We start from the raw sequence: 144,179 nt of genomic DNA, 5'->3' as shown, positions 1-144,179 counted from the left end.
AATTTGCATTTATTTGTGAATGTCTCTACTGAGGGCTAAGACTGGAAAACAAAAAGCCAGGGGTGCTGAAGGCTTGCCTTCTGTCAGTAGGGACCAGCACCTCAGCTCACTGCAAGTCTCCACAAACATGCAAAGAAGGAAAAGCAAGAGGGCAGCAACTTGGTTTAGTACTGGATTTAACAGAACCTTTGTGCAGCCCCTGCCCAAGGGATGAAACTGGGAATAAACTATCGTTTGAAAAGGCTCCTGAATCATGAGAAACACTACTACAACCCAGAAACATATTCAAATAGGACACACATTTTTGTACTTCGTGCGTCTCCATAAACCTTTGTGAAGAACATCTTATTTTTATGACTTGCATTATATGGAGTTCATTTAATGGGTGGATGAGTATCATTATCTTCTTACTTTCACTGTAAAGTCTTTACCATACATCTTCTTAAACTGGCTTTTTTGACAATATAACTTGCTAGTCCTGGCAAGATCGAACAGATTATCAAATTCACTTTCCAAGTGTAGGTATTCCCAGTCTTCACTCGTGAAGGTGAAAAGAACAGGATTTTTTCCCAATTTAATCAAGTTTATGTTGCAAAACAGTATTCTCATTTTTACCATTTTAAATTCACCAACCTGGAGTATGTTAAATCATGTGTATATACATACACACATAACATAGTATGCATTATTATCTCATATACAGAAAAAGTAGGTAGGCTTAGTGCAACTGCAAATACCTCCCAGTATTTTAGATGTCAGGATTGGGTAATTTGGCAACAAGAAAGGACTAGACCTTTACAAAGGAAGAGCTAGCTGAAAGTAGGCATTCCATAAGTATCGAAGAGGGATGAGGATGATGCTACAAATGGAGGCATGGCAAATTCACACACAGGTGGATGGTTATATGTGGAGGTAATACTTCTGAGAGGTGAAATGATGAGGAGAAGGAAGAGAATTCACAGCTGCATTTACTTTTGCAAACAGTCTGACTTATTACTGCATATGTGTACTGTATATTGTGCTTTCCGGTCTGAAGGAGTACCTTCTGCAGCCAAACAAGACGATTTGGCTCTTGTCAGTGAACTCTGTTCATCTGCTAGGGTAACTTAGCCACTGCCACTGAAGAATTTTGACACCTTGGAAATAGAGTACTCAAACAGAGCTCAGGCTTTGAATCTTGGATTTGGCCTGATGGGAGACCATCCATCAATGCTCATTGAATGCCCACTTGAACATCCCAATTTGCAGCAGAATTCTCCCCTGCGAGTGGCACACCCAGCAGTATCAGACAGCTACGCTGAGAAACACACCTGGAAATGGGAACAGGGCTCTGGGATTTAAGTTCTCAAGCATACACTTTCATGGCAAGTTTGCTACATGAGAACATTTAGTCCTTTAAGTGGTTTGAATATAACAGCTAATGCAGGTAGGGTAAAGAATAAAAAGAAAATGGAAAAACAAGCAGACAAGGATGGGAAAATATTTTTCTTACACAACTTAAGCAGCTTCTGTGACCACAAAATACACAGAAGTAGATTATCTTAAGTCAAACCACTACCTATCGATGGTTTTTAAACACATATTAATTTCTAATTGAAGCCAGGCAAAGTCAAATAATCCCTTCCACAAATTGAAATGGATGATGACATGCAAGAAGCTTTATCTTTGTGTGTTAAAAAAAAATAATGGAAAATCACATTCTTCTGTTGTTGTACAAAAACAACACTAGAATTTTCCCTTTGGCAACATTTCTCCTTAGCCAAAAAGATACTATCCTGTATTTGATACAGTGCCGCAGTTTGAGTTAATTGTTTGCCTCTCACTTCCACCTCTATTTGTCTGCATCCCCTTCCCTCAATAAAATCTCTTCGAACTCAGTAGAGCTGAGGTGGCCCAGCATGCTGTAAGCATTTATACTTAGTGTATTATACACCTTTATCATGATACATGAGGCAACATTCAGTGAAAGGTCAGGTAGCTTTCCATTCCTTGCAGGGACAAGCCTGATGCTTTTGTAGAGCTAAGAACCAGCTGCATGTGTTACCATTCACAGCACCAGATGCAGACAGCCTCTAAAAGGTGCATAAATCTGTGTGTTTTCCTGCAATCCCATTTAGCAATGTATTTACTGTTATTCTCCTTTTCATGGATGCAGTCTATTTAATTGTCATGGTGTTATACACCTACACTTGCCACCGTACACAAGGTTTGCACCCTGGCTGCACACGCCTCCCACCCTTCTCTGGTTATGAGTGGGAGAGAAGCAGGGGAGGGCAGAGCAGGAGTCTCGAGCACAGTATGTGAGAGCTGGCAGGTCTGAAAACCACTGTGCACGTGTTACATCATGCAATGAGTTGGCTCCTTGCTCTCTTCATCTAGCCCAGTGGCCACCGTGTCTAAAGTTACATGATCTGATTATTAAATTCACTTCTACAGAGAACCATATAGCCAGTGGAAAAAAAAATAGGTCAGAAAAGGTTTGCAAAACAGGACCTAAGGTTGTACTTCTGTCAGGGAAATTGGCCCCTAAGTATCATTGAGGTATTAATGGAAAAACATTTTAAACCATAGCTGATCTCAAAATGGCCAGCTACAAAACACAGTCATAAACTGGTTTTAAAAGTTAACACAAAAGAACTGCCTTTTTAAATAATAACGTAACAAGAGGCCAGCTCTTTAAAGAGGGTATGTGCTGGCTTCTATGTAATCACTGTGGTGTGTAACAGTTTAAAGCTATTACGGGTCTACTGGTTTAGGCTGTACATGCATTTCCATGTATACAAACCTCTTATAAAATCCTACCAAGTTCACAGGGACTAAAATGCAGAATTTAAGCCACACAACAAGCCAGGGTATCAGCAGAAATAGAGATGAGTGTTAGGAATCGAATGAGTAGCATCTGGAAGGTACATCTGTCAAAACCAGATATGGGATGCCTTTCTAAAGTAAATAAAATAAATAAAAAAAACCCTGAAGAAACAAAGACCACGATCATAAGTGGCCTGCTGGATAAAGTGTTATTTGCAGTTACATGCTTTGCTTGCAAGGGTAGGTATAACAAGGACAGGGTGTGCATCTTCCTCCTCCTCTCTCCGCCACCGAGCAACTCGGCTCAAAAGCAATCAGACTGAATCTCTCGACGCTGTGTGACTAATATGTGAAGTCCACCAGACCACACTGTTCCACACAGGAGACCCACCCAAAAACTGCACACAGCTTTGTTCAGTGCCATTTGAAGCACAAAGGAAAGCAAGGCTGTGATCAGCAAGACACAAGGCTTATCTACAAGAAGTACAGATGTAGACACCTGCATGCCTGCTCCAGGCTGCTAATGGTGACCTCAGCCTAGCTGTGATTGTCCTAAACGAAACCAAGCGGACAAGAGGAAAACTGGCCAACTTTTGTGCTTATTTCAAGCTAAGGCAGTTCCCTGACTGATCTTGCTTGGTTTCCCCAGCCAGCCAGAAGAAATACCACATGATTCTGACTGCAAGGAAATCATTAGATAATAATGCATAATGGATAATCTAGGATAATAATGCATAATGGATAATCTGTGCTTTGGAAGCCCCACCTTATCTGAGATGTCACAAATCTTTTAAAGTACCCATTCAGCAATTTGTTTTGCTTTATAGCACTGTGTCTGGTGGTTTTTACTGTGTTGAAATGCCACTCTTTTGAGTGGGTAAAAAGAGGTACAGAAGTACATCCTATTGTAAGCAATCACAGTTAGGATGCTGTTAAACAATTACTTTTATAGCTAATTGATGTCAATGATCTAGCATGCGACAAAGCCTTGTTCCACTATTTTAGTAATACACACAACATGAACATACACCTTTCATTCATGTGCTGGGAACATGGAAAAAGCTCTTCCACAACGAGTTAGCTATTAAAAAAGGCAAAAGCTTTCAATGCTTCCAGAGGGTCTAAACCAAATCTGATACATTTTTCCCGAGTCTGATTTTCATTTGTCATGTAACACATATATTTCTTTGATGTTAGCTACTTTTCTCAAAAGCACGATTACATGCTGCCATGAGAATTCACTCTTTTCAGAATGACCGCTCACAATACCAGATTTCATAGTTCTTTCACATCTTCTTGTACCATTTCTGCCTAAAGATCTGAATGTCTCTGCACAAAGCAGATCCTTGTCCAAATAGGTGTTCTTTAATCACAGAAACACAGCAGAAACAGAAAAAACCATTTGGGTGATTTACTGTGAAAACAGTCTGGACAGTGCTCGTTGTAATATTACGCTGTCGTGTACAGCAAAAAACAGCTGCTAACATTCTCCTGGTTGTGTAAGACAGTCTGAACAACTGATCAGAAAATTGGTGCCTAACGGGGTTCTTTGCTGTAGAGTTCATCACTTTAAGATCCTACAGCGAAGCCTTGGTGGAAAAGCTGTTTTGCTACAGAGCAAATGGGAAGAGTAACTCCATCCGAAACGTGGTTAATTTTCTAGTTAAATTAGAAAAATCTAGCGGTAGTTTCAGTTATAACAGATGGATAATCTTGTGCGCAAGAGACAAAAGAAAGCAACCTGTGCAGGTTTTTCTGCCTTGTGGCTTGTTGTGCCCCTCGTGTGAAGTTACCCTCTGCTTATTTAGCATTTATACTCGCTGACTAAAACCAGGTCCCACGGAGCACAACTCTAAGAATCAGACTAAACGACAAACCCTAAGTTGTGAAGGGGCTGGGTAGCCATTTTGGTGGTGGCAGCCATCTTGGGGCAGAATAGATTGAAATAGCTGAATTTCCAGAAATGACTAACTATTGCAAATGTGATCGTTTTAAGATACTCCTTCCAATCGTCAGCCACTGTGCTAGAACAGGTTATGACAATCTATTGCACTATGATGCATGACCGTAAGAGGGAATATTTTCTGACGCACATATTTTGGCTCTTAATTCACAAAACACCAGAGATTAAAATATAAGTTACTCGTAGAAACCCCTTTTCAAGGCCATGAGGTAAATCAAGAGCATACAGTGTAGGAATGCTGACTCTGAAGATCTTATTGCAAATTTAATATGCAATGAAGCCTGGAAACCTTAAATACTTACACATGGAAAGCAGACAAGCACATCACCTTTAAGGAGAACACAGCCTCATTTGACATATAAGCCAAATGCACGATCTGGGAATCAGGTTGCGCTTGTGATTTATTTCCCCTGCAAGAAACTTTAACCACTCAGGGCTTCATTACAGAAGTCACTGCTCGTGTTGGCCTTTCGACACTCAAGATGCACCCAGGTATTCATAAGGAAGAAGGGAGATGGTATTTGGTGAGGAAGGATGACGGGAATACTGTAGAAGCAAGGATGCGGCTCACATTTGGGATGTGCAGGAAAAGGATATAGTCACAAAAGAAAGCAAAAGTACCCGTTAGGAAACTTATCTTTGCAATTTTATTTTTCAGATAGGCTTAAGAAAGGCTGAAGTGACAGAAGAGCGAGATGACAGCAGGAGCAGGAATCCTCAAACACAACCTCAGCACCAAGATTGATGAGCATGGCTCACAGATTATAAACGAGGGAAAACGATAGCAACCTCCGAGGCTGGAGACAGCACGTAACAAGCACCGCGATGTGGAGCGGGCACCGTGCTGCTGCTGTGATTTATCACCGCTCCCACCACAGGGTAGGGCAGGGCTCTGACAGCCGAGAAGCCGCTCTGGATGCGGAGCGGCGAGGCAGAGAAAGCCAAGGGGAGCGCCGCGATGCACGAAGAAGGGCCCTCGCCGCTGAAGTTTGGGTAAGCGAAGGTCGAGCGACGCGACACGAGGGCGCATCGCGGAGCTCCGCAAGTGCCTCAGCCCGCCGGCAGCCTCGGAGTCCGGGGAGCGGCCCGGCCTGAAGCCGGCCAAGACCCTTTCGATGTGGCGCCGTGAGGGCGGGCGGAGGGGCGAGCCGGCGGGGGAGCAACAGGCGGGGAGCAGCAGAGCGGTGGCTGAGGGGAGCGCCCTCCCCCTGTCCCTCCATCCGTCCCTCCCGCCCTCTCCCTCAGGGCTGCCCGCTCCCGCGCGCGGCGGGACCGTTAAAACCGTTACGGCTCCCACTTTCGAACTGATTCAAACTCGGCAGCCGCACGGCCCCTCCCGCCGCCCGCCAATCCTCTCCCCCCACACCCCTACACAACGTGAGGCGGCGGAAGGTTCCAACTCCCCCCGGCCCCGCTGTGGTGGGGGGAACCGGGGCGCGGGAGGGGGGAAGCGCGAGAACAAAGAATCCCCCCACCCCTCCCTGCCCCCCCCGCACGTGTGGAGCGAGCGCCCGCCCTCAGCCCCGCCCCTCCCGCTCCTGATTGGCTCGGAGTGTGTGTGCGGGGTGGGGGGGACGGTACCCCTGTCCGCTTCCATCCAATGGAGGCGGCGCTCGGCGCTCGCCAATGAGAGCGATGCCGATTGGGCCGCCGCGTTTGGCGCTAGGTCCGGGAGGGTGAATCCGGCAGCCGGAGGCTGAGGGGAGGGAGAACGGGCGGGCGAGCGGAGCGGAGCTGGCGGCGGGGCGGCGGCGGCGGGAGGCCGGGCCGGCGGGTGAGTGAGCGGCTGGCACCGCGCGGGTTCGAGGCGTTGTCGCCGGGAGCGGTTATTTATAACCGGTGCTTTATAATAGGGGGGAGGGGGAAAAGGGGGGCGACGGCTCCCGGGGAGCAGCCGCCTCTCACGGCCCCCTTCCCTTCTCCTCCCGGGGGGCGGTGGCGGGGAAGGGTGAGGGGGGTGCGGCGGCGGCGACACAGGCGCGCTCCCGGCCGGTGACAGCTGGAGCGGAGACATGGAGTCTGAAGTGCCCTTTGTCTAAGTTGGCTCCGTGCAGCCCGGCCGGCCGCTCCCGTGCCGACCCCCGCCCGGCTGGGGGTGAGCTCGTCCTGCCCCCTGTTTCCAGGGGTGAAGGGTGGAGGGAGAATAGGGAAGACCTGGCGGTTTCCTTCCCCTCCTCCCCGTTCCTGCCGACCGCATGCGGCGGCTTCAGGCGCGGTGTGGTTGAAGGGGCAGAGCGGAGGTACATGTGCGCCTAACGTACGCCGGGTACGGTCTCGCTCCGGTGGTGCGAACGGCACAAAGCTCCCCGCCGCCGAGGCGGGCTCCCGGGAGGGAGCTCGGACAGGTCCACTCCGGGCTTGGGTGCTCTTAAGCCTCCCGGAAGCCGGCGCTCGGCGGGGTGAGCCGGGCGGGGAGGCTGAGCGCGCCCCGGGCCGCCCGCCCGCACTCCAGTACCCTGGAAGCCGGTGCTGGTTTGGGGATCGGAGCCCGGCGGGGTCCCCTTCTGTCCTTGGAGGGTCCCGTTTTAGGGAGGGAGTTTGAGGGCGAGGCGGTAAATCAGTCTGGCAGTGGCTCCGGCGAACTTCCTATCTTAAGGATTCGCAGGACACCGTGCGATCTTGATCTTCCAGAGCGCCGCAAGAAAAGTTCATAGGGAGCTGTAAATCGTGGGGTTTGGATCTGATGTTGCCAAGCACGGGTGTACAGAACGCTTTCTAAAAGTAGGGTATTTGGGGAGGTGTGAAGGAGAGCACTGAGCAGAGCTGTCCTAGAGCAACAGATGTGTGACTAGCTAAAGCCGAAAAAATCGGCGTGTTGTGGTTATAACGCATGTGTATTTGACGTTAGCAGGTATTCGTGGTAATTTGGAAATAGTGATTAGCAGACAAAAGAAAAGCAGTCGGTACACAAATGCAGCAGGAATGGGGTGCTAAACTTGTACATTCCTCGAGATACATATTTCTAACTTAAGAAGTGCTACCTTTGTTTTATTGGAGCTAGAGAAAAGTTTATGTGTTTTTTATTAAATGTAGAGCTGGAAGTTCAGATTCTTGATCTTTCTAAAAAGAAGCCTGTAACAGTTTGAACAAGGTTGTTTAATTGTTGGAGGATAGGTTCATCTTTAAGTCTAGCAATTGTAGTTTCACCTATTACGGCTTTGATTCTTACTAATACAGATTTCAGTGAAGAATTTTACCAGCATTTTCAGTGTGATCTTCATAGATAGGTTAAATTTATTTTATGTTTTTTTAGGGGCTGGCACATTCAGATTCTTTGTGATTTATAGAAATTAAAAGGTCGTTCTTTGTTTGTCCCTAGTGTCTATATCAAATTGAGAGTCTGGGGAATGTTTATTTGTGGTAACAATAAAGCGTCTTCAGAAGGGTGAGTATTACTTGTACATAGTGTATTATAACTACTCACTTTGGCTTATTAAATTGAGAATGTTTAAGATCTATAGAGTCTTTCAGAAAATGTGCTTCTAGGATTTTAGGAGATAGGACTCAAAAGTTTAGTGTGACATGTTGAGTGCTTTTTAACTTTGAGAGCCAGTGCTTTATCAAGTACTGGCTTTAAGACTGTTACATCAAAAATGTTACATTTCTTCTGGAGTTTCCTTTACCAAAAATAAAAAAGAGAGGAAAAATAAATTATGTTTTTTCCTTCCTCTGTCTACATGAGGAATGAAAGTAACAATTAACCAACCTCTGGAGAAATATGTGACAGCAAAATATTCCATGAGATGCCAATGCTTCTTTTAATCTGGAACTTTGGAAGAATTCAAGATTCTAGTTTAGGACAAAAATTGGTGAAAAAAATAAATGTTAGTTTTTTAATATGTGATTCCACCCTGACACTGAAAATCCACATCATCAAAAGGTCATAAAATGTCTTAGCTCAGTTTGAAACAAGCTAATGTGGTAGTGTGTAAACTTGGGCCACGGACTTGAATTTCAAGCTCTATTTTTTTTCCCCTTTCTGTATATTTTTAACTCTGCTGCTGGAATTGCCACAGCTGAAATAGGGTGATTTTGTTGCAGATGTGCGTTCAAATGGATTTTTGTTTCTTCTGTAACATTGCAACATTCCTAGGTGAAATGTAAATATACTCCAGTACTTCTCCTTGCCTCCAGAGAAACTTGGGCTTAGCAAAAAAGCAATTTCTGTAGAGCATTATTGACTGCATTAACTGCATTATACATAAAGGGTGCAAGCTAACTGCCACTTTGTGTAAAGCAGTTCGTGTCAGAATAAGCTACATCTGACATCCAGTGCACTCCAGCAATGTTCCCAGAAAAGTTGGTGCACTCCAAAATTGCTTTTGAAATTAGACAAGAAAATCTGTTCTTGTTACCATTCAGAAGAAGATTCAGCGTCTTGCTGTGTGTATCATGTATGCGTTCACAGCTATGTTGAAATGGAATGATTTTAGATGACTGTACTACATTCATGTGATTGAAGAGAGTTCTTTTTAAAAATGGCTGCAATACTGACAGAAGGCAGATTTAATATGTATTTGCTTTTTATTGTATTTGAGCAAAAGGATCTGTGTATTTGAGCAAAAGGAAACTTTAAGTGTTGGCTGTAATCTGAAAGTTCTATAGCTCTGCAGTTAACGTTTATAGATGTGTCTTAGCTGACTTGAGAAGTGCCTGTGAAACTTATGGTGCTGGTGGTATAAAGTTTTCCTCAGCAAAGATGCTGAAAAGCTCAGGAGCAGGACCTAGCCTTTGTTATGCAAGGGATTTTACCGAGTCAAGTAGGTCATCTTCACAGAATGAACTTTCCAAGCAAAATTCAGTTTATCAGATTTTTAAAAACATGGAGGAAATAGACTACAAACTGTAAATGTAATTCTTAATGCTTTGCTGAGGTGTTTGAATAATACTTGCATTAGGAAGCAAGCCCTCTGTTAACAGAAGATGTAGCAGAATAATTGGAGGTTTATTTTAATGTTAAAGATGCTACCAACCTTCCGTTCCTACTGTCAGTAAGGTCCCTAGAAAGAAGTGCTGGGCCCTTTGAAATGTCTGAAGACAGTATCTATGCTATCTGTATCTATAAAAGTATCTATAAATGTATCTATACATTTAGCATCTATATATGACTTGCACAGCTGTTCTAGAGTGACTAAGTCCATCTTTAAATGGGTGAGTTACTGCAGTACTGACATAGTTTAGGTTATAACTTCAGTTAAGTGGCAGGGTCTGGGAGGAAGAAAGGTGAGACAAAGAAAAACCTTGTGTAAAATGAATGCAAAACAGGGAGAGGTGCTTCCCAAGGGAATGATAAAAACATTGGTTACAAGTTAGCAGAGTGCTTAGGTTTGTTTGTTAGCTCTGGGTATATACCCAAGAGTTTTGTTGAGCTAAAGATTGAAAGGAAAACAATGTACAGAATTACTAGGCAGGTATTCTGTCCTTGTGGAGACCAGTTAAAGGCTCTGGGATGATGCTGTGTATGTCTGTTTATGGATGAGGTGAAAGAAAAGAGTGAAATTAGTTGGAGGAGGTGAAGTTTACTAAACCAGTAGTGACAGTACTGCTTTCCGTAACTGATCATAGTAGGTAGTTTGATTGTTACAGGCTTTTTTTTCTAGTTGTGTGCCTAGATTTCCATTAAGATGTGTCAGACTGTGGGCTTGAGATTTGGATTGTCAGCGGAAGGGAGAAATCTGTGATATTATGGTCTAAATATGTTTTCTGAATTAAAAGGATAAAGTAACACTGGTAAGCTTGGGTAAAGGCAACTCTTTAAGAGTGAAAAGTATAATTTGCATAGAGCATTGATTAAATCAAACTTCTTTTTAACATAGTAAAAGAGGAATTCTTCAATATATAACTAGTAATTTTAGCACAGTCTTGCAAATTATTTTCATGTTAAAAAAAAGGAAAAAAAAGAGATAGAAGAGGATGTCTGTTAATGTCTCTGCTGTGTCCAGAAAAAAAAATGTAAACACAAAACAAACACCCCCCCCAGATGAATGTGGGTCGTGTCCTTACTTTAGGAATCTTTTGGCTACCTGACAAAGTCTGCATATAGGGTTTTTCAGCATTTGTGCTTCCGCTCAATTTGTGAAAAATACTGTTGTCTTGGAACAGTTTATAACACATGCTGTGCTTCCTTTCTAATGGTAAAAGCAGTAGTACTTTTAAGGTGAGAAGGCCATTTGGAAATCTAGATAGTGTGCACGTTCTGAATGCTGTAGATAAAAATAACAGTGTAACGATGTGAGTGGATCACAGCGATATTGTCATTTGCTTGAGAATGGTATGTAGTGCTTCCAAAGCTTCTCATTTGTATATATAGGACCTCATTAACAAATGAGGTAAAACTGGTGCGTTACTGTGTGCAAAGAATGATTTCCTTCATACACAATTGCAGAAGAGCTTCAGCATTTGCTATTAGTTTTTTTTATATATGGCTGATGTTGTGTATATAGTTACACAAAGTAGTACAAATTATAGTCCACATCCTGGATTTTTGAGGATGTGGACTGAAAATAAAGCTTTACAGGAGCGTGTGGTTTCTTTATACTTTAAAATTACTTTTTAATCTAGAACCAGGCCTGTTTCCCTTGTCAGTTTTTGTTGTATCTGGCTCCTTCCCATTCTGCCTTTTACGTGGTTGGTTCAGTTTTTCCTGCCATACGTTCTCTTTTTCACAGCCTGCATGCTTGGTTTAAATCCCAATCAGATGTAATTTAAAGAACAAAGTATTTGAAAGGAAGGGAACTCAAACCTTAAGACTCATATTTATTTTATTTTATTTTATTTTTAATGTGAGCTGGTTTCCTTTCCATGTTTCTGAGCGTGAGTGGGTCTGGCAAGCTTTATATTTTTGGTGTGTAGCTGTCTGATTTAGTTTTTCACTCGTAAGATGAAAAATTCTAGAGATGAAATTCAGTTTGCTGCTTCTGTCAGAAATCGGGCAGATGTGTATTACAGATGCTTGATTACCTGTGAAACTATACCATGGCAAATAGATTGAAGCCATTAAGTTACTATTGTCCCTTTTTTTAAAATCATCTTCCAGTTATATATCCACTTTGCCATGTTTCTAGTGTGTATTTATTGCTAATGTGCTTAATGCAAAGTTGAATCTGCTGTTTAACTATTGGAAGAGATTGACATAAGTTCTTTTATTCTTAAAATAGTTTGACCATTACTGGTGTTCAATTCATCATTGCTTTCAAACTGGGGAGACATAACTGGTGCCAAAGCCTTGCTATTTGTAGTTCTCTTCCACAGCCTAAGAGAATTGTTTGCTGTTATTTTTTCACTTTTTTTTTTTTTGAGGGGGTGGGTTGGTTGTTTTGGCTTTTTTATAAGATAAACTTCTTACTAATTTCTTCCATCAAATTAAACTGCTGGAAAAGTAGTTATCTTTTATTTTCCCTTTATAAGCAACATTTCACCTTGGGTAGGGATGCTATACATTAGACCTAGTTATTTTGAGGACTCTAAAACGAGAGCAGCATAAGTAACTCTTACGCTTTCATCATTTGAAGCTTATTTTGGAGTTTTTCAGACAATTGGGGAATACCAGCTCAGCTTCAAATTTTGCCAGACTTTTTTACAGTAAATACTTCATACGTGGAAATGTAATTAATGTCTTTCAAAGTTCAGGCTATTTGTGCAGATAAGAAAGGTGGAATAGCTGTCAGACCACTTCATTGTTGTGTGTCAGGGTTTTTGGAGTGGGGGTGGCTTCTGTGTGTGTGATTGAGCTGAAGAACCTGTGGCTATTTTGGAGGTTTTAGAGTAAAAAAGGTGTGTCCACAAAACAAGTTCGGGTGGAATAGTGAGTGCACTTCGAATTCACACCCTAAATTATTTTGCCTGTGGAGACATGCCTTAAGTGTTCCCAGCAAGTGTTACTTTTCCTGCCAGATTTATCCAGGATATCAAAAAGCTGAATTTTAGGAGATGGAGGTGTTGGGCAACAGGGGTTATTTGGAATGTGTGTGGGAGTCGTAAAACTCTTCTGGGTGTCTGTGAATGAGTATGAAGGGAGAAATTGAGGTACACATCTGAACTACTCAAAGGTGAACTTCAAGTGTTATGCACAAAAATTTGCTTTCTCCTGACAAATAGCCAGGCTTGGTCCCACGTAAGAAATTTAGAGTGGGTTTACCAGTGACTTGTAAAAGGCATGGTCAAAATTGGGCTTGAAACTTTTTGTTACTGTCCTGCTGTTTGTAGATTTAAAAGGTTTTATTTGTTTTTTATTCCAAATAGTCCTGTCTGTGTGTGCAAATATAGTTAAAAGTATTTATGCATGCAGCTATCCAAGTAAAAAATAAATAGTTGCATTACTTAATGCACAGTGTTTTGTTGATGGTGCCCAAACTGAAGTTGATTTCACCTAGTGCTAATACTGGTTTGATCTTTAATAGAGATTATAGGTCATGATCTCCCGCTTCTTTCCTCTTTCTCCCACCCAAATGGATGAGTACTTGAACTTGTAATTTTTATTTCCCAAACAGTATTTTTCTAAAGTATTGAATGTTAAAATATTCTGGAGCAAAGCAATCATATAAGGAATTTAGAAGAATTCTCTTTGAAATGGTTACTCTTACGCCTTGCATAGTATTTAGTAGTTAGTTCATGTCTGATTTTGTTTCTCTGAATCATGCAACTGTAGGGGGATACAGAAAAAGAACTTAATTTCTCAAGAGAAGAATACCTTTGAAAGTTGCAGGCTTACATGTGCAGACTGATTGACCACTAGTAAATGTTTCTCTTTTTCTTTTAAGGGCTGTCTGAAAACAAATTATGCTGGATTACTTCTTTTGTTTCGCTCTCGTATTTAAGGGAATGTGTTGGAAATCTAATTATTTGTATTGAAATCTTACTTTCCTATTATTAAGCTCTGAGAAGTAGCTATGCCATTGTTTCTTGACAAAGATATATTCTAAATAAAGGACTCCCACAAGATGAGATAATGTCAGAGTAAATCCAAAGGCAGTGTACTATTAGAGAAAAAAGTTATCAGACTGATGCCCTCCTCTTTCTTTATGGTTGGTAGACAGTATGAAATAAGTTTGTTTTCTAGAGCAGTTCCTTTGCTGGAATTAACTCAGGTATTTCATGTTTAATTAATCTATAGCTAGTGCCAAAAACTATTAAATTGGTCAGGGGATTTTGTAAAGACTGCGTTCTCCCCTTTTTTTATCTTATTATTTAAATCTTGGAAGCAGATTGGTTAAAATTACTTGGATATTATGAAAATTTTGGTTATATTTTCTGAAGTCCTTCTGAAAGGTCTGAGCTATTTATAAATTGTTTTTACAAGCAAAGTTTTTAACATGCTGGCGGATAAGGTAAGGGATGTTGAATATCTGGTAGTTGCTTTGCTTTGGTAGTTTTCTAACCCATAAAAATAAAGTATTGTAATGTAGAACCAGTAAGAACGTAAATTAAGATTCCTCATGTTTTTTCCAGGAAGGAAAGAAGAGTGGAGTGAAGGAAATTTTCCTTCTCTTTAGTATCCCAAGAGCTGCTTGACTGTTCATTCTTTCTTTCTTCCTTGTCCTGCTTGGTTTATAATGGTGGTACAAACTCCTGAAAAGAATGTTCAAGCAGCATAATGTTAAATTATCTATATAAATGAACTGTTAGAGGAGAAAGCAGAAATAAAATACTGTGTGTGGGGGCAATTTATTTTCTCATTGTATTCTATTTTTTAATCAGATGGAGTGCATGACTGAAGAAAATGTGAGTTCTGCAAACCCTGGAGTTGGCTTGTTTTCTGCCTGTCTTGTGTGTCAGTAACTGAACTGCTTGGGTTTACTCTCTGAGGTGTGCATTTCAAATAATAAGTGGTATGAGTTTCAGTATGGATTGAGCACATTCAAAAATTGATCTGCAGGCTTTGGCATTTACTGCTCTCACAAGGAGCTGAAAATTGAATGTCTAAGGCCATAGTTCACAGTGTCTTTAGATGGGGACAGAGTGGGTGGATGGTCACTTAAGTCAAAAGTAACAGTATTTTCAGCCAGAGGACTTCCTCGCTTCTGTCAGTCTCTGGCTGCAAAAGTGCTTGTGCTGTCAGGAGGCAAATGATAGCACAAGTGCAGGAACAAGTGGCAGGTAAAAGTCCTTGTTTTTGTAGCAATATCGGCATAAAGTAGAGGTCAAAGCTGTCTGGTCCTCCAAGCAGTTTTTGTCTGATATGTGGGAAATAAACAAGAAACCATGTTTGAATAGATTCATTTCACTGTAAAATCAGACTAGAAACAGTAATAGGTGAAAGAAGGTAGATGTTGTGATCAAGGCAAGCAGAAGTCAGGAGGTGGATAGGGCCACTTTTCTTGGTCGTGCCAGTTGACAGGATGAATTGGTTTTGTTTCTCAGGACTTCCCTGATTATTTGGAGCTCACACTGCAGTTTTTCATAATGCCAGAGCACTTCCAATCTTAACGAATCTGTTAATCTGTTACAGAAAGCATATATAACTTGGTGATCTCTAAACCATGTCATATTTGATTTATGTTTGCTATTTATATTACTTCTGATATCACTACTGCAGAGTATGTATGCAGAAGGTTGTATCAGCCTTGTTATTACAGAAAGATAAAAAAATCAGTCATTTGGAGGGAATTCTGATGTGCCTGAGCTAATCAGTGTAAAGGTATTGCTTATGTCATAATAATTTAGTAACCACTGCAACTAGTTTTAATTTAGGGAATAACACTGTAAAAATATAGTCATTGCAGTTAATAAGGTAGTTTGGTAGTAGTGCTACTACAAGTAAGGAGTTTGATTGGATTAAGTGTATCATGAAACTGTACACTTCACGAATAGCTGTTCACACAGCTGTAAGAAAAGGGTACGTACAGTTGTTTTATTTATGATGGACATCTTGATCAAGGCAGCATGTGGTGACCAAATGGCAATTTGTCACTATATGGTGATTTTACTTCTTTTTCTTCTTTCAGCCTCTTTTGAAAGAAGCTGAAATTCTTACTCAAAAGATACAGAAAAGCATCTCGGTCGTCTTGCATATCCTGAAGTATCCATTCTGAGCTATTCATTTAAAGAGCTTCTGGGATAATAACAAGGTCCAAAAAACATTGTGCTTGGGAAGGAATAATTGAGAAGGCACAACTCAGTTGCAGGGAAGCAGATGAGAGAGTAGCTGCTTATTGTGAACATGTGTCCTGCTTGACTTATCTTTTTTTCTAGAATGTGTTCAAGTTTATTTAAAAATGGAAAAGTAAAAGTGACGTTTGGCTTTGGGGAAAACCAAACAAACAATAAACCAAACCAATACCCCAAATCAAACAACAGTTTAACCTTCCAGGATAGAGGTCAGGCTCCTGATCTTAAGTACACCAAGTGCAAGGTAAGGCTGTAGTCACTGTAGCAACAGAGAGTAAAAGGTCTGAAGAGAGTGACGCTTCAAAGGCACAAAGGTTGGGCTATAAGAGAAGCAGAAACCTATTAGGATAAGATGACAACCAATTTGAAAGAAGACTGCTTTTATGGCGGTTTTTTATTATTGCTATTTTAAAAGTAATGGTAACTTCATGGAGAGTATGTAGCACTCTAGTTAGACAATACACTTCATTAGTGAAGAGCTTTCTGATCTGTCTTTAATTAGGCTAAGAGGTAGAACTGACGGCTCCAACTGTACTGTACAACTGTACTGCTCCAACTGTACAGAGGCCTCCTTCAAATGAATAAACACATGGAATAGTAGTGGGAAGGAGTGTGTGAGCTAACTAGTTGATGGAGTTGTTAAAGGAGTCTGTAACAGAAATACTTCTACAGATTAGAAAAATCAGTGCTTACACACAAAACTGAAGAGTTGGGGCTGATTAAGCTCTTAGGCATTTTAATTCACAATCTATTGCTCTCAATAATAGTGGTGTTTTCCAAATTGTACGTGTAGCTGATTGAAATACTGCGAATTTTGGAATGCAGTGGTGATGGTTTTCATCTTCTGAAATATTAAACTGGAATTTAAAAGGCAAGCAAACTCCATAGCAGCAGCTTTAAAAATAGCATGACCCCTGGTTTTGAGATGGCAGGCCCAGTTCAGAGTTATATTGTCTTCTCGAATAGTTTGGGTTCCAAGGTACATCTAGGGGTCATCTGCTCCAGTCTCCCACTCGGGCAAGGCCAACACTGAAATTGTTTTTTCCAGACCACTTTTAAAATGTTTTGAACAATGGAGATTCCAGCACCTCTTGGCTTCATGCATTCCTATACTGGACTGCACTCACTGTTGAAGTTTCCTCCCTATGAAGAAGTGAAATCCCCTGCTCTCTTGTCCATTGCATCTTGTACTTTCGTTTAGCATAGGTCATGTCTCGTCAGAAGGCCTAGAGTAATGCACAGCTTCTGTGATTGTCTGGGTTTACCTCCGATTTGTGTAAGAAAACACTGGAATTAATTCTTTTATGTATTGGTTGAAATTCTTGAAGTGACTTGTCCGATTTTGATAAGGCCCAGAAACAGACAAAACCATGTTTTAGAGTGTTTAGGAGTTAGGGAGCCTACATGTAGTATTCTTAAATAATAAAGAATAAATAGAACGTGCATTGAAGCCTTAGACTTGTACAAATAATAGCAAATTGAAAATAACTGTTGTTAACCAATGGTCTGAATATGTGCAGTTGTGATTATCTCTGGTGGGATGTATGAGGCAGAACTGAATTGTAGAAACCTGCATTCTTCCTTTGCTACAGACCTTTTCTGTATTTGTCTTGCACTGGCAACTAATGTAGGCAGGTTACAAATGGTTGCTGCTGTTGTTTTGCTACTCACTACATCTTTTCAGAGCAGTCTTAAGCTCTAGATCTAGAGATAGCAGGAAATGCGTTTCTTGAGAGCTACTGGCACAGAAGTAGTTTGCCACGTTAACTGCTTTGCTGATTGTGCAGAGTCTTGTAAAGAAAAAAATTACATGGTGTGAATAGCATGTTTTACTTGGTGTGGAAGTGTTGTAGTCTAAGGCAGGTGGATAATAGGCCTTAACAGTTTGCTAACATTGACAGGGAGAGTCTTTGCTCCTTTCTCTTGTCCCTGGTTGCATGGTTCCTCTTCTTTCCTGCCATATTGAGTGCTTATCTGTCCAGCATGAGCAATTTGGACCAGTTATGAAAAACTGCTGCTTTTGAGTGCTGAAGAGATCTGATTTGAGGTAACTAATTACCTTAATCAAATTTATCATATTTGCTGTGTAAATTCCGAGACACTGAAGTGCTGTAGACAGACAATGAAGGGAGGAAGCAAATGCCATTTTAAGATCCAGCTTCCTTTTCCAGTCGTAGCTGAGAAGTGCATTAAGAGGATGTATTTGTCATCAGCTTCCAAAAGCAAATAGGTAAGTGAATGTGCTGCTTAGCTTTGGTTAAGTTGTTCTTCAAAGTTTAATTGTGTTTGGTAAATGGTAATAAAGTAGTAACCATGGGTTATATCACAAGGAAAGAGCACATACCCCCCCCCCCCAATATTGTAGTGACAGACAACTACCTTTGAAGGGATTCTACTAAGTGAAATGTATTTTAGTGTTGCAAATAGTAATTGTGAGTAACTAACTGTATCACAATAATAGGAGCTTAATTGTTCATAATAAAAACATGCCTATTCATAGCAGCAGACCTTCTGCTTTTGGCACTGCTGTATTACCTGGAAAGCCGACAACCATCATCAGTCTGTATTGGTGTTAGGGCTGAGAATAAAATGTCTTTAAATTAAAACACAGGCTTTTAATTCTACTTGCAAGCCAGGATTTTTCTGCTGACTGGAGGAAAAGGAAGTATTCTGAGGCTTGGGACATTTGTTTTCACACACAGACATTACTTTTGGTTTGGGGTTATGGCATTGGTATGTCTGGGGCTGTTCATGATTCTCTTCCTTACATCAAATTTGTTAAAATTGATAGTTTTGTCTTTGACAGTAGCTTGTATAACAGTTTCCATCTCTTGAGCAATCAAGAACATCTTGCAGAGTATGGGATCTCAGTGGAGTTGATCGTGAGTGTTGATTTAGCCTACATGATCCATAATGGCTGGAACTTGTCAGAGTGAGGAAGGACAGATGGACTGTTTGGAGTTATCTGTTTAAATCAGTTTCTTTTAGATACTGCCAAACAGAGCCCAATGGAGGTTAAGCTTTTGTGGGCCAATACAAGCCTGTCGGCATTTATCTGCCTGAGGGGTGGCACAACTGGCACTGATAGCTTAATAAATATTTCTTGTTTCTGGTTGTTAAGAATAACTTTTACGTGCTTGCAAAATGGAGTGGCAGAGAGGCAGTGTGCCTTGACAAACACTTTGGTTGAAGCCTAAACTGCTGCCCTCTTCACTTTCAGTTCTTTGCCTCTTTTTCCTGCCCCAGTATTGCCCTCCATTTACTTGTGTTGGTTCAAGAGTTCATGTGGCTGCTGAGCAAACCAGCTTGTGGAGCTGATTTTGTTGAAAAATTGTATTTAAAAACTAAGTGTGTTTATTTTCTGGGCTGTTCGGACAGACTTTTTTTTTTTCCTGACCTATTTTGATTAACAGAATCATAACACTTAAGCCCTCACAGCAGAGAAGGCTGAGTAGAGGCAGAAGTGAGTGATCAGGGGCCACTGATACAGCAGACAGATGATATCTTTTCCAGGCAAAACTGACACTAAATAGCAGTTGAGGAAGGTAGTTGAACTGATGGTAGCATTTGCTGCAAGTTCTCTCTCTAAATTTAAACATCCTTTAATGATACAGTACTTCAGCATATGGAATAACAACATGATGCTAATTTTAAAGAAGAGATAAGGTATTGATTAAAAATAGGTTGAACTGCACTATAAACTTAAAATACAACATTTCTATAATGTAGAATAGTAAAAAACACAGTTCAGTTTACTCCCATCTATTTCTCTATGACCAGTTCTGTAAAAGATTCAATGTGCTGTATTTGGTTTTGTAGTGAAATGTTATTAATGAACTATGTTGATCTTTCCTGTGGTGGTGTCTTTCAGAGCTAGATATTTGTTGTTAATCGTCTGGTTTGGTTTCTGAAATACCCAAGCTGTCAGTGGCCTTGGGAATATTTTTCTTCCCATGGAAATGAGAATGTGGTATTTTACATAGATAAGTTAGGAAGAAAACCATGTGTTGTCTTGCTTTAGAAAATCCAGAGAGTAGCAAGCAAGCAACCACAAAACTTCTAGGTATATTTTTTTTTGTGTCTGCTGATGGCACAGGTAAAAAGTGCTTTGAGGTGCTGGAAGTGTCATTCTTCCCCCGCCTCTGCAGCTTGCATAACTTGATGTGGAAATTGCAGCTCTGAAATCGCAGCAGTAAATAACTTTTCTTACTTCACCCGAGTGAGTAATATTGTTTCTTGACCATAGTGTTTTCATGAGTCTTTCTGTGCTGTTAAGAAAAGTTTGGTATAAATGGAGACAGATCTGACAGGTTAGAACACTGCTTTATGGTTAACATTGGAGTCAGTTGTTTTGAAGGCTGGCAATATGTTTTATTGATAGTTTATTTTCAGGTGCTTGAGAATTGTAATAAGAGTCTATTAGAAACCGATTCCTCCAGAAAGAGTTAGGATAGATTCATAGAGAATATTGTCTTGGTTTCCATTTAGGATGCATGAAGTAAAGTGTGTTTCCAGGAGTTTCTAACTAATACATTTTAGCGTAGCATGGCTGAAAAATCTGTAGCTGCAGTTGAACAGTCATTTCATTGTACCGTGCTATGTAAAATCGCGTAACGTAAGATAATTTGATTTATTTTTTTCATGAGGTTTTGGAAAGTTGGCAACTTTATGTCTAAACTTAATAAAAAAAAAAATCAATGCATTATCTTCCTTGTTTGTTTGTTTTCGAGCAAGTATTGAATTTTTTGCAGGCTTATGGGAAAATCGTGTTAATCTCCTCTGTTGCCAAAATTCTGCTTTTCAGGTTGAACATGAAAGTTGCCCTAAATTCTGCTGCCTGATCAAAACAATTCTTTTAGTGTGAGCAGCATAGAAGGGTGTGGTGGTGGGTGATTTGATTTGTTATTGCTGTTGTTTTGTGGGGTTTATTTTGGTTTTTCTTGTTTGAAACTAAACCACAAGTTTTGTAGATGCTTCAAGAAGTTCAACGATGGCTTCTGATAGGGTTTAATAGATAATAATTTCTCCATTAGTAAGATTGCATATGCTGAGCCTAAGAGATGTGTGTGCTGTCTGCATCTGATAACAGCTTCCAGCTAAAGAGCATGTTTGCCACTCCAGGGCAAATTGATGTATAAAACCAGTGCCTGTTTGTGGTGAGAGCCACGCTGTTGGTCTGTGTGCCTAACAAATCCTTCCTGCTTTATGGTTGTGCACAGGAAGCCACAGTTGTGGATGGGACCATCAAGCTGATCTGTGTTTCAGAAAACAATCACAAAGAGAGCTTTTATTTATCTTTAGTCAGTTTAATCCAGTTTATAGGCAGTGTTGAGGTGAGAATAAAGAGTTGGGAAGGGTGAGATGATTGTGAGATGCCATCACTGCTGAAGAAATTACACAGGCAAAGTATCTTGTGGTATTGAATCTAAATGAATAAGTATGATCTCTGAAGTGACAGTTCATGAAGCCAGCTCAGATGCATGTTTTGAGCTTACCAGTGTATTCAGAGAACTTAGTGAAAGTGCAGCACTGTTCACAGTGAGGTAGAAGAGGTTGAGAAGCAGCATGGTGTAGTTCATGGAGCAGGGTCATGCAGTTAAACACATGGTTTTAGAAATCAAGGTTCTGAGAAGCGAATGTGAAAGCATTTGTGTTTGGCTTTATGGGAGGTAGAAGTAGTACTTCCCCCCTACCTGCCCCATCTGAGTTATGTTATTCCTTTGGTACTCTTTCATTACTCCAGACAACAAGCCCCATGATTTTATTGCTCAGTTTGCATCAGGCTTCACATGTGGTTTCCCTGTTGGGTTTATATTATCCCACACCCCCCCCGCCCCATCCTGCCCTATCCTGCCCCTTCATTGGAACTGTTGGTCAAGAGTGCTCTGAAGTGCAGTATTGTGCCAGTGTATGCATAAATTTAAAAGATCTGAATAACCTTTTGAGCATAGATTAATTCACAGTAAAAGAAATGAGAAGTTACACTGCACACAGTATATTTTAGTTCAGGAATATTTCCAAACAAAACTCTGAATAGAGGGAAGGTAATATAACATTGTTAGTTTAAAATATTGTGTAATATTAAGCACAATTCGAAACTAATAGCATCCTTTTAAAAGGGCAGAGCCCCTCATTTGTTCTCCCATGCTTTTCAGCATGAAAATTTTCATTAGATCTTTTTCCCCCCTGAAATTTGGCACTGTAGCCAGAGGAGCTTAAATATAGTCTTTGACAGCAGTACAACTGCTTGAATAGACTGCCTAATTTAGAGAATTATCTGTGTGCTTGTCTGTCACTGATGGATATTGCCAAAAATGATCGAAGAAAAATAGGACATTGTCTTTAAATAAGGCGCTTTCTATGTTCTGTAGGCAAAACAGAAACAATTTGGGCTGAAATTTTTCTGCACTTCTTTCTCTTGTGAATTCCAGGTGTATTATACATGCTTTAGCTGCTGAAAGTAAGCATGGGCTCATTTAAATTTATAGGCATGAAGTGTCTTACAACTTCCTGTAAAGAATGTAGATCTTGTACATCATTATGAAATGCTCAGCAGAGTTTATTTGAAACACAAATGTATCTGCTCTAGGTCATTGCCATTTTTTGTTGTTTTTTATTTCCAGCTATGCAAGCATGAGTGAAAACTGAAAAGAATAGCTGTATATTTGCTTTTATTTTCCTGTAGGGTCATATAAAATTAGTGTTCAGGAGGGTTCAGTGTGTCTCATTCCCAATACCATAGCTCAAGCACCTTATTGCTGAAGAAGTGTTAGTTTTGTTGGTTTTGTTATCCGTGATGGTGGTCTGTTTAGATTACACTGATCTCTCATTAGCATGGGCTGGCTGGGTTAAGTGCAGCTTTGGACCCAGGGTACCAAGCCTTTGCATTTGACACATACATTTCCTTGCTTGCCATGGCACCAGGGTGTTTGCCTGGTTTGGAATGAGACTGTCTGCCTGTGGCTGTACCAGGTTGACACTACCATCTCTTGGGATGTCTCACCGTGCTTCCAGTGTTCCCTCTTCTGCAAGGAGAGTTATGGCAAGGTTTCCGCTATTAGTGTTACTCCAGGAAGGTCTGACAGGGTTAGCTGAGGAAGTCATTCCGAACTCTGGGAGATGAGCTCTAGCTGGAAACAGAGTAACTGCTTTACTTTCTTGTATCTATTTTGGAGATGAGATAATCTGCACATAAATAGGTGTGTTGGCTGCTACATAGTTTCTTTCTTTTGGGTAAAAGTTCTTGGGATTGGGATCTTCAGCAGTTAAGTGTCTGTAGGCGCTTTGTCTGAAGAGGATGAAAAAATGGGAAAGAAAAAGATGTTAAAACAATAGAATCAGCTAACAGTATTCAGAAGGGGAAATGGGGACAGGGAAGTGGGAGATGGCCTGGGGCTCTCAGAATCAAATCATTGCACTAAGACAATCCAGTATCAGGTTTTTATTTATTAAATAGAAACTGTTTAACGTTATGCTGTCTTCTTAAGACAGGCCATAAACTATTCTTAGACAGATGGGATTTAGCTTGTGCTACTTGTGCTCTGTAGGGAATATTCTGAAACTTTATATGGGAAGTTGACTAGTTTTGAGGAATTGATCTTAACATTTGCTAGCTCTGCAATCCGAGCTGCAAACCACATAAAACATCTTTTAAGGCAAATAGATAGGCTTTTCTTGTAACAAACTGTGTAGTCTGTTACAGCTCAGAGTACTTGCAAATATGAACAGCAGAAATGATGGAAGAAAGTGATTCGGGAAAGATTGTCCTTACACCTGGGTACTAGTGCAGGTGGATCAATAGTAAGCTGGAGACAGCACCTACAATCCTGAATTTACCCCCAGTGGTTAGTTTTTGTTGCTGTTTCCTTGAAGTCTTATTTCTCCAAATTGCCTTTACTTTCAGGGATGGAGATAGTGTCCAGCGCCCTTCAGTAGGAGTTAATCTTTCTGACTCCTTTTTTTTTGCTCTCCCAGCCCTGACCAGCATGAGCTGTCCTTGTCTGGGAAACTTCTTATCCTAGTTTCTCAGGTTTAGTTTCTTAAATGTATGGTTTTGGAGGCAACCTTTGAATTGACATTAGCCAAATGCCACTGACAATTTCTGTAGTCCTGATGTGAAGATTAGAGATCAATTGCACTGTGAGAATTAACTCTGCTAGGAATATACTGTTCTCTTCCTGCTACCTTCCCCCCCCATTTTGTCTTGTGTTTGCTTGGGTTTTTTTTCCTCCATACTCTCTTCTGAGATTAAGGACAGAAAAACAATTGCCTGTTACCACAGTACATGTGTTAATAATAGTGTAATTCTCCTTTGGTGTTGTTGCCTACAAATCTGGAGAGGTCTTTTGCAATGGCCTGTAGTGACGGGACAAGGGGGGAATGGCATTAGAATCTCATTTCAAATATAAAAATCCAACAGTTTTTCTTATTGTTTAATGTCTTGCATAAGACAGAGGGGACATTGAGATGAGATGTAAGGCAGAAATTCTTCCCTGTGAGGTGCTGAGGCACTGGCACAGGGTGCCCAGAGAAGCTGTGGCTGCCCCATCCCTGGCAGTGTTCAAGGCCAGGCTGGATGGGGCTTGGAGCAACCCGGTCTATTGGAAGGCATCTGTGTCCGTGGCAGGGGGGTGGAACTGGATGAGCTTTAAGGCCCTTCCAACCCAAACTGTCCTAAACACACAAATATGGATCATTCAGTTTAAAAATCTGCTGCTCAAATTCAAATTTCATTAATAAATTTCAGGGATTCTTCAAGATTAATGTATTACAAACATGTATCCAGGACACTTTGGTTTTTCCTCATCTGTAATTTTTCTTTAACTAATACACACTTATACTTTCTTCCTATTCAGTGTTTTCTCTCTTAATACGGACTTACCATATAAGAGGCCATTTCTAATTTTATACATATTTGACTTAATGTACTATGTGTATCCCACTGACTGTTGCTCATTAACATTATTACTTTACCTAGAAGAACTTTTTCTTGCTATAACTTGCCAATAGCAACAGTGCATCTTTTCATTCTCTGTTTTGTTACTTGGTGCCTTGAATGTTAAATTGTTGTTTATGTTGTGCCCCAGACAGCAGTTTGAAACTAGTGCAAGAGGAGAGTGGTCTTGTAAGTCCCATTTGTTTTCAAATAAATGATCTGACTGTGCATAAGTTATGTTGTTTTAAAAGAAAGTTTTTACCTTCTTGTGGGATATTATTTTACTCACCATTTTAATACAGCAGGTAACAATGATGTTCATTACTGAAAAATGCAAGAGATTGGATTTGTTTGTTCAATGTGGATATGTTTCAGGTCTTAAATCCTTGCTTGTGGGGTCTTCTGGGAACTGCATTTCAGTTGTATGAAAGAAAGATGGGAATTCTGTTTGTTTTGTTGGTTTTAATCTAATTATGTATGATTTCCATATGGACCTGATTTTGATGAGCAGGGCTTATCTGGCAATTTAATTTTGGTTAAGAAAGCTTTTTTTTTTTATGCCTGATTCATATGTTATTCTTCAGGAAACTAGAATAAGAGGGGCTGTGGTTGATGCAGTATTGGAGTAAGTAACATAATCTGTGCTTTGTTTTTATGGGATTCAGTATTGTCGGCTGAGCTTTCATTTATCTTTTGTCTTCATTGGTACTTTGTCCATGTCTTTTGGCTGAACCATAACTGAAGTAATTTTGATGTTCTGTTTTATATTACTGAAACTGAAATTCTGTCTTTCTGTTATTTAATGATACTTACTCGATTTTCAATTTATGTCCAGTAACTGGGAGGTTTTTCCATATTTTTGCTTTGCTTAGGTTAGCGTATAATATAATGCATTTCCTGCACTACATAATGCTTTGATGCTGTTCTCTAATCAATACTGTAGTGTACTTTGATTCACCGATTGTCTTCACTGTGCTTCAACATGAATGGTAGAGGATACTTTTAATCTATATTTTTTATCTCTTGCAACCACTGGTGCTGTGGTAAATCAGAGGTTGGTTCAACTTGCTGCCTTGAGGCATGGAAGCAGAGCAATTGTGTTTTAATACTGCTCTATATTTACCTTCCTCTGATTGTTCTTTGTCCCTCCCCTCTGCCTAGTTAGGTGCTTCAGGCATTAGGTGAAGCTTATTTTTATACTTTTTTTCCTTGAAGGGTATTTGCCATCATTTGGGGTGGCAGTTCTGCCATTTGTTTGTTAATTCATTCTCATTTCAAATCTAAAAACCCAACAGTTTTTCTTACAAAATACTGTTTAATGCCTTGCATAAGAATGGGTGTCAGGCTCTCATAGGCTATTACATTTTGTTCAGTGTAAATGAACCTGTATTGAGAATAAAAAGGTTTGTTATTGACATATATATTGACAATATAGGCAAGTGTTGGGTCCTGCATTTGGGCCACAACAACCCCTTGCAACTCTTCAGGCTTGGGGAAGAGTGGCTGGAAAGCTGCTTGTTTGAAAAGAACCTGGGGATGCTGGTCAATAGCTGGCTAAACATAAGCCAGCTTGTGCCCAGGCAGCCAAGAAGGCCAATTGCATCCTGGCCTGTATCAGCGCTAGTGTGGCCAGCAGGGTCAAGAAAGCGATCATCCCTCTATACTGGGCACTGGTGAGGCTGCACCTCAAATACTGTGTTCAGTTCTGGGCCCCTCACTGCGAGACAGACATTGAGGTGCTGGAGCAGGTCCAGAGAAGGGCAGTGGAGCTGGTGAAGGGTCTTGAGCACCAGTCTGATAAGGAACAGCTGAGGGACCTGGGGGGTTTAGTCTGGAGAAGAGAAGGCTCAGGGGAGACCTTATTCCTCTCTACAGCTACCTGAAAAGAAGATGGAACCAGAAGGTGGCTGGTCTCTTCTCCCAAGTAACAAGTTATAGGACAAGAGGGAACAGCCCCAGATTGTGTCAGGGGAGGTTTAGATTGGATATTAGGAAAACTTCTTCACTGAAAGGGTGGCCAGGCATTGGAACAGGCTGCCCAGGGCAGTGCTGGAATCATCATCCCTGGGATTGTTCACAAACCATGTAGACAAGGCCCTCAGTGACATGCTTTAGTGGTGGAGTTGGCAGTTGTGTGGGGTAACAGTTGGATTTGGTGATCTTAAAGCTCTTTTAACCTGGTTGATTCAGTGTTTCTGTGCTCAAATCGCTTATGATTGTTTGAGAACATATTAACCTTGGGCAACTCAGCATTTCAGCCTTTCAGTCCACAATGGCTATCGTGAATGCTATTTTGAGCTATTCAGTGAAATACTGTGGGTTGTTATAGTAGAGCTCTTGAGAGGAAGCCAGTCTTGGATGTTGTGGTTTTGTTTCAGGATGCTGTCAATATAGTTGCTGCCAGCATAGTCACAGCATACGGTCATGGAGATTGAAAAATGCTGCGCAGATTGGCGTATTCTAGCAATACATTTGGATTATAATGTAAAAGTACAACCATGTTGCCAACAGTCCTGTAACATTAAAATGAAGCACTTGGTACTAAGAGGGTGATAAGTAAAAGCTGGTATCAGTGTTCTGTGTGCAGTTAGCTGCACAGTTTGGGGTTTTGTAGGATACTTGGGAAAAGAGCAAGTTGTCTTATTCTGGCTTATTCAAAACTCTTTTTGTCTGGATTCTAGAACTTTTTGACACTTGAGTGGTTGCATAGGAGGGCTGTACTTTGGGGTACCTCTCTGCCTTTGAAATCAACTCCAGAAGTCTATTCAATGAGTTGATATCTTACTGAAGAAGACCCCTTCTGCAAGGAGGGGAAGGTTTATCTGCCAGAAGCATAACTGTACAGAAGTTGATTTATGAGAATACAAGGATTCCAGTGTGTATCTTTGCAGTGGTAATCTAAATGTATAGAATCATAGACTGGTTTGGGTTGGAAAGAACCTTAAGATCACCCTGTTCCAACCTCCCTGCCATCAGTGGGGACATCTCGCATTAGAGCATGCCACCTAAGGTTCTGTCCAACCTGACCTTGAACACACTGCAAGGGATGGAGCATTTACTGCTTTTTTGGGCAACCTGTGCCAGCGCCTCACCACCCTCACAGGGAAGAACTTCTTCCTTTTATCTAATGTGAATTTACCCTGTTTCAGTTTGAACTCATCACCCCTTGTCCTAATGTTACAGCCCTTGATGAACAGTCCTTTTTAGATCAATTAGGTATCTTTCTGTATAGAGGCATTAGAAGTGCTTAAAGCAAATATGAAGGGTCTCACTGATTTGTAATTAAAATTCTGGTGACTATGACTCGAGATTGCAAGTGTCTGATTGAAAGGAATTAAAGGAATTCAATATGAAAGGTATTACATGAATGTCTCTGGCCTACCTAACTTCACTCTAACCTGCTCTGTAAGCAGTGGTGTCAGAGCCAGTAAGATTAACATCACATTGTCTTTTGCAGGATAATCATGGGTCAAACCGGAAAAAAATCTGAGAAGGGACCAATTTGTTGGCGAAAACGTGTGAAATCAGAATACATGAGACTGAGGCAGCTCAAGAGGTTCCGACGCGCAGATGAAGTAAAGGTATTGTCACCTTTTGGCTCTGTTTGCTTTGAAAAATGATACAAACCCCAATCTTCTGAAGTTTGAGTTGTCCTGCAGTTAACACCTACGCTAACAGTTTTGTTAGATACTTTGTTAACATACTGAAAGCTTGTTTTAACTCTGATCTTATAAACAGGTATGATACATTCATATGTGATCGAATCAGGCATGCTAAGTGTCAGAAAAGATGGTGGAGAGCAAGTATGGCAACTTCTTTATCCACATATTCCTTCCAATTCCATTTCGAATTTAATTCCATGCTAAACCTGTAGGTCTCTAACATGAAAACATGGGTTGAGTGAAAGATAGGGATGGTGACATTTCAACAAAATTTGGACATCTTGAGTTTTGGCCACTTTTTGCATCCTATCTAGTTTTATTTATTGTTTTAGTAAATGTTATAATTCCTTAAGATGCTAGCAGCTGAATTTATAGTCTTTGATTTACTTGTAACATTTACAATTGTGATTAATTTTTAGAGTATGTTTAATTCTAATCGTCAGAAGATACTGGAAAGAACAGAAATCTTAAATCAAGAATGGAAACAACGTAGGATACAGCCTGTTCACATCATGACTTCTGTGAGCTCATTGCGCGGGACCAGGGAGGTTGGTTAACATGTGTTGTGGTAATCCCACTTACAAGGTTGTTAACACGTTTTTGTTTTATTACTGGAAAGTTGCCTCTTCTTTATTATGTTTTCCAGCATGGCATGACTTGGCAGCTAAATATGTTTTGTATGAGTCTCTTAAAGAATTTGTTATTTACTTCAATCATACGACTTCTGGAAAGCAATAAATATGTAGCAGGTTACCTAGCCTGGATCAATACACACAAGTGAAACTTCTTTATTTCTGGTAATACTCAGATCTTACTGCAGCATCCTTTAATCAAACTGATTAACTGTCTCACTGATACTGGGAGTTTAATCTTGCTCATATTGAAGTTGACCCCCAATAGAACAAATGAGTATTTAGTTTAGTTCTTAATTGAGCTAAAACACATGAAAGCTGTGAACATACCCACTTGATAAAATCCTCTTGTTGTTAAAGTAATTTAACCACAGAGGTTCTGAAAGGAGTTAGTTGAGTTGATGCACCCTTGTATTGCACAAGCAGACTGGGCATCAGACTTACGAAATCCGCTTCCATTATGGTGACGCAGTTTGAGCACGTAAACTGGCTTTCATGTTGGTAGCTCAAGCAGTGGTTTAAGTGTACTGCAGCTTTGTGTTCAGCCTAGGTTAATTTCCCATCTTTCTCAGTTGTTCTTTAGGCACTTATCCAAACTAAGCTGGTTTGTTGTTTCATGTGTAATAATCTGAAAAGCTAACTTAGTTCAATAGGATGAGAATGAAAAGATTTTACTGTGAACAGGGTAAAAAAACCCTCATAAACCTAAACCAAAACACTTTCCCTTCAAGGAAATTTGTCAGATTTTCCTAAACTTTTATTGAGGAACTGAGGGGGTATGTGTCACAGAGGTGCATTTGTGTGCATGCATGATTAAATGCAAACAGGCAATGACCTTCACTGAAGTGTTTTCTTAAAAGAACATGATGGAATATGCAACTAGTCATGTACAGCTTACCTATTATGTAGCACTGTAGGATCAGAATGTCTGATAATTGACACAGGGTATATATCCAGTTTTCACTTTTTTTGTGTGTGTGTTACAAGATGATCATTCCTTACCATTCCTCTTTATTTTCTTTGTTGTTTAGCTTGATTCACTATTATTTTAGGTTAATTTCCTGCCTGAATTGATTTCCTGCCTGAATTGCTAGAGCACACTAATTACTGCATTCATATCCAGGCTCTGTCTCATGAATTGGAACTCCACTGCTTGATTTAGGATTGCCATAATTTATAGCAAGAGAAGTGAGACAAAAAAGAATAAAAAATGGTGGGGGGGTTAAAAAAATTCCTTTAATAATCTTTTTTTTTCCTTAATATGCTGAATTTCTTCAGAGTTGCAGAGGCCACTGTCTAGAAGTTTAGTGACCTGATAGAAAGGTTTTGTGAGAGTCTCCATGTGTTTGGTGATGCCTGCAGGACATCACTGGTGACGTAGGTTTTTGCCAGTGGATAGTCCAGTCAGCATCAGCCAGAGACCATAACATGTTCTGTGCTAGCCTCATAAGTATTAAGCTGAATTCCATCTCAAAGCAATGGGGCAATGTGACTGAGACTTGGTACCAGTCATTTTGACATAGGTCATTTGTCAGGCTGAGACTTCCAGTTCCGAAGATAAAAGCAATAATTGTTTTAGTTTGTATTTTTCTTTTAAAAATACATGAAAAATACGCTAGATGGCTGCTAGCTAGAAAATTAAGCATTAACCTGAAATGGAAATAAAGCACTAGCATAGCACAGTATCTTGAGTATTGGTATCCACAGCAGAAGTCTAATTTCATGTGCTGCAGATTAAAAAAGAAAAGAAATAAATCTGGCTTGTGTCATTCTACCGGGGTACTGTCTCTGTATACTGTTTGTTACATTACTTTGTGTATTTCTTTAGAAATGTGAAGCTCTGTTCATCTTTCCCTTCTGGAAAGGAGAAAGATCTTTTGTCTCCACTTCCTTTTTTCCTTTCAGGTAGCTATGATAGCTGTTCTAAACTTTGTTTACCTACCTCCAAATCCTCTTTGTTGTACTTTTCCTAGCTTTGTATGTTCCTGTCTGCTTTTGTTTGTAACTTTTCTTCCAGAGTTCTTCATACCGCTGTCCAAGTACTTGAGAAAAGTTGATCTGTATCTGTTACCTGTTGAATAGATGCAAGAATAACCTAGAAGCTGTCTGTATTTCTATGACATGTTTATCTTTTGGAGGCTATATAACCTCTGAATCTAAATAAAAGTCAAGTCCTACAGCTGAAAAAAAATCATTGGCATATCCAGAGTTGCATATTAAGAGTTAATTTTCATTTTTCCTTAGTAAACAGTGAGCATAATCAAAGGCTTGATGTTAAGATAAAGATAAGGAGGCATAACGGGAAACAGGGCAGGAGTTAAGACATATGGAGAATTTATTTCCATAGAAGTCTTGCTGGCATTAAAGTAAAATTTAGATTTTATAAGCCCATAAATAATAAGTGATTTCTGCAGTGTACTGTTCTGGAGCTAGGGGAATTCAGTTGCTTCTCTGGTGGCTTGAGTAAATACTCTGAACATCGGTGAGAGTATTAGCAGCAACAGGTGCTAAACCTGTTTGAAGATACCGAAGATAATTTGTATTGCAGGTTGAATGCTCTGAGTAAAATATTATCACAGCCACTTATTACTAAGTGGGGGAAAAACCCCATGATTAACAAAGGTATTGACACGGAAATAATTCTTGCGTCTCTTTTCCTGCTAAACCTATTCTTCCTGTTATACCCTAAAACTCTGCATTTTTCAAAGGCTGATATGGCTGATTTTGACAAACACGTTGAATTTTGTACATTATAGAGTGGTGTTCTGTGATTTATTTTTTTTTTTCTGTTTCTTTCAGTTTCTGTTGTTGCTGTGTAAGTGTAACTTCACCCTCTTTTTTTCAGTGCTCTGTTACCAGTGATATAGATTTTCCAAAACAAGTCATCCCACTGAAGACTCTCAATGCTGTTGCTTCTGTGCCTATAATGTATTCTTGGTCTCCCCTTCAACAGAATTTTATGGTAAGTTTATAAAGTTCTGAGAGGAGAAATGTATGGAGGAAATAAACCAGCAAAAATCTGTTGCCAGTTAAGCTCCTTCTTTTTTGTATTGGTTATAGGCAGTAGTAATCAGAAATAGGCCCCCCCCCATAAAATAATAACAAACCCAAGTAACTTAGATGGCAAATTCAGTTCTCAGTGAACTGAATTATCTCTAAAGCCTTGCTGTATAAAACACCCTAAGTTTATTGAATTCAATTCAGCTGACCAGTTCTTTGTGGCAGTTAACAAATGTAGATGTATTTAAAAGCATACAATTAGTGTAATGAGAAATGTTTTCTGGGCAAAATGAACGTGTTTATGCAATCAACCTGCAGCAGAACAGTAATTCTTATGGAATAAAGAGAACTTAATCCTGAAATAGGCTCCCCACATAATGGTCATTCTTACATAGTAACTGAGTATAGGCTTTTCTTCTGATTAGCTTCACTGTGTGTAGAAGCCATAATGTTAGATTTCTCATGTAGGCATTTGACTTGTTTGAAAAGCTTAGCTTATTACAAATCTTTGTCACAGCATTTTATATATGGTCACCTTTGCTGACAGGTTATTATGATAATAGCAAAGTGATTTAAATAACCTGTTTTATCAGCATATGTACAGAGTTCTTCCACACATTTTTCTACTTGCTTTCAATTCATCAGTTTGCACTACTGCAGAATCATGATCAGCAGGAACATTTACATTTATTTTCTTAACAATAGAAGGGGGTTCTGCAGTATTGGAAGGTACAACTGAGAAGCAAGGGCCATAAATTCTAATGATAAAACATGGGAGTATTAATTCTTTTAGTCTATATACAGACACAAAAAAAAACCCGACAGTAGAGTTCAGATTAAATTGTGAGGCATGTTTTTGTGCTTGCTGTTTAGACAACTTGAATTTAGAGCCTTTTTATATCATATTTTTCTTATCTCTGGCAAAGCAATGAAGGGGAGGTTTCCCTTGCACATTACTGTGGAAGAGAACCAGGGCAGGGAGAATGAACTTATCATATGCAGGCTTCCCAAAGCTAAGTAGCTTAGTGTGGTTCAGTAGCAGAAGCTTTGTGGACACACCCTGCTAACCTGAATGTTAGGTACTAGTGTCAGTAGCTGGAGCTAGTCACCAGTAGTACGTAAAATTGTTGAACAAAGATGAAGGTCTTGTTTTATTTATCTAGTTAATGGCAAATATGCTAAAGCAGTGAAGCCAGTTAGTTAACAGTGAAAATAGCAATGCAGAAATGCTCAATTGAAAATGCAATTTAAAATAGTTTGATTATAACTGTTATTACTAGGTAGAGGATGAAACTGTTTTACATAACATTCCGTATATGGGAGATGAAGTGCTTGACCAGGATGGTACCTTTATTGAAGAACTGATCAAGAACTATGATGGGAAAGTGCATGGAGACAGAGGTGAGCCCAAACACTCAGGTATACTTATCACTTCTTCCTACATAAATAATTGTTGTTGGTGTTGCTTGTTAAGGCCTAATGCTTGATTATTACAGTAGTATCTCTAGAATCCCTACGTTGCATAAACATTGGATATAAGACTTCCTTATTTAAATAAATTGTTTTGTATTTGTTAAAGTCTTTGAAGTGGTATAGTAGCAGTACAGGGAAATCAAACACTTCAACTTTTTCCCTAAACCGTACAGTGGTTCATTGTCCCTGGCAGTGCTCAAGGCCAGGTTAGACGGGGCTTGGAGCAATATGGTCCAGTGGAAGGTGTCCCTGCCCATGGCAGGGGGTTGGAACTGGAAGAGCTTTAAGGTCCTTTCCAACCCAAACCATTTTGTGATCATAATCCCTAGATGCAACTTCTCCAAGTCCTTGGTCTTCAATTTTGTGTTCTGAGCTTTAGAATATAATAGTGTAATTTCTGTATGTGTATCCTGCCTAGCAGAAAGTGGTAGGAGCAGTATGCAAAACTCTCATACTGATATGTGCAAATGTGATTTAATCGAATAATCTCTTGTGGGTTTTGGTTTTGGGTTTGTTTTTTTTTTTATTATTCTTTTAGGGAAATTACCAGCTATTTAAAAACCTCCTTTCAAAACCCTCTTTTATATAAGTCAGTTTATAGAGCAAAGTTGTGTCTTTCTGTTGGTACACTATATATATGTATATGTTCCTAGGTGTTGTTTACCTCTTCTGTGTGGGAGCTGGAGTACATGTGATTTCATTTGCCTGTTAGTTTGCTGAAGTCTAAGTGAAGTAGCAACCTTTCACTTGCTCCGTGTGCCTGCTCAGAACTAGCTTATACAAACCTGAACTTAACAGTTGTAAAGGTTTCTCTGACTGCTGTTTCCTCCTTCACAGAAACATTGCCCGCCACTTTCCTTCTCCCTAAATGTGGCATTGTTTCTTTAAATTAATTATATGCCTATTAATGCTGGAGTGACTGAGAGAACTGCAATTTTGAGTATATGGTGTGTGCCACTCATGAAGGTTAAGCCTGAGGTTCAGTAATAAATGCTACTCAGTCCTGTAGCAGTCTTGTTAATGTCCTCAGGATAGCTGGTGCCTTTAAATTTTATGAGGAACTTGAAATGTTTCATGGGGTTTTGCCTTTGGATATTTTTACAGATTTACTGATTGCTGACATCCCTGTCAGAACTGGTTACCTCAAAATGGTGACATGACTAGTAAATGTCTTCTATTATTGATTTATTATTGAGTCTAGCTTTACAATTGGTTTTGTTTCACTGCCTTTAAGACCCATGTTAATGATGGCAATTACTGTTCTTACGGATCCTTCGAAACTATATATTGAAAGTAGAAAGGCTTTTTTCTTAGTTTCCCAATAACTACTATTCTTGTGTGACTGTCGTTAAGTGCAAATGCTGTGGGTATCTAATCCAAAGGCATTTCCATGTAGGAGTTAGAATTGTAAATTAGCTCTGTAATTGCACTTTTGGGACAGAAATATACACTAACCTGTGCATGTATATTAAGAGTTCTGCTTAAAACCTCCAAATAAAGTACCTGCTTGTTTTCATTGTCTACATAGGAATAAAACTATTAGTTTCCTTCAAGTTATAGTTTGACATCCGACCCCAGCCCAGGTTCAAAAGGCTGGTGATAAGCACTACATTTCCCACGTAGTTTCCAGTTATTTTTTGGAAATAACAATGGTCTGTCAACACTAACTATGATTTTCCTCTCTGCAGAAATGCCTTATTGTCTATCTCTGCTGCCCTCTGAGTTTCACAGCAGAATATAAGCTAATAAGAAGACATGCAGCATTATATCTTTCAGTTTTCTCTTGAATTTTTTGTATTTAACTGTGTTTGTTTTTTATCACCTTGCCAGGGGTGTGTAGTGGGGAAGTGAATGCAATGGAGCTACCAATGAAAAATAACTTTGGGGATTCCCTAGCTGTCCAAGTATAGCTTCACAGACTGTTTCATGTATTTCCAGGCTGGTTTAACCCAACCATGTTGGGACTGGGAATCTGGCATAACATCTCTGAAACAGTCTAGCTAGTAAGAAGGTATTTCTTTATGCTTACTGAGGCACAGGGAGTTGGGAACAGAGAAATTTCAACATGTTTCCTTCTCCCCTTCCTAGCTGTCAGTCTAAGAAATAAATACTGAGTATTTTTAACTCTTCTCAGTTCATACACTGAAACAAAGAGGGGAAACCCCCAAAATCATTTTTCATCAATTACAGCGTTTTCAACATACGTAATTGAATTCAAGTGTAGGGAGGATTAAAAATACTTCATATACACCTTGTGCTTTTCTGTTCACTCCCAATTTTGCTGAATTTCAGAATGTGGATTTATCAATGATGAAATATTTGTTGAGCTGGTCAATGCACTTGGTCAATATAGTGATGATGAAGATGATGATGATGGAGATGACAATCCTGATGAAAGAGATGACAAGCAAAAAGATCGGGAAGGTAACAGGATGGGTATGTCTGTCTGCAGACTTTACAAATTAAAACCAAAAAACGCTGTTTTTTAATCACTCAATAAATTTATTCAAACCTTCTACTTGATAGTGTTCAGGTCTAAAGTAGGACCATTTTCTTCATCATTTCCTTGTCATTTAGTTCAAGAGCTGTACAGAGAATACTATGAAAGGTGCTTTTGCTAATTTTTATTTATCTGCATATTGAGACCGTCAAATGCACCAAAAATGAGTTGAGTATCCACCTAATAAATGCTTTGGTACTCCTCAGAAAATGCAATATCATTATTCTAAAGTAGGCAGAGTTCTGAATTGCCATCTCCATCTGCTGGTGAAATAATGATTTCTCCAAATTTTGCTAGTAAAGAGTTCTTTCAGCAGGAAAGATCACTTAATGCAGTTTAACTTGTGGGTCATTTAGAAATAAAAACCTTTTGCTTCTTTTTTTTTTTTTTAATTAGGATTTTGGTGAAGTTCCCCTTTCTCTGAACACCTCCTAGAGGTAGCAAAGGAGCAGAAATATAATCTTTCTGTTTTCCAAATTTGTTTGCTTCTTTGACAGAGAAAGAAAGCCACCCACCTCGGAGATTTCCTTCTGACAAGATATTTGAAGCCATTTCCTCAATGTTTCCAGACAAGGGTACAGCAGAAGAATTGAAGGAGAAGTAAGAAAGTATTTTTTAAGATATGTTGCTGCGCTGCTTTATGAAACAAAAGATTCCTTGACTTCATTAAATACTGATTAATTTGAATTAAATTAACTAATATTTAATGGACTTCATTAAAAATCGGCTAACAGCTTTGTTGGTTAGGAATGGCCCCTCTTGCAGCTAGCTTCTGTGGTCATTGTGCAACTTTGCGAGTGATACTTGACTGGAATTGGCTGTTCCCACCAAGTCTAACAACACAGAGGTGTTTCTTAGCCTTGCTTTCAAACTATTGGAAAGTGGGTGCTTGCATGTGTTTCATAATCTATATTTTTTTGAAGTGGTAAAATAAAACCTTTTCTTAAAAAAAGAGAAAAGTCATCTTTTTGGAGTTAATGAGTAATATACATGAGGAAATGGTGGTCCAGGAAGTAAATGCATTTTTTTTTCTAGCCAATTTTATATTTGCATTAATAAATGTGGAATTAATAACTTGTCACGTCACTGACAGATTGACCTTTCTAGCTGGGACATAGTTCTTAAATTTCTTCTAATTTGCCACTGAAAACACAGAGTGGTACTGGAATCAAAAATTACTTCTTTTTTATTATACTGAATAAATACAATTTCTTCCTTTTTTTCAAGATACAAAGAACTTACTGAGCAGCAGCTTCCTGGAGCACTTCCTCCTGAATGCACACCAAACATAGATGGACCAAATGCTAAATCTGTTCAGAGGGAGCAAAGCCTGCACTCTTTTCACACCCTCTTCTGTAGACGCTGTTTTAAATATGATTGCTTCTTGCACCGTAAGTAGAGTTGTAGTGCACTTGTATAGCTCTTAATTTTTGCAGGTTGGGAAACTTAAAAGTACCATAAGATGCAATACAGAAGGAAGGAAAGAAGGAAAAAATTGTAATAATACCACTAAAGTTTATGAAAATAACTTGTTCATATTGACATAATTTAGCAGTGAAAACTAGACCTCAAAAAAATGAATGCAGCTGTTTGGAGTGGTTTGTGGCCCTTTTTGCCCTTAGCAGTTTGTATAGACTTCCTAGCTTGGACCAACCTGCAACATTGCTTCTCTTATAGTCCTCAAGAAAACTACACTGTTTTCTACCATTTCCTGTTTGTGCATGGAGAATAAATTATATTTCTTCATAAAAATACCTGGTTATTCACCAGACTTCTTTAATTTTCCAGCAGGGAGAATGAATAGGCATGGACAGTTTTATCTTGTATTCTCTGGGGTTATTTTCTAGCCACTTTACTTGTACATGGTGACTTGAAGAAGAATTGTTTCAGACAGCTGAATTTAGAAATTGTTACGTCCTTTACATTGAATTACTCTTGTGTTGTCCCATTCTTTTGGGGGAAGGATTTAACAAGAGGGTTAGTAACAATGTTAAGATTTGCAAAGCGTGAAGAATAAAAGAGCTTCTGAAGTGCTACTTGAGACAATTCTTTCTCTGAGAATGGAGTCAAATGTAAAGGGGAACCTAACAGCCAAATATGAAGTGGTTTGACTTGTAGTTAAATACTGTGATGCCCTCTCTTCCAGCTTAATTTTCTCTTTTGACTGAACTCAACTATTCATCTGCATGTTCCACTGTGAGTGTGCATGCGTGTTTGTTTGGAAATCTGTGTTGTTAGCAGTTCCTCATCTAGCACACATGCCTGTATTTGTACTTCACACTGAAGGCTCTCCACAGTGCTGGTTTTTGGTATCCCTCAGTTGCCTGGTCAACTGGTGGGGTGGAGGGGAAGCTTTTCCTGTTCCTAGTTTCTTTAGTATTTGTGGATTTTGGAGTCAGGTCTGTTAGTTTCACTTTCTCCTTGCAAGCAGGCCTTGCTTGAAATGCAAAGAAAAATGCTCTTACTTCTGATTGATGTTTAAGAACAATAAGCTTCTGGAGGTATAGCTGCTGCCTTGTTCAGCCAGCTTCAACACAGTGAGTTCTGTAAAGCTGTAGTTTTTGTTTAGAAGTGGCTTGGTTGCCTGGATGATTCATTCCAAGAAGTGCTGTGTGTAGCCCTGGTCAGTAGGACAGGGAAGTGGAGCTTTATGGTGCCTCTTGGCAGATCCATTCATCTGGCTTGACAGATGTTCTTGACACTCTCAGTAGTCTAGCAGGGTGACTGAATGCCAGTCTAGTTTGATGACTTTAAAAGGATTTTGGATTTTAAGTCCTCCAGAAAGCATTGTCCAAATATAGTGAGAACAAACTTCTAGTAGCACCCAAGAAGACTTTAGGTACTGCTGCAGTGGTGGTTTTAGGCCACTTTTCTCATTAATTTTATAAACTTGTAAGAGTTTTCCAGTGAAGATATGGGCTCCTCTAAAATACACATATATTTGATTACTGCCATAGTTTATGTATGTTTGCCTTTCATAGTAATTTTTGCTGGTTGTTGGAAGTAGAACTGAAAGTATCCACAGACCACATTTTCATGCCTGCTACTCTGGAGCCTGGTATTACAGATTCGAGTCCACAGTTCCACAATTTCGAGGCCCCAACTCCAAGATTTCTTTTGTTCTAGTGCTGTGAAGGACAAATTCATAGTGTTGTTCATTTTGATATATTCTTAAGTGCCAGATTCAGCCAATGACTAAATCCAGAGTCATGTCACTGATGTGCTGAAGGATCTCAGTTCTTACACTAGCAGCATCCTTTAAGTTCTGTGTTCATAGCCTTCAGATTGAAGACAAAGTGTTCAACTTTGTCCAAGGCTGCTTAAGTTCTTGTTGCTGGTGAGTTTTTGATAAGTCCCTTAGGTTAGTATTCTTTCCAAGGTGGTGTGTGTTCAAGGCTTCATTTTAAACCATTCCTTGTACTTAAAAAGGCCTGAACCTTAAGATATCTCTTCAGGTTTTCAGGGTCATAGCAGAAGGAAGGAAGAATAACATTTCCACTGTGGAAGCATTCAAGGTGTACCTTTGTGTCAGTATGGAACTACTGGTTATGCTAATGCTCTTCATGACAGCCTATGCAGCACTTGCATTGTCACTGATACAAATGTATGTGATACTTGATCATTGCAAAGACATCTCTTGGTGCTTGATTTACACAGTCACTATGTAGCCTCCAGCCTGGACACTGAATGTAGAAAACTGATGCTTCAGTCACCATTCCCTGGAGACATACCCAAATCCCACCACTACAGTGCCTGGTCACTGCTTTGGACTCATTGCTTCCTTCTGCTTTTTGTTTTTGTAACAACAAAGGAAGAGGATTGCTTCCTGTCTTTGTGTGTCTGTCTGTCTGTGTGTCTGTCTAGAGCTAGGGATCTTTCTGTTAAATACTGAGAGTGCCAATTGTAAGACATCTTTGCTTGCTGTGAAAACTTAAGGCTGTTGGTCAAATCCATCAGATGCTTTGCTGGGAATAAGTAATTCATCAGAAAAAGCCTGCTCTAGTGATTGGAAGGCTTCATCAGTGGTTTTTGGTGTCTCTGTAACAACTTCAATATTTAGCTTCTTTAAAAAGTGCGTAACAGTTCTATTAGCACCCTGATCAGTTGTTCCTATGTTCTACTTCTTCCAATTGCCAAGAGGTAAAGCGTCCTGGCTTCTGCAGATGCTCTTTTTGATGAATTACTTTGGGAATGTGGTGGGCTGTAGTGATCAGTTTTGTACTTTGAAAGCTAGAATTCTCTGGAGAAGGCAGAGAATTAAAAAACAAAAACCCAGGAATTCTATTAGGTCTGGGTTTGATTTCTGTAATTGCCCCCTCTTAGACTCCATTTTTGTTACTAGCCTTATTGTATGGAGTTTCCAATCTTTGTTCTAGAGCATTTGGGTTAAATATTGGAAAAGTTATCATTAGACTTTTAACGTGTCAAGTCCCCTTTACGACCTGGCAATCCCTTTATGTGCAGGTGATGACATTACTGAAAAAACTTGTGTACCGACTTCATTTGCTGGCAGCAAGGAATTATGCCTAAATGTCTGGACTAACAAAGAATTTAGAAGAAGGAAAAATATCAGGTAGGGAGAATTTCCCAAATAGCTTGACTGTGAAGCAAATGTACATTTCAGGCTAAACTCTTGCCTGTGTACTTTCACATTATGAAAAATATCAGAATTGAGCCCATTGGGAATGAGACAGGTAATAAATCTCAAAGACAGAAAACATGCTTAGTGAAGCAGTTTTAGACTTCCTTAAGGAAGTTACTGAAGAAATATGGAGTTCAGTTATTTAGGAAAGTCTGCAAAGTAGTCTTTGATTGAAAAAAAACCCATCGAACTAACAGAACGTACTGATATTTGCAAGACTTGTAGTGCAGCTATACAAAGAGTTTTATTCTTGTTCTGGGTCCTTTCATTGTAAGAAGCCTCCCAGAAAATAGCTCACAACAGTAAGGTAGATCCTGACTGTAGTTGTCAGTACTTACACTATGTTATTCTTTTTTGATATAGTGGAATACAAGATATGATTTAATATTAAGTGTCAGATAGCGTATTTCTGAGGTCTTGCTGGTTTAAAAAGTCAAACATTGATTTGTTTCACTGTGTTGCAATCTAACCATTTCTTCATTGTCTAAAGGAAAATAGTGTTGTTTTTTTTTAAACACTCATTTTAGGACCTATCACAAATGAACTCCTGAGAGAAACCTTTGCATCTGCAAAATACATGGGAAAAGAATAGGTTTGATTTCTGCACATTGCAGCAGTCTGATGTGGGTCATGGCTTGCAAATCTCTTCCTGTTCTTTTGCCTTGTTGCAAAATGATTTTCCTTGTGGTTGAAGAGAGTGTAAAGCCCTGAATGAATGAAACGGTATATTGTGCAGGTCTAAAGGTGCAGTGTTGAAACGTGTGGGTTTTTTCCCCCGGCACGTTTGAGTGGAGGGGCTCCCATCATCCCATTTTTTTCTTAAAACCTGGAAAAAGGTGGAATATCTTTGCATTAAATTACAAGCTCTCTTTGTTATTTAGCATATTTCACCTAGAAAACGCATGAGCATATTGAAATGCATGAGGAGTGACATACCACGTAAAAGCTGGAATGTGGGGGGAAGAAAGAGTAGCGACAATATGCATAAATTATATTCCTATACTTGCTTGCAAATAATTTTTACATATCTTTGTGTCCATATATGGTAAATTGAAACTTTTTTTGTGATTCATAAAGTGTAGTGTATTTCTCTGGAGATAGTGATGCAATATTGATTAGTGATACTTTTATACTGTTTAATTAATACAGGCATTACATTATAGAATTTATGATTTGATTTCCAGTACATCTTTCCTTATGGGAGGGGAGCATGAAGTGATGGTTCCAAGATGGAGTGGTTTCATTAGAGAAGCTCTCTTATGAAGTATTTGTCACCGTTGGTCACCCTCCCCACTGGTGCCAACAAGTGCTTGTGGAGCTGTGTGCAAGACAGATCACTGCAATGAGATTTGCTTTATAAACTTTGCCTGTGAAAACATGGGAGATCTGCCCACATTCTTTGAAAGGGAAGGAACTGCATTTGGAAAGTTCAGTCTTGAAAGCATAGTGGACTTGCAAAGAGAAGCCTTGTGTACAGTCCAGAAAGAGATGAGTAGGAAAGCCTATGGTGGTGGCTTATTGAAGAGGAACGATGTGTGTGATATTGGTATGGAACAGCCCTTATGGATTAATACGGGTAACAGGGTAACATTCTTTCAGATTAAACATTAGCACTTTTTATTCACCGAGTGTTGAAAAACTGTGGGTTACAGCTGTCTATCTGCAACTGTGGTGAAACTGTAGCAGAAGTGCTTTTACAGTGCTGGGAAATCGTGTTTTCAGGTGGGTGTCTTTTGTAGGTCCTCATGGAGCATTAGGAAACTTTAGGCAGCTTGCACTGAGTAGTCTTTTTTATTTTATTAGCTTGAGGATGGTCTGTATTTTTGTTCCTTGCAGTTGTGTATGACACTAATACACGGGGTTGGGGGGGAGTATTTATTTACACACACATATGTATATTTATATACATGTATTTAATATATATAAAACAAAAAAAATGCAGGCTTGAGCATGGAGGAATTATTGTTAAAAAGAGAATTGCAGAAAATTGACGATGGTATTTTGAAAAGCTCCTGGTAATATCTGGGGCCATGGATATGAATTCTGGTGAGAATCTAGCTGCAGGTTTTCCAGGCTTCAGTTAAGTAAGGGATACAGAGGAGTTACCAAGAATTCCAGCAGAACTGGGAAAGTTCTCTGCAAGGAGGCAGAGATTGTATGGGGAGAGAGCTGGTAGAGAAGAGCTCTGGCAAAGGGAATGGGTAGGAAACTTTCATCCTGTTACAAAGGTGCTCATGCCCAGTTCTGCTCTGTTCCAAATCACTGTTCTGCAACTGATACAGAGCTATTTAGTCCCTCAGATACATGAGCAGACACTTCTCTGCAAGTTGCAGGCATAACTGTGGTTGTTCTGATCCACAGTGCTTTGCAATGCTAGCTTACCCTGCAGCTGGGATGTGGGAACTGAACTCTTACCACCTGTCAGCTGATTTGGAATGCTGATACACTAGTAGAGTAAAATGCTTATGTGTCCTCTCTTAACAGAAAGGAAAAGCAGGTCCATTGCCTTTCCAAAGTGTGTGGGGTTGGATTTTTTGACAAGATAGAAATTGCACACCTTAATCTTACTGATTGAAAAAGGATCACGCATTAATAGGGGAAGCCCTGAATATTTCTGTTTAACGTGGTAATGGAAGTAAAGTCTGTTCTGCTTGTTGGGAAGGGAGACATAGCAAGTCTTCCTTGATACATGAAACAAATGGGACGATTGTGTTCACTGATGTAAACAGGCATATGCAAAATTTAACCGTGTGCTGTCTCTGTATGTAAGTGGTAAGTCAAGTGTCACTAGATAGGGTTTATTTTATAGGTTTTTTTCTTATAATTTTTATTCATTTTTAGTAAAGTCTTGGCAAACCTTGTATTTTTTATATTGTTTGAGGTTAGGTCTTGATTGTATTTTCATATTAAAACTTACAAATGTGATGTTTTGATTCAACAGCATTCCATGCAACTCCTAATACTTATAAACGAAAGAATACAGAAACAGCATTAGATAATAAGCCTTGTGGACCGCACTGTTATCAACATCTGGTAAGATAATTTCATATATTACAATTCACTAAGTGCTAGTGCTAGCAAGCTACACTTAGTGTAAGGACATGCTGAGTCTATGCTAGTGCATGTACTTGTGGGCCACTTGCAGTCAAGTATGTTATCTTCAGCTTGTGCATAAGAGGTAACTTGCAATCATCAAATGGAAGTCTAAGTAGGAATAATTTCAGCTCTATTAGATGTAGCCTAAGATAATTGTAAGGAAGAAAGATTTGCTTCCCAATAATGTGTTGCTGCTCTTGTGTCCAATTTAGTCAAAAATCTGGGTCTTGCAGACTTTTAGCTCTCTCGTGTGTAAAATTACAACTCAAAACGATAAAGGTGTTTTAGTTTGCTGAAGGCAGATTCTATCCAGCATTTGTGCTCTTAAGAAACAACAGGATAGAAATTAATAAGGTGAAATCCTTAATAATATAATTTCAAATCTCTCTCAGACTTCTCCTAAGTTTTTTGGTATGAGAAACCATCTGATTTTTCCAATGTAGAAATCGGCTGTGCATTGTCAGATCTTTTTCTACTAGAAATAAATTACCAGTGACTTCATTTTTAAAAATGCAGAATGCATGTTGTTTAAGTGCCATGTGCAAGGACAGTTCTTGTGTTTTGAAGGGTATTCTCTGTGGCAAATACTCTTTATTTTTTGTCATCTAGAAAAAACAGATATTTACTATTGAATTGTTTTACACTTGGCAGTCAAATTGAAAGTGGAACTCTAATGCTGACATAAATGCTCTGTAAATGTAGAGTTGGGGTTGTTTTCATTATGTCATCAGAAGTATTTATGTTAATGGTTAGAATACATTTAACTGGAATTTGTGTGTATGTGATTAATTTGTAGAATAATGCAAGGTTACATAGTATGCAAGTAGAATGTGATCTCCCCCAATCCCTGACATAGGTAAAAACAGTTTTTGCCATGAGGTTTTAGGCCTCAGCAGCTTTCTAGTATCTGAAGGGGGCTACAAGGATGCTGGAGAGGGACTCTTCACCAGGGGCTGTAGCAACAGGACATGGGGTGATGGGTTCAAACTGAAACAGGGGAAGTTCAGGTTATATCTAAGGAAGAAGTCCTTTACTGTGAGGGTGGTGAGGCACTGGAATGGGTTGCCCAGAGAAGTGGTGAATGCTCCATCCCTGGCAGTGTTCAAGGCCAGGTTGAACAAAGCCTTGGGTGACATGGTTTAGTGTGAGGTTTCCCTGCCCATGGCAAGTGGTTGGAACTGGATGATCTTAAGGTCCTTTCCAACCCAAACCATTCTGTGATTCTATGATAATTCTTTCACTGAAAATGGTAATGTTTTGTGTTTAGGAAGGTGCAAAGGAGTTTGCAGCTGCCTTGACTGCTGAGCGCATAAAGACACCACCGAAGCGCCCCGGTGGCCGCCGGAGGGGAAGACTTCCAAACAACACCAGCAGACCTAGTACGCCGACAATAAATGTGCTGGAGTCTAAAGACACAGATAGTGATAGAGAAGCTGGAACTGAAACTGGAGGAGAAAATAATGATAAAGAAGAAGAAGAAAAGAAAGATGAAACATCTAGTTCCTCTGGTAAGGCTAGTCAAGGCTTCTTTATTCAGTTTGCTGCAGTGCTCAAGAGAATTAAAACCAAGTTGAGCCAAGTGATCCTAGAAACCATGTATTTGGAATGTATGGATCTGACTCAAAAAACAGTAATAACACGAGCTTAATCAAAGAGAAGACTAAGAAAATTTCCATATTGTCTCAATTTATATATAGAGGTGAGATCGTGTGATTTCAGTAGCTACTGTTACCTAATTTTAACTTCTTGAAGGGGCATGTGGAAAGTGCTGTATTATTGTGTCATGTAAATTAGGAAAAAACAACAGAAACCTGGCATATATTTAAGGAAAATTAATTATTAGACATTTTTAAAGGCTATATAAAGTTTTTGGAACGTAGCCTTCCATTGACCTGTACTCTCAATTATTTATTACAGAAGCAAATTCTAGGTGTCAAACACCAATAAAGATGAAGCCAAATATTGAGCCTCCAGAGAACGTGGAATGGAGTGGTGCAGAAGCCTCAATGTTTAGAGTTCTTATTGGCACTTACTATGACAACTTCTGTGCAATTGCCAGATTGATTGGGACCAAAACGTGCAGGCAGGTAAGAAGGGAAGCTACTTACTAAGGATGATAGCACTTTACTTTTAAAACTGAAGTACAGATATACTAGTATTGATTAGAAAAAGAGAAAATTAATGAATTTTCTTGGTTTTCCCAAGAATGCTATGATCCAGAATTCATGCCACAAGTAGATAAAAGTTAGTTTTAAAACTATTTTAAAATTAAATTTACAGGAGGCTTAAATTAGACTATCTATTGTTAACTGACAATCAACTTTAAATGTATTGAAATGAGGCTATGACTGGATATAATCTGTAAGTTGTTGGTTGGAGGAAATCATACTAACTTGGAAAATGAGCAACTTTCTACCAGTGAGAGATTTATCGTGGATGTATTATGGTATCTCTTGTTAGGTGTATGAGTTTAGAGTAAAGGAATCTAGTATTATTGCTCCAGTCCCTGCTGAAGATGTTGATACTCCTCCCAGAAAGAAGAAAAGGAAACACAGGTAAATCTGTTACTAAATAACCTTAGCATAACAATAAATTTGAGACACAGGGGATCAGAACAGAAAGTATTTTGGAGGAAAAAGTCATGCAATTCTTCACCTTTTGCTTCCAAAACCAAAATTTGCAGCATTAGAGCAAAGTGGTGTTTTGGTTTCAGACAAAAGTCTTACTGTATTGGCAAGTGTAACCTTCCACTTCTCTTACCGTCTCCCTTCTTTTTAACCTCTTTTACAGCCAGATTCTTCTAGGTGTATTGCTGCAAGTGGTCAAACTAAGTTAAATTAGAAATTCTCTACACAGCTTGTTATAACATTCAGGATATTGTGATATAATTTTGTTTGCAGCAATAAATCATGTGTTTTAGAAGTGTTATAATGGGTTTCAATAATGATTATATGGTTATTTCCTAAATTAAAGCTTATGGGGTTTTTGCGGTGAAGCGTCTTCCATTATGATTCAGATGGTCAGTAAGCAAAAGTGTTTTAGTAAACTAGAGGATTGCCTTTTTCTTTTAAGAGATACTATTCCTTTGTAGCACCTCAGTTTTGTAATCAACTAGAACTTTAAAGGACCAGGTTAACAAGTTATTCGAAGTGAAGCTGCAATAAGAACAAAACCAGGCCTTTTGCTTGAGCCACAAAGACCATCTGAAACAATTTCTGTTGAAATTGTGAACTCAGTGGCTCCTGTCTGTCAGTGAAAGCCATTTTTTCTTTGAGAATCCTGAGATTTGAAACATGCAACTCTGCGCTGAGTAGTTTTATTCCTGGGGATAAAAACATAGGAGATAAAAAGCTGACTGAAAATTAGCAAGAACATTTCTTTCTGTGAGCAATAAATACACTTTTTTTTCCATAAAGTTTCCTTTTTCTCCCAAGTTTGTTGTTCCAGTTTTTCTTCCAGTTCTTATCTCTTAGCTTGCCTAAGTATATTTAGTATTTCCAGGCTTAGATAAATCCCTGCTACTGGCTCAGAGATACTGTTGACGTGGAGTAGCATGTTTCTGCTTCGTAGCAGAGAGGCAACTGATGCAAGTTAGGAAAAGATTCAGTGAGCATCTGGAAGAGATCCTATTCACACCAAAAGCTATTGATTTAATGCTCTTGGCATAGTTTTCAAGTTTATGGGCATTTGGTGGGCTTGGTTGTTTAAATTTGGAGTTATATTAGCCATAGTGCAACTTTGGGAATTAGTTTTCTTTCAGATTGACATAGCTTGCTATCAAAATGGTGCCACTACATCTACTTGAAAGGAGCAGCTAAAAGGCTCAAATGTATTTTGAAGCTGAAATGGATTGTATGGTTACCATGTTGACATTGTTTTGAAGGAGCTTTGAGAATTTTAGGGGGTATGTTGTTTAGGGGTTTTCCCCAAATAAGTAAAACCAGATACCATTACATGGGATTTCTTGATGTTGTTTTATTATTAGTTAACAATATAAAAACTTTTATGTTAGCAGTTTAGTTTTTGAAGTGACTTTTAATTCTTTTAAATCTCATTGAAGGAAGGAAATAAATCCATAGATTTTCCAGACTATGTGGCAGTTCAGCTGTCTCCATTCTTCTATGTGCAGTAGTCTTTTACAGAGGAAAATCATTTAGCCCGTCTACATACTACTGTAATCTGAGAACTCTAAAGATGGCACACAACTAGCAATTGGGAAAACCATCTGGAAGTCTTTCTCTGTTTCTTAAGTTTCTTTTAGTTGACTTTACTTACTCCTGGAGTAAGAAAGCTGCTTTTAATGCCCTCTTGTAACTGATTTGATAGCAGATTTTCGTCTAAGACTTCTTCCCATGTGATCTTGGTGCCTGTATAGGCATACTGAGCAACTAGCTGTCAAGGTTGCAGCCCTCTCAGATAGTAAAAGATACTCTTTTCCTCCTTCCAGTGTCCATTTTGTTAGATAGCCACAATAAGGCCAATTAATGAGAGAAGACACTTGTTTTCTGGAGAGCCAGTGAGTGTCAGAGCACGTCCCATGCATCGGACCTGGCAGTTTGTAAAAACGCTGTTTGACTGGAGGAGCAAGTACTTCATATAGAAGCCAAGAGAAAAATCTGAACCAAGAAAGAGTATTGGTCATTCTCTTATCTGTATGTGTTTCCATTGCTGGAAGCTGAGTTATATTTGCTTTAATAAATCAGCAGTCCTTCCTCTGGATTAGTAAGGATCTGTTGATTGAAGAGCCACGTAGTGCTGCTTCCCTATTGTTTTTGTTTTCCTCCCCTCCCTCATCCCCTATTCTTAGTTTACGTAGTAAAATTTATTTGAAAGGATTTGTTTTTCCCCATTTTTTGGTTTTCCTCCACCTTCTGCTGGGCTGCTGTGCACTGCATAAGCTTCAGTATGTTACATAGCTCTGCCTTAGAATTCAGGGTGCCCTTTAATAGATACTTAAAGTCTCACTGTTGTCGGGCAGCACGTGCAGTTGAGGCATTGGCACTCTGTATGCCACCTGCTTGGAAGGCTGAGTCTTAGAGTGGTGAGGAGGCTTTGGATAAGGTGATTTGGGAGGCTGAAAAGAAGTCTTTGAGTGCTGCCAGAAAATCAAACATTGCACGGAATTATCTAACATGCATTGACATCATTGGCATGTATTTTGAGTTTTCAGTGCTGTTTCTGGTAGCAGAGTATCCCTGTGCAGAGAAAGAAATGCTATTGTTACTTCTTCCAAAGAATGCATTCCTACTGCCTGATTAGCTTATAGCAGTGCCTCCTAAAAGCACGGGTTGTTAGCAAAGAGGAACAATATTTTTGACAGCTTCTGTCATAATGCTTCTGGAAACCCTGGTTTTCTAAGCTGGCTACCCTGCAGATGTCAGGAACCAGATGTACGTATCCACCTGCTTGCTTGGAGATCTGCCACTGAGTTTCCGATTTGCTGCCTTGTTTTTTACAATGCTTCAAGTCACGAGAGCTTTGTCCATTTTGTCTTTCCCTTTCTTTTGCTTCCTTGTGCATGGGACCAGATCTTGCGTTTTGTTTCTGGCTGAGTTAGCAAATTACAGGGCAGACAGCTAAATTAGTCCACTTTTAGTATGGTACTCATTCAGGCTTCAGCTTGTGCGCTAGCTGGGGGAACTTGCAGTGCTTCCTGGCAGGTTTTGAAAGTCACTAGTCAATGAATGTACTATTTGTGCTAATCAAACCTCCTGTTGAATTGGTCAATGTTGGCAGCTTGCTTCACGCTGTCTTCTGTCATTCCCCACAATTCATGCTTGCGCTGTACGTCTGCAGCTTCTTCCTTGCTAGGTTCTCTTCTTCCTCTGACACCCATCTCTTAACAAGAGCAGCTAAGCTGATAGAATCATAGAATAGTTAGGGTTGGAAAGGACCTTAATATAGTTTAGTTCCATGGGCAGGGATGCTTCACCCTAGACCGTGTCACCCAAAGAATGGGCGACAAAGGATGCCTTTGCCTTTGTGACTGTTGTATTTGATTTTCTGTCCATTATGAGATGTTAGAGTTAATGCTTTGATGGTGGCAATCTTTGTTATATTCACATGTTCTTGTCCATACAGCCATGGAAACCAAAAAGTCTCAGGTGGCCACTAGTCAGCTAGTGGCATTTTATGCTTGAAGTATTAAGATAGTGTTTACTAAAGGAAAAAAAATCATACTGATTTCTAATTAAATGGTGTTTTAAGAAGTCTAGAAACAGAAAGCTTTTAAGGGTTTGGTATGCTAGGAGGTCCTTATTATCTTGGGCTGACAGACAAGCTTCTGTGAAAGAACTGTTAAAATACAGTACAAGCTACATAATCCAAATACCAGACAGACAAAAAGGAAAAGTAGTTTGATGTGCATTAGAGTAATTCAAGTCAAAATTGCACCACTTCTTTCAATTATATGGGAACTGTCATCTTAGCAAGAGTCATCAACTTGTAACTCCTAAGTATGTTGGTAGCCTTTTTTTCTTAAGTGAGTCACTGTTAGTAGGAATATCATCTATTTATTGCAGTGCTCTGTAATGCTGATAGTCTTTGGGTTTGTTCCTTCCCCTCAACCTCAGTTACTTGGACAAGTCTACCTCTGTGGGTTTCGAACTTGTATTTCCTTCCAAGGCTTATAAGAAAGTTGGCTGTCAAGCACTTAGCTTAAGTCTAACAGTAGAGCTTTGAAAAGGCAATTGCATAGAGAATCTTGTTTACCTAAAGCTGTTTGTGTGTGGTGAGGGGAGCCCAAGTAGAAATTGGTATCTTGTTTTTATGGAAGAAGTAGCAGCTATAACATCCTATTTAAGTACTTATAGCAGGAGATACTTTTTCAGAGTGTTGCATTCACTGAAAGGCAGAATAGCTTTCTAAACGTTCTGTGCTTGGGATTTTTGTGTACATGTATTGAGTATTTTGGACTGTGAAGTAAATGTGCATAGAAAATGAGGTTTCTAGGTGCAGCTAGCTGTGTATTATGTGGCCAGGGAATGAGGATTCTCCCATGAGACTATGGGAGAGTTGCTATAGGACATAGTAGGAAAGCCCAAGAAGTATAAACATTGATTATGTTTGTTCACTGAAATTCAATTGCTAACTAAAATGCCTAGAATTGAAGAAAACCTAAACCCATTGATTTCTCCATACTTAAGCCTGGTTTCCCTTTTGGTACCTAAGGTCCAGTGAGGTCTTTTTGCTCGGTTGTGTCTGACAGGGCTATTCATGGAATAGTAGACATTTCCTGCCCAAAGACTTTGCAGTCTGAAATGCATACAAAATGAAAGGGTAATTGTACCTTGCAAGAACTTTCAAGTAGAGTGTATTACGTTATGATAAGCAAAAGCATGTTATTCTTGGGGGAAGGGGAACCCAACAAAAACCACCACCACCCAACAAAACCACCACTTCTTGCAAAGGAAGAGAGCATGGCTGAGCTAACAGAGAAAGAGGGCACTGAAGGAAAACTGTAAGGATGCAAGAGAAAGAGTTTGAAGTAGAAGGGAAAATGCTTATCACTGTATTGACGAGTGAGAACAAACTGGGGAAAAGTGTGTCCAACCAGAAGTGGTGTGTGTGGCTGTGCCACAGATGTGATCTGCACTCATATACTTATTGCTCAGTAGATGAAGGATAACCCTTGGCTGTGATCTGCAGGAGACAACCAGGGTGGTGCTGGGGCCAAGTCCTGTGAAGAAAGCATCTGACAGACCTTCATTCCCCTATTTAAACACACCCTTGCATATCTGCAATTCCATGTCCTTCCATTTGCTGCTTCTTCTACCTGCTAGAAGCAGCTCCAGCAACCTTCTCTTTACCGGTTTTCCTTCAAGACTATCTGAATTGAAGCATCTCTCTAGCCTGGGCTGGGTGGTGGCTGATCATCTCTACAGTCCTGGGACTAGAGGAATGGTGTGGGGAGGGGAGGGAGCAGCCTGCCAAACCTTGACCTTGTCAGCTCCAAGCGACTGGCACAGGGAGGATCTGCTGCAACCACTTGTGACTTGTGCAGGTGTTCCTGTCGCCAGAAACTTTCCCATTTTAAGTCAAGTGGGGTGCAAGACACAGCTACCTTTCCCAGCCCATTGCAGGGGGAGTTCCTGTCAACCTTCTTGTGTTTTGTGTTTTTGCAGGTTGTGGGCTGCTCATTGCAGAAAGATACAGCTGAAAAAGGGTTAGCATCTTTCTATTCAATTTATGTCCTGAACTTTTGAGATCCTATTGTTGCTTTTTGGTTTTGTGTTTTTTCTGTTTGGGGGGTGGGTTCTTCAAGCCATTTTATATGTTACATGGGGAGTTATGGATTATAGGGGGTATAAAAAAAAAAGTAAACTCTCAGATACTGCAGGGACAAAGGGTACTGCTTGGGTTACACACCTGGAAAAGCTCTGTAGAATTCAATCAAAAGGGAAGGAGGCTGAATCTGCAGTCTTTCCAGTATGAACTTCTGTCTGTACTTCTCACTAAAGTATTAACAGTGAAAAGCAGCATTTGGGGGCTTTCATACCAGTCTATTTCAGAAATAATTATCTGAAAAAATCATGGTCAGATGTTGGGACTTAACAGCAACATCAGCAATTGATCATTTTTTGCCTGCTTTTTGGTTGCTGGTTGCCAACTAGAGCATTCTTATGCATACATACAAACCCAACACTAGCTCAGGAATATTAACAGCAAATATAACTTAGATAGCACCAAATTCTCCTAGCTGCTCTACAGGTAAAGCTCTACAGTTGTCCCCGATAGTCTCTCCTTGCCTGTAAGATGTAAGCATTGTATCTACTGGAAGATTGACTTGGAAAAGCGCAGTGACTGGATGTTGTTCTGCCAGTGTATCTGTTTGAAATACTGTTGCTCCAGAGTCAAAATTACTTTGGGTATTTGACCCAGTTCACTTTGCCGAGTATCGGTGTTACTCCAGAACACTGGAAATTGTACTATTGTAGCTTTGGTTTTCAGTTTGACACAGTAGGCAGGGCTCTAAGCACTTGAAGCAGCTGAGTCATGAGCAGAACAAAGTGCACTAGGAAGCAGGCAGCCAATGGTGACAAACACCTAACTGATGTTGCAGTTCTGGTTTGGTGGCTTTGGGGTTTTTTGACACTACTCATTGTAGGCTTGGGATTCTTTTGGTAATTTTGGGGGGTTTCTTAGTTAAAGGACTAAAAGGGGATTTCTGCTTTCAAGAGTGAAGGGAACTGCCTGTGGTTTGTTTGCACCTTTCAACTTTACAAAATGTTGCTATTTTTATTCAGATGGGTCATCGAATCATGTTTACAACTATCAGCCATGTGATCACCCCCGTCAGCCTTGTGATAGCTCATGCCCATGTGTAATTGCTCAAAACTTCTGTGAGAAGTTTTGTCAGTGCAGCTCAGAATGTAAGTAAAGCATTTAAAAACTGTCTATAAATTTCTCTCACCACCTCAAACATCTAACTCTGTGCTAAAAGTCTGTCTGTACCATGGACTGTGTTTGCACAAAGCCATTTGCATGAAGGCAGAAATAGTCTTTGGACTTAAAATTGAGGAAGACATAAGTAAAATCAGGGAAGGAAAGTATTTGCAGTACTTCTGAATGTCCTGTATCATTGGCTATTGGGTGTTTCCTTTTAATATTCAGATGTGTTACAATCATAGAACCCCAGACTGGTTTGGGTTGGAAAGGACCTTAAGATCATCCAGTTCCAACCCCCTGCCACGGGCAGAGACACCTCACACTAGACCATGTCACCCAAGGATCTGTCCAGCCTGGCCCTGAACACAGCCAGGGATGGAGCATTCACCACTTCCCTGGGCACCCTGTTCAATCTGCACTCTCTTAATTTTACAATGTCATTTTTTCATACTTGCCCTTTTTGTTTTCTATTTATTCTTTTTTAGGCCAAAATAGGTTTCCTGGATGTCGTTGTAAAGCACAATGCAACACTAAGCAGTGTCCATGTTACCTAGCTGTACGCGAATGTGATCCTGACCTCTGTTTAACATGTGGAGCAGCCGACCACTGGGACAGCAAAAATGTTTCTTGCAAGAACTGCAGCATTCAGAGAGGATCCAAAAAGGTGCGTAGCTGTGCAGTTACATGCCTATAGCCTTGGGTTTGAGGTGGTTTTATATTTTCATGCCAGACAATGGGATTTCTTCCATTTCTTCATGCTAACAGGAAAAGGGAAATGAAAAAGGAGGTAGCAGTCACTGATGTTAGCTCATTCACGTGCTGCTGTTAAGCTCTGTGTACATTTCATTATGTGTCAAGTAGTCAGTTTTTTGTGTAACTGTGCAGTAGAGTATCTCCTCTTGCACATTCAGGCTTTGCTTGCAGCTTCCACATAGGCTGCTGTTCTACAATGATAGCTCATCAGTCTTTCCTTAGAGCAGCGGAAGGAATTTCAGCTCAGACACAGATACTGTTTCTTTCTTCACTTGTGGATTCTAATGCACAAACTTGTATACAGGCTACCAGAGAGATCTCAAAAGCCCGTTCAGCTCTGTTAAATAAACAAACCAAGGTTTATTTCTCCTCAGGAACATCTCCTCACAAACTAGTTCAGTCCAATACTGAATTGACCAGTAGTGGGCTCCTGTCTGCAGACATTTCTAGTTCAAAGTCTTTAGTGTATATGTTTATATATAAACCACCTTCATCTCAAGGTTAAACTTTTTGCTGGTTCTCAGGTACTTCACATGGCTTTTCTTTCACATACAGTTTCTGATCCACAAGCTGCAATTTTAGTGTGTGTTTGATAATGAGAAGAATTTGTGTTTGTTTTCTCTTCCCCAGCATATACTTCATTAAGTGATATACTTCAAACCAAAGCCCACAACGAAAAGCCCAGACAAAAACCAGGCATGTCTAAATGTGTTGGTTTTCTCTCCCACAGCACTTGCTATTGGCACCTTCAGATGTGGCAGGCTGGGGAATTTTCATCAAAGACCCTGTACAGAAGAATGAATTCATCTCTGAATACTGTGGTGAGGTAAGGATGGAGATCACTGGTTATGTATGAGTTTAATTGGTGAAGTTGTGTGTTGGCTGGGGACCAAGAGATTGTCTCTTGACTTGGTATCAGAGAGAGATGTGGCTGACTCCATATACAGTTACTGCTGGAGCCGGGAGCTTAACATTAGAATGTCACCAAAAAATTGGCATAGGTTCTTGTGAGAATGAGAGGCTGGAATGTCATTTCTGTCTTGGATGTAACTTTAGTTCAGACATGCCTGGAATTCTGTGCAGAATCACTTAGTATAGTACTAAAATCCAGTAGGCATTTTCATGAAATCACATGCTGTAGTAATAAACCCCCGACTTGGGTTCGCAGTTTTGACTTTGAGATGAGAAGCAATCCTTGCTTTCCTTCTGCTCTGAAAGAGCTTATTCATGCTAAGAGCAAGCCATTGTTGAGTGGTGAGTGCAGGGTGCTTGCTGAAAACAGTTCTTCATGTTTAAGAATATTTTCAGTTGCAAAGAATAAAAACCTTTTGGAGTGCCTGGGGGTTTTGACCTTCAGCTGCTATGGCTACTGAAGGGAAGAGGTGGTCTCTTTGACAAGTACTATTTCTTTCAGATTATTTCTCAGGATGAGGCAGACAGAAGAGGAAAAGTATACGACAAGTACATGTGCAGCTTTCTGTTTAACTTGAATAACGGTATGTATGCACTAGTCACACCCCTTGCAGCATAGGCCCAATACGCACAGTCACCATTTTGGTCAGCCCTGTTCTTTTGCAGGCAGCAGGCCACATGGAGAAGTGTTTTGTTCTTCTCTACATCCTTTCCCAGCAATTTGTAGATCCCTAATAGTCACAGCTAGTGCTTTTCTTTTTTTCCTACATGTTAGGAAACATGACTACATCACTAAATAGTAGTGATGGAGCCTATTACACAAGAGAAGAAGTAGAATTTAATGAAGTAAAATTATGTGCAAGCATTAAGTAGCCTAAAGAATTCAAAAGGCTTGCTTGGGCATTGTCAGAGATAATTTTACTGTTAATTAAATAAGCAGTTAATTATGTTGGGAGGAAAAAAGCCACACAGATACATGGCATGTGGCTACTGCCACTTGAAGAGACAAATACCAAGTGTGCTAAGTGTGAAATCATGGGACATACTTGAAAGCAGGAAAAAAAAGCTGCTTTATGTCAGTGTTGACTTAGCATATTTGTGGAGCTTGTCCCCGTGGAATAAAGTAGGGGAGCTTCAAATGAGTGCCACTGTGGCAGGAGATAAATGGAAAGCACAGTGTTGGGCAGCAGGAATAGTATGTGTCTTGCAGAACAATAAAGCTGTTGTAGGATGATGTGCCAGCTCTCCCATGTGAGTAGCTGAACCGTTACCTTTTCCAGCTGCTAATATCCTAGCACTCTAGATATCAAGCACAAATGTGTAATGTCATTTCTTTCTTCCCTCCCTAGATTTTGTGGTTGATGCAACACGCAAGGGCAACAAAATTAGATTTGCAAACCATTCAGTAAATCCCAACTGCTATGCAAAAGGTAAGTTGGACGTTTACTGGCTTTTCGCAACAGATGAAATGTTGTGGGCTGCTTAGAATACGCATTGTAAGTTTCAATTTCTTTTTACACAGTTATGATGGTTAACGGTGATCACAGAATAGGAATATTTGCTAAAAGAGCCATTCAGACTGGCGAAGAACTGTTCTTTGACTACAGGTTGGTAGATGGATTTTGTAACTTCTTCCTATCATAGGCTGGATTGGCTTTCAGTATTTCTGCCCAGCTCATCACTGCTTACTGTGCCTGCCTCCTTTACAGCATCAGGTCTCAACAGCAGAGAACCAGTCCCCTTGCATAGATATTAATAAGAGATAGTATACTAAGAGTGGCTTGAGAAAGCAGCTGCTGAAGAGCTTTGCAAACCTGGAACAGCAGCTTGTATAGAGAAAAGTTTAGTGACAAACAGGGACAAACTTGCACATCAACCTTTATCAGGCTGGGTGCCCTAGGTACCAGTTGGTGCTCAGAAATGGGAAGAAGTATTCTTGTGTTATTACAGAGAAGTATTTGTTAGGGTTGTGTTTATAATTTCCTCTGAAGTCATCTCCCTTGAAGAAAACTAAGCTGTCCAGTGATGATACTGTGTAAGTCAACCCTGAGGAATACAGCTGCTTTCCACTAGCCCAAAAAGAACTTCATCACTGTGAGAGTCCAGTGTGATGTTTCCTCTTGGTCAAACTCCTCTAAAAGCAGTTTCTGGAGTAGTGTCAGTGTTATTGTGCATCTGCTAATGCACGCAGGGATTAAAGGCCTCAGCTTGTGAGAAACGAGGGGGAAGCTCAGTGTGTTCCAGACTCTGGTGCTGCTCTTTTGTGCCAAAACAAAGTGAAAAGGTTGTGTTGCTGGGCTTGATTTTTGGTTTTATTTTCTTTAATTTCAGATATAGCCAAGCTGATGCCCTTAAGTATGTGGGCATTGAAAGAGAAATGGAAATCCCTTGACACCAGCTACCTCTTCTTTTAAACAAACAGCTGCCTTATCTTCAGGAATTTCTAGTACTGTGGGCAATTTTAGTAAAAACAAAAATGCAATTTGCAATTCTGTATTTGCAGAGTACTGTAACAGTAATTTATAGTAACAAATTTCAAACCAACCCCAACTTTTTATTGCCTTCTCACCAGCTGCAAAGTGTTTTGTACCTATGAACTTTTGCAATAACGTGGTGTGGTACATTTTTCAACCTTGAATAAAGGATACTTGAACTTCTTCATTTTTACTGGAACTGTGTTGGAATTTTGTGTCAGCCAGTTGAGGAAGCAACGGGAATTGTGCCCTTCAGCTTCTGAGCAAAGGCAAGTACATGCTTGTCTATTCTGTTAATGCTCCTTGATTAATATGAAGACACAAACTGTGCAGGAGACATCAGTGAGGATGATCATCAAACTTGAGCCTAGAACACCCAAACTCTTGTCACAGTATCGGTGTTTAACAGTTTTTCTCTGCTTTTGCTAAGCCTCATCAGTCCTTACCCCATACACCATATACAGAGAAACTGCTTTAACCAGTGAAGGGTTAAGGCTGGGCTTTGAGCCTTGAATCATTCAGCCTTTTTCTCTTCACTCCACCACTCTTATACCCTGCTACACCAACCTACTAACTCAAAGCTTTCTGCCCAAAGGCGCTATGAAACCACACAAAACACCATGGTAAAACCAGCACAAACAGCAGCACAAGCTCCATTCTTCTGAATTCCAAAAAGCAATTTGAGAAAGGAACATTAAGAGGCTTCTCTTACCCAAGCTGTAGTCCTCAGGGCAATTGAAGTTCTTTCTGAATAGGGACAGCAAGCATGCAAAAGCTCAAGTGGGACTGAGACTCATCTTCCATTTTCCAAATCCATTTGGATCACATCTAATACTGCTCCATTACTTTATTTTTTTAACCCACACCCTTGTGGGTCACAGCTCCACTGTAACCACAAAAAGTTACATTTCCCTCAGAGAAAAATGAGAATTGACACAAAACCTGGCTCCCTTCATGCCAGAACAAACACTGAGTAAAATGCACATTCTAAGGGGGGAAAAGAAGGGTTTGGCTGCAAAAATTTAGTTCTTTTCACCATCAAAACAGAAAATAAGTTACCAAAAGGGAGACCTGTGAGGATGGCAGCAGTGAAAGCCAAATTTCACATGGACAAATGAACACACAACAGTGTGAGAAGAACGGAGTGAAGTCTGGAGTAACACTCCAAGCTATTTTAATCATCACAGGTTGCACTTCATGGCCATTAATGTTCAGGAACACTAAATTTTCTGTCCCAGTCAAAGAAAGGGGTAGCCAAAACCTTCTTCATACAGGGCAGCACTGAGGCAGAGGTGATGCCCTTCACAGTATATTAAACACTAGAAACACCTCCAATCAGCAAGTACTGCTGTGCATATTGTGTTTTCTATTCTGCATACCCTGTGAAATCATCACAACTTTCTTATCTGTTCAAAGCCATTTCCTCTCACAAAAGAAATAACGCATTCATTGGTAGATGACAATTCATGGCTTCAAAGAACAAAGTGTGCTTAAATCGCCAGAAGCCCTGGCAAAGGAGGAGAAGCGAAACGACTTTCTACAGCTTTCATAACCATTATACCTTTTATTTACATTTAGAAAGATAAATCATGAAACTTAAAACCAAATGCAACTTGTACAGAAATCTTTTAATTTTTTGTTTGTTTTTTTTATTTATCACACATTAAAAAATGAAACACACTATACAAATGGGTTTTCATAGCAGATTACACATGGGTCCATTCAGACTCGCTCTCAAAGTGCTGCCAACATTTCTAAGTGCTGCCTGGGATGGCAGCTGTTTATCCTATAGCCAATGTATTGATTTAAATGCAGTAGCATGCAACCCTTAAAGGAGAAGGGTTTGATTCCTTTCTGTTCTTAAATTAGGTTAAATGGCATTGGTGTCCATATTTACATACTTGAAATGTATCAATCCTGAGCAGTTCTGATGTAAATCTGAGACTGGCTGATGGGAGTCCTGGTCTCAGGTATTAAAAAGGGAGGTCCAAATGGCAGCAGGGTGGCTGCTATGAAGTTCCGTTGCTTTCGTTCTTTCCATCACATACCTATTTGCCGAGTGTCACACAGTCAAGTAATCGCTAATAAAAACGTTAAGCCAAGTAACTGTAGGTGTCCTTCTCACCATCTACACGTTCCAAGTACTCCTTCTCAATCAGGATGTCAATGCATTTCTGTGGGAGGAACAAATGCAAGTGGTGGGATACCAGCACAAAGATTCCTCCCCTCTATGGCTGCTACAAACTGCCAGTGCTTTTGGCCACCGAGCTTCCTGCCAAGTGAAGGCAAAGGGCAGAAACCAGGGCAACTCTGACCACATCAAGCAGAGGACTTCACTAATCCACTTTGTTCTAGGAGAGATCAAGAAACTTTCTATTGAGCTGGGCCACCAGCAGCGGTACTCCCACAGCTAGAAGAGCAGGAACAAGAGGTAAGCCTGGAGCTAAGGCCGTAAGCTGGCACTGGTGTGGAAAGATGCAATCAAGCTGCTATTTTACCACTGCCAACAGTATGAAACACGCATATTAGAAACACCCTATTTCTGGTTGAAGTATTTCCTACTTATTTACAACTCCAAAAATCTGTCCCTACCCACCCATCTCCTTGGCTTTCCTTTTTAATTCATCAGCATGTATTTGGTCTATGTCCTTCTCGCCTCCCGGAACACGGGTTTTGAGCTGTGGCTCTCACATACCTTAATTACTGGAACTCGTGGCTTGAACCTTGAGGACAGCTGTGTTAGCACTTCTCCAAGCAGTTGCTGGTGTTTTAGAACCTTCCTCATTTTCATGATTCTCACAATAGCAGCCTGCACAGCAAAGATGGAAAGGTGCTTAGGAGCAAACTACTTGTCCTGCTGCTAGATAAAGCCCTTTTTACTTCCCCAACAGATCATGTCTGCTAGCACAAGAAGCATCATCACAGCAAACCTGAGCAGCAGATGGGGAGAAGCATGCCTACTGATGTCTGCTACTCACACAGACTTTAAGCAGTCAGATTCTACACAGCATACAGTCAGCAGAAGTAGTTTTGATATATGAATTTTACAAACTACGCTTATGGTCAGTCATAACAATAGTTCCAACTGGTACCAAGAGCTACATTAAACCACACTTAGGTAACAGAAAGCCTTACTTTAGATACCTAACCTTACTGTTACACTATCAGTAGCACATTTTTATTTCCTTTCCCCCACCCCTTTGCTTCTCAAGTGGAGCCCAGATGAACTGATAGAAAACACACTTTTAAGTCCATGCTACCCACTTTTCACCCTGGGCAGATGTCAGGGGGTGTCTGCATCCACAGAACCCAAACCCTCATCAACATGAGGCCTGAGCAAACATGAAGAACAGTGTCTGACCATGCCTTCCACATTCTGGAAATGCCAGGTTGAATGGGACTTGGAGCAACCTGCTCTAGTGGAAGGTGTCCCTGCCCATGGCAGGGGTTGGAACTGGATGAGCTTTACAGAGTCCCCAAACCAGTCTGTGATACTATGATTTTCTATGACAGACTCCAATCACCCTTAAGAGCAATCTAAATACAGTTTTAGCTCTGACACAGTGCACTGCAATGGCCTGTTGTCTCTCAATAGAAATCAAGAAAACCCCACAATGAATTTCATTAAAGGATCACAACACTGGAATTCTGAAGTTCACAGCATGGCAGCATCCTGCAATGCAAGTCACCTGAATCAGTAGTTTCCTATCTTCCTCTATGTTTTTGTGTGTAGTTTCTTGCTCCTGCTTCTGTTCAGTCTTCATTGGCACGTTGATGTTTACCCTTAATTTCTTGCTGTAAAGGAAAACACCAGAAGTCAATAAAACAATGAGATTGTTTAGAAACCAAACAAACCCTGAGTAAAACCCAGCTCCAGAAAAAGCCAGTGCATGGGGAATGCTGGAGTACAGAGGGGATCTGTTACTCTAGGGTAGTCTTGTGTGCTGTAAATTGGGAACCACTGAGCCACACAGTAGTGACACTGAGCTGCTTCCATCACTGCCTTAAAACAACTGACCAGGAATTCCCTAACCTTTAATTATTGGTCAAGGAGGGAAGAAAACAGATAAAGAGTGAGGTGCAAGGAAAGGGTTTAAAATGTTCCTTTTGCTCAGATCTTATCTTCAGGAAGTACTGAACTCCTCACTGAATGTGTGTGTGTTTATGTCTATGCTCTGGTAAGCATGGTAAGAAGTCACCACAGTCCTGTGAACAGCTGAAAACACACACATTGAAAGAACATTGGTTAAAGCAGGTAACAAAACCTACTGCTAATCGTGGGTTCACTGCTCACTCTGAAGCTCTAAACTGAACCTGCTGATCTCCTGTTCCCTCTAGTGGACAAGCACTTAAGACTTTGACCTTTGTTGGGCACTGTACACTACTGTAACCTTATAAACCATAATGTGTTTTGCTGAGTGCACGCAAGTCATGAACCTTGGTACAACCCAGCACCATTTCTTACCAGAGATAAATTAGACAAGAATTGAGGAACAAGAAGGACATCCAGGCCTTGAGAGACTTCATGACAAAGTCAAAGACAGCTGAAACCTTACCCAGCCCCCCTAGGCTGGTACATGTTGGGTCTATATGTGAATTAGCACTTGAACCCTGGAACTTCCATCCCATGTATTTTAGGTTTTACCCAAATTGAAAGCAGAGGAGGATGCTCCCCATTACACACAAATAACGGATGATGCTGAAGTTCTTCCTTACTTTTTATAACCAAGATACAGTTTTATTAAGGTATCCGGTTTTAACTCCACCTCATCAACATTTGCATTTTCATCTTCCAAAACCTGCAAGGAATGAATAAAACAAACCAATAAATACACATCCATTGATACGTGTTGCTGAGGGTTAAGCAGGCCATAAAAAAGCAGGAGTACTTACAAGGAGTTTGGATTTCAAGAGTATCTGTAGAACTTGTGCCAAGATATCCTACAAAATTACAGAGAGCATTAGCAGTGCAGACAGCACCTTTAATTTACAATACTTCAACAAGAACACACATATTTAGAGTAAGATCTAGCAAGTGTAGAACACTAAAATGAGTGAGAAGGAGCTGTAGAAATGTAGTTCACAGAAGTAAAATGTAAAAGGCCCCATCCAGGTGTCAGGATCCCCCTTGCAGTCAGTGAAATAACATCAAATGCTTTAGAAAGACTGATGCCAAACAATAGATCTTTCCAGTTACTGATTTAGGAGCCAGATTTATTATGGTCCAACCATAACTGGGGCAAAAGAAATAAGCAAATAAATACCTGCAAGTAAGCATCTATAATAAATGATAACCCCATAAAAGCCCCAGGTTTGCTGTGAACCAGCAGCAGCAGTAAATTTCTAGACAGACATTACTAAACTAAAGCTCTCACTGACTAGAAGTTGCCTCACTTCACACAAGATGCAAGCCTAGCAGTAAAGGACACAAATAAATAATAATAAATGGCCAAATAAATTATGGGCCATCAAGTCCACTTGGAAAGAAATGAGGGAACCTTTTCCACAAGAGAGTGAGCCAATAAAGCTGCAGATTTCACTATGGTCATGTAGGTAGGCCTTGAGATGCAAAGCAGAACAGATGCACAGATCATTCATTTAGGGAAAAATGCTGGTTTTCCTTAAATGTTGTCTTTTAATATTACAAGGTACACTGTGGGATACTGAAAGCTTCCTACCAGAGCACAATAGGAAGCTAGACAATTCACTCCAGTCACGAGGAGGAGTATATACACACTGAGATTCATCAGAAGACTAGGCAGTTACAATTACAGCAAAGCAAATTGGCCAAGAGTAGAGCACATCTGTCTCCAGGACAGAAAACTGTTCTGGCTTCAGGCATAGAATCTCAGAACGGTTTGGGTTGGAAAAAGCCTTAAGATCATCCATTTCAACCCCCTGCCATGGGCAGGGACACCTCACACTAAACTGTGTCACCCAAGGCTCTGTCCAGCCTGGCCTTGAACACTGCCAGGGATGGAGCATTCATTCACCACTTCTTTGGGCACCCTATGCCCATGTCTAATCACAGTTTCTTACGATAGCAGGAAGAGCCCTGAAGACCCACAGACTTGTTCACAAGTGTGATAAAATGTGCAAAGTCACTACCATTTTTATTTGGGTACTGTCTGTCAGCTGCTGCACGGTGTAGGCATCTTCTGTGTTGTACTGCAGTAAAATCGCCATCTGGAATGTGGATGCCTAAAAAAGAGAATGAAGGGGAGAGGAGGGAAATCAGGAAATGAGCATGAACTGCATCTGAACAGCCTGAAACTCACCCGTTACACACATATATGGGAATATCTGGACAACAGAATAACCAACTCCTGCTCATCATTACACAATATAGAAAACTCTAATGTTGCTTCTACAACCAGACCTGTACCTTCCAGCATTATCTAAACATAAGCCCTAAGATTATGATCATTTAAGTGGCTGCAGACACTTCATCAAATCTTCTATTATGGTGTCAAAGCCTTATCTACTTGTTAATATAACTTTTAATTATTTTCCTCTGTCACTCCCTGGCTCTTACCCATTTAATCTTCATTAAAAGCTCCAGCGAACACTGAATTCATCCCCCCAATCCTCCCAGCTCCAGCAGGATAATGAAACCAAGTTTATAAGCAAGGCTTGTATCAGTGGCTTATTCACACCTAGCACCAGAGGGTTAACATATGCTGATGACAAGCTCAGAGTCTGAGGTTATATTGTTTCTTCTCACTGCTGTGAACTCCCCTCTTCAGTCGACTTTGTGAGCGAAAGCAGACAGGGAGGTGTAAAGAGCCTGAGATTTTATGCAGAGAGGCTGCAGTTGTCTCACACAACACAGCTCAACACCCATTTAAAACCACAAGTAATGCATTCCCTTTAATAAGTCAATTTGCTTTTGAACAGATTTGAAGTATCAATAAATAAAGCATAGAGTAAAGGCTCTGTTAATCATAACGCCAACCACCATCTGGGGAGGGCTGGCATTTATGTTCACCTCAGTAATACATGGCTCTGTAGCCAGCAGGTCTTGCACCTTTGCTCTGCTTTATTTAAGGGCTGTAGCATTATTCACAGGAATGAAGCTAATGAATGCATGTGAGCATCGTACATGGTAGCTAAACATGTACGTGTGTGTGCATGCACACAAACATACGCTCCCCACATCCCCAATTAAGGAACTGAATGATTTCAAATACTTATTGAGATACATCATTACATACTGCTAATGAATATTCTGACACACAAGTTCAGGGCACTACCCATGAGTTTGTGTGCAAGCACAGGTACTCACACAGACTCCACTCCTTCAACCTCTACACTATCTGCACGATGGTCCTTTAAGGTAAGGAAAGACAACTATCTCCACTGGAGCAGAGCATGAACGTATGTCTCTTAATGATCAGCTGCATCCAGCCCTCTGACTGCAATAACCACAAAGTGCTATTGGCACAAGGTTATCCTTACCTGTAACGTGTATCTGTTTTTGAAACAGTTGGTAACCAATTCCCCTTTGGACAGCTGATACAACCACGTTAACTTCCTTCCACTATGACGACTGGCATAAAATGCAGTAAATCTCTGATAGCTCCGTTCTAACTGTATAAAAACAACAGCAAATAAAGAAATTACATTATTTACCTTCATCTCCCATCACTAGAGCGTGCTCTGGAACAAAGGAGAATCAAATCTCATCACCCTTCACCGCCATGTTGTCACAATGAGACAAAACAGAAACCCAAAGCATTCAGATTCTTCAGACTGGAGGAAGGTTTCCCTGTGTTAGGAGTTTCCCCTTGAAGTGTCATTAACCATACAAACCTCAACAAGTATTAAGTTCCATTCTCCCTTTTACAATACATTAAGCAAGGGTAGAAAGAAGGTTTCTTTTCACCACCTTCATCCTCCAGGTACAGCAGTTAAACATATTTCTCACGTTATGTATTCACGAATTGCCTGTTCTGGATAAGCACTCAATAAAAACCTGATGACTGTAATACCTAAAGATTTTACTGGACAATCCCAAAGCAATGGCAATAAAATGATACCCAGAAACACACAACAAAGATTTGCTTCAGTTCCTGTTGGAAGTTTTGAAGAAAGATGCATTAAGCAGGGTCTTCCCACAGGAGAAAACACTCCACACAACTCCCTCCTACCACCTTACTCAATCAGCTCATCCTGAATATCCTCCAGCCAAACACCACAGGCACTTCCAGCCCCCTGTGACGCACACCAGAACAGGAGGAGACAACAACCTCCTGAAACAGATTTCTCACACGATGGTTCCGTGGTTGAATGAACAAAGTGCAAGCGCCTCACCTCAGACGGCAGAGCAAACGTGCAGGACTGCTGGAATGGCCACGATCCAGAACTCAGCACCTGGATGCTGAAATCCACTGCAAGAGAGGTGAAGAGGCTGAGTTCTGGCTTTATCACCCTTGCTCCTACCCATCTCATAAAACACACAGGCCCCACTCTAACACAAGAAGGGGTTCTGCCTTCTGCTCAAACTAACATGGTGAAAAATATTAAGCTATGTATTTTTTATTCAGACCATAACCAAAGGAATTCATGTCAGAAATCACTGTACTTGGAGAGCTTTAGATTTACTGTGACAGTCACTCCACTTTCTCTCACTTGCAGAGGTTATTAGTCTGCTTCTATCCCCACAATGGATTTCACTTCTAACATACAAGCATACGAACTGTCAGCATTCATTTTTATGTACAACTCAAACTCCCCACTCCACAGGACACAACTGCAAGAACAAACAGCTCACATTTAAAGCAAAAAGTAAGTAAAATTCAAGCCTGGCAATGCACAACTCTAAATGTAACCCAACAATTCTTTAAAGAACTTGTTTCAGTGTGCTTTGGTGACAAATACACGTCTTTAAGTATACATCTATATACGTGTACGTCTGTAAGTAACTGAGCTGTTTAACAACCTACCACACAACATCCTTTTGTCTTACTACTTTTTACACAAGTATGAAATTCAGCCTATTGTGCTCAAAAATGTGTGAAGAAAAACATCTTTCCTAATCAAAAGCTAAACATGAAGAAATAAAGAATGAAAAGGAAAGACTGGATTCAACTTCATTTAGTTACATCCCAAAACAAGAGCTGCGAAATCAGGAGGAGACTACCCATACAGAAGAAACAAAGTGCTGCTATAGAAGACAAAAGTACAAACCTAAAAGACTGATTTTAAAATCCTAGATATCATGGTCAAAATAACACTGACTTCTGGGGAGGTGATGTCTCAATCAAGTATTTCCCTCCTACAGTGAGCTCTGCAGACATAAGAGGAAGCTGAACTACTCAACAATAACTTAGGTAAAGGTATTACTTACAATCTAATGGTTCTGAATTGGTCAGGTGCTTTTTAAACTGCTCATTCAAGTCCTTGCTTACACCAATATCTTGGAACATCCGCTGCAGCTTGGAGGTATACTCAAAACCACAAGCTTGCTGTATTTTAAAAGCACAGATACATCAGCAAGGCACATTTTTGACATTGGAGAACACAATAACAAAGTATCAGAGCCTATTTTCTTAAAAGAAGATGTACAAAGTTCAGTATTTCCCTTACTCAAAGTGCTGATGCAAACCAGATGCATTCTTTAACCATCATCAGAAACTGGAGAAAGTTTTCTTTACAAAGGAAGCAAAGAGACTACTAGAAGAGTATTAGATCATATTCTGCTTGACCCTGAATGAACAAGGGTTAATGAAATTAAGCAACTCTTCAGCAGTCATTCCCTTGGACAATTATATCCATGTCATTAATTTGGGTAAGAATAATTAGGCTTAACTCAATCTTAAATCCATTGGACAGACATACACTATAAGCTTCCAGAAGGTAAAGAAAAGGGGGAGGGCAGGAAGGAGACCTAGGTTGTGTATTTTTCTATTACACTTAAAACACGAAAGGACATACATCAATGCTTTCTAAGGCAGCCTGATGACCTGCAATCAGGGGACAGCCATGGGATACTCACTTTTAGTTTAGAGATCATGCTTGCCTCAGCATCATCACTGGCGCTGTTCTGATGTACAAGTCTTTTCGCCAGCATTTTAGCATAGAATTTTTGAAACACATCTTTATCCTCAATGTACTTGAATACAACCATCTGGAAAAGACAAAATAACTTGTAAGGAAAAACATTATCCATACTAGCTGTGTATTTAATATGAAGCAAAAGCATAAATTCCATGTAGCCACTTTAAATCTCCTTTCTATTAGCAAGCCACACCTAGATGAAGTTTACTACTGTACAGATGAAATATTAAGGAAACCAAACATACAAAATGAAAGGTTTTCTCTCATCTGACTTCTATGACAAATCAAGTATTACCCAATTCTCACAGCTTACACAGAAGAGAGCTGGATTTATAGACATCTTACCACTTGATTGAGTGTATCTTCCAGTTCTGCTTCTTCTGGATTCTTAGAGCTGCAATTAAAGACGTGCATTTTTAATGAGTCTCAAAACTACAGAATTAAAACCACATATGGAAGTATATGGAAATTTCATAAATAAAAGGGACACAGACTGAGTAGCTCTGGGATCAAAGACTCTTCAGAGAGAAACTGTGTTAACGAAATGAACTCTTCACAAATCCACACGTAAGCAATTCTGAAGCAAGTGATTTTTCAGCAATAGGCTGAAGTCCTGGATCACGAATCATGTGGGACCTCCCAACAGCCTGATACTTCTCCGGATTTATGGGATTATAGATGGATCCCTCTCTTCCTGCTGCTAAATGCTAGCTTCATTTCTTATCTTAGATAGTACAGGGAAAAGAAAACAGCTCCGGGAGCTGGGTCTTTACTGCTACACAGTGGTAAGAACTCATGCGGCAGCACGCTGGTGTCCTCCGTATCATGCCTGTCCATCAGGCACAGCCAAGATCTACCCTGCAGAGAGCTAGTGTTTATAAATAGAAAATAGACCCTTTGCTGAAGGAGGGAGGGGAGGCGGAAAAGCGAGCAAGTTGTTCTGTTTTGGGTTCTTTGGTGGTGGTTTTCTTCCTCCCACAAAAAAGCCAGGTAAGTTGCCAGTGACAAAACTGACATGGATCCAGTATGAACTGAACTGATCCCAACTCAAAATATGAGCTGCTAAACCACTTGAAGCCAAATACCTTAATTAGATTATGAACCACAAGAGATCAGAAAGCATTTTTTGTCCTCCTCAATTTCTGCCCAGATGGAAGAACACACAGAGGAAAGCAAGCGTTTTAATGGAAAAAGGGAACGTGCATCTCTTCTTTACAACACAGAACACAACTCACATTTCTTAGGGAAAACCAAAAACCTCAAGAACCCCTTCTGTTTTGTTAAGAAAGAAAAAAGCCCCAACAAACTCAAGTTTCCTATAAGAAAGGTCTTGTATATTTACTTCTCCTCTCTTCTTAAAAAAAACAAAGAAGTAAACTATATCCTTTAGGAACAGTCCCATTGAAATTCATGTATTCAGAAGTTGGTATAATTAATTTTCCTTGAACCATTAAGTTCTCTTTCTGGCAACACAACCTAAGACTTCCCCTTTAAAACAAAAGAAACCTGAAGCAATACTTTGAGGACATACCTTTTCTTTAGTAAAGAGTCACAGTATCGTGCCAGTAGCTCTGGGGATTTACTGGATGATTGAGCCATTTTTGTCACTGCATTGTTATTTATAAATCGACCACAGGCCTATAAATCACAAAAGACAGTGAAATTTTGGGACACAAAACACTGAATAGAAATAAGAGCTCACCATACGCTACTACACCTACTTACTTTGTCAAGTGCAGCCACAAAGCCAGCATCATTGTTGAACGCAGACATGACTAAAGCATTGTATTTCTTATGGACATCCAACACTGTCTGTACATACATTTTTGGATCCTGCAATAAAGAGAGATGGGCTTTTTGCAACCTGTTGACCTTCTGCATTCTACTTCCTCTACAACAGAGCTCCTCACTGGCTTAAGCAAATCTTTATAGGCAAAGAAGTATCTTAAAAGGTAAAATAGTATCCAGACTAGTTTAGGTCCAGGACTGAGGGACATTAGCACCCGCTTTCACTTACAGCAACCAGAGTGAACAGTGCATACTATGTTCTACAGTACAAAAGAAGACAAAACCACTCCCTCAAACACTGCAAACATGGTCAAAGACGCAAGCATAATTCAAAGGAGACCTGAGAGAACTGGACAATCAAAGTGGCAGCTGCTATAGCAGATACCCTTAAACCTCCATAGTAAGAGCACAACAGGTATATCCCAAGTACGTACAACTTGGCACAGACCTTGGTCATTGTTGACAATCCTAAGTGACTATCTGCTCAACAGCCAGTGGCAGCCAACTGCCAATAAGCACCAAGTTTATGGCACTCACAGGTTGAGTCCTATGTGCAGTGACTGATCTCTGCATCCCAACAAAGACAGAGATGGAGCCTAGAGACAGTGGTGGCAACTAAAGCACCAGGCAGACAGGGCAGCTACTCTACAACAGATACTGTAGTTTTTTTGGCTACAAGTCTTCAGTTTGGGGATCAGAAGTTTCAAAGGTTTACCAAATGAGGAGGATAACTGGAAAGATGAACAATCACTAAAAGCAATTTTACAGCTATAGGGAACTTGGTAAGTGCCAGGAAGCAAGTTTAAGACATACGGTAAAGAACATCTTTTATAGGCTAGTGGACTTCTGCCACAGGAGACAGTCTATTGGAAGCAGATAATATCAGCAGATTCAAGTTTGGATTAGACAAACTCACAGACAACAGGTTCATGTATGAAAACTAAAATGACTGGGCATGAAAGTAACATGTAACATTCCTATTGAGAGAGCTCTGGATGCTGGCAACAAATGGCAAGAGTTTGGGGGCAGGGTTGTCACAGGATCCTGGAAAACATTTCCTGTTGCCACTGAAGACAGACACAGGCTAAGTGGAACACTGATCTAACGCTGTGCTTGAGGTAAAAAAAAAAGCTTCCAGACAAGAAATTCAAGTGGACCTAAAGGACATTCAGGAACGTGTTTACTGATCACAAGGACTTAAAAAAATAACCAAAGGCAAAAGAAACAGTAATCTTCTGGCTGAACAGCAGCCTTAATATAGTTAATGAAGACTAGAGCACAGCTCATTCTGCAGTAAAAGTCTAAAATAGGTCAGATGAGTCAAGCTGGTGTGACTATTTCTCTCCACTGACTACAGAGAAATTGAGAAGCATTTGCTCAAGCTGATTATCACAGAATAGTTAGGGTTGGAAAGGACCTTAAGATCATCCAGTTCCAACCCCCTGCCATGGGCAGAGACACCTCACACTAGACCATGTCACCCAAAGCCCTGTTCAACCTGGCCTTGAGCACTGCCAGGGATGGGACAGCCACAGCTTCTCTGGGCAACCTGTGCCAGCACCTCAGCACCCCCACATTAAAGAATTTCTTCCTTATATCTAATCTCAGTCTCCCCTCTGCCAGTTTAAAACCATTCTCCCTTGTCCTATCACTACAGGCACTTGTCTTCCTCTTGCATTTTTCATGCTTTTCCAAATAGAATAAAGCCATTCTCCAAAAACCTAAAATGAACAGAAACTTGCCCTGTGCAGTCCTATCCCAGTCATAGGTCTAAAAGATGATGTATCATGGTTTCAGCTGTACAGTTATTTTTCTTCTTCCCAGCAGCTGGTGCAGTGCTGTTTGGGCTTAAGTCTAAGAACAGTGCTGATAACACACTGATGGTTTAGTTGTTGCTCAGGAGCACTTACCCCGATCAAGGGCTTTTCAGTCTCATGCTCTGCCAGTGAGGGCAGGTACAAGAAGCCTGGAGGAAGCAGAGACACGACCCCTGACCCAAACTAGCCAAAGGGTATTCCATACCACAGCACGCCATGCCCAGAATACAGAAAGGGAGGAGTCACCTAGAAGGGACCGATCACTGCTCGGATTGGGCTGGGTATGGGTCGGTGGGTGGTGAGCAATTGTACTGTGCATCACTTGTGGGTTTTTTTCTTGTCTACTTTTAGTTTTATATTCTCTCCCCTCATTACTTCCGTTATCATTATCAGCAGCAGTATGTTGTACTTCGGTTATGAAACTCATCTCAACCCATGGGGTTTACATTCTTCCAATCTTCTCCTCATCCCATCCAGAGGAGGGGAAAAAGGGGCGGCAGAACAAAAGCTCTGAAGGGCTCCCCACAAAACCCACCAAGAACAAAACCAAACCAACAAGAACACAAACCCATAGCTTGAAGACGGGTGACACAGTGATGTGACTGTTGCTTTAAGCCTACTATCAACATTTGATAACTATCCAGTTCTCACAAATCAAATCAGCAAGAGGGAAAACATAAGCAAATTGGAAATTGTATCAGGAGGCATTCACCCTCCTCAGCAGCAACCACACACAGCCTTATTTTGATGGTGTACTTGCATTTAGAGCAGCTTCTCCACATTTCTCAATTGCAGCTAGACCCTGATTATGAATGTGGGTTTCCAGAAGTTTTTTCAGCTCTCCGAGGCCATCCTGGATTCGAGATACAAGGTTATACATACGACCCAAGTCTGCAAAAGAGGAAAACCAACATCTCCCATTTGTACTAGCTATGACTCCAATTTCTTATTTACAGGTTGCCAATAGGAATTAAAAGATCCATCATCAATGAAACCGTATGTGCAATTGCTCCTTTAAAATGGCAGAGAAAGCTACAGCAAAAAAACCATACAGTATAGCAAATCCTTGCACCAACATGGAAAGGTAAGACTAGTTAAAGAGAAAGCCTGTTCAATATTATGACCTGTTTGACCTTCACAATGCTATATAAAATTTCAGAAGAAAAAACCTGATTTAATTATAGAAATAGAGCTACTTCTGATTCCTAGTTTTCACAAATTTAAAGAGGTGCAATGATTTTAAAAATGGAGTTAACCCCAGCTTACTCAGATAAAGTTTGAAGTATTACCGTGAATTAGGACTACCATTAGCGCTACTGCTGGCTGTGCTAAGAGTACAGTATTCTCCTGGTTATTCTGAACAGGCCAGTTCCTAAAGATCCAACACCACCTTTTGTGTATTAACACTTCCCAAGGAAAGAGAAGATTCTGAAAACCATTATCACGGAACAGAACTAACAAAGGTAAAAATAAATTGGATGTCACCGCAGAGATGTCAAAGCTTCGTGTTAAAGCCACAGCGGTTTTGAGCCAAGGCTTCCCAAAATCAATTAGTCATTTTGAAAAGTCTCATACTGAAGAGGGTTTTGGGTTATATTATTAATGCTCAGCAGCACAGATACTTTCTCAGTGAAGAGCTCCTACTTTTTTAATGCCTAATTAATCTTAGAAATAACCCAAATGAAGGTGAAACCAAAGGCGTGCAACAAGGCAGTGCCCAAGACACAAGGTACTACTTTTCCTTTCTACCCTGACAGACTTAAGGAATTGCATCCCTGTGGTGACTATATTAAAGGCTCACATAGCCCACATGCTTCAAAACGTAAGGGGAAAAAGAAAAGCTTGGGAAGGCCTCCTGAGTCCAAAAATGATTTTCTAGTTTGTGCTATTGCTATTTCCATTGTCAGAAGACATTTATAAAGTCATATTGCTAGTCAACACCCATCAGCATCAAAATGTCTTCCAATTACAGAGTAAATACATTTATTTACAAACAGAAACAACCTCTAGTTGTGCAGGATAAAATAATCTATTTAACATTTGAAACAGGTAACTTCTGACCTCCTAATCATGCACAATTGTCCTTTAACTATTTTGAATCATCTCCTAGTTATCAACAAGATGATTACAGTAGCTAATTCATAGTTGCTATTTTAATGTTGATATATAGAGACAGAGGCATAGTTGCAATTCACAGCTCTCAAATGAACATCAATAGTAACTTACATCATAGTATCTCTTCAATTCTGTCACTTTCCCTAAAGCAGTATTAGTTATTGCCTTGACTTCCCATATAGATTTAATTAATTCCCCAACTGGAAAAATCAGAAACACCATTCATCTTATTCATCTGCATTATGCACAGGAATTATCTGCTGCCAGTTTCAACTTACTTAAGCATTACCTCCTGAAGAAACTCATAAAACATACCTGTCAGTTCCTTACAGATACATAAATGCTTTGATAAGCTTTACTTATTTTAGATGAACCACTGAAGAAGTCTTTATTCTGTGTTCTCTATTGAAGGTATAAACTTGATCCACTATTGGCACTTGAAACTCATTTTCACAGCTAAAAATTCTCTTATCTATTAATAATTTCTACTCTTCCCTTGTGCTTTATATGTGGTTTTATGTATCTTATATAAATATAGAAACTGTATTTTAGAAGCTCTGCATTTGCTTCCATTCCTCTTTTAACATTTCCTATAAATACTTCCAGACAACCTGGATTTTAAAAATCTCAAAGATCCACAGATTAAGCTGGAACAGCTGGTGAGACTCTTGGTCTGTTTTTCTTCTCGCATCTCTTTCATACGAGCTTCAGCTCCTGCTGGAAGGATGGCTCAAGTGCTCTTGAAGCTCTTCCAGCCATGTTAAAAGAAATCAGAATTAGTGCTGTTTTGCCTTAATATTTGGAATCAGAATAGGCTTCTTGAGGCAATATCCTCAGCCATCCCAATTTAATCAAAAGATGCTCATCTTTTAGTGTCTGTCTTCTCTCTTAATCTAGTGCCTGAACAAATCACATTTAGCAATCACAAGAATTTACATTATTCACAAATCACCACGGAGGAGCTCTAAGCCTAAACCCAGTGTTTGCATCTCCTTACCTTCATTTTTGTCTGCATCCAACAAATTCTGGAACTCCGTATGAAATATCTCCAGGTGCTTTTCAATAAGCACTTGTTCACATTTTCGTGCTAACTCATCTTGTGTGCTCTCATGGAGATAGACCTGAACTCTACGCTGTTCCTCAAGAAGGCGAGCTTCAGCCTGAAGAGCAGAGATACAAATATGAAAACGTGTATGGAAGGCAGAACAGAAATCAAACACCATTCATCTAGAAAAATATCACCAAAAAACCCAAACCTCTCACTAATGCAGTGTTATGGTCCACCTACTTAAGCAATTATTTTTTTCTGGAAATCATGCCATACGCATGGAATCAATGTTTATGTTGATGATAATATTATATACTGCTTGAATAGGGGGAGAATCACAGCAAGACTGTTTTCCCGTTGCTTCTGAATAAGAAGATAGAAAGATGCTGTCAGAAGAGAAAGCTGCTGACATGAGAAGCTGCAGTTTTAGCATCAGCAGGCTCTCCAGCTAAAGAGGCAGTTTTGTTTAAGGCAAACATGAATATATTCCATGCCCCCACACAACTAAAAGGCAGGAAGCCTTATTTATTTAAGCAATTTAACAGTATGCCCGTGACAAATTAATCTGAACATTATCATGTACATTCTTATACAGGAAAGCTTCCCAATAACCTACAATCATTTAAATTCTACTAGCATTTAATTTGGCACATAAAATGCTACGTAAGTGTACCTACCTGACAAACCAAAATCCTAGATGTCACTCCAGGAACAGTACTTATGCCAAAATGCAAACCTGAAGATGTTTATATAACAATTACCTCTATTTAGTTTGCAAAGGTGTTAAAGATTCTCTCTACAAGCCATCTGTAATTGCAGAACATCATCAGGGATGAAGTACACATGCTTCCCTATTTACATTATTAAAGCTCCAAGTTATTTAAATTAATAACATCACCAAGAGAAGGAAATTAAGTTAATGCATTTTCCTGGTGTTTTGGAATACCAGCTAAGCATGAAAGATCATATTATAGACAACAACAACAAAACAATTTCACTGCAAGTACACTGCATCATACACAGATGGCTTTAAATAATCTCTGTCACTGTCAGCTTCACTCATTTCTGTAATCACTTTGCACTTGGCTCTTGTGATATGGGCCTGGACTACTCTCTCCTAGAGTCAGATCAGTACAGTTTTATATGGAAAAAAATAAGAAATAAAGAAGTCAACTGTTTGGGAAGGGATATAACCTCAAGCTTCAGAGCACTTGACTCTTTCTTACAAGTAAGGAATAATAATCAGCTTCCTTAGTGACAGCAAATAGCAGCGAGTCTGTCTGATGAGCACTGGAAACTGCAATCAGACTAGCAGGACTACTTATATTCATGATGTTCATATATCTTACGTATTTCTGTAGTGCAGGCAATGCTGCCATTGTGTTAACTCTCAATTTGAGCTCCTTTATGAAAACAAATATCCACTCCGACTTTAAATTTTCTTATACTCTCTTGCTTGTGTTCTTGTAATTCTATTTTCCTTTTAAAGTCACATTTCAGAAACAAGGGGGAAAACAATTAGTTCACACAACAGTATCTGTGCCTGCTTTAACTATAAAGATCGAAAGTTCAGTTTGAGACTTTATTCCAAGGGACAGTCTTAAGACATACTGACCTTTATTCCCTACAGCACATCAGGCCGTGCCAGCTTTACTCATGAGTTCTGGCCTGAGAAGAAAAATTCATAATCCTTCTGAACTCAGTAAGTCTGCCTGTATAACTACATACATGTATCCTAATTAAGCCACTGAGTATTCCACAAGAAACAACCATAGTTCTACTGTATCATGGTAACATGGGTATTATGCTGGTGTGCACTAAGGTACTCCAACAGGTTTCCGTCCTGCTTTTGTGATGCTATTTATCCCCAATTAGAACTCAATGCACAGTGCTTCAGTGAGAAAGTCAAGCAAGCGTACTAATAGCAGATTACTGTGTTTTTAGTTCAGACTTCCAACAGATGACTTTTAACACCTTCTTACTGCTAATATGCCACCTGACTGCTGGGCAGCTTGCAGCTTTTCACATCAGTCTCATTTAAGGTGTTTCATAGCAGAAAGTATCTGAGTAATAATTATGGAGAGTACTACTCTGTCCCAGCCATTTAAGTGGCATGCAAGATTACAATACCCAAATAAAAAAAAAACCATTAAGTTTACAAAACTGCTTTGTCATGGTTAAGTACAAAACGTTAAGAATTCCTTCTGTGTAATGAAGTAGGATAAAACTGAAAGACAAACCTATCTGCATTTTAGATTAATAGTTCTGAAAACTTACGTGACCTCTCTCATGATCTCTCCAGCAAAACATGCAGACTAGAGAGATCAGACAGCTTGTTCCAATGAACTAACTTTTAGCTTCAATTTGTACATTTCTCCTTTCCCTTAGGTCACATCCCTTAGTTTGTATCATTTTGCAGGCTCTGATGATATTTACTGTAGAGTCTAATACATGTCTTTTTCCATTTCACCAGTTAAATCCCAGGAAAGGAGTAATAAAAACAGTTTCTTATTCAGTTTGATTTCAATGTATGCAGATTATCCATAAGGAGATGCCAAGACAGCCCAAACAGCTTGTTTACATCTCTAGTGTATTAATTTGAGCAGAGACTTAAGGCTACACAGTTTCTTGCTGAAGACTTCCCCTGCCTTATGCTAGCTTTATACGCGCTTTCAGCTTTGACATCAGCTTCAAGCAAAGCAAGTTGCTCTTTTGTGAATTTTTGAAGTCTTGAAGATTGTTTGGGGTACTAATAGGTTCTTTCTGTTTGCCACTAATCTCTAGTTCCTGAAATAGCAATGACCTTCAGACAGCTTTTTACTGAGCCGTACCAAGGAAGCCTGGATGAGCCAGTCATTCAGGTTATGAATGACAAATTCCCATACTCTGTTTTAGGATGAAAGTCAGACAGGAAATTGAAAGGGAAGTAGCAAAAATAATGAATTCAACATCAGAAAAACAAACATAGGTAAGTCTGGGAACCACTGGGCAACTATCCCAGTGCACTAAAAAGCAGGACTTGCTTTACTGTAGTACTTCTAGGACTTACACACACACTTTTTTGGGGGGTAAATCACTGACTTTAATGCCAAGGCTCAGACATGATGTGTTCTATGGCAGAGTTACACAAAAAAACCCCACAAAGATAGTAAAGGGAGGGATGTGCATCTGGTTATTACATACTCAAAAAAGATGATTTTTTTAGCTTTTCTTTTTCTTAGTTAAATGGGGAAAAAACCCAACCAAGCAGCAATTCATAGTCAGGAAACGTGCTGAGAAAATATATAAAGCAGCACTTGTAAAAGGTGGAAGATGACCTATCTATTTCACATTAAGTAAAACTGACCCAATAACCAGGCTAGACAGCGCTTATCCAGCTTGCTCTTAATTGCCCTTTCTGGGATCCCCCAACAGTAACAATTTAAATCTATCCTCTGTTGAGTAAAAGTACTGTGTAATGTTCACTATATTGAAATATTCTGAGAGAATTAAAGTTAATTCATCATTTACTTCCTTGGCTGGCTTGCTCAGGAAGAGATTTCAATAAATGTCCCAACACAGAGTTCCTTGTATAGGAACAGTCACTTGTAGGTATAAAGCAGGATGACTGTTTTGGTGTCTTGAGGCCTACCAAATTGTGAATTGCCTTTATCATTCTCCTCTATTTTGTCCATTAAGAATGTCCCAAACTTTCATTGTACTTACTGAAGTACACTTCAGGAGACAAACTCAGACCTGATAAACATAAAAGCAGATCCCCAAAGGGGAAAGAGAGCTAACTGCTTCTGCAAAATAGTCAGCAGTTTAAGAAAATGATAATAAAAGCCAAGGATTTCTGTTACTTTACCTCTAAATAAACATCTGTACCAGAAATAATCACACAGCTTATTAAATAAATTACCTTCTTCATGTACTCCGTGACTGGGTTCTGTTGCAAGAATTCAGTACTTTCTCGTGTATAAAATCTCTCTGTGTCAGCAAGAAACTGAGATTCAAAGGATTCTTTATAGACTGTTAGTGTAGGTCCTTTTGCAAATGCATCATCTTCATTCAGCCCCAGCTCCACTAAAAAACACACAAAAAAAGAGCAAGTAATGACAAAATTGTCTAAAAGAATGAAGCAGTCTCTTGCAAATAAACACATTCCCCCCTAACTTACATGAGAGAATCAATTGAGACAGTAAGAACACCACTTTTTATATCTTTTAAAAGTATGTATTTATTTTGCACTTAAAAATAAGTAGAACAAGACATTACTTCTGTAAACTGCACTTGCTGATGCATTACTAAATGGCTGATAGGATCTGGATAACTTCACTATCTCAAAAGCTAGTCCAAATTCCCCTTCCATTTTCATCTCTTAGAGTTCCAGACTGCATATATACATGGTTTGTTTTATCAATTAAACTAGGCGTTAATCTGCATGGCAGAGCTCTCCATTTCATGTAAATGGAAAAAAACAGTCCCACTATGCTCTTTAAACTATTATGCTTCCCCCCTTCCAGATTTAGTTCCTACATAACCAATTTGTAAGCAACTGAACACTCTTGTCTATCAGTTGTACTTTCAAGTTTTGCAAGTATGGTACAATCAACCATAATTGTGTCAAGGGTCTCTACAAGCACAAAGTTAAACCATAAATAACTACATTTATTTCACTCTTAAAATCTTTACCAGCCATCCAAGGGGGTGGGATGCTACTTCTGGGCTCTGATAGGGAATATGCATTTATTTGTTTTTAAGAGAGTAAGAAAACCTTTGAGAAATCTCACTTACCATAAGATTGTACAACTCCGCTGATCAGCCTTGTATTGATAGTTTCACCATTTCTTTCCTTTTCAATCAATTTCAACACGGCATTTGTTACCTTAAAAACATGGATTAAAAGTAAGTCAAGCAAGGAGAAAGCAGCTGGTAGGTAAAGCATAGTATTTAATGAGGAGTGTACTCCTATATTCAAGTCAAGCCCCTTGAGAACTAAATTTAAAGTACACCTGAACACGTCACAGAGTATGCTACACCTTTAAGTTCTACAACATAATTACAGTCCAATTAGTGGTGAGCTGCAAAAGGGTATGAAAATGCTAGGGGTTTTTGTTTCAATTTCCAAAAGCACCTTCTAAACCAACCTCCTCTTTGTTTTATACCTGAAATAACAAGAAAACTTTGCAGGAAGAGCTTAACTAACCACCATAAATAAAGCTATGTGCTGGTAAATAATGTGCTGCAACTACTGTTCTTCTAAAGTGAATTCTAGCTAATATTTTCATAACATAATACAGTCTTGCCATCACTGAGTACTGCTCAGTAAGAGCAAAAATCAACATACATTAATACAATATCCTGTTGTGATGGAGTATCTTGTTTTATATTGTGCTGATTCACTAATTAAAAATATGTGAACTGAATGATCCAGGCATCAATGTAAATAAGAAGATTCACAGTAACATTAAAAAGACCAAAATCCCAGGACTGTCACTACCTGTTCTCACACAATCTTGACTCTCAAACCATTAGACATGACCATCAGCCTGCCTGGCTTGGAAACAGCTCAAGTTATGTTATTTAACATGAACCCAAAGGGTCCTCTCAGCAAAGAGGTAACAGAACAGTCTTGGTATCAAGGTTCAATCACACACACAGAGAAAGGCCTCAAATATTCAACTTTTTAGCATCAAAGGAGAAGAGCAGAAGGCTCCCTTCTGTTTTCTGACTCCACCCCTTCTCCCCACCTCTTCCCTTCAAATTCTCATTGGAAGAGCTACTAACAATATATAGAAGCAACCCTATAAAATAACACCATAGATATCACACATATATACCTGCTTATTTAATGGCCTGAATAAGCAGTCCCTCCAGGTCACCAAGGCAAGCTAGAAGCAAAGGAAGGGAGATGAAAGATGAAGTTAAGAAAGTTATTTGTACATATGCACATGCAGGGTAACTCCTTAAAAAAGGCAGATATAGTACGCTAAATAATAGGAACTGCTTTTAATTATTATTACATTTTGGCACACACATTTCTTATGCATCAAGACAATAAAATTACCATTTGCTTTATTTCTAACTCTACCTAAGATAGCCCCTTTTCTGACAGCGATCCACTGCCAACTGTGAAACTAACAAACCCTGCAGGCCACCCTGACAACATACAGCCTTTTCTCCTGGTGATTTTCAGGCTAACAAAGTCCCTTAGCATTAGGCTAGTGAAGTTAAGAGGGGGAGAAGCAAGAATACCAACTGGTTTTCTACCATATGCAAAGTTATTTTAGTGAAACAGTAAAATAACACATCACTGCCTTAATGCTCCACCGGCAAGGACAGTAATGATCCTCCATTTAAAAAAACCCCAAGTACTTCCAGTGATCTAAGATACAGAACTTCTGTTGTGTTCTTCCCATTTATATTACTTTACATAACAAAAAAAAGTACCAAGATCACATATCAATCTTTCAGAACTGTACCAAAATAACTTACATTACAAACCAAATGTTGACTGAATCTTAGCAGCTTGGATGCTATAAAATTAGTAGGGATGTATTGAAGTCAACAGGGGAAAAAAACTGCAGTTTACTTCTCCATTCTATATTTGAAACACTTGACTGAGTTCTAAATGGAATGACAAGGCCACTCTGATGCACACAGACAACAGTATAAGTAGCAAATATACAGAACCAGACATCCCCTGACTGTCTAATACTGGTAGCCCCAGTATGTACAAAGCAGATTGAACACCTCACAGCTTTAGACCTGTGGGATTTGTACAGATATAGTGGGGTGGGAGCATGGGAAGGGGGGAGTCTTCTACTTTTCCCAGTTCTTCAAAACTTCTGTGAACTTCCTACAAGTTTCAAGAAGCAGTCTGAAGGCCAATAATGCAAACATGACAGATGGAATGGATAAATCACTTACTTCAAAAAGCTACTTACTGAATAAATTTCATATATTCCTTTACGACCTTCATCGCACTCACGACGAACCCAATGTCGATTGAGGTAGGCACATATCCCATTCAAGACTTTGCTTGAAAACCTGTAATCTTCCCACTGTTGGGTGTAGAATTTCAGCACACTCTCATCCATCAAATCTTCACCATCCTGAAATAACAAGTTTGCCAGTACTCTGGGGTAATTTTAAGGTATAACCAAGGTAATCCAAGAGTGTACAGCTTAACTGTGTAATAACTCTACACCATGCAATACATTTATAGGAAACATACTGCTAATACATTCACTTCTACACTAATAAGACAAGGCCAGTATGAAGTTTACGAATTAAAATACTGATAAAAGAACCTCTACATGGCACAGAAAAAGCTTCAGAAGCAGTCCCATCCCTCCTATGGGGTAGTAAGAGGGCACCACATGAGAAACAGCCAGCCACATGGGTAAGTGAGCTCGGTAGAACATGCTAGTGCAATGGCAATGTGCTCAACATGACAATCTCCCTAAAATACATTGCCTGCTCCTGCTGCTGCTACTTGGGGAGCTGAAAGAAGCAAGTCTGGATGGGGTCTTCTCTGGGATCCTCTCAGGTACAAAACAGAACCCCATACTCATGGAAATGGATATGGCATCATGTTTGCTCTTGTTACAGAAAAAAGAAGGGAAGGTCAAGCATGTTTCCAAACTGGAACACTACAGCCTGAATGGACAAGGGTATGAAACCACAGTGCATTCTGGATAAGGCTGTTGATACCTTTAGGCAGCTTCATAAGTTAATTACACAGCAGACTTGACAGGACACCAAGAATTCCATTACTGCTCAAAACTAAAACCCCAAAAGTTTAAAGCATGCTTCCTTTACAAAAATAACTAGAAACCATTCTCTTACACAGCAGCCTAACATTCAGCTCTATTAGTAGTTTATTTATTAAATCAAATTACTGGCTACCATCAGGCATTTTCAACATTAAAGGCAACCATTTGTTCAGCATTACTAATATGCTGGTTAATTGGTTACAAGTCTAGCTATTCTTGTTCAAGACACAGGACAGCTTAAGATGGCATATAACATTACTTCTATAAAAGACAGAAACACTGTTTTGGCTTGAAGAGGAAAAGCAGCTCAGAGGTACTAGGACAGATAGCAACTGATCTATGCCCAAGGTAAAGCCTACAAAACATTCCACTAGTTAATGGAGACAAAAGCAAATTTCAAAGTCATTCCATTTACTTCCAGAGGCTGCATACACCTCTAGTTTTGTTCATACAAGCTTTGTTCAGTCAACCCAGATGACTACTACAAACGCAGATTGGCTCCATCTTACCTTAAGGAGATTTGTCAAGTAGTTCTTCAGGAATTCTTTTAGCCGTTTGTACAATTCCAAGCCAACAAACTGGGCACCTCCAGGTGTCTGGCCCTTTTTCGATTTAGAAGGAGGTACTCCAGCTCCCCGTGCTTGATTAGACTGGTGTACGCTAGTACAGTAGTTATAAACATGACTGACAGGAAAGTTAAGGAATAGAGATGTGCCAGCAAGGGACATTAAAAATACAAATAAAGCCAATGTTAATTTCAATAAGCTATTTTTCTATGACTGTAAATGGCAAACACAACACATTACAAGATTGAGCAGTCCACATAAAATCAAACCAAAGCTAAGAAAATGAAGTCATTTTCAGCAGAATTATCTGCAGCAGGTACGTGTCAGACTGAGTGCCCTGCAAACTACTGACACCAACGTTAAATTTACCTAACACTTGCTTAACAAGACCAAAACAAACCAGTGGAATTTCCTGGTAAGGTTATTTTCAAGGTTTAAAGGGAATTTATTTGATTTATTATATTGGCCTTCTACATATGCATATGCTTTCATTTGAACAGGAAGACATTTCAACACTAGCCTCAAGCAACATTCAGTAGCTGAAAACACAGAGGACAGTATTTTTGTGTTCTTTCAAACACAATCCTTGACAAAATATTTGGCCATTTAACACCAGCAGACAGGGGACAAACCTAGAAAGCAGTAATGGTGAGACACACACTCAAACACAAACCACAAGATGAGATTCACTGAAACCCAGTTTTCAGCTACAAGTATAAACCCAACATTTACATATGAAGCAGTGATATTTTTTGCCCTCATACTAACACAGCCTACAAGACTTGCTGTATCTGCTAATGTAACAGTTCAAGAAAACATTGTTTTCTGATCCAAAATATCGAGTTCTTCCAAAGTGGAAGTCACACTGCTTGAAACACTTCAAATAAGAAAGCATCCTAAAAGAAACTGCAATCCACAAACAAGGAAAATAAACTAGCTTGGTAGCACTCAAATTCCACTTGATGAGGACTCAGATCTGACAAGTCACCCTCATGACTCACCTGGCAAATGAGACAATAGGAACAAAGCTACTGAGCACTCACCCTTCTACTGACAGTCTGAGGACAGGCTTTTGAGTCACATCCCTTGTTAGAGAATGTTGCATTAAGCAATCCAGAAGATCTAATTTGGTTTTAACATGTGTTTTAAGTTATGTGCCAAGCTTTAACCACTAGACAGGTTTCCTCCATGCTATGTCATGTATTAGGTAATTAATACATTGCTGAGATTCGCTTTTTATCATTCCCTTCAGAAAGACCAGCACAATATAATGGAAGGCATCAGCACAATGAAAACTGAGGGATTTGCAACTCCCAAATATATGATGCATTACAATCATTATGACCAAACTTTGCCCAACATTAACCCTTTTAGAAAACATACAGCATACATTTCTTACTTGTTACCTCATCCAGGTGCCAAATAATTAGATTTCCCATGATATCAACCAATAACAAAAAACTTCCATTTGTGCTTAGCAACTGAACCTTTATCAGCCCCTCTTATCTCTCTCAGTCACTTATTTCCTGGACATTAATGATTTCTTCCAGTTCCCAGTCATTTATTTGCTCAGCTTTCCTGGCACTGTTGCTAATTTTACCATCTTCACTTTGGTTTCAGAATTCCCTGTTCAAGCAAGGAACCTCACACAGGATAACAATTTTTCTCTAGATATACAACTTACTTGCTTTTCACAAACAAGAAAAGCAAGGCTTACCTAACAGTTTAATATAAGTTAACATGTTAACATAATAACAGTTAATATAAGGTCCTTGACTTCTGTGTGGAAAGTCTCACCATCATGATGCAAGGAAATTAGGGCTGATTCATAAATACCCTGTTGGCAGTCTTGCCTCCCTCTTTCCCTATACTCTCCCAAGTGTCTTTGGCCAAGCCTAAAAACAGGAGGATTGTCCAGACGATGGGTAATTCTTGCTGGTTTTGTGATTACTCCCTGATGAAAATACTCTTTCTGTTCTTCCCCATGAATAATCACAGCAGCCTTTAGAAAAATAAAAGATCAAGGTTAGAAGACATAAGCCTTTTTCTAACCCCATACATGTTACTATGAAAACCAGCATTCCTTCTGAAGTAAACACCTGAGAGAGAGTGAGACCTTCTGTCCATGCCTGACAGTAATCAACACAGAGCTGGAGTAAAAATACACCAGTAATACCCATCTTTACCTGTTATTCTGGCTTCAGTCTCGCTAGCCAAAGTGTCTGTAAGACAGTGCATCTGAAATGCTCCAGTTTAGTCATTCTAGGCAAGTCAAACTGAAGTTTGCTTGTGCAGAAGGCAGTTTGCAAGTGCATATAACTGACATATTATACATAAAAGAATGCTCTCTCACACTTTGTTTACAATCTGTGTCCCCATCTGCTAAAGCCAAGCACTGACAGAAAGAGTGACATACTCAAAGCAAAATCAAACTTGTGCTGCTTATGACAGTGCATGTCAGTTCACCCGAGAATCACAAGAGGAATGCTGTGAAAAGAATTCTTGGTTGCAAGCAGCAAACTAATCCCCTCAACTGCTTCATATGCTGGAAGCCATATACATGTCCTTATGGCCTTGTAGGAGACAGTTTCCACTGAAGGAAACATTCCTGATGCATAACCCACCTGGAGGGCTTATTTGCCACAGTGGCATAGGAGGTCATGCAGGTAACAGAGATCTGGACTGGGAGAGTGACTGCTGCTACAACTGTTGTTCCCGTTTCTAGACCCTGTGCTGAACAGATCTGAACTTCTATGTCCACACATGGGAAGTGAAACAGGCTCTTAGTAGTGCATATACTTCCTGAGCAAGGATGCCATCAAAAAACAATGTTAAGCACACTAGAGAAACCTGTAATCTACCCTCTGTCCCAGCAGAGTACCAAAATACCTCCAGAAGCAACTACAAATAGAAATTCTGCGAGACATGCATCAGTTTAATTCAACACACTACAGGAAAACTACCAGTTTTTACACCAGTAGGTGCAAATGACTCAGTTCCATATAAATTGGTCGAAGGAGGTGATCCTGCCCCTCTGCTCTGCTCTCGTGAGACCTCACTTGGAGTATTGTGTGCAGTTCTGGTGTCCGCAACATAAAAAGGACATGGAACTGTTGGAACAAGTCCAGAGGAGGGCCACGAGGATGCTTGGGGGGGGGTGGAGCACCTCCCATATGAAGATAGACTGAGCAAGTTGGGACTGTTCAGCCTGGAGAAGAGAAGGCTGCGTGGAGACCTCATAGCAGCCTTCCAGTATCTGAAGGAGCCTATAGGGATGCTGGGGATGGACTCTTCAGGAGAGACTGGAGTGACAAGACAAAGGGTAATGGGTTAAAACTTAAACAGGGGAAGTTTAGATTGGATATAAGGAAGAAATTATTTACTGTAAGGGTGGTGAGGCACTGGAATAGGTTGCCCAAGGAAGTTGTGAATGCTCCATCCCTGGCAGTGTTAAAGGCCAGGCTGGATGAAGCCTTGGGTGACATGGTTTAGTGTGAGGTGCCCCTGCCCATGGCAGGGGGGTTGGAACTGGATGATCTTAAGGTCCTTTCCAACCCTAACTATTCTATGATTCTAAGTCCCTAATCTTGATTTTTTTTAATAAAGAAAACAGTTCTGCAGAGATAATAACTGATTCCCCTTTCAACAGCACAAAGTCCTTACAGTTCTTCCATTTTGCTATGGAAAATGAACATAACTGGAGTAAGTCTGCCTGAAGAACAGATACGTAAAATTAAAAGGAACAGAAAGGAAAGCAGATTTAATACAGTGTACCACAAAAGTATAGGGCAGTTACTCTCATTACTTCTAGTCTCTTATTAAGGATCATTCTGGGGCACAGATTTGCTGTTCCCCAGATCACAAGCAGTCATTAACTCTATGCTGAGTGCTCTGTCACCTCAAGAGCTGGCCTATAGGAACAAGCTGAGGTTAGCTTCACTTTTGTCAAAAACCTGTATTTTCCTAGATTACACCAAAGGCACGCAAGAATACCACAGTTACTGAATTACTAATAGGGAAATTGCTAGGAAATACCATGGAAGTTTCATCTTGTAAACCACTTCTAATACAAACAATACAACTGACAGTAAAACAGCTAAGAGAAACAGACATGCCTACATGACATAGGCCAAACAGATGAAGAGATTCTGTGCAAGCTTTTGACATTACAAGGTTGCTGAAAAGCAACCACTTACAGAACAAGTGCTTTAAACCCTTACTTCAGCTTGATGAGGAGCAGCAGTAAAACAAACACTGCAGAAAGCTTCATTCTTCTGAGGGAGGTATAAGCCAGAGCCTATTTAAGTCTGTTTGGTCCCACATCCAGTAAGGAAGGGCTTACACAAAGCAGCTCCAAGAAAACAAACAAAGAAATAAGGCCCTGTCCCCAACCCACACATTCTCCTTTTGCATTTCCAATACACTTTATCCCAAAGTCAATTACACATCTATGTCTTTCAATTAAGTGCAGCTGCACTGTTAAACCATCCCCATTTTAGTCACTGAAGCAGGGACTGAAGGAGCTATTACTGAATAAGCCATACAGATGCTGTGAAAATCCATACATAACTGAGTTCAGACATGCCTCTACAAGTCTGGGATCAGATAAACTACCAGGAAAAAGCCATTAGAAGACTAACAGATAACTTCTGCTTCCCTCTTCATGCCATAAACTCAAGAGAATCACAGAGAATCACCCAGTTACAAGCAAAATACGAATTTCCAAAGCCAAATACATATACAAAGTGTATAGTCTTTATGTTGGGAAGTGTAAGAACCACAACACCTGAGGTTGCTTTTAAGTTTAAATTCCTTTGCATTGACAAGAGGTTGGTTTTGTACGGAATATTCTTGGTTCCTATAAAAAGCAAGCAGAACAGCAAGTGATGATTGCAGAAAAGAACAGTAAGAAAGGAGCCAATCACACTAATATAAACATATTTTGCACTTAGCTTACACAAACCCAGAAACTTTTATAAATATACACAAAAGCACACAATTATACCTACCTTTCCACACAAGGTAAAGTATATTATGTACCCTTTGATCATGTAGACAAATGCATTTACTTCTACCTTCACATTCCATGCAAGCACTAACTGCCACATGAGAAACATGACATATCATCTTGAATATAAGTAGGATCAATATTAGCAGACAGCAGAGGTTGCCTTGATGTATCCGGAGTGACCTTAAACAATCTGACACTGAAGTGAAAGGCTGGCTTAGGAATCTCAAGAGAAAGTGGAAGAGTTTGAGGCTTTAAAAGTACATGCCCTAAGACCCCAGTATCTTTTTCTGTGCAGAAAAAAGTATAATAATCTGTTCAGCAGGAAAAACCCCAACCAAGATCCTATGCTGCCTGGTAACAACAGATTCATGTGATCAGAAAAAAGATCCTCAGTTTTAATGTACATCTGCTGATCTAAAATTCTACTAAATTAAAGGAATTCCAGTGAAAGCCACTAGGACGAGGACTGCAATGGAAGCAACCACAACAGACCTTGGCAAATGGATGCAAAGAGAAGGGCTCATGATTTCGCTTGGGCAACATCTGCTACTGGTGCTGAATCTTTTCACAAGTAAGAAAAACATTGAATGTGTTTATATATTATATTTCATGAACAGATTATCCCATCTGGTATATTTAACATGCAAGCATACTACACTCTATTTAATGTTTAACACAATCTTCCTTTAGCACTTGCTAATATCTCAGAAAAAAAAAATCCCAGCTTATAAAACAGATTACAGTAACCTTTCGTGATGTACAATCACTTACATTTGGTCTGATGTATCACTGGTAACTACCACTTTGTTAAAGTAAGTTAACACAACTGAATCACAGCAAGCAAATTCAGAAACAAGGAAAAAGATTTTCTGTAAACTACTGAGATGCAACAGAACAACCCAACGTGTACCTAACCTGACCTGAAAATACTCAGAGCAGTTACTCTTGAAAATAATGACTGCAGCTAATAATGAAACACTAATAAGAAACTTATTTGTAAATCCAATTTACAGCTGTAAGACTTGACCAGATTTTAAGTCACAGTAAATTCAGGTATTTTAACTACAAAGAGCTATATCACAATTCTGCCAAACACAACTACTCTAATGTGTTATGTGAACTGTTGATTTTAACAGTACGATTTTTATGTACACAACTTCAGAAAGACTTCAAAAGCCAATCTGGACATTGCATATACGCTTTTAGTAAAACATCTGCATCTTCTACAGTTCTGTATACTCTCTATTCAATGAAAAGATGTAGGTGAAAACCTTATTTGTTATAAATTAATGGAACTTGGAATCTTTAAACAGTTCTATTTTTTTCCAATTGAATTTTCTTTATTAAAACTGGACAAAAAGGTTCTTCTGTTGCATATGAGCATAAATTAACTAGTGTCAAAGAAAATCCTTATAAGTGCTTCTCAGAGTATGTTTTGTAAATCGAGACAATGAAAGCATAAGGTTACAAAAAAAGTCATTTTGATATTTCAAATAAAAAGTACACATATGAAATGCAAGCCCACCACTAAGCCTCCCTGGAAATCGGCAAGTTGATGTGTGCAAGAAGGAAGAAAATAAGAATGTCAGAAAAGTTACTCAGCTTTTTGTGTAAGCCACGATGAAAAACTTTGCTAGTTTAAAATACTGCAGGAAAGCTTTCTGATAGTCTAGTACCTGCTCTGAGAATCTGCTTAAGATACTTAAAACAAGAGGAGTAACACAATTCTTTCATTCTCTCCACTGCAGTGTTTAAATCCAAATGTATGTAAATTCCAGTTCAGCCTCTCACACCATGAGGCCTGAGGAAAAGAAACTGCAGACTCACCATATGATTAGCTTGAAAAGAGGGCATGATGTTGTGCCAAAGAAACCCAGAAAAGTAGCACGAAATGTGCAAGTATTTTATCATTGCCAAGTGGAATTTAAGAAGAGCCATAAAGACAACTGAATAGTAGCAATACGAGTAAGATAAGGAAGAATAATTCTAGTAAACAAAGTGAGTTCTTCAACCAACACTGAAAACAGAAGATTACCACTTGCTAAACTCAAGCACAGTTCTGTCTCGGACAGACTAACTGGCAGTTTCTTCAAATACACTAAATGCCACAGAGATTCTGTATGCAGTGATACTACAATTTCATTACTCCTTGACTAACTGCAACAAATGGTGTTCCTTTTGTGTTGTTGCAGAACTGTGGATTGAACTTTTTTCCCCCTTGCATAAAGCAGAGGGATTTACTTCTGTGTGAACCACCTTCTCAGGTGCAGTGTACAAGAACTTGCTGCTGTCCTCCTGAGTTTCAGGAGTGATTAATGAGCAACTTCATCACTGCTCTAACACTGACTTTTATAACCTAGTCCTGTGACCAACAGCCTCCAAACTAAATGCCACTAAAAGAAAAACTGGGTTAAAAAAACCTTCCCTCACATTTGGTTTTATGTCTACCATTCCTGGGAATCTAGTTAATCTGATTATTTCTCTTTTCTGCATGAAGTCAGCGCTTTCATGTAATTCTATGATAGCCTGCAATACAGCCAGTCACAAAGTGGTAGTTAAACTAAGTCTTCAGTACTATTTCAGTTACTACTAACTCTTCAGCTACTAGGCTCTTCAGCACTAAAAATTACCTAATATCTAGGTAAGTGCCAGAAAAGCATGCAGATTTCACTTTCAAGAATCTCACACACGACGAGAAAGCCCCCAGAACAACAAACCACACAACGCCACCCATCCCCAGTCTCATCTTCCACATCAGGCAGGCACCATTCTAAAGGAATTCTGTTTCTATAGGGAAAACACAATGAACATGCCTCCAAAAGTAATTAAAGTACATTAGCATATTGGTCTTCATAATCATGTAAGGAGTGGTCCATAAAGGACAGGTCTTCCGGTGAGGTGTTTTGGCATAGGTGGCAGGGCAAAAGGAATCACAGAAGTATATGCAGTACTGAAAAGTATTTGGTGATCATATGATCTGACCAAAAAATCCACCCTGTAATCAGAAGCACAAATGAATCTGAGCTAGAAAAAGCAGGGATGAGGATCTTGACAACCAGCATTAAGAAACAAGATTTCTGGAGTCATCTCTTCAGTATCCTCAGATCCAGAAATCCCCTGGAATAATCAACCTCTTTCTCCTCTCACTGGACTGAAGGGAAAAAACAACACCTTAGTACAAGTTCTGGCCTGTACTCAGAGACTGAATCTAGTGTCTCACAAAAAGAGACTCTCCGAACAAAGAAAATGAGTGGAGACAGGATAGAGGTTTCAAACCATTTGAATTGCACAACTCTTCTAGTCCTTTCTCAGATTCACTTGAAAGAACCACAACAAAAACCTACCCATCTCCTATTAATTTTGACTGAAAATTCTTCACTAGATAAAGGATTAAGGGCAGGTTTGCTCATATGCATGGCTCTCCTCCTGTTAATAGAGGGATGAAATGGAACCCACTTCAGAAGCAACACTGTCCACTGCTCAAGATTTTCAAACTCTTGTCATATCCAGCATCCTTGTAAGCAGGACTGATATTCATACCACTTACACCTGTATCTGAAATTCATCTGCAGCTGCTCTGCTTTGCAAACCTAGCTGTTTGACAGGCAGAGCGTCACAAAATAAGTCTGCCAATCTACTAGACTTGATGCACACACAGACTGAGCAAACATATGACAGACACTGCATCTGAAAGGGGAGCAATCTTTTAAGCACTATTTCTGAACATGTACAATTGGTATAGGATGCAAAGTGCACCATTATCTTCACAGTAGACTAAAAACACTTAGCCTAACCAGTGTCAAATATTCTGAGTTATCAAACTACTAATCTACAAATGAAACTCAACCACCAAATTTATCTACTGAATTAATTCACTTATGAAAGCAAGAAAAAAACAGCCTTGGTTTTGGACCAAACAACTCCTTGAGGGAGCAACACAAAGGAAATGAGTAATGAATAGAAAACATATCTCTTTTACAGCTTCATTCCAAGAATATTTGACAACATCAGAAGGAGGAAAAACACCATACCCAAGTGTTTTAACATTAGCATTATAATGAAGTACTTAAGTCTTCAGTTGCCCTGCTTGACAGGCCTCAAACAAGAATATATTAAAGGCACCCAGAAGGAAAATAAAACCTCTCAGAGCTTCTACTTCATGTCAGATTTCTATTAGACTCTGAACTTTTGCAGACTTGTTTCATTCAATCAAGAACAATGCTGAACCTAGCACTGCAAGACATCAGTCATTTTAAGTCTTAAAAAACCAAATTATTTCATCTTCCCATTACTAAGCATCCCAGGAACACTCAGCACACTGCTTAGGGGTTTTCACACCCCAAAGAGCATGGATTCTGCAGGCACAGATGAGATTACAAACTTTGCTATCTCCTTGGTAAGTCCAGAGAGCTACAGAATTAGTTGTTCTATAGCCTTAAAGCTCCTCTTTGTCCTTTCAAAAAAATTCAGACTAAAATTTGGTATGTAATTCCAAATCAGTGCCAACAACAGCATTAGACAATAAGTTATATATCAGAACAGTAACCTTTATTAAAAAAATAATCTAAAAATTAATAAAGAAAAAACAACAACTGAAGTACGATAGGAAAGGTATTCAGTCATCGTTTCTTCTATCCTATGTCTGTACACACTGTTGTACTACCATCTTCTTAAGCAGTGTTCACTGTACTAAGCAATAGAAGGAACACAAGACAGCGTGCCACTTTACAGGTGGAACTTAAAAGAAGGATTTCTCACTTTCCAAAGTCCTGAAGTCAAACACTGAAGCTGTAACATAGCAAGGGGCACAGCCCACCAAATCATTATAAAAGATACTTATGCACTAACTGACAGGAACAAGTTCCTACAACCTTACAAACAGTACTTCAGCACGCACATAAAAGGGTGAACAGAACCCCCTTTTAGCCTATTATAACAACTCCTAGAATGGGGAGATGCTGGAAAAGTTCAATATCTTTCTGATGCAAACTAGAAATAAGAGAGAAATCCACCAGGTACATTTTCACTTCAGATGGAAAATTATAAAACCAACTCAAGAGTAAAGTACTACCTTAAGGATGCCAAGAGAAAAAATGCCCAGGTTATTATCAGTAAGACCTGTAGCATAATGCCAGGGACTAACATAATAAGGAAAATAATTTCTGGTTTATTTTGGTGCTTTATGGACTCAAAATTAGACCTATTAATAAAATCACTTCAAACATCAGCTCTGTTAAAGGTAATAGCAACAAACCTGAAATTCAGAGGTAGCCATAATTACAATGACAGTTTTCCAGACAACAGAATGTTCCAGCTTATTTGCCCGTAAGATTAAATAGAAAAGTCTAATCTTCAAAATAAAAACATATTCTTCTAAGCCATTAAGTTAAATACTTATGAAGCAATTCTGAGTTTAGAAAAGTAAAAAGCTATCTCTAATCTACTAACAGTGAAAGTACTAATTGGCTTAGGCATTAGGATACGTGTAGAGTTCCATGTATCTGGATTTTGCCATACTTTGTCTGGTGTAAACCTGTTGAATTCCAGCTCTTAGGTCATCCCATATCTGGTCAAGACCAATCTGTTTAAGTCCATGCGGGTTCTGACTCCTATTCGATGACATTTTGTATTTCCTGTAAAGTCTTCCAGTGCAGCTGCCTGAGATCTGGTTATTCCTCCATCAGAATCACAAGTCAAGTAACATTCTAAACTGAGTTGTAGTAACTCAGATATTCTTTACATACAAAGAGTGATGTTTTCCAGGACGATAATCTGCAAAAGGAAAAGAAAATACACACATTATACCAAATGACAGACCAAAACCAGTCACACTAGAGAAAAAGATCACAAAAATAACTGTTTCATTTAAACATTTTCATTTATACAGATGAGGAAAAAAAACACATGAAGAGATCTGAAATAGCAGAATCAGGCAACCTGACTTTGCAATTCGGCAATTCACTACAAAATGTGACTATTAGCGCAAGGATCAGTCCAAAGCCTGGAGGTACTTAGGTCAGTGTTGCTGAAAAGAAAATCATAAGGCTAGTAAGAAAATAGAACAGTAAAAACTTTTCCAAGCAGCAGACACTATTCTACCAAGAAACACTTCCTCCCTATACAGCAGGGAAACTCCAGTATTTCCAAACAACTCCGAGTTCCATGGTAACTCACCATTTAACAAGCATCCTGCTGGATATCCAAGATTAAGTCGATGACACTAAAATAACTATTTTTCTTCAGTCATCAATAACTCTTCCAGACTTGAGATGCTATTACAGACAACCTGAAATTCCAAGGTATGTTGGGCACAGGAACTTTTGCTATCTGATTGTACCAATTTCTTTCCTAAGTAAATAAACACCAGTACCTTCGGTGTCATCTTACCACCAAGAAAAGATGCAGCCACTACTGGTGGGAAGAAGGAACAACTAATGGAGTATACAAAATTAAGATTGAGTGAATGGTGAATGAAAGAGTACGAAATTAAGAAGATGCACTGCTCCCATAAGTGCTTAAGGACACAGTTTGGGAGGTAGTGAAAAGATGGTTATCAGCTCATCAGCCTTGTGAAATGACAGCATAGGAAAACAGTCACCTGGCAAGGATGACTGAGAACATAAAGCAGAGAAGATCCATTTTTACACCAGTCCTTAAAAATACTTCACAATTTTAACATGTCTCATCCACCGTAGCAACAAAATAAAGAAGGTACCCAAAAATGACAAAGGAGGTAACATGACTTAAGAAATTAACCCACAAATAAGAGAGTTGTAGTAAGTCAGGATCAACTTAGTCTTACTGCAGCCTTTCACTAAAGGGAGCTTACAAAAAAGATGAAGAAAGACTTTTCACCAGGGACTGTAGTTACAAGGGGCAATGGTTTTAAATTGAAAGAGGGTAGATTTGGACTGGATATAAGACGACCTATTTTACAATAAGGGTAAGAGACACTGGACCAGGTTACCCACACAAGTTGCGGCTGCCCTACCTCTGGAAGTGCTCAAGATCAGGATGGATGGGGCTTTGAGCAATCTGGTCTAGTGGAAGATGTCCCTGTCTGAAGCAGGGAGGTTGGACCAGATTATATTTACAGGTCCTTCCTAGACAAACCATTCTGTAACCTAGAGCCCTTTCACTGAAATACTCCAAATACAGTGAAGCATGACTTTTTGCAATGCTTGTATAGACAAGAATACAGCTGCTGACAAAGGCCCATATAAACCCTTCCTTAATTTCAAGGACAGTATAGGCCAAGACCTGACAAATCCCATTATTTGTTGTTGACCTTTGAGCAGTGGAAAATAAAGATATTCCTTCAGGATCTACAGCATGCCATAGGTGCCTTTTCACAGCCACTTTTAAGCTACTGCATGTTCCACTCCAGGTTTCTCACTGTTTTAAAGATCAAGTATTCTGTTATACCCTCTCTGGCCCCTATCCAATTTATTATAAGACTTCCCTTCAGCTTTTTTTCCTTGACCCTAAAAAGACCTGCTAAGATCAGATCAAGATATTTCTTCAGTTTTTTTAGTCAAAGCCTGTCTTACTGCAGTAACACGGAAGTTACAATTTCTGATAGCCCTTTACTATCCATCACTCATAAGCATTTAAATCTAAGGCTCGAAGTACAAAAACACTGAGGTCTTTTTATGTCAAGCTGAGCAACAAGTACCATCTCATTTCAATCAGGCATAAACTGCTTCTGTAGCTATTTTTCATTTTTAAATAACCAACAATTATTTATAAAACTAGGTGGAAAAAACCACAAATTCAGTCATATATCTTATTAATACATACCAGAATTCAATATATTCCTTACAAAACATACACTTAAAATTCAACCTTGCCATTCTGTTTCAGTACTTAAACAAATCGGTTATTTAAGGTAAATGGGAATAACGCACGATCACGCTGCACTGTAATACAGATCAGACCTTGTTTCTATTTAACTTCCTTATTCTGGACATCAAACCTGCTACAGTACTAATAATGATGGACTTTCACAACTGAGCAACAAAAGACAGAAAGAACAAAGGTCCACAGCGGCCATTCACCTCTTACTATAGGAAATACTCTGCACATCACACCCATGATCTTGGACTATGATTCTAAGTCAGCACTGTAACACATAGCTAGAAAATTAATTTGATGCCTACAGTCCAGGAGAAGAAACTTTTTGGTTGCTCAAATCAGGTACTATTTCAATTCTCCACAGCAGCAAGAGAAAACATAGTTACAGATCAAAGCAGTTATGGATGCCCCACCCCTGGCAGTGTTCAAGGCTAGTTAAACAGGGCTTTTGAGCAACCTGATCTAGTGGAAGGTGTTCCTGACCATTACTCTCCTATTAATCTCCAAGCATCAAGCAGCCTAGAGCCAGAATAAATTTTAGTAAAAATACTTTGGCATTAACTAATACAAAATACTTCAGTGCTGTATAAAAGTTTATAACAAAAAGCTAACTCCTTGCTAGCTAGCTAGCAGAGCATAACCATTGCAACAGCTCACAAATAGGCCAAGGTCCCTTCCCAGGCAGTCCCCAGGGCTCTTACTCAAGACACCTCTCCAGGTGCTGGCAAGAAGCAGCCACCTTTCCATTGCAAGCCCATGGTCACCAGCTGCGCAGCAGATGTGGAGTTTCCTCCTCTATGACAATGGAAATGTTTAACTTTCTTCTCTAATTAAGCAGCTCCTAGTTCTTATGTACCCTGGCACATCTACAAATACCACCTTTTCCCAGAATCTTGTAAACTCAAGGTGTTCCTCACTCACTGTACTAACTTTTCAATCCCTCACCCTAAATTAACCTTCTGTATTTAAGTCAGGATGTAGCCATCAAAAACAACGCTATCGGAATGAACTTCATTTTGATTTTAATTTTCTCATGCAGCCCATTACACACAAGTATTCGTTAAGCAATAAATTCCACTCCATTTAACAACATTACCTCACTATTGCTTAGCTGGCTTCCAATTTGAATTTCACAATTAAACACATGAATACAGAATGATAGGAGCACGTCACTAACTTTCTAGACTCAAATAATTTACTTCTTCCAGTTAGTTACTAGTTAACACAGTTGGGAAATGAAGCAATAGCTGAATAATGCTATAAACTATTATATTTTTGTTTCTCAGTTTCAGTCATGTGCAGGAAGAAAAATATAGGTAATTATTAATATATTACCCTAACAGAAGTAAAGTTTCACTACATAAGAATACTTTAACTACAAAAGCAAGCATTTGTACTTAGTGGTTAAAGTAAATGATGGTGTTAGATGTGCAGAGAGAGGGGTCAAATCTGGTCCACAGTAGTTACACTGCATCTCTCTACCCAACATCCCAATTACTACCTTTATAGAGAGGGAGAAGAGAGAGTTTAGATGTCCACTACTGGGCCTGCGTGCAACTGCCAAGAGCAAGGCACCCTCCCAAGAACTATGAATTCCTGCAGGTAAATTAAAACCTCAGAACCTCAACATCATTAAGTCATAACCTTTACATCAGTGAAATCTCTCACCTTCCAAACGCTGTTGGCAGGACCACGCACACATCAGTCTTGATCTGACCATCACTGTGCTTTCTGGCCCAAACAGATCAAGCTTGCTGGTGACCTGCTTCATGACAGCTCTTGAACCAGAGAACAGACTTCATTATATCTTCAGGACTAGCTGTATTTACATGAAAAAAACCCACCCCTGTCGTTTCCAGCTGATACACATACAACTTGATGCAGCTGTATGGCAGTGTTCAACACCATCTTATCTTGCAGCGCTGCATTCAAGCACTGCAGTTAAAACACTGTCAACCAAAACTGTCATTTCCGAAAAAAAAAACATTGTCCAAAGGACAATTTATGCCAAAACTTAGAACAACAGCCTTGACGGACAAAGAGATATTCTATTCCCTCCTTTGCATTACTAGGGGGAACATAACATGACACATGTCATAGGCAAGGAAACACATCGCATCCGAAAACAGTGGGTTTGTTTTTACTGATCATCTAATAATAAGCACTATTTCTTTTAGATACCCCATCTGAGAAAAACTATGTGTATGCTGAATGAGGCCTATTAAGAAAATGTGAAAAAGTGAACCCTATTTTCATCTAGAAAATATAATAAAAGCCACTGGATTTACAGCATCCAAATCCATTTGCTACAGTAACTACCATTTTTATGTCCTTATACAATATAACATTCAGCTTCACAGATCCAAGACCTATGCATTACCTGTTCTTCTCCCACAACCACTTATTTCCAAATCACAGATTCCAAGATAGCTTATTTCAATAGTTACAGATGGAATATGAAGTTGTCAGCTTCTTGCCCCAGTAAGACCTTAGAGGTCAAGGGCAAGGTTTTCCAGCTCACTAAAGAGCCTTGACAGCATTTTTCTGATGACATAGTAGAGAGGAACAGGGCCAAGACTTAGTAATTTCCAAGTGTTCGATCCTTTGTCTGATTTCAAAGAGTAGAACATGATTGTCACACCTAACAGCATGAGCTAAGGTGACCAGATTTAATCACGCTACAACCAAACACTTTAGGGAACAGAAGCAAGCTTCACTAATAAACTATCGTGGAGTGAGTGTCATTAAAAAGAAGTTCAAAGACCTTTGGTGTTTCAAGGTTTCCAAAGTTTACAAGTGTGTATTAAAGTCAGAATTTCACCTCTGTATGCTGCTTCAAATCAGTTTTCTAAAACTGAATGCAAGTTTCCCAGTAACAGAAGTACAGTACAAGTTCATTTGGACACTGGCTCCAGTTTGACATCTTTTGTAAAACCTGGTGCAGTGACCATGTTCACCTAGAAGGCCACTACAAGGATAATATCAGCCCTCTGGACTGACAAGGACACAGCACAATAAACATTTAACCTTTGACTTCAAAAGACAAAGAAAAGGAGTAAGTTTAATACAGCTACACACTAAAAATAAGAAATGAGATTCCTCTTGCCAGGCTCCTTCCTCCCTCTTTTTGCAGCTTGACTCCTCTAACTTATTCTATCCTACTCTCTTTTTGCTCCATTTCAGCAAGTCTGATCCAGAAATTCAATGGAAGCTCCTGTGTTCAGTAAGCAGCAACATTCAATAAGTGTCCCAAACAGTTTTACTCCCTCAAAGTTTCTGCTACCTCCAGAGTGAGCCAAGGTTATTTACCCAAGATATGCAATACTCATCAAACCAGTGCCATACAACACCAGCACACAGGTATTTTCAACTAAAACAGAAGCCCATTAAACATTACCTTTGTTCTAATGCAATCTGCTTGCTTGTTCTTACGCTATTTTAAATCAAGATACTGGATGCCATTTTATACCCTAGCTCACATAAATTTTGGATATTTGGTAAATATCCAAAGGCACATCAATTGTTTTCAGTGTTAGGCTGGATACAAAACTTATCACAAATAAACCAAACCCCTCTGGTAACCAAAGAAGTCAATTTATCATTCATATATCCTCTTACCAAACACAGACAGTTTCACATATGTGAAATGATCCATCCTACAAACCAGGCCTGAGATTCATCTTGAACATGCAAACACACCTTCTCAAAAGGCATGTAAATGCAAAGTACAGAGCTGAGAATATACCTCCCTCCTGTAAGATACAATTTACATGATTAATCCTATATAAGCACTGCAGTGGGTAGGGGGGGGACACATTTAAAAATGTCTTTGCACCAAGTTAAAAAACATCTCTTGAATCCTAAAGGATACAACCTCCATTAGATGGAATGGAAAAAGACAAGAAGCAATTCTATTTTGTCCCTGTAATCACTTGTACTCACAATTCATGATTTCAAATACACTTTTTATACCCATGTATCTGCATAGTGTTTACTTGACTTCAGTTGAAGTTACCATTATGAGCTCAAAACAGTAATGTAACAGCTTAGTTGAGCCATCATCCTGCATGAAATATTTTATAGCACTGACACTTCTGTCCAGAAGTATTTTAGGTCAGTAAATATACAGACTATAAACTAGGCAGACAGCTTATGCATGTGAAGTGACCCAATCCCTAAAGCAAGACTAGAAGCAAGTGTAATGTCCTTAGCACTTAACATGCTACGAATGTGTAATTAATGAACATATGGAGAATCTGTCCATAGCAAAAATCAAACCACACCTATGGCAAAAATCAGTTATTCCAGAAATCATACCAGTACAAGAAGAGAAGCACTGGAATCTTTTCTCCCTTGCAACATCAAAGATATTTAAGAGACAAATTATGCAAATTACAATGTTCAGTTCCTCTGTGTTATTACAGAATACTGAGTTACATGTAGTGTGAAAAGCTTTAGTTCATCTTATTTTCAACAGAGTTAATTTCATTCTGAGAAGGCATATGTATGCACACATACACTCCTCCTTTCTAAAAGTTGTCTTTAGGTGGTAAAAGCATCCTGCACAGCATGTAGAAGTAGCTTGGAGTAGAGGCAAGCATGCTTGATTTGCCAGTAGGTCAATATCCAGTTTTGTAAATTTGGCATAAAAGTTTGAGGAGTTGCTACTTCACCTCCCTGACAATGCCTCCATCCTGGGCTTCAGTGTTCTTCCTCTACTCCCTCCTCTTGATACCACTGATCAGAGCTGAAACACATGAAGCGCTACAAGAATTATGCTCCTACGTTACTTCATGTGCCAATGACTTAACTGCCAGCTGAAAAAATAAAACAAAAGCCTGGATGTGTTCTTCATAGCTAGAAAGACACCCAAATTTACCTTTATTTTCAAATTTAAACAAAAGACATGGAAGTAACTTGGAAATGCTGTGTTTACACCTTTCTTATTTATTTAAATTATGCACAGTCTTGATCACCAAAAGCCTTTTTAACTGACATGGTTTTAATTTTGGATGCCCAATTACAAGGGTTTTCCCAAAAGATTAATTACTATTTCTCAGAACAGCACCAAGCAAATTTGGATGTGCTGCTTTTCCATTTCTCTTTGCCTATTCTTTCACTAGTTCTTTAGCATTCTTCCTTTACTTTTTGATTCCAGCTTTACTCTTGTCTTCCTTCAGGAAATGGTACCTGCAATTCTTGACAAAGACCTTACTACAGTAACGCAATAGCTAATACAGCTCTAAAAACCCCACCATATACATACTGCCTAAAAAACAGAGGCTGCGTCTAGACTACACGATGTTTGCTGATGTATCTGTACATGCAAACTCTTCCTTCTGCACTTGTAGCTTAAGTAAACTTTAGTCAAAGTTAACATCCCTGCCAACAAGAAAAGTTTCATGGTATTTTACTGCATCAACATCAACTTTGCAAACAGTATCAGGGACTATACCCTTCACACTCCTATATAGGCAAAACTTCAGGTTTTGTTTACACACCTCAAAGGGAGTTCATTTTTTTGCTGTTTAAGTAATCCTTACATCAAAGCTTGTACACTTACTCCTAAGCTGAAATATCCTTTCTAACCTGAGGTCTCAGGTTTTCCTGTGCTACAAAGAGGTTGCAAACCCTCCGGTGTTTTTTAATTGAGCTTGATAGCTTCTTAAAATACTGATTATGCTCAGCTCTAACAACTTGGAAAAAGGAAGGCTGCAGACTATGAAAAGAGTAACACTGTGCAGAAAAAAAAATCAAGTCAAGACGTGAGCACATTAAAGAGGAGGAGGAGGAAAGGTTTACACGAGACAAAAGGCCTTGAGTATTCCCACTATCTGGAATAATAAATCATATATAAATATCCTATATTGATAAAACCTGCATTAAAAAAATACACATAACCCCTGAAGGACAATCACGTGAAGATGCATTTCTTGAATCAGACAGGAAAAGGCAGAAAAGGAAAACAAGGGAGGACAAGCCATGAAAATGTAATTCTAGATACTCAACACTGCCAAGCAGAAAACAGAAGAATACACCTTGGGTTTTTAGGAAATGAAAAGAGAAAGAGAAAAAGAGAAGGCAGCAGTGGCAAGTCACATGAAATGCAATTTAGCAAGAACAAATACAGAAGACTCTGGAAACTCTGAAATACTTTGGGCCAGTTTAGAAACCATATTGATCCTGCAAGGACAATTCTTACATGCAATTGTTTACCTAAATATCTTAATAGTCATTAAAACTTTAACTAAATCCACCTTAATGAGCTAAAACACCGTGATCCTACTGATCTCCACCAAGACAATCTTGGTATGGTCTTACAGTCCACTTCAGACACAGCATGATCTCTGCCAGAACCTGCAGGCAAGCCTCTGAACCCTGACACAAATGCCGTTCCATTATAACACCACATAGTGTATCACAACATGCAGTTTCACATCCACCTGTTAGACACAAACAGGAATTTACACCTGTAATAATGTTTCTATCCACCTGTAATGAGGTTTCGAAAGTTTTCCCATGCTCTGTGGAAGGTGATTGTTCTTACTAGTACTAACATTTACAAGCATAAAACAATTCTGGCTGGAATCTCTTCCCAACAGCTTGCTAATTTTACAGCATCTTCCATCTTGTTACTTTTGCAAGAGCTCAGCTGATCAAGGCAATGCAGTTTGCCACTTCAACTCATAAATAAAGATTACAGTCACACCGATTCGTCTTGCAAACAGTCTGACATTTTCAGATGTTCAAATATACCACAAGAGCATGGCTTAGGCACTGAAGAGCTTCCTCCTGCAGTCACCTTCATGCTTCATTCAGAAGTCATGAGGACTGCAACTATCATATAGTAAAAACAGTCTACAAATTCTAGGACTTGTTGCCATTACATTCATTCCATAGAATGGTTTAGATTAGCAGCGACCTTAAAGCTCATCCAGTTCCAGCCCCTGCCATGGGCAGGGACACCTTCCACTAGACCAGGTTGCTCAAAGCCCTGTCCAACTTGGCCTTGAAGACTCCTAGGGGTGATAGCTTTTTTCTTGTCTTCTTTTTAAGGTCTACATTAAGTGCACAGACGTATCTGCTAGCAATCCAGACTCCTACTGTGATATAAATGCTTCAAACATTGTTAGCAGTACAGCTCTTACATGTTTCGTAACATTGACAAAGCACACTTGCTTGCACAGAGATCAAGAAAAAGAATGAGAACTTTCTCATTGAACTCCTGAAAGGGATTCATACATGATTTTTCTGATTCAAATGAACTATTACAGCCCTAACTCCTATAGCAAAAAATCTATACCTCACAAAAAGTGAGTTCCATATAAATTCAGCATAATTTTCAGGACATTTTTAATCCATTTTGACCTCCGATGACAGCACCTGTGCCTGGTACACAAGTGAAACAGTTCAACTTAATTCTGTAGAAGTTCAAATTGACACACATGCCTAACAGCCACACTTAAATCCTGCTTCGTGCTGATTTAGCATGCACCATTAAGTTTTAAAGCTAAGCCTGCATTAGAACCTAACAAAATCAATTTAATTACTTAAGCACATACAGTTTGATTTTATACTACTCCTACTAGTGATGGCACTCTAGCAAAAGGCACACTATCAGAAACAACAAAACTTTTCCAGTACTGTCTCTGAAAAAAGCACAGTAAGAAAACAGTTTGTTTTCTTCAGAAAACACAGGATTTTTTAAAACACATGTTCAATTGTACAGTAAAGGTCTCTCCTTTGGTGACCCAAAAGCAAGCAGAACATTCACCCATGACATTACCACCATGAAGAGCAAGAAGGAAAGACTAGCAGCCAACAAAACAAATACTATTTCATAGAACCTTCTTTTCCCCCTCAATTTTGTCCTCTGAAACTTTAGATAAAACTTCCAGATGACAGTCTCCACTGCTGTGAGACTAGAGGAGCTTGCGAATTTACATACGAAATCAAGTGTAAATTACAGAGCAAACCAGGGTGAACTAAGGTCACATCAGCAGCCTTCCTTCTGAACTTTAATCCACATTAAGATTGTCCAACCTTAAACACACAGAGCAAGCCAAGTGACACCAGATGCAAAATGAAAACACAAACAAGAAGGTTTTAAGTTCAGCTACAGCTGAAACAGCATCTCTAAACCCACGTTTTTGTAGCTCCTGCTTTAAATATTGAAAATTAACTTTTGTCTACCTTGTATTAATGAATCAAATACATCTGGTCCCATTAGCAAAGCCACCGGTATCTCCATGAAAATGGGAGAAGAGAAACATGTACGTGTCTCCAAAGATCAGTGCATTACCAGAGTGAGAAGCTGTTCACATTGCATAAGCTTTCAATCATCATGATCCTCATCATCCTGTGTGTGAATAGTTTCCAGTTCTCCTCCACAGTAACACTAAGTTTGAGACATACAGCAACATTAACTAGAGGAAATCTAATGAAACTCAAAGACATGGAGCATTTTATATGAAGTGCACATACTTATAATTTAAAGAAAAACACAAGTCAACAGTATTGAACTAATACGTGAATTTAGTGCATAACTATTACAAAGACCTCAGAAAATATATTTGATTCTTTATTCTTAGTACTGATGTCAAGCAATGCCTCATACCTGCTATACCAAGCTATCAGTGAACCATATTGCCTCCAAATCAGATCAAAAGGGGAAGAAAAGGAGATAACATAATTTTTTCCTGAGTTTTTGGAAGAATTTCACAAAGTACGGTTTATTCAAGAATCACAGAATGGTTTGGGTTGGAAAAGACCTTAAAGCTTGTCTAGTTCCAACCCCCTGCCATAGGCATGGACACCTTTCACCAGCCCAGTGTGCTCCAAGCCCCGTGCAACCTGGCCTTGAACACTGCCAGGGATGGGGCAGCCACAGCTTGTCTGGGCAACCTGTGCTAGTGTCTCACCACCCTCAGAGTGAAGAATGCTTTTCTAGTACCTCATCTAAATATTCCCTCTGTCAGTTTAAAGCCATTTCCCCTTGTCCTCTTACCACATGTCCTGGTAAAAAAACTATCTTTCCTGTAAGCCCCCTTCAAGTGCTGAAAGGGCTCAATAAGGTCTCCCTGAAACCTTCTCTTCTCCAGACTCAACAACCTCAACTCTCTCTGCCTTTATTCACAGGAGAGTAATTCCATCCTTCTGATCATTTCTGTGGCCCTTCTCGGACCTGCTCTAACCAGTCCTTGACTTTCTTGTGCTGGAGGCCCCAGAGCTGGATGCAGTACTCCAAAGCGCAGTCTCATGAGAGCAGAATAGAGGTGGAGAATCATCTCCCTCAACCTGTTGGTCACACTTCATTTTACAAGTCCAGGATATAACTGGCAAAGAAGGTAGGGCAATCTTGAGGATAAAATACAAGAGATCCCAACTCTGGCAGAAATTTACGTATTACTCTATATCAGTTTCCTGAAGTGCCAAATAGAATTAGCATTTCTCTGTTTTTTGTAGTAGTCTTCATTTATTTTTTTCAAGACTCATAGATGAAGAGGGATTTGAAAAATGTTATATTAAACAGACTGCAATAGAATAACTGTTTGGTGTATTAAAAATATGTAAATAAAATGTATTTCATTTTGACCTGTACCATTTATAAGAAGAGGTGAGGTAGCAATACGGAGCAGCTCGCTGTTGAGGCATCAGAGGTTCTGCAGGTAAAAAGAAAACTGTCAGAAAAGTATCCACTGGAATACACATTATTTCCTAAACCAGTGGTTTTCCCAGCAGCTGTACCAGAACTGTTCCCTCATCTAACCTCACATAACTACTCACGCTGGATAATGCAACAAGGGTTTAAATCTGACAATATTCCACATCTGTTGTTACATTAAAGGCTACACTTTAATTTTTAACAAAGATTAAGAGGTTACATTAAAGTTATAGCACTAAAGCAGAGCACATCAGCTCAGGAAAGTTTTATTACCAAGTAATTTCATAGAATCACAGAATGGTTTGGGTTGGAAAGAACCTTAGGATCATCCGGTTCCAACCCCCTGAAATGGGCAGGGATGCCTCACACTAGACCATGTCACCAAAGACTCTGTCCAACCCAGCCTTGAACACTGACAGGGATGGAACATTTACAGCTTCTCTGGGCAACCTGTGCCAGTGCCTCAGCACCCGACAGTAAAGACCTTTCTAACTTCAACTTCCCCTGTCATGTCTGCAGCACGTATGAACTGCAGTGTTGTAAAAAACATCAACAGTGAGTCTGTAGTAGTCTTCTACTGGAAAACCTACAGCTCTTACAATAAGATAGCAAGTTCCTTATATAGACAAGCTCAACAGCTCTCTATAATTTTCCAGCCATTACATTTTCTTGCCTTTTTCTTACTGAAAGTTCTCCTCCAGCAAGTAAGGGAAACTCAAGGGTCTCTGTGAAAAATGAAAGAGCACTTCAAGCTTGCATGCTGCATAGCATACATCTTTCACCTAGGCCTCTCACTGTTGGTTCCAACAACCACTTTACATGGAGATCATCTTGAAAAACACAGTAATCAGAAGGTTTTATTAGTTTATAATGCTAGCACCTAAGTAGTCCATTTACAGCAAGTTTATGCATTCGTAAAGCATATGCAGAACTTCCAAGACCAAATATTCCACACTCTTTCTTCCAGCTCTGCACAACAGGAAGACTGTATCAACCTGGAAGCTGCTGGGACTGCCTGTGCACATCTTCCTGGCATGCCCATCCAAGTGGGACACATAGCCTGTTCTCCTCCTGATGCACAGACAGACCCTGTTGGACAGCATGGGAAGTATATCAGAAGCACTAATGCAGCCACCTTGTACCTCAATCCAATTCTGCTCCCAGCGAGTTAGAAAATCCTAGTTGAAAAGTACTCCACATGACATCAGTATCCACCTGCAACACACTGACAACCTCTTACTAAGACAACCTCCTCATTTCACATCCATGACACAAACTTTTTGATGTTAAGAGTGGTACAAGAACAAGGGGGACATCTTTAAAGCTGTTTCATCCACTTGGAATTCTTTTTAAGGAAAAACAACTTAATGCCAAGAAGACAACTCCAGATATACTCAATTCACACAACCACTGACACCCAGGATGTGACTCATCATTAAGCTGGTCCCTACCGAAATAATTGTGAGTCTACAAAATTAAGCATGACTTGAGAAACACAGCAGATGAAAAGCAGTACTTGGAGATCTTAACATATAAGTTGTAAGAAAACACTTTTTAAGCTGAACATCTGAGGTAACTCTCTCAAAGGACTCAGTACTGTTTTCATAACAATACAATTAGAATATAAGAGCTTGCACCAAAGCTAAGAATAAGCTAAATTCAGCCTCAAATCAGTATCCAAATAAGGGTGTGCATCAACCTAGCTTAAATTAAATGATTTAAAGCAATGCAATTTTCCCATGCTGGAAGTCTACGTAACAGGCCCATGTTATAAGGCAAGTTTAAACCAGTGTATAAAGGACTACGGTGGAAGAAGACTTATTTATTTAAGTGAGCACAACTATTTCGCCAGTCAAGGAGGAAGGTGCATATGCCTCATTTAAGTGGCAAAACTAAGAAACTTCTCTACATGACCCCTGGATAGGCAATGGAAAGTCTCTTCCAGAAGGATCATTCAGGTCAGAAGCCTTGTTCAGCTGCTTTAAGTGTTAGCAAGTTACAAGGACTCGCATGTACTCAGCCGAGAGAAGAAGCAGCTGTCAATGCTAGGTACTGAACCTGGATTCTAGAGTTCAGTGTATAAATTACTCCCAAGATCATATGTGCTCCCCATGCCTCTGTGGGACAATCAAGTCCAGTGTTTCAAGTGCATCTCAAAGGCGATGATATGACCCTGAAATACAACCAATCATAAGAACCAAAGCAACTAAGATGTAAAATAAGAAGATGGGCAGCAAATGGTGAGAAACAGGATAAGTCACAAAGCAGGAGGGGGAAAGTTTTCTTTCTAGTAGTCACCAGCAGAGACACAAAGTCAATCCAACACAGATACCTAACCATTGATAGGCAACATTACAGTAGTTATTCATGACCATCTCTGGAGCAAAAAGCCATGCACTTGGGCACCTATGAAGTATCTTACTACTCCCCCAAAGAGAAAGCATCCCAAACACATCCTGTATCAACTAAGTAACAATTCACAATATGGTATTGCAAACAACATTTGGCCTAATTTCAGTTACATTGCCATGGACCATTCCTCCTAGTCCAGCCCAAAGGATTTCCAAGACAGAAATCCTTTCTTTTTCCCAGACTAGCATCAGGGTATGTGTATATTAAGGGGGAGGTATATGATTACATATGAACACATATAGCGGAAAAGGTCATTGAGGAAGAAGGCAACAAAACAAATGAAAACTAAATAAGGTAAATCAAGTAAGTAATCTGTGTCCTCTCTGTGCAGACTGACACAGAGAGGTTTAGATCCCTTTCTCCTCAAAGGCATAGCTGGAGGATTTAAATACAAAGTAGGGGAGACAGCACGTGAGTTTACAAAGGAAAGGAGTATGTGGGAAGGAAAGAGTATTAGGTGAGATCACAAGGAAAGTTTTAATGACGGCAAAATAAGATCAGGAAGGCAAGAAAACATGGTGAAGGAAAGAGTTACTGGGGGGAAGAAAACTGAAAGGGGGAAGGTAACAGGGGGATAGTGATGGAATATAACTTGAAAATAAGAAAGTATGGGAAAAGATCCCAGTAAGTAAAGTTCGCTGCTAGTGGCAAACCTACTGGGAAACAAACTAGGTGATTATTTGCAATGACAAAAAAACCCAAACAAAAGCAGGTCTAGTAATGTAGATTGAGGCAGTAAACGCACAAAGACAGACAGATAAAAGGTTACAGGGGGCACCTTCCCTGGTATGGCCGCAACAGTAGGTGGCAAGAAGAGGAGGAAGCCTGATGCAGTCCTTGACAGTGAGAGAAACCTGGAGAAAGTAACAAGGAGGAGCTGGGGGGAATATCCTCCAGCAGCCACAACGGTGCTGAGGGCACACTGAGTTTCTCTAGGTGCAGCCAAACAGCTCCTGAACAGTCCCAAGCGTCACTAGAGCTCTGGGGATAGCTGGGGTTGAAGATGATGAAAGGAGGCAGCACAGAGGACAGGGAGGACAGCAGGCAGGTGAACACCCTAAAACAGTGCCCAGTGAGGTTACGGACAAAAGCTCATGTGCAGCATAGAGCAGGCCCTGGGATAGCTGGGGTGGGCAGTCCCGGGGCCGGGGGGCTGAGAAAGGGCTCGGGGCTGCGGGAAGCCGGGCCCGAGAGAGAAAGGCAGGGGCAGCCACCGAGGCGTCCCTGGCCATGCGGGTCCGTGGTCACGGGGGAGGGCAGGGAGGCGGAAGGGAAAGGTAGGGCCGGGCCGGAGGGAGGGAGCGGGCAGGCCGGGGCAGCCGGCGGGGCGGGCTCCCGCGCCCCAACGGGGGCGATGCATTCCGAGTGCGCAGTTAGCGGCCTCCTCGCTCCGGCCCGGCCCGCGCCTCCCGGAGCCGGATCCGCGAGCGGGCCGGACAAGAGCTCCCACCGCCTCCCTGCCTTCGGAGCCAGGTGCGCGCCCGGGAGAAGAAAGGCGGGCGGGCGGGCAGCCCGGGCCCGGCCTCTCCTTGCCCAGCTCCCGCTCCCCACAGCGTGACTCAGTGCCGGGCCCCGCTCCGCCAGGCCCGCGCGGCCTCGGCCCAGCAGAGCCGTCGCCTCTCCCCAGGCCCAGCACAGCCTCGCTGCGACACAACGCCGCGGCCTCCCCGCACTCACCAGCATCGCGCGTCCCGCAGAGTCAGGCCGCGTCCGCCCGCCCCTTCCGCCTCCGCCAGGCCCGGATCTGCCGCCGCTGCCTCCCCCCTTTGCGCGGCGCGGAGAGCGCTGAGGCGCCGCCCCTCACCGCTCGCTCCGCCCCGCCTGACGGCGCGGGGGGAAGGTCTCGGGGTTCTCGGCGTTCTGGGCCACCCGCTCCCTACCGCCGCTCCCTTGAAGGGGAGTGATGGACGCTGTGAGGGAGGGCGCTGGAGCGGCAGTACCGCGAGGCCTTTCCCCGCCAGTAGGGCAGGGTGAATTGGGGTGACCTGGGCCCGGCCGCGGCCTCCCAGGAGAAGAGTTGCGGGACCTGGCTGCGGCTGCCCTAGGGCCTGCTGGGCACACTCTCCCGGGAGGGGTTAGAGGAGCAAGGGGGTCGGCCCGTTCACAGCTGGGGACCGTCGAGCAGCCAGCCATCGCCTCTCCCGTCAGGCCCCTGCCGGAGGGGCCATTGCTACGACCCCTCCCGAAGTTAGACCAGTGCCACAGGAGCTGTTGGATTTCTGTCAGGAGGACACCTTTATTAGAAGTGCCAAGACTTTTCCCCATCCATAACTAAGAAGCTGCTTTTGTAATTATGAAAATTGTGAGTTTCTGGTGTGCCCTGGGTAGACTGAGCTACACCATACCCAGTCTTGGAGCCTGAGTGGATGGCACAGCTGCGCATTAACAGCTTGCCCGTGTTGAGTGTTAAACCAAGCTGCCAGGCTCTTTGAATAACTCACATCAAGAGCCATTACCTTGAGGTGAACATTTAAAACTTTGATAGTGATTAAAGTGTGACTGTCATAAGGACCTCCTTAGAAATCTTGCTGTAATTGTGAATTTCAGCTTAAGAAGAAAACTTGGAAATCAACATGAACAGAACACAGTAGAAATTGAAAGAAAGGAAGCTTATTGTTCAGCTGTGAGCTAGTGGGAAGTCATATGAAGGTCTGACTTATGCAGGGATTAGCAATTACATGACCCTGTTTGCCATCTATGAACAAATTTAAGCAAAAATACCTAGTTTAGGTAAGTTTATGGTAATAAAATACGAACTTCCAAGCATATTTGCATCACTTTATGTGGGCTGCAAGTGGGACAGTTAATTTTTCCTTGTAACAGTATGAAATCGACGATACAAAATCATACCAAAATTAAGAAGACAGGTTTCACGAAAGTAATGTTTTGCAGTCAATCCTGTCGTATGTATTCCTGAGGACTGTGGAATTAACACTGCTAGAACTGTGCTGCAAAGGAAAAGAACAAAGTTTGTGTATCCTTGGTACTATGTTGTGCTGAGGTTCTTTGCACTGTGCTCATACAAATCATGCTGGTTTTCCCTGCCAAAAATTCAGGTTTTGATCCAGATTATACCAGGAGACATTTAAAGCAACTCAAATGAGGTCATAAGAAGTTCTTACCCTTTGCATTAGTATAAACAGTTCAACGCAGAAAATGCAGTAGCTTCAGAGGAAAGGCAAGAGAAACAGGAGAAGCAAGAGGAAGAAACAGATCTCTGCCCTCTGCAAGTGCTTCACTTGCATCCTGTTTCCACCAGCTGTACACCAGTTTTGAAAGTTGGGCTTCTCAAAAACTAATGGGCCTTAGTCATGTAAGTGCTTGAAAAATTATTTCCCTGTATAGCAGCGCCTTACTACTGCACAGCCTACTGAAGTGGACACAAGCAAAGCCATTGACACAGCTGTTCTAATGAAACAGTGCTGATTAAGCACCCAAGAAGCACTGTCTGAGGAACTAGTTTATCGTGCAGCAGGGACACGGTGTCATCCTGCTGGGTGGCGTTGCAATGCTTATATTAATTTTGCACATGTAGACATACTTTGCAAATACCATTCCAAGGCATGACTAAATTTCTGGGTTGCTAAGGTTCATGAGTTGTACTGGAGGAGGGTTTGTGTTAGTCATGCTGGATGCTGCATCAGCATGGCCAGTTCTGCATGGTGTATTAAAGACTGGGGAGAGTGAGGGCAAACAAAATGGTCTGTGAGAGACAGCAATCAAATGCTAAGGAGGGTGGACTGATTGCAAAAAATAAGGACTCATTTTTCAGTATTGGAAATAATATGCTACATTTTACAGCAGTTGTATTTACACAGAGGTAAAGCTATCATTGTTTTAAAATCCTCAAACAATAGAGCCATGTGTAAGCAAGTAAACTAGAAGAGAAATGACAGGAAGGGGAAAAGATATGGGGATAAGGAGGGTCTGAATTAGCACTATCTTGCACTAGACTGGGCTTTTTTGCATTACTGATTAACTGCAGTACAAGCTTGAGACTGACAGTTTGGAGTGTTAAAGGTTTGGGGTTTTTTTCCCCCTGGAATTACATGATGATTTACACAGACTTTAGAGAGGTGAGGCACAGTTCTCTGATTTTATTCATGGTGGTGATAGCTTCGTTAGCACTCTGAAAAGGTAGGCCTCACTAGACAATTGAGGTATGGTGCTTAACATGGCTCATTCATACACCCATTGAAAGAATTCCACTATCAGGATAAGTGGTCACAGAGAGTTATGAGAATTGAATTCCAAAATAAATATTACCAAATTACCTATAGCAGGATGACTAATGCATTTTAAAGTATCCAATGGAATAGGTGTACTTTGTATGAAAGGAGAGAAGCTTCCCCTAGAGATTGGGGCAGCCAGAATTTCAAGGACAGACTTCATGAGAGAAATCCACTCTGTTTTTGCTGAAGTGAGTTCGTAGTGCTGTTGAGAGGGGCCTGTGTTGGAAGAAACTTGCAGGTTTCACACTTGTTGCATCAGCAATGAATCAGCAGACATCAGGCAAGAAAATTATCATGACAGTGTTTGCTGTCGATGCAAGTAGGAAGCTCATTTGCAAAGAGGAAAAGCCTGAGTCATTCAAAGACAGAGGTGCAGTAGCTGCTAGTATATTACTACTATCAGGAGGCTGGCTGGATGGGGAGGAATACCTTCCCTGCTAGTTTTGTCTACAATGATCATCTGAAAACAGTAATTTTATCACACCCTTAATACAGGAAGACAGGCTAGTAAGGGTAGATAAATAACGAGATTTTTTGCCACATTCTGATTAAATATGAGTTCTGTTGTATTGCCAAAGCACCAGTGACTCAGGCTGGCAAAACAAAACAAAAAACCAATAGAGAGAGAAGCAGTACTGCAAAAGGGTTTAAGCAAACAACATGACAAACCTGCTTTTTGGAATTTACTTGCTCTGTAAGAGACACAGAAGTAGTGAATGCAGTCAGACACACCACATGATGATGTCTTATGTAAACTATAGCCAGCTTGAATATAAATACATTATTCTTTGATTATGATACTGACCCCAAAGAAAATAAAAGAAAAAAACCTCCAGAACATAAAGTTCACACCACTGTATTAGACCACCTTGTAAATAGTAGTTTGAAGAACTAGGTAAAGAAAATTCCTGTATTATAGTAGCTAGCCTGGATACAAAGTTCTCTGAGACACTGAGATTGTTACTACTGTTCACAGAGAATATATAATGAGAGGATAGATAACAGCAGAGGTCACTGCTATACTTGTACCTGTCCTAAAAATAAGTGTAAAGACTGTTGCTAACTTATCAGGAGAATACTCTTCGCATGTAGCACTTTGGTTGTGCTAGCAGGAGCCTTACTGCGCATTGCAGAAGTGAAAAAGAGAGTGGAGTTATTATGCTGTTCAGCTAGGACATGGGAACTCCTGCCCATAAGCTCAAATTTACTAATATTTTGAGATTACTAAGCTACAGCTGTCTTTTGTTTTTCAATACAATAAGCTAATACATTTGCCAAAACCAGCTAGGATTGTCCTGCTAAGAGAGAGCAGTGTTATAAAGGCTGACATAAGGAATACACACTGCCTGTGTATTCCTAAGTTTTATTATTTATATGCATTACCTCTCTAGAACCACAAAATATCCTCCTCTTATGTCTTTCAATATCCATGATCAGGTGGAGAATCTCGAAACAAAGCAAGACTGAGATGAAGTGCTTAAATGGTATCAGCTACTTCTGTGCTGGTTTATTGGTCTTAATGAGTAGCATCAAGTCTGCCAATTACTGGTCAGTCTGACAGCACAGACTTAATGAAGCAATACAATTACTGCCAGTAATGCCTAGCTGTTCCTGTAGATACGGTGCTACAGACCTAATACCTGTGTTTAGTAAAGGTTGCATGGGTGTTTTGAACATCTCTTGCTTTTTCTGTTACATCCATTTTCCTCAGTGTTTCTGTCAAGAGTATTTGGCTAAACTCGTAAGCGATGGTTCCCCATTTTAAGGCCTTATGCCTGCTTTTATGCTGAGCATAGTTTGCTCCCTAGCTCTGAGAAACCTCTGTTGCTTGAACTAGTGAGGCATGGTTTTACCCTTTCTGTTCCTTCTTGGGGCTTGCAGGCCAAGATATAGGAAATACAAGCAAAAGTCTTTGGGAAAGGGATTTATGGTTCTGTACAGTATTTGAACATATTGCAAAGAGGCTACCAGTTTCTACAGCTTTTCTGTGGAGTGGAAAATTTGAGTTTCAGGATTGGCCACCATTGCTGGTAAATCAGTCTTGGGCTCATAGTCTGTAATGAATGTTTGTATAAACTAAGAGGAGAGATGACATGTGCTTCCAAATTCAAAGGTGCCTGAGAAAATCTGTCAGAGGCAGATGATATTTCAGTGCTCTACTTCTACTTGTGCTATGAATGTTTGTCAGAAGGTAAACAGTGCTTTGCAGAGGTCATATTGTTCTTCACAAAGAAGACCAGCCTTTGCCTGTAGAAGACAGGCAGTGCTATTTATTGAATAAAAACACACAAATATGCACAAATGTGGTAACCTTTAGTTAATCTCCTGCTCCTTTTATAGCCACAGGCAAATGATAAATGTGTCAAGCACTCTTGATGGCTGTATCATCAAGAATGGCACAGGACAGTAGCTCTCCTCAAGACTTCTGATTTTGTTCTTCTCTTTCAGGTGTCTTATCACCTGAATGATTGATTGCTTCAGAGGTTTGCAGCTGAGCAAATTCCAGCATGAGAAGAGAGTTAGAAAGGACCTACAATGATCATCTAGCCCAACCGCCTGACCACTGGTAATCAAATCCCAAGGTAGGATGTGGAGACTTTATGTGATATATAGTATTACAGAATTGTAAGTGAAGCACCATTGTCCATCCAGAGCAAAGATGAATTATATATCTTTGGATGGAAGATGAGCAAATCACTTTGTTCCCAACTTTAAGGTATTTTAAATTTCAGAACAGACCATATTTGCACATCCAAAGGCACATGTCTGCTCTGGAAATTAGTAATGAGAAGAAGATGGTGGCAATAATTTTTTTTTTCTATTTCTCAATAATTTCTATATTTCAGTCTGAAGTGGTCTCTTTCTGCTAATGCCTCTGCTGGGTACTGTGGAAAATCATGCACTGAGCCACTGCCATTCCTTTTTCCATCCTCTTCTTCGCTGCACTGAAGGTTTCTCCTGCACCTGAGAACCCAAGACTCAGAATTGGTTTAACTTATTAGAGCTCTTTCTTTGTAGGAGTTGTTACAGACTGAAAAACAACTTTGGTTATGCTTCTCATTTCTATTTTTATAAAGCAGAACTGTGAGCTTCACTGGTACCTAGTAAAAGATGCATTCCTTTTGTTTGTTGGTTTTCTGCAGTGGTTTGATATTTTGTGGTGATGTTTATAGAAGCAGATGTTCACAGACACAACATGTTTAGTGAAGCAAATAGCTGTTCTGCATGAGCATTGTTCGTATGGGAACTCTGCTTTTCAGGCTTAACTTGTGAAATTACTTCTATATTACTGCTACATGAAGGAAGGAGAGCAAGGAAGAGAGGTCTCACAGGAGCACAGTCCTGCAAATCACAGCTCAGCTTTTCAGGCTCAACAGATTCAGAACAAGAGTTTATCCTGCATGCTTCCTCAGGCTAAAACTTCAGACCTTCCAAATCTCGCTTTTCTTGCTTTGATCCCTTTTAGATGCTTCACAGATCACCTTCTCTTGTAGGGGAATTAGGTTCTCTCTAATCAATACTAGGTTTAGCCACCGTACACAGAATTCCTACAAGCAGGAAAGTCTAATAAGGAACATCCTAGAAGATTGTTTGTAATATATTTTAATGCTGATAAGCTTGTGATTTTCCTTCAGTGCCATGATACTTCAGAGTTTATATGCTTAAAGCATATGGTTTAGATCTTGCTGTAGAGTTTTTTGGCAGAAGAATGATAGGCAGGGGAAATATTTGTATCCCAACTTCTCACCAGTTTAACAGGTAAACCCAATGAATTATAACAAAGGGATGATTTGTAGTAATTTGATGCATTATCTGCATATATCAGTGCATGGCATCAGTGTAGCACAGATGTTGCAGGAATGGTAAGGAAAGAGGTGGTTTATGTAGACAGGAAAACAGATGATACCTGAAAAGCTGTCTGGAGTGTGGTCCATGCTGCAGAAATTTGATATCTGTGGTATGAGTCTGTGGGTAACTGTGGCAGGGGCAGGAGCTCCAGCAGCTCCTCTGATGTTACAGGCTTAAAGAGTGCTTTTTCTTTAAGGAGAACGTTGGTAATGGGGCTGACATTGGCACTGTGAATGGACATGTCAGGCAGTGCCGAAGGACACTGATCCTTTGCCCAGGAGAGCAAAACTTGCCAGCCGTGCCCTTTACTGAGCACACAGTGTGTTTCTCTAACAGAGAGAAGAGGTTTCAATCCATCTCCTTTTCCCTACAGCCCAGCTCTTCTCCCAGCTAGGAAGGTCACTATTTCTTGATCCTTCTTAAGCCCACCCTTCCCTTTTAGTACCAGCTCAGGACATCACATGAATCAGCACAAGCTGTCCATTCATGGCTTCTTCTGTTTCCTGCCTTTGCTATGAACAGCTCTTTCAGGAATGTCGCTGCTGCAGTTCTCTCCAGCTTGTGTCCCATTGCTCTGGTTGCAGCTCTGCCATTTCTAACTGGTGTCCCCAGCACGTGCTCTCCATTGGACTTCCCAGTACTGCTATGATGTGAGGGTTTATTTCCACAAATTCAGGAAACAGGTATAGATACAGACATAGATATATGTATAGATACACATATGTATGCACACGTGTGTGTATTATTTTTTGCTGGTTGTTTCTAAGAGGTGATTATGCTCGTTTTGTATCAGGAGTGGGCAGAGGCAGTAGCATCTTGTACTGTTGAAGTGAATTATGGTGTTTTGCCTAAAAGAACAGTTTGTTCAGACCGCCTCAAACATTTCCTGATTTCCGATAAGAACCCAGCTGGGGCTGTCTTCTGCAGCCTACATCAACATCCCCAATAACAAACTCAGCGACTTTCTCTTTTTTCCCTGATCAACTACTCCAGAATAAGCCTTGTGGGAGAGAGACCAAGAATCCTGCATTACAAGGATGTGGACAAACTGGCTGGGGTTATTTGTCATCAGTCTCTCTATTTCTACCCTCTATACAGTACCCTTTCCTCCAGTGGTATTTATCTGAGGTTTTTTTAAACTGGTCTAACAGAACTGAATCAGTTGCTTGCTTTTCCTGAGTGTTGCAGGGAAAGCCTGTTCAGTCCATGTGGCTCAAACCAAATAGGGACCCAAGTACTTTATTGGTCTGTCAACAACATGAAACTAAGCAGCAGTGAAGTGCTGCATTCAAGATCAATAGTAATAATACAACATGTGAACCCCCAAACTAGACACTAACGTTAATAAACACCAGCAGATTCCTAAATACCCTCTGTAAGGAATGCAACAGAGATTTCTGAAGTGCCACAAGCCTTTCCATAGGTATGGCAAGCCTTGTGCAAAGCCCTGGTGAGAACTCACCTGAACCACTAAGGACATTCTCATTCCCAGGTTCAAGAAAGATAAATTCTGTCTGGGATGAAGGCAAACAGAGAGTAAGCAGCTGATTAGGGCCATGGAGGGACTGCAGAATAAGATTATGAGCACAAGCAAGACAAAGGCTGAGGGCTGCCATCACGTTCATCATAGGAAGGATGAAGGCCAAAGGAGGAAAAGAGCTACAAAGTGCAAGGAAAAAGATGGCTGAGAACAGGAAACAGTTAAGAACATAAAAGAATTCAGGACTTCTTTCCAAGATGACCTCACCATAGCGGGGTAGTGTCAAATGTGCTATTGTGCATTGGTAAGGAATAGTGAGGAAATCCTACAGAGAATCATAGAATAGTTAGGGTTGGAAAGGGCCTTAAGATCATCCAGTTCCAACCCACCTGCCATGGGCAGGGACACCTCACACTAAACCATGTCACCCAAGGCTCTCTCCAACCTGGCACTGAACACCGCCAGGGATGGAGCATTCACAGCTTCCCTGGGCAACCTATTCCAGTGCCTCACCACCTTTACAGTAAAGAACTTCCTTATATCGAATCTAAACTTCCCCTGTTTAAGTTTTAACCCATTACCCCTTGTCCTGTCACTACAGTCCCTAATGAAGAGTCCATCCCCAGCATCCTCATAGGTCTCCCCTTCAGATAGTGGAAGGCTGCTATGAGGTCTTCATACAGACTTCCCCAACTTTCTCAGCCTATCTTTATACAGGAGGTGCTCCAGTCCCCTGATCATCCTCCTGGCCCTTCTCTGGACTTGTTCCAACAGTTCCATGTCCTTTTTATGTTGAGGACACCAGAACTGCACACAATACTCCAGGTGAGGTCTCACAAGAGCAGAGTAGAGGGGCAGGATCACCTCCTTTGACCTGCTGGTCACACTCCTTTTGATGCAGCCCAGGATGCAGTTGGCTTTCTGGGCTGCGAGGACACACTGCCAGCTCATGTTCATTTTCTCATCAACCAACATCCCCAAGTCCTTCTCTGCAGGGCTGCTCTGACTCTCTTCTCTAATGCTCTCTCTGTCTCTGCACAGTTAATGCAGAGGGAACCAGAAGCCTTTCTTTCACTTCAGCATCCCCATTTTCAGAGGAATGTCTATGGTATAAATGCCCTTTCTGTAGTCTGAATATACAGATTGTTTTACATTGATGCCTAGCAGCTGTGCCCAGAGCATGGCTGTCAAGGGCTAGGACAGCTTCTGGGCCTCCTGGGCACAGGCACTGCCTCAAGTTCAGCACCTCAAGGGCTTCCTCTGAAGGCTGCTGGGCTGAGGGGCAGCAGGTGTGGCTGGGCATGGGGTACCCCAGCAACCCCGTGTTATTGTGGCACCACCCAGCAACACAGCAGTCACAATGCCCTGGAACAGAATAAAAGGGAGCAGCCTCCTGTGTCCCCTGGCAGAGATGGACCAGGGCAGCCCAAGGACATCTGAGAGGAAGTCCTTGAGGAGCTGGTGGAGTTACTTGGAGAGGCCTTGAGGGAGGAAGACCAGAGCCTGGTCAAGGCTGCTGGAGGCCAGCCCCTGGCAGGACCAGCTTCTTAGCTCACAGGAGGGAGAGCAGTTCTTTTCATCTGGATAGCTGTGGACAGACCATAGGAATGCCACCTTGAGGAGCACTGCAGAGCTCATCATCCTCATCCCCTGCAGAGCCAGGGGCAGCATCCGTAAGCAATGAGATGCAGAGATGTGTCCAGGGATCCCAGTGCTTTGGAGCAACCACTGTTGCCCTGCCAGGCATAGAGGAGGGGAGTTTCTTGCCCACAGGGTCAATCAGGCCACAGGCCTTTGACCACTCTCAGGAACTTCTGAGGTGACTCAGGGTTCTGGGAGAATAGGGCTTGGGGGTCTTCTGGGAAGTGTGATCAGCCTCTGGACCAGGAGCAGGTCTTGCTCCCATGCTCAGGGACAGCCGATCGCCAGTCTTGGGGTCCGGAAGGAATTTTCCCCCGGGCAGATTGGCACTGGGCCCGGGGGTTTTTTGCCTTCCTCTGAGCATCGAGCAAGACCACTTGTTAGGGCTCCTCTGGTCCATTCTGGCTGCTCATGCACCACGAAGGTGGCCCCTCGTGTCCTGCAGCTGGGGGGGGAAGGCTTTTTTTCCCCCATGGAGGCCTGCAAGTGTCCCTGGGGGTTTTTTGCCTTCCTCTGCAGCAGTGAGCCAGCCCCTTGACAGGGCTCCTCTGGGCTGCTGTGGCCCAAAGGCTGCTGCTCCTGCTCCACGCGGATGCCCCTCGTGCCCCACATCTGGGGGGAGGAAGCTTTTGTGACTCCCAGGGGAGCCCCTGGGGGTTGCTGCTTGTCCTCTGTTGCATTGAGCACAGCCCCTTGTCAGGGTCCTTTGGGCTTGGTTCTTGCCCACTGCTCTCACCCCTCCAGGGCACAGCTTGCGCCCTGGCTTTCTCTGGCTCCATTGCCCAGCGCAGGCTCGGAGCAGGATTGAGCTCTGCTCTTCTCTTGGCTCAGTTCCCAGGGGTTTCTTGCTTGTGCACAGCAGCCTGTGCTTGGAAGGCCTCCAGCCTTGCTGCCCATCAACAGCTGCCACTTTCCAGCTCTCCCTGAGGGGAACACCAGTGCCAGGCAGGCACGAGAGCACTTTTTGTTCATCTCTGGCCAGGAAGCGCAGTAGCGGAGCAGTGCTGGAAGATAAAAGGTATGCTTGTCATTGATAGGTGTCAAGCTTTGAGAAATACTGCATGGTCCACATCTCTTCTTTCTTCATGGTATTGTGAACAATGGAAAGAAACATAGTGGAAAGGAAAACAATGTAGCAGAAAGGAGGGTAATGTAATGGAAATGAGAGTAAGGAAAAGGAAATTAAAGTAACGGAAGAAAGGATAATAAAGTAACATAATGGAAAGGAATGTACCAGAAAGGAGGAGAATGGAACAGAACGGAACAGAACGGAATGGAATGGAATGGAATGGAATGGAATGGAATGGAATGGAATGGAATGGAATGGAAGAATGACAGCGCTAAAGGAAAGGAACATAATGGAACAGGATGTTCCATGTAACAGGAACAGAAAGTAATGGAATGGGAAGGAAAGGAAAGAAGCATTACTGAAAGTAAAGTAATGCAGCAAAAAGGAACATAGCAGACAGGAAAATAACATGGCAAAAAGTAGAGTAATGAAACAGAAATGAGAGTGACGAAAAGTAAAATTAAGGTAATGGAAGAAAGGACAACAACAGAAAGTAAATCAATGGAAAGGAATGTACTGGAAAGGAGAGCAATGGAATGGGATGGGATGGAATGGAATGGAATGGAACTGAATGGATTGGAATGGCAGAATGACAATGGAAAAGTAAAGGAACAGAAAGTAATGTACCTCAAAGAAAGGAAAGCAACATAACAGAAAGGAATGGAATGGAATAGGAAAAAAAGGAATGGAAAGAAATGGAATGGAAAGGAAAGGAAGATAATGGAGAGTAATGCAAAGGAATGTAATGGAAAGTAATGGAACAGGAAGGAAAAGAAAAGAATGTAAAGGAAAACAAAGTAGCATAACTGAAAGTAATGGAATGGAATGGAAAGGAATGTATCAGGAAGGAAAATAATGCAACAGAAGGGAGAGGACCAAAACAGAAAAGAAAGGAACATAATAATGGAAGAAAGTTAAGTAACAAAAAGGAAAGTGAGTACCAGAAAGGAAAGTAACATAAGAGGAAGGAAAGATGTTTTGCAATGGAACAGAAAGGAGAGTAATGCAACAGATGGGAGAGGACCAAAACAGAAAAGAAAGGAACATAATAAGGGAAGAAAGGGAAGTGAGTACCAGAAAGGAAAGTAACATAAGAGGAAGGAAAGATGTTTTACAATGGAACAGAAAGGAGAGTAATGCAACAGAAAGAAGAACAACATAATGGAACAGAACTGAAAGGAAAGGCACTTTGCAGGAAATAATGTAACAGGAGGGAACAGAAAGTAATGGAAAGGGAAAGAAAGGAAAGGAGCATTACTGAAAGTAGCATAACACAGCTGAAAGGAATATAGCAGAAAGGAAAATAAAATGGAAGAAAGGAGAGTAATGAAACAGAAATGAGAGTGAGGGAAAGGAAATAAAAGTAATGGAAGAAAGGACAATAAGAGAAAGTAAGATAATAGGAATGTACTGGAAAAGAGAGCAGTGGAACGGAATAGAGTCAAATGGGATGGAATGGAATGGATTGGAATGGAATGGTATGAGATGGAAAGGAATGGAATGGAACAGGATGAAATGGAATGGAAGACTGGCAATGCAAAAAGAAAGGATCAGAATGGAACAGAAAGTAATATAACTGAAAGAAAGGACAGCAATGTAACAAAAGGAATGGAACAGGAAGGAAAAGAAAGTAACACAATGGAATGGAAAGGAATGTATCGAAAAGCAAAATAAGATGATGGAAAGGAGAGCAACATAATGGGAAATAATGTAATGAAAAGGAAAGTAACGTAACAGAAGAAATGCCAGTAACAGGAAGGTCAGTAACAGAAAGGAAACTTAATGTAACCAAAAGGAAAGGAAAGGTAACATAACCGAAAGTAATGGAATGGAACAGAAAAGAATGTTGTGGGAAGAAAAATAAAAGAGGCTAAAGTAACAGAAGGTTAAGTCACAGAATTAAAATTAACATAACGGAATAAGGGGCAGTAACAGAAACGTAACGGAAAGGAATGGAAATTAATGTAAAGGAAATTAATGGAAAGAAATAGAATAGAAAGTAATGGAAAGGAAAGCAACATAATGGAGAGTAATGCAAAGGAATGTAACAGAAAGTAGTGGAACAGGAAGGAAAGGAAAGGAAAGGAAAGGAAAGGAAAGGAAAGGAAAGGAAAGGAAAGGAAAGGAAAGGAAAGGAAAGGAAAGGAAAGGAAAGGAAAGGAAAGGAAAGGAAAGGAAAGGAAAGGAAAGGAAAGGAAAGGAAAGGAAAGGAAAAAGGAAAGGAAAGCAGAGCAAAATAACATGACTGAAGGTAATGGAATGGAATGGAAAGGAATGTATCAGAAAGGAAAATAATGTAACAGAAGAGAAAGGACCATAACAGAAAGGAAAGGAAAGGAACATAAAGGAAAGAAGGGTAATGGAAGAAAGTTAAGTAACAGAAAGGAAAGTGAGTACCAGAAAGGGAAGTAACATAACAGGAGGGAAAGATGTTTTGCAGTGGAACAGAAATGAGAGTAACATGACAGCAAGAAGAACATAATGGAACAGAACTGAAAGGCAATGAACATAGCAGGAAATAATATAACAGAAAGGAACAGAAATTAATGGAAAGGGAAGGAACATTACTGAAAGTAACGTAACACAACGGAAAGGAATGTAACAGAAAGGAAACTAAAATGGAAGAACGGAGAGTAGTGAAACAGAAATGAGAGTGAGGGAAAGGAAATAAAAGTAACGGAAGAAAGGACAGTAAGAGAAAGTCACATAATGTAAAGGAATGCACTGGAAATGAGAGGAATGGAATGGAATGGAATGGGATGCAATGGAATGTGTCATGCTTTGGCAGGTACTTCAAGGTCCATGTGTCTTTTTTCTGCATGATCTTGTGAACAGCAGTAAGGAATGTAATGGAGGATCAGCTCTGAAACAGAGTGAAAAAAGCAACAACCCAAACCAGAAAAAAACAAACAAAACTTGATAAAATAACATAAAATTACACAAAGTAACAAAAAATACATGAATCCAAATAAAAATAAAATAAAATCATAAGTACACTTTAAAGCTTTGCAATTTGTGTCCTTGAAAGTGGTTTTGGAGCTGAAACGTCCCCGTCATTGCAGGGAAATAACATTCTCCTTATCCAGCTCAGGGTGAGTGTAGGTAATGGAATGGGTTAGAACGGATTAGAATGTAGAATTGTGGAGTGGAATGGATTGAATGGAGAGGCATAAAATGGAATGGAATAGAATAGAAATTTGATACCAATTTCCAAAACAAGACAAATGGTCCCCATGCTTACTGCTGTTGTTTGGCCTGGGTGACACAGGCAGGAACCTATTTTGCATCCCTTCCCTCTGTCAAATTCTACCTTACATTTCTCTGAATTCCCATTGGAGTCAGGAGATTGTGTTGTCTCCTAAGAGCCTGTGCCTTCCCTGCTTCCTGCCTCCATTCACTGCTTGGCTCCTTCCTTGGATGACCAGCAAGAGCGGTGTCACACTTGAGGAGCAGCAGCTCCTACGCAAAAGCAGGCTAACTGCAGGTCCCAGTCTGCACAGTTCAGCCCCACACTTGTTCTCTAGGCTTTTCCACTGGGTAAACCTGCTCCATGTCTATAGTTACAGCAGCTGCAGAAACACCTCACTGTCCAGCTTCACACGCAGCTCCTCCTCACATTAAAGGTCGTATCCATTCTGGTTTGCATCAAGAAGACCTCATTATGGTGCTGAAGGGATCTTGGAGCAAATGTCAGTGGTGGTGGTTAGGAGGGGACAGAAGAAAGTTATTTTTCATCTGTGATGCCACCTTTCTTGTGTGCCATGATGCAGGGACACATTCAGTTTTTCCAGACAAGTATTTTCAAGGCATACCATGCATGTGCATTGTGTGAATGTTTGTGAGCATTGCCTATGAAACAGATTCAGAAAAATTATAATATAATATAAGATGACATAAGATTGCATTAAAATGAAATCCTTTTCCACTTCTAACCTTTTTGATTTCTGTCCTTGAAATGGTTGACCACAAATGACCAAAAGTTGAGGCATATTATTGAGGGCATTGTCCAAAAACCTCTTAAACACTGACAGGGATGGGGTGAGTGGCTTCTAGGGGGTAGTGGCTCACAGCTTCTCTGTGCCACTCCTTGATTTTGTGACTGTTGTGGAGACTGGAAAAACTCTACTTCGGTGATGGTATGAACTGTTTGTGAAGAATATGGTAGCAAAAGTGCTTCTTTGGTATCAGCAGAAACCAGGATGTTGCTAGACTAGATGTTATAAAGTGATATAGCTGGGACCCAGTACTTTACACTATGATACTTGGTCTCTAGATTCTTAAGGTCTACTACAGCCAAAGGCTTGAGTTAATTTGCTATTTTGAGGAAGTGTAAAAAATAGTCAGTATATGTCCAAAAATAGTTTATGTGATTTCTGTCTGGATCAGATAGGTTTTAGTTATTTGCATAAGAAAGTTACCAGAACGCCTTAATGTTCCTATCCCAGATGTATAAGAAAGCATCATGAATTTTTATAGCTAGGAGACCTATTTTGTTGGCTAGTAACAACTACACACCATTGTGAGGAAAAAGTGGTAGACTTACACTCAGCAGAGTAAGTAATCAGCTTTGCAGTAGTTACACTAGTTCTCTGTGATGTACATATGTGTATGTATGTGATGTACATTTTTTTTCTTAAAAAGGAGTCTAATTTACAAGTCAGTTATGAAGGAATTAAAATTGCTGTTGTTAAAATAATCCAAGTACATTGTGTTATTTGTGACTGCTGCTTTTAGTTATTTGTTATTATGCTGGCTTTTTTTGTTCAGCAATTTAGAGTGGGTGTCCCACATATCATTGCACGTTAGCGTACTTTGCTGGATAACAAATACTTCTATCTTTCCACTAAACAAAAGACTGCATAAAATTAATAATAGTGATATTAGGATATGAAAAACCTAGTGCTCCAAAAAGCCATTATAAGTACACTTGAACAATAATTACAGGCAACAGTGCCTCCACTCTTTGAAATTTATTATAGACATTGTGATGGCACTAAACTTTATTACAGTCTGGGACAGCTTAGAATGCCATCTGCTGAAAGACATTACCAAACCATGTGTGCCCCCTTCAGAAATAAACCCATAAAAATACCCCCAAAAGCTGAAAATGTGTTCATTTTCCTCTGGTTTCATACACTGATTTCTGGAAACAAGGTATTCCCACTTAACTGTTGTTATTAGTGCACCTATCTATATGAACTAAATGGACTCTAGTTATACAATACAGCAAGACACAAAACTAAATGAGTTCTCAAGAGCTACATGTAGTGTTTGGGCACAGATGCTGTATTGTGGTTAAGTGCTATGCCACGTTATGAACCCCTTGGCACCATGCAGGTGAGTTTCTAGTTCTTTATTTTTTTCTGCTGAAGACACAAAATAGCATAAACTTTGAGCATTTGCTGTGGGCTTGGCTGTATGATTGGAAAGGATTACTTATGCTTGATATCGTGGCAATTTAGTTAAATCAGAGTGGTAGTGAAAAAGTACATTACCTCCATCTCTGCACCATTTAAGGCTATCTGTCAAGATCATGCTATGCCAGTAGGGAAAATAATACTAAATAATACAAGCTATTCCCAAGGCAACTAATCCCTAAGGAACAACATACATAGATGTTTGAAAGTAATTGTGATGAGACTAAGGTCAGTAAATCACATAGATGCATTGTACACCCTCATAGTACACACTGTGAATGGTTAATTCACAACCTGTAAAGTTGTAGGCTGAATGCAGACCAGGTGCTAGACTGAAGACATCTTATTTGTCATACATTCCTACTAATGAATATGATGTTGATTGTTCCTTTTGTTTCTACACCATTCAAGATGATGTGGGAAAACAAACTAATGATTGCCAGCATGGTCTGGACAATGCATGCTGGACTTAACTGCTCAGGCTATTTTTTGACCTTGTCACGTTCAGGAAAGCACTTGAAATAAAGCAGATGAAAGCCTGTGTCCAATGGGTTGTCCAAAATGAAAGGTTTGTCACATTTTAGAACATGTAAGTGAATAAAATGCTATGTGCAACTTGATTTTCCACATGGACAGTCTTTGTTTTGCCTTATACTTAACATCAGCCTCGTTGGTGTCTGACAATAACTGATGCATCACTGTAGCCAGGCTTCACCACAAAAGAGGTTCTGCACACACAAACTGGTCAGCTGGCGTGAACATGCTTGCTCGAGATGCTAAATGTTGCTCCTTCTTGGCATAAACATGAAAAACTTCCTGTTTGATATAAAACATCCTGAGTATCATTATTTAATATTGGAAATATAACTGAGATTTCTTTTCAGCAGCAGAAGACTACTCCTCTTTGCTTACCGATAGAGTAAACCCTACTCCAGAAGTTTCCAGAAAGGCATTGATAGTCCAGCTGAAGAAAGTACTCAGAGAGACATTTTTTGGTTGTGAACCTACATTTCTACACTCTATTTTTCTGATGTATAGTTAGGCATTGCTCTGAGTTCCAAAATTCAACCATTTTTAGTTGCAAACTAACACTATGAGCAGTAACTGGAAATTAATATTTGTTGAACTGAACTCTAACAAGCCAGAAATTCTCATCTGCTCTTTAAGTGACTCAGTCACTACCATTAAAACCTCCCTTAGTTCAGAACTGTGATCTGTTCTCAGTTTACTCATCATTAAATAAACAGTAAAAACATTAACTTCCAACAGAGTGATTCATAGATCAGTTTTAATTTTTTTTTCTTAAAGCAATTCTCACCTCCCTTTTAAAGGTCCTGTAGTCAAGTCATTCCCATTTTGTAATGACCTCTCAATTTTTATGGATGTAAGGAGCCCTGTGCCACCTTAGGCTCGTTCCTTCTTGTTAAGACTTTGCAACTTGAATTGAAAGTAGGAGTTGAAGACCCCTACATGTTTTCACCTATTAAGTTTGGATAGCCATTTTTACAAAGCATTATAAGTGAATTGAATTAGAGATGCTAGATGCTTCACACTGGAGCCTGGTCAGAAGGCTTGTGTGATATTCTTCAAGGACATGTGGTGGCTGTTGTTTTTGTTTGCCATTCTTGATGTAGATACCTTCCAACATTGCAGGCACCAGGGATGCTTCTCTAATTCTTGCTGAATAAAAACTATGCTATAATGTGATGGTACTGAGGTGGAAGGAAATGATGGGTAGGTGCTGAGCTCAGGCTGCAGCAAGTAGCATAGCCCACATGTACCATAAGGCGGCAAGTGATGTGCATGTGTTGGGGAGGACATGGGGAAGAACCGCAGCTCCTGCCCTCTCTTTCACTTCCATAAGATGGTTGTCAGGATATTTTCATCAAAGTGGTCATTAAGTGTTGCTCCAAGTCATTTCAGTGTTTCTCCAGTGGTAGTCAGTGGTGTCCACAACAGAGTATGTCTGTGCTTCCAAAGATCGAGGATTAGTTAAGGGATGAGGAGAAGTGGAAAGGAATCTTTCAATAAGGGGGTCTTAACAAGCATAGCTTCTATTCCAGTACAGCTGGAGGGTTTTGAAATGTCCTGCTTTTAACATGGGAATGTGCTGTACAGTACAGCATAACTTTTCAGAGCTGGGTTAGGTGTATCACTCTGTGTGCAGCCACACTGCAGGTAGATTGAATTGTAGAGGTGCTGAGAAATACAAGTTTCCATGTGTGCTGTAGGTGTTTACACTGAATGCACTTCACTGAAGTGCCTCATATTTATGGCTCCAGGTTTGAAAATGTGATCCTTTGAAAAAAAGCAAAGAAGCTTTGTAAGACTATTTTTCCATGACTTTATGACAAGCATAGTCTTTTGCTGCAGTGTGCTTCTTTACAGCAGTTGCCTTTTCTCTTCAGCTCTTAGTGTCATTAGCGAAAGGTGGAAACTTCTATGAAGCAATTTTAAAGCAGTTGATGATGGATTGAAAAGACTTGGCTTCTCTTAGGGATGTGTGCCAGAGAAAAATTGATCAAGGAAGGAGTCAAATGCGTAGTGCCTGTAGCAGGTGCTGTCCGAATTCCTATGGAGTATAATATACCAAAAGTCTTTACAAAAATATTATCTAACAGAAAGCAGTTAGATGGTCAGATTGAAGCCACCAGCGTACCGAACTAGATCAGCAACAGGAATACTACACCAACTGCAACTAACAAGACATGTCAACACTTCTGTTTATTTTATAAGACCCTCACAAGAGAGAATCTGAGGATCTTTCAGTGATAATTTCATGCAATTCTCCTCACAGTTCATCCATGTTGTAGGGAAGTACTATTTGTGTACGTGAAACTGCAAGAAGCCCTGAAAGTCTGAAGCATCCTAATTTTTATATCTAAAGGTGAAGGCAAGTACACAGGGTGATTTCCCAAATCACACAGGTTCCTAGGCCCTCTTGCTTTACACAGAAGTTAGGTATGGACATGTTGTTGAAAATACTACCGGAATTTTGATTTGCAAGTTGAAATGGATAAATCTGTTTTCAAAAGCCTGCATGGGCTGATTCCCTCCCTCTCACTCATTTCTTTACTGGCTCTACAGGATTTGCTCATGGGAAAAAAATGTAGGGAAACCTTCAGTACTGAAAAGATTTGGAAAAATACAGTGAGTCAGAGGAGAAATACATTGTGTTCATTAACAAGTGATGTACTGGTAGATAGAAGCAGTGCAGAGAACAGTACATGTTGAAGTAACACACAATTGTCTCCTCTCCCAGGCCATAGCACACTCCCAGCCGGCCAGATGGCTGGGGAGCTGGTATTTAAAATCAAAGGCCTTTTATAATATCAAAATATATTGCAGCAGCATCTGCTTGTTACTTCTATGTTTAAATGTTGATGCAAAGCAAATATTTATGAATTCAAACACTGCAGGCTGCACAGAGAGCACTAGGTGCAGAACTGTGTTTTGGGGGGCTCAGCAACTTTGTCTATTGAAGTTGTCCTCCATTCCGCAGCTGTCAGTGAGCTGACAGCTGACCAGTGAGCTGAGTTTTCTGACCCCTATTTTAGCCAGCATTACTGCCAGTGAAAGTTGAATGCAGATGGAATATAGAGACATAGCTTGGATGAGGCACCTTACCTTCATGCTGCTGAAATGAAATGTCTTGTCCAGTAATGAACCTGCTCAAGCCCTGCAGCACTCCTACTGCATTTCTAGGAAACAGGATCAACACCAGAAATGGGGAGAGCAGTTCCTCTACTGAACAGGATAGATACTGTTGGGCTGTGAAGCTATAACTACTTCTTATGAGCAGCTTGAAGCCTTCTGCACTTGGTTGTGAGCTTTGTCTGTATTGGTGGGTCTAGCACAGTCAGACAAGAAAACAGTGACAGCTACACAGACAGGAAATCTGTCCAGGGTAGGAATTCTTTTTTAAACAGAAGAAGCTGAAAAATTCTAATCTTACCTCAGAAAAATACTAAGTTTCTGCATTAAAATTATATTAAATATTAATACTATAGCTAGACACTAATGCTTAAAATTTAATAAATATTACTATTATGTTTCTGCACTTTAAAAAACGTGTTAAAAAGGTGCTCAATTATTGTTACACAATAATCACAAATTCTCCTGCAATTACTTTATGATATCATAAACTTCACAGATACTGATTAGTGAGGATTTTAGTTATGAAAACCTGAGGAGTCCAAAAGCCATTACAGCTAAGTTGTATATTAATTATGCCCTTTTAAAATAAGGGCTAATGTCTTTATTTGTAGCTTCCTCAACCCTTTCATTTCCGTCACTAAAAAGCAAGGAAAGTTGCCGTATGTTTTCTTTTTCCCCCCTCCATTTTCTTTCAGCTTTTTTTAATTTTCTTTTTCATGGTCTCCAATGTTTGAGTTTTTGTCACAGGTTTTAATCCTAAACTTTTCAAAAGTTAGGTAACATCTCCTATTAAAAATAAACAACACAAACCCACCAAAACTGTTGCTGGACATTTCTCATTGATTTTCTGGATACTTTTAATCATGAACATTTCCTCTCTGATATTTTCTTTCTTTTATGGCATTTGGCATTACTCTTTTGCACTTTTGCTCACTCATATTTCTCTTTTCCAGTTACCAGTGTCTTGCTTTTTACTGCTTCTTACTCTCTCCTTAACTTCCTTTACCTCTGCCTTCTGTCTGTTTTATCCCACGAGTTTTCCATTTGAGGATCATGAATGATACCACTCAGAACATGGCAGAAAATGTTCAGGTTAACTTCAAAGTCTGAAAAACAATCCTTGGAACTCGAAAAAGAGAACGTATCATTGGTGTGAAGGCTAGGCCCAGGGGATCGTTTCAGTTGATCAGAAATTCTCTGATCTTGGAGAACCTTAAATGGAAGATAAGCGTTACACAAAATGTAATGGATGTGCTTATTGATGCCTTTGGTGAGTCAGGTTAGTACCAATAGCTGCATTTTACAGACAAACACACGCACAAAAATCCTATTCCTGACTTATTCTTTATATTCATTTAGGCTCTTTATGCCTATATAAAATCTCTCACGGCAAATTTCGTTGAAACAGAGAGCAGGGTTCATAAAGCTGAGTTTCTAATTGTTCTTACCTCTATCTCAAGTTAGGAACCTGGAAGAAAAACAGCTGCCTGATTTTCAGTGATGCTGAGAACTCAGAGTCTTTGAAGGGCTTAAATGCAGCAACCAAACTCAGTGGCTCTGGCAAAGAGACCAACTCTGTTAGAGTAGCTAAATTGAGGCAATCAGTTTTGAAATGTTCTCCTGCAAGATCTTGCTGCAAGTTGCATAGGAAACCTGGGAGAGCAGTCATTAAAATCTGGGAATTCCAGCCTTCACCTCTCTTCATTAATCATGGATCTGGTTTGGGTTTTTTAATTCCATCTAGTGCAGTGGCACGATAGATAGCTTTACAAAATACAAACAGGCAAATAAATTTAAATGCAGCATGCCCAAAGTTTCATTGTCTGTCTCCATTGTAAGCTCTGTTTCAGCTTGCATTCCTGCAGAGGTATCATTATAGAAGCTAAAGAGGCATGGCAGAGGCCAGTAAGGATGTGGCTGGGCCTGTTTTCAGTTCAGCTCAGTATCATCTGAGAGCTAGATTAGATCTATGCATACACAATGACCTCTTTTGGCATTGCCTATCACTGGCACCAATAACTCCTACAAATTCCTTCCCAGATCTCAAAAATACAGTGAGAAGACTATGCCTATTTCTGAATGGCAGAAGCGAGGTGTAGAGCTGTGGGGTGGTTGGCATTGGCTGTAGCCAAAAGCAGATGCTGAATCTTCTCACATTCCCGCTGCTGGGCAGCTCTTTCGGCAGTGGTCCCTGACATCAGCAGAATGGCTGCCTGGATAAGGGTGACTGGAAAGAGCAGAAAAGAGACCAGTATAGAAGCAGAAAGGATTCACCTTCCCTTGATGTTGTAGCCTCAGGAGAAGTGTCCTTTCCAGGGTTCAGCAGGGACCTTTGTGAAGCATACCTGAGGAGGAGGATGGCGAGAGGCAAGGGAGTTCACCTCCAAGGCCTTAATCTTGCTGCTCAGTGATTGCATGCTTGCTAGGCCATAGCAGAAGTAGCGTGGACAGTAGAAGCAGGTACAGTCTGAGCTGATTAAGCTGCTCTGGAGGACTGGGATTGCAAGAGGTAAGAGTGAAAAAAAGACTGTGAGAGTGACAGAGCACTGGAACAGGTTGCCCAGGGGGGTTGTAGAGTGTCCTACACTGGAGATGTTCAAGGCCCGCCTGGACAAGTTCCTGTGTGATGTACTCCAGGTTACCCTGCTCTTGCAGGGGGGTTGGACTAGTTGATCTTTTGAGGTCCCTTCCAACCCTTGGGATTCTGTGATTCTGTGATTCTGTAATAGTGCCCTCTTAATTTGAACCAGCCTTCTAATGCAGTGAAGAGCAAATTTACTACTTGGGATTACCTTAAATCAATTCTTAGAAAATCAATGCTTAGAAAATATTACAAAAGATGCTCAAAGAAACTGAATAATTCACCTGCAAGATATTGGCCTGGTTTTAACTTTTACAGTGATCACTGTACTTGCAGTGATTTAGTAATAGAAAATTACTAGAATAAGCTATATGTGATCCATCAGCTATGAGGATAAAACCTGATACCTCTTCTAGGGTGCTTGTTTTTTCTGGCAGGAGTATTTTGTAATGACCCAAGTGTCCCAGGCAGGGCAGATGCTGGGGATGCTATCATGCCTGGCAATGTGGGGTGGGTTGTGATTGCTGGCCTCACATCACAGCAACAAACACTGTGCTGGCAAGGGATAAATCAAACCTGAACTTCTCCAGCCAGAGCTCAGCTCCAGCAAAGTATTTGACAGCAGGACCAGCTCAGGGAAGAGTGATTTGATTGTTTTTATGCAACCAAATTTGGCAAAATTTAGTCCAAAAAGGGAAGAAAACACCCTACCCAACTCCCAAGCTCTCCAATAAGATAAGATTTGTTTTTATCTTTCTCACACAAAGACTTTGAAATACATTTGCCTAGCAAATACTATCGTTTATTCATCCAATCTATTACACAAGTCAGGTAAGTCTAGTCCTTGATGCTGAGTGCAAGAGAAGGTACTTAAAGAAATGAGTATGCTCCAATTTGAGTACAATGAAAGCTCTTTAAGGTCACACTGTGTATGTATGTAGCTGGCTGTATAATGAGAAAGAGATTGAATCAGCAGCAGCTTAAGTATAGTGTGGTTGAATGAGTCAATGAGACTGATGCAAAGTACTTGCTTAAGATATTCCTAACAACTTCAAAAATAAAACTCCCTGTGCTAAGAAAACCAAAAGTCCATGGGTAATTTTTTTAAACTGGGCAAGACTTGCCCTCTTTGTAACTTCTGTCAAGGCAAAAGCTGGTTTTGATGATCTGTAATGGGAATATTACAGTCTATAGATCAGTGTCCCAAAAAGTGTTTTTTGCATTGCTGGTGAGGGTGGTGGATGGCTTTTGGCTAGGAGATCAGCTGCTTATTGGTTAAAATTGTCCTTACTTTCTTTGACCAGATTTTGTATACATGTGTTTTTGTATATGTATATGCACACATGCACATGTGTTCACATGCATACACACACACACACAAGTACATAACAACATATACACATACATAAGCATTTACAGAGAGAGATCATTTTAGGTTTAGCCGAAATACTTAAGCCATTTTACAGAATGGAAATGGAGATAAATCCTCTGCTTTGGTCATATATCACAGTTATAATGACTTTTCTTTGAGATATCTAGTGTAATATCCATCCCCTACACACCCTGCCTTCTTCAGCTCTCTGTAGTTAGGACACCACCTAGCAAGAGAGTATTTTACCTCGCTTCCAAGTTTAACAGATTAGCTAGGGAATATATGTATTTTGCAATGCCTCTCTCAGTTGTACTGTGCTGGGAAGATTCAGTGTGTCTAGGCAAGTCTAGCATGTTTCAAGCCACATACACAGGCCTTTTTTTGACTTCTGATGGGATTTCAGCCCAGATATGCTGCCAAGCAGCTCCGTGGTGTTGCAGTATAAGAGGCTGTACAGTTTAGTAGTGGAAGCTGATGAGGCAATCTCATGGGTCACATTTTGGGCATAGACAGAGATTAGTCATGCTGTAGATTAGCTTAAGTCATCTAATTGCCAGGAGTGCTCCTGTCTAAACTAGCACAGCTTTTGTAAAAACACTGTCCAACTGCTTGCTTGCTTTCAGTAGCATTTTATCATCAACTGTGGGCTAATGTGATTTATTAAGCCTACTACACATTAGACAAACAGCCGTCACATCATGGCTGATATTTGCCCAGGGGTTCTCACATGCATTGTGTATGAAATTTAAGTGAATGTCAAAGACATGATGCACATTGTTCACAAACTTCACTGAAATTTCTTTGAATTGTTTGAACAGTAACAACCCAATTCCTTCTACACCTGCCCATCTTTTCAGCCCCAAAGGAGTAATTTATGTGAAACAGAACAGATTAGAGAAGAAGCACTCCCAGCCTGTTGATACAATCAGGACGCAACATCCCTGCAGTTCTTGAAAGGCAGAAACCAGGTTACTTTTATGCGTTAGAACTTGTCTTCAGAATCATTTATTTCCCTTTTGCCCAAAGCCCATTCCCACTATAAGGTATTGAGGGAATGAGTTTTGGGTGAAGGCTCCCACTGCATATGTCATGACAGTGCTTGTGTTGCCTGTGCCTTTTCTGACATCGATTCAGCCTGGACAGGAAAGCACTTGAATTCTCATAAAGACTGGCCCAGTAAAAGAAGGGGTGTTTTGAAGGAAGCACAATGAGAAAAAGTAGGTTCTATATATTTTGGAACATTTCTAATATGGTCAACTGTTAAGGAAACACTGAAAGAGAATATCTTTGTCTAGAAATAATACAGAATGTAATATATACATGATCTATAATCTATAATAAACAATATGCTATATACAATATGTAATAATGTTACATAATTTCATGATGTGTCATTACATATGTAGATGTATGTGGGTGTGTGTACATATAGATATATGTACATATAAAGATTTTTAATCATAGAAATGGTTGTGATTTACCCAGTGGACATATCACTCCTGTCCAAGTCTGTATATTCCTAGCAATGTTGCTAAGTTTCCACAGATTGCTTAAAGCTTTTGGAGCAATAAGCAGTAATTAAGCAGTGAATTTGTAATGAACAACAGCGGGAAAATTTCTTTTGCTAATACTTTCAGTAATAATAAAAAACTACTTCTAATTAAACTTCAGTGCTAATCTCACATGTCTGTATTAGCAATATAACTGGAAAAAGAAAACCCGCCCCAAATGCAGTTAAAGGTATTCAGGGATGACCAGGTGCCTATGTAAAAGCTAAACCAGGTTTCTTTTTCTTAATCTTATTAGCTATTCATCTGTAGTTTATGCTGCTTACTTTTAATGTTTTTAAAGCATTTTTTTTTAATCCCCAGTGAGCATTTAACCTCCATCCTTTAAATTCTCTAAATTCTTCCAGGGCAGAGGGAAAGTCATTTGAATGTAAGCACAAGACCTTTAAAGCCATTCTTAGATAAAAGCTGCAGGGGAAATAATGGAATTTAACAGGAGCTACGGTTTCTAAGTTGTAGTGTGGTAAATCACGAAAAGGTCATTCACCCCTGATAACTGCTCAATAACTCATTCTTTGACTACATCCACAAAGCACAGCAAAATATTTAGTTCATGAGATGGCAACAATATCTTATGAGCTTCCTACAAATGCAGTCTGAACTTGCATAATTTGAAATCATTTACAGACTTTCAGGGATGTTTGATATTGCAGAATAACTATATTACAGATTAAAAGGAAAAACAATGAAAGTATCTGTACAGATACAGGCTTTGAGTTTAATCTTGAATCCTTTCCACTTCCATGTATGTTTCCCTGAGTCCCAGGTCAGCTAACTGGGGATTCAGGTGATGCTACTTGTAATGCAAGTTCAGGATGACTGTAAAGCTTTGATACACTCTAAAATTATTACATTATCATAGTTATTTAATTATTACAATGCCTTTATAGAGGCTGCTGTGTATTTACCTTTCACCATGTGTGAAGATGTGCTTTTATTAACTCTCAGTCCTGTGTACTTAGCTAAGGACGCTGAACCCTGTCTGCATTCTTATCATGCTTTTTGTTGTTAATGGCCATGCTCTAGACCAAAATAAGCCCTCAGCTATAGCCAAACACCTTTGCTGTCTGTGTTAAGTTTGCACACACCCTGGCTGAACCTGCACTTTTGCAATTGCTTGCAAATTGTCTGAGGAGCCACAGGAGAAAGTTTCTGCCTAGCTTAACTTTGCCATTAAAAGCAATAGATGTGCTCTAGGAGCAGAACAGTTACTGGAAAGGGGCTCATTTTACACGGTCAAACACAGGATAAATCCACACTTTTGGACAAATTTTTGGCATTGACATAATCAGTTCTCCCTGCTCTGCTTATGTAAAGTAGCCATTGCAACCAGTTCAACCAGTCCTTTGAGAAATCCCATTACATACAGAAGTGAGGAGCTGTTAGTGCATTTCCACATCATTTAGTTAAATAATGCTCTGGCTCTCACAAGTTACCTGCTCTGGCTTTCACCTGCCATGGTTGCTTTACTCCGTAACCTTGCTGGGGTAAAACGAGGTTCATTTAGAGGTGAATGAAGACTACTTTGCAGTATTATGCAAGCCAAGAACATAAAATATATAGTCTCCTTTCCATAGCCACCAGAGTATTTGGGGGTTTGCTTGCTGTTTAATTTTGCTCATGTTTCTCTTATTACTGGAGAGAAAAAATAATAGATGCTGCGAAAGCTGAAGCACCTCTCCTATGGAGACAGGCTGAGAGTTGGGGCTGTTCCGCCTGGGGAAGGGAAGTCTCCGGGTAGACCCTAGAGAAACTTCTGGTGCCTAAAGGGGCCTGCGAGAAGGCTGGAGAGGGGCTTTTACAAGGGCAGGTATTGACAGGACAAAGAGCAATGGCATTAAACTGACAGAGGGAGATTTAGGTTTGACATTAGTAGAAGGTCTTCACTATGAGGATGGTGAAGCGCTGGCGCAGGTTGTCCAGATAAGCTCTGGCTGCTGCATCCCTGCTGCATCCCTGTTCAAGGCCAGGTTTGATGGGGCTTGGAGCAACCTGGTCTAGTGGAAGGTGTCCCTGCCCATGCCAGGGGTTGGAACTGAATGAACTTTAAGGTCCCTTCCAAACCAAACCATTCTATGAGTCTCTGATTTTGTGTTTGGTGACCTGCTCGGTGAGATGGATTCAAAACTCAGACTTCCCTGTGCTGGATGCAGGAGCAGGGTGGGATGGGGGCTAAGGCAGCGCTACAAATGCTTGCTAGCATTTTTTTCTGCAAGGGAAAGTGACAGCTGGGAAGGATAAGATGAACTTGATATTCCTTTAGAACTTCGTAATATAAGTGTATTAAAAGGTGAAGGGCTGAACATAAGAAGAAAGCAAGGGAAAGCTTGGGCCTGTGCTGGACCTGACTGTGGCTGATGCTTTGAACACAAACACTTGGCAGCACAGGCTTGGGTGGTTTGTACAGGCACATTCAAGACTGAATATTCCATGTCACGCTGGGGTCATCACCTAGGCTGGGGATGGCTCCTCTGGGTCAGTTCTGGAGTTTAGGATGGATGGGCAATTTCCTAAATCCCTGCAAAACATCATGTGGATGTGCCCTATGACTTGACTGCTGCTGTTAACCAGTGTATCTATGCAAATAGCTGCCTTTGGTATATCTGCGCATACGGCCCTGCGGGTAAAAAGGAGAACAGAAAGGATAAGGAGAGGCAGAGGAGAGATGGAAGTAGCAGAAAATCAACTGTGAAGACACATTTTTTTTCAGATTTATGATTTCAGAAACTTTCATTGGTGATATGAGGGGGAGAATGTTTCCCATCACATTGTTACTGTTTGCTCTTGCTCACTTGCTGGGAGCATTTTTATTTCCCATAGGATCCCAAAAAGCTTGAATCTTCATATTCCACTTGCACTCATTTATATCAGCTGTCTTGGATGTTTTTACTTTGCTTGTACTTCACTTCTCATTTAGCTTTCTAGAACAACAGAACTCATCCTCTTGAAGCTTAACATAATGTAACTCCCTGGTGTCACAGAAAAATCTAAAATGGCAATTGGCAAGAAAGCATCGTATAAAAGCAACTAAGATTGGATTATATTAATGGCTATGTTTTATCCAGTTGAAGAAATTCAACCTGATGGGTATACATACAGAAGTATTTTACAACTGAAAAGGGACTTTCGGCTCGATGAAAAAAGTTAAGGTGGTTATACATTGTTTAGAAATACAAATAACCTAGTCTGACAAGAAATTAAGTGATGTTAAACATTAATAATGCCATAAAGTCTGACAGCCTTTCCTAAAAGTCATGTGTATATTGTGAGCACCTTGTAATTTCCATCTCTGAATACCTATCTACTTTACTATCTGACTTGTCTTGGGATCTCCTTTTTAGTGACACACCTGCTGTTTGCTTATCAGTCTGTATTGCTCCCCTGAAAGTTACTATTCCTCATACCTTCTGTCAGTCTCCCATCCAGATCTTCTCTTCCAACCTAACGCCTCACCAGCCTGCTAGTTTTGAGTGCTATATGTTTTTTTGTGGCACAAAAGCATTGACAGAGGTAAAAAGGAGGACCCTCCTGCAGCTGGCCAGCGTGCCCTGGTCACCTTGCAGTAATAGCCTGCTGTCAGATGGCTCAGGAAATACCAGTCTGATGGATTCAGGTCAAGCAGTGATAGTGGTGATTTCTGTGTATTTGTAAGACAGCACATGATAGTGTTAGATCATTGATGTTATTTTCAGTGGACCATTAGGGCATTTCTAAAGATACTTAATCTGTACATCATCTGTGTGGCTCCCATTAGGGCAAGTTGAGGCAGCTATACCATTGATTTACTCTGGGTTATTGGTCTGACAAAGTTAAGAGACAACAACCCCCACAATGAGACAGGAAGGATGTCTTTCAGAGCCAAAACAAGCACGTAAAGCTTTTATACCCTCAGGAGAGCTAAAAGCAATCAAAAGGTGCATGTTGTGATAAGCAGCCAGCAGCTCAATCAGTGTGTGTGCAGGATTGTGGTGGAGGGTTCCTCTGTCATTTGTAGATGGTTCAGAGGGTGGTTTGTTCCTTAAGAGGCCCCTCCTCTTCTTCCCCACTGCTGCAGGCTTCCATCTGTGACTCAGATATTGAATGCCTTTGGGACTGGGAGATAACATGGTGGCAACTTCATCCATAAATGCTGGTGGCCTCTGGCCTGCTCTGTGCTGCTGTGAACGATGCTTACAAAATGCTAGATGATGCCCTCAGAAGATTTTATCTGAGGGGAAGAGGATTTCTCTCCCCATCCAGTCTGTTTTTCCTCCTGTTGAAGCCACCTCCCACCAGCTGTAGAACTTCAGAGTCAAGCCTGTGGACAGTTCACCACTCAAACTGACACTTGCTTTCCCACCACTCTGTGCCAAGGTACCATAAACAAGAAAGCAACACTGGGTGCTGCAGGGGGTTAATCCTGAGGGAACTGTTTTCACCTTTTCAAACTGAGGATGTTGTGGGTGCAAGCAGAAGAAAACAAACCCCAACCAACCTCCCCATCACAAGCTTCCACATACTTCTGCATATGCAAATGCCACTTTTGTAAACTTTACAAAAAGCTGTTGTAGCTTTATGGCAAACTGAATTGTCTGTCTTCAGGTGGCTTTAAAGAAAAAACAGACCTTCTCCCTGCTAGAAAAAAACTCAAATTCCCCTGGAATTTAGAGTTGAACCTAGCTCAGACATCCCTTTCTCCTGGCTCTTCGCCTGTTTTGCCACTGTTTCTGCTACCATTCACTACAGAAACATCTGACTAATGTCTCATTTTTTGAGTACACAGTGCCACCTAGTCCCTGACCAGGCAAGCTAGAGAGGGATTTTAGTTCCTGAATTGCTGAAGTGTTTTATTTTACAGGAAAGCTGCAGAAACAGTTTCTGTTTAGGCCAGTGTTCAAGCCTTGCTGTATTTCCCTCCTGTCCTTACTCATCTACATCCCATCATCTGCTGGCTTGACTACTACTTCTTTCAGGTGGCTACTTGCAGAGGGCTAAAGGTTTTATCTCTTTAGCTGGCCTGTCACTTCAGTTAGCAGCAACTATTTCACTTGCTTGGATGCCCATTCCTACCTGACATTTTTATCCTCCTCCTGGTTATTGATGTACTCCAAATGATAACCTGGCATGCTCTGGTGGCTGGCCAGACAGCAGCTGTAATAAACAACCTGAAGTCCATTACATCACTCAAAAAATACAGACCACGTCTTCTTGGTGTACAGCAGATAAACATTAGGGTAATGGCCTTGTCATGGCATGGAGCAGAACATAGGTGCTGGTAACTGAAGCAAGAAATAAAAAGCAAAGGAGAGTCTTACAACCTGCTGCCACCCCTCCCATGCCTTCCTGCAGCAGCCCAGGTGAGCCTGCCACTCAGCAGAGACCGTGTGGTCTATGTCCCCATCTCAGAGGTGTTCCCTACTTCTCAGAGGAGAAGCAAGCCTGCAGTGGGACCTGCAGAGCTGAGCACCTGAAGAAGTGTTCATTAGCATGACACTGAATCTAGTGAGGTTTTGCATTCCTGTGCAGATAACTATAGACTTTTGTTACACTTTTCCCCTGGGGCCTTTTAGTGACAAAAGCTCAAAATACTTGTTTGAAACAGAGTCTTAAGGAAATGCTGCTTTGAATGAAGCCTGTTTGCTTGGAAAACAGCCAAATGCTGTCTAACTCTAAAAAGGTTTCGTTTTTGCCATTCTTTGTTAAGGAATGTAGTTAGCATCAGTCTGTGAAATATTATTAACCCCCAAATTAACATCTCTTGAGGTGGATGGGGCAGTTCACACTTCTCATCTGATTTATTCAGGATCTGTGAAGAAAAATTAGGCTGGCTATAGCTTCTAGCTAGTCGTGCTAGTAGCTGTTAGTGCTGGCTAATAACTCACTTTATGTGCTCTCTGGCTCCCCACCCAGATACAACTTGCATAGGGAAGTAGCTTTGGAGAAGGTTGCTACACACAAAAGGCTTCAGGCCACACAAGATGTCTTGTTTATTCCTCAGGTCAATAAGCTGATCTGGATGCTCACTAGGTTTTCTAGGGGTTGATATATGTAAGAGTAACAGAGAGGCTGATGTGTTTTCAAAATGGAGCAGCCCTATTGTGCACACAGTGTATTTGGTCCTGAACAGACCAGTTATCCACCACAAATGAATGTACTATTCCATCTTACAGTACCATGTTCTTTGGGCCAGCAGGTCTGAGATTAAAGTGGCTATTATGTTCTACAGAATCATAGAAGAAAGACAACATCTGTATGTTCAACTTGTTATTTGCAGACAGGGAGCACCAGCTTTAGTGAAACACCCTGGAAAACCCAGTAGCTGTTTTCCCAACCAAGAGAATGGTCCTGCGACAAGCTTCATAGCCATGAGTGACCAAGGAAGAATAATGGGGGCATAGAGGCAATTTATGGTCTTTTTACTGGCCTGTTATTTGAGCAGCATACCAAACAGCAATGCTGAAGTCTTCCCTCCTGTGTCCCTCTCAGCATCCAACTTTGCTGTGCTTGCACGTCACTTGTTCTTATGAGCAGTAGATGGCACTCTTTAGATTAACTTGCTTAAAGTAATTTTTACATTAATAGAAACAGGCTTATGTACACACAGACAAACAAATATTTGGTTCTCAACAAAAGATATAAACCAGAAAAATCTGTGTATCTGAAATTTTACATTAGGAACTGTAAAAAACCCCACCAGAAAACTAGGAAACAAGAATGAGGACAAAGTCTAATCTGGAGTTTCCAGGATTTTGTGATTACTCTGTGCTATTTCTAACGTTCCCATCCCTCTTTTTAACTCTCTAGTGTAAATAGCTGCCTGCTGTCTCCCTCTTGCTCTCCAACAGGACCTTTCAAGGCTCCTAAATGACCTACAGATGAACATCTACTGTCAACATGTGAACTAGTTTTTTTCACAGCTTCTCCCCACCACGTTCCCAGTAGAATATGGTATGGGATGATGAATTTTATTCTGTCCTTTTTTAAGGACTATCTTCACCAAGCCTGTCTTTCTGCTTGGTCTCTGCTTTCCTGTCTCCCGTTGCGTCTTCCTTCTCTGCCCTCTTTAGCTTGCTCTGTGGAAGCCTTGCTGGTGTGCTTTGTTTTGCTCAGGGAACTCCAAAATCCAGTCCTGGCTCTCAGCTCTCATACCGGTGCTCTGCATCTGTTCAATTCAGACCGCAGCTGGGAGAGTAAACCATGTGCTGCTTTTGTACGGCTTTATTGGGTTTTGTTTCTTATTACTATGATTTTCATTTGTGACGTTCTCTTTCGAGGATCTTTTCTGGATACACACAAGCTGGAAGGGCTGTCACCTCCGCCTGTGGGACCTTCTGACTCTGCTGAGCTCCTTACCAGCTGATGTGCTGTGACAGCTACTAGTAAATCCAGAGAGCAGATGGCCAGCCCAATTAATTTACTTCTGTAGCTGAAGCTGTGGAAGTTCTCTAGGAACTGCTGCACAGTAATACTGTGATTGAATGTTTGTGTAACAGGGTTAAAGAAAACCAGCAGCTTGTTGGCCCTGTAATCTGACACTACAGCAAATCCTTTATGCACATCACATAGTGTCAGTGATACCAGGATGCCAGCCGCAGCATGCCTTTGCCGGGAGCCAAAGACTGTCACATGAGTTCATAGAATAACTAACTCTGCACCTCATTTCACACACACCTGCACTGGGAATTTATGGTCACAAACTCTCCGAATTGGGTGTTCTGGTGTATAGCAGGGAATACTCTGGAAGAAAATGATTCATGGTGCTTGTTTAGAAGCAAAGAGTATACTTCAAGGCTCTGCCAGCAGTTTGAGTCCATTGCTTTTAGTTTTGCAATGTGAACTTACAGAGGTAAAACCACTGAAAACTGAAGTTGGACAGCATGTTTTCTACACCAGGATTCCTTTCTTTTCCACCTACCAGCTTTTGAAAGAGGTGAGAGGGAATAAGACTTTCCCCCAGCTCACAGAATGGTTTGGGTTGGAAGGGACCTTTAATTGTCATGTAGTCCAATCCCCCTGCAATGAGCAGGGACATATTCAACTAGATCAGGTTGCTCAGAACCAGTGTAATCAGGCAGTACACAAAAGACAAAAGTTGTTTTTAGTCTGTTCGTTTCTGATAGTTATTTGATTACTGGAAGCTTTTAAAATGTATTATTAATTTAGATTTAACAGTTTTAACTCGTTATTTTTATCCCCAAGTGTATTCTTGAGGTTCCAGTAACAAATGCAGATCCTGACAGAAGTCCAAAATGCTATTGCTGTACAGCCATAAATCTCAAGGGCATCCTCTGCAGCGATGGAGGTATTAATAGAAGAAGTGAGACGGAGAGAACAAGCTGATAATGTTTATTAAGGCTGTGTCCCTAGTGACAGTATCTAACATTAACACTAGAAGTGCTACCATTTGGAGCATATGTAGTGTCCAGTGGCACCCAAAAGCTCCTAAAGTGACTCCAGCAATTTTGGCATTTCTGCTTTACCCCCCCCCCCCCCATCTATTTTCAACCATTTTTTTGCTTGTTGTATAACACCGAGTGCTCCTGAAACTGGATAATACCTTACATTGCCACTTTTACACAGGAAAACAGTTGCTATTATATTCTCCCATCCTTGCTGCCCTTCAAAATGAGATGATGCTCACATCTTTGATGGTACACAGGTTCACGCTGCCTTCCTTTCTCTCCCCTGCCTCTGCCTGCCTGCCGTTGTTCATCATACTTGTGACAGGCCATGGTAACATCACAATGTTTTTCCCCATTCTTTTAGATCAAATTCCTGCCTGTGTCTTCGTGGTGCACCCAGGGTTGAATGGCCCTAAAAGCAGTTCAGGTCCATAGGAAGAAGGAAACTGTAAGGGACCTTCACAGAATCCTCTCTTAGGGTAAAGGTTATAATCTTTATAGATAAAGGTTATAATACAAAACTAGGGGTGAATGTAAGCATTTGATGACTTCAAAGGAGCAGACTGGAAATGTGAATGAAGCTAGAGTTGGGATGCCCCTGTGACCAAAGCCAAATGGGGTTACCTGATTTATGGTTCCCAGGTGAGACTCCCTCTTGCCTGATGCAGCCCCAATGACAGAGAAATGATGGGTGCTCCTGGTGTAGAATCAAATAAATCATAATGTTTTACCCAAACCTTTTTCCCTTAGGTAGTTCAGTCCCTGCTGTGACACTGTGAGTGAATTGTGATTGCATGCTTGGTCCCAAAATCAATTGTATGAGAAGCAGAGGGGGTGGGGAAGGAAGAGACAAAAAACAAGTCAACGTAATTTATTGCAACTTACTGCAATGAACCAGAGTAATTCTTCTTTCTGCCAGTGTGAAAGGGTCCTTGTGGACTTTACAAATGGGAGAAAACTAGTAAAGTGGAAAGAGAGCAGTCTAGAAGTTTGTTCTGGGCTATAACAAAGCACATTGCTGGGTCTGAAAGCCCTAACACAAGGCAAAGAATTTGCTTTACTGGGGGCCTGTGAAACCCACTGCCCCTTGGCAGTGGCCTGGGTTGGTGCCTGGTTAACCAGCACTAAAACAGCTCTAACCCTGGATGCTCAGGAAGGGAAACCGATTGCACCCTCAGCTGCACAGAGGTGTGTTTGCAGCCACTGTAGTTCATCCAGACTGGTTGTGGAAAGCCAGCTGCTAAAACCTAATCCTGTTCTCCGAGGCATGCCTGCTGTGTGGGAAAGCAGTGCTAGAGCTAGCACCCTCACAGGGCTGAGTTAATACCAACATCAACAAGAGAGCATATCTGCAGGCTGAGTGAGCCTTGCGGGTCCTGAGCGCACCTGCTTTGTGTTCCTTTTGCTCATCACCATTAACACTGGACACCTGTGAACATCCTTGTGGGCAGCAGCAGATTGACCTGGTTTCAGCTGGGATAGAATTAATTTTCTT

General features: G+C 40.4%; 2 protein-coding genes across 8 annotated transcripts; one reads left to right on the top strand and one right to left on the bottom strand.

Annotated features, from left to right (window-relative positions):
- Positions 1–5,092: 5,092 nt before the first annotated feature.
- On the top strand, positions 5,093–57,536 carry EZH2 (enhancer of zeste 2 polycomb repressive complex 2 subunit). 6 transcript variants are annotated; one of them, XM_061374892.1, is made up of 20 exons: positions 5,093–5,764; positions 28,270–28,393; positions 28,894–29,022; positions 31,952–32,068; positions 33,387–33,525; positions 35,872–36,003; positions 36,577–36,679; positions 37,307–37,470; positions 43,663–43,754; positions 45,085–45,325; positions 45,735–45,904; positions 46,278–46,372; positions 51,941–51,981; positions 53,063–53,188; positions 53,690–53,868; positions 54,688–54,783; positions 55,372–55,453; positions 56,219–56,299; positions 56,392–56,476; positions 57,201–57,536. In XM_061374892.1, exons 1-20 carry the CDS (start codon positions 5,688–5,690, stop codon positions 57,259–57,261), a joined length of 2,334 nt encoding a protein of 777 aa, XP_061230876.1. In that variant the 5' UTR covers positions 5,093–5,687; the 3' UTR covers positions 57,262–57,536. The 6 variants fall into 6 exon arrangements, with proteins under 6 accessions (XP_061230876.1, XP_061230878.1, XP_061230875.1 ...); XM_061374894.1 differs by having other exon boundaries at positions 5,094–5,764; positions 28,894–28,995; positions 35,872–36,015; XM_061374891.1 differs by having other exon boundaries at positions 5,096–5,764; positions 35,872–36,015.
- A 1,414-nt stretch (positions 57,537–58,950) lies between these two features.
- On the bottom strand, positions 58,951–109,249 carry CUL1 (cullin 1). 2 transcript variants are annotated; one of them, XM_061374935.1, is made up of 22 exons: positions 109,115–109,249; positions 92,991–93,279; positions 82,440–82,614; positions 81,100–81,267; positions 79,993–80,043; positions 78,947–79,037; positions 78,072–78,235; positions 74,120–74,282; positions 71,768–71,898; positions 69,128–69,235; positions 68,934–69,040; positions 67,748–67,796; positions 67,341–67,472; positions 66,693–66,810; positions 65,657–65,733; positions 64,802–64,933; positions 63,452–63,544; positions 62,237–62,284; positions 62,060–62,142; positions 61,033–61,138; positions 60,039–60,152; positions 58,951–59,517 (listed from the first exon to the last, which is right to left on the bottom strand). In XM_061374935.1, the coding sequence occupies exons 2-22, from the start codon at positions 93,128–93,130 to the stop codon at positions 59,437–59,439; spliced, it is 2,331 nt and encodes a 776-aa protein (XP_061230919.1). In that variant the 5' UTR covers positions 93,131–93,279; positions 109,115–109,249; the 3' UTR covers positions 58,951–59,436. The 2 variants fall into 2 exon arrangements, with proteins under 2 accessions (XP_061230919.1, XP_061230920.1); XM_061374936.1 differs by lacking the exon at positions 109,115–109,249 and adding an exon at positions 100,035–100,165.
- Between the last annotated feature and the right edge of the window lie 34,930 nt (positions 109,250–144,179).

Source organism: Neopsephotus bourkii, unplaced genomic scaffold (assembly GCF_033783945.1).
Source record: "Neopsephotus bourkii isolate Nb327-2 ecotype Australia unplaced genomic scaffold, CSIRO-AGI_Nbou_v1 NB_1655, whole genome shotgun sequence".
Lineage (NCBI taxonomy): Eukaryota > Metazoa > Chordata > Aves > Psittaciformes > Psittacidae > Neopsephotus > Neopsephotus bourkii.
The sequence above is the reverse complement of the archived record's forward strand: the minus strand, read 5'-3'. Positions and strand labels throughout refer to the sequence as shown.

Excerpts from the sequence above, each read along its gene's own strand:
- CUL1 (XM_061374935.1), bottom strand. The coding sequence starts at position 93,130 with ATGTCATCGAATAGGAGTCAGAACCCGCATGGACTTAAACAGATTGGT. Across the intron at positions 74,283-78,071 it reads TCACGGAGTACATGAAGAAG|GCTGAAGCTCGCCTTCTTGA; the intron begins GTAATTTATTTA and ends TCTGCTCTTCAG. Across the intron at positions 61,139-62,059 it reads CTGTATCTTGGTTATAAAAA|CAAGAAATTAAGGGTAAACA; the intron begins GTAAGGAAGAAC and ends TTTCCTTTACAG.
- EZH2 (XM_061374891.1), top strand. The coding sequence starts at position 5,688 with ATGCGGAGCGGCGAGGCAGAGAAAGCCAAGGGGAGCGCCGCGATGCAC. Across the intron at positions 32,069-33,386 it reads CCCTTCAACAGAATTTTATG|GTAGAGGATGAAACTGTTTT; the intron begins GTAAGTTTATAA and ends TGTTATTACTAG. Across the intron at positions 45,905-46,277 it reads GGACCAAAACGTGCAGGCAG|GTGTATGAGTTTAGAGTAAA; the intron begins GTAAGAAGGGAA and ends ATCTCTTGTTAG.